The 142,862-nt window shown below is 44.4% G+C and overlaps 4 protein-coding genes across 8 annotated transcripts; 2 read left to right on the top strand and 2 right to left on the bottom strand.

Moving 5' to 3' along the window:
- The first annotated feature begins 53,283 nt into the window (after positions 1-53,283).
- STX18 (syntaxin 18) lies at positions 53,284-111,818 on the top strand. Of its 3 annotated transcripts, none has more exons than XM_087963721.1 (12): positions 53,284-53,457; positions 76,615-76,682; positions 78,262-78,377; positions 78,466-78,543; positions 80,195-80,261; positions 82,215-82,327; positions 88,944-89,032; positions 90,744-90,802; positions 91,357-91,426; positions 91,840-91,920; positions 92,708-92,840; positions 109,790-111,818. In XM_087963721.1, the coding sequence occupies exons 3-11, from the start codon at positions 78,269-78,271 to the stop codon at positions 92,801-92,803; spliced, it is 762 nt and encodes a 253-aa protein (XP_087819847.1). In that variant the 5' UTR covers positions 53,284-53,457; positions 76,615-76,682; positions 78,262-78,268; the 3' UTR covers positions 92,804-92,840; positions 109,790-111,818. The 3 variants fall into 3 exon arrangements, with proteins under 3 accessions (XP_087819847.1, XP_087819846.1, XP_026544313.2); XM_087963720.1 differs by lacking the exon at positions 109,790-111,818 and adding an exon at positions 100,836-100,997; XM_026688528.2 differs by lacking the exon at positions 109,790-111,818 and having other exon boundaries at positions 92,708-94,639.
- NSG1 (neuronal vesicle trafficking associated 1) lies at positions 93,464-104,928 on the bottom strand. The gene is made up of 5 exons (XM_026688529.2): positions 104,823-104,928; positions 104,589-104,744; positions 101,611-101,727; positions 96,132-96,242; positions 93,464-95,348 (listed from the first exon to the last, which is right to left on the bottom strand). The coding sequence occupies exons 2-5, from the start codon at positions 104,718-104,720 to the stop codon at positions 95,148-95,150; spliced, it is 561 nt and encodes a 186-aa protein (XP_026544314.2). The 5' UTR covers positions 104,721-104,744; positions 104,823-104,928; the 3' UTR covers positions 93,464-95,147.
- ZBTB49 (zinc finger and BTB domain containing 49) lies at positions 105,717-116,719 on the bottom strand. 3 transcript variants are annotated; one of them, XM_087963719.1, is made up of 8 exons: positions 116,522-116,719; positions 113,865-114,037; positions 111,231-112,297; positions 110,345-110,391; positions 109,778-109,851; positions 108,527-108,609; positions 107,998-108,159; positions 105,717-106,409 (listed from the first exon to the last, which is right to left on the bottom strand). In XM_087963719.1, exons 2-8 carry the CDS (start codon positions 114,014-114,016, stop codon positions 105,871-105,873), a joined length of 2,124 nt encoding a protein of 707 aa, XP_087819845.1. In that variant the 5' UTR covers positions 114,017-114,037; positions 116,522-116,719; the 3' UTR covers positions 105,717-105,870. The 3 variants fall into 3 exon arrangements, with proteins under 3 accessions (XP_087819845.1, XP_026544311.1, XP_026544312.1); XM_026688526.2 differs by lacking the exon at positions 116,522-116,719 and adding an exon at positions 115,216-116,007; XM_026688527.2 differs by lacking the exons at positions 113,865-114,037; positions 116,522-116,719 and adding an exon at positions 115,216-115,992.
- On the top strand, positions 116,662-140,177 carry LYAR (Ly1 antibody reactive). The gene is made up of 8 exons (XM_026688530.2): positions 116,662-116,794; positions 128,115-128,229; positions 128,529-128,636; positions 129,191-129,274; positions 136,015-136,366; positions 136,852-136,920; positions 138,528-138,613; positions 139,890-140,177. Exons 1-8 carry the CDS (start codon positions 116,673-116,675, stop codon positions 140,022-140,024), a joined length of 1,071 nt encoding a protein of 356 aa, XP_026544315.1. The 5' UTR covers positions 116,662-116,672; the 3' UTR covers positions 140,025-140,177.
- Positions 140,178-142,862: the final 2,685 nt, after the last annotated feature.

Raw genomic sequence — 142,862 nt, 5'->3', positions numbered from 1 at the left:
AAAACTTTTTTTCTAGTTTTATAGGGGCATTTTGAAAAAGAAATAGTAATTTAGGCAGCACATTCATCTTTATTACTGCTATCCTTCCCATGAAGGATAGCATTAATTTGTCCCATTTTTCCAAATCTTTAGTTATTCATTTTATTAACGGGTCATAATTGTCTCTTTTGAATGTTGTATATCTTGCTGAAATAGTAATTCCCAAATATTTAACCTTTTCTACAATTTGGATGCCCGTTCTCATTGCTAATAATTCTTTCTGTTTATTGTCATGTTTTTAGTAATAATTTTTGTTTTATCCTTATTGATCTTTAGCCCCGCGACTTCTCCAAATTCTTCTAAATTGCTTAATAATTTTGGTCCCGAATTTTGTGGTTCCTCTAATATAAAAAGTAATTTATCCGCGAAGGCTTGTAATTTAAATTCTTCATTTTTATTTTTAAACCTTTAATTTCTGTTTCATTTCTAATTATTCTTGCTAAAACCTCCAATGACATAATAAAGAGAAGTGGCAATAATGGGCATCCCCTGCCTGGTTCCTTTTTGAATTTGAAATTTGTCTGTTATTCCCCCATTCACCAAAATTCTGGCTTCTTGTTTTTCATGTACTGCTGAAATTACATTTGAAAATTTTTGCCCTAGATCCATATCTCTAATTTGCTGCAGGATGAACTGCCATTTAACATTATCAAAAGTCTTTTTGGCATCTAGAAACATTAATGCAACTTGATCACCACTATGGTCCTCATAATATTCTGTAGTATCCAGAGTTACAATGGATGCTCTTTAAGTTGGCCATCTCCTGGCTTGACATTAGCCTATCCTAAATGAAAAAAAATCTTCAGGTGCTTTATATATTTCCCTTTGATCAAATGTTCTGGGCGGAACATTAAGCCACCTTGTTTGAGGGAAAGCCCTTCTCTAACCTCAAGATCTGAAAGAGCCTCTGACCTCCAGGCCGCATCCTCTGCTCAGGGGCAGCTCACGGGGACAGAGGAAGGAAGAGGACAGCCTCCCTCTCGGAGGTCTCTCCCAGCCACCGGCCTTTTCCTGGCTCCTGCACTCAGAAAGCAGCCCAGATCAGCTCCGTGGACGCCTGGCTCCCTCCGTCCGGCCTGAGAGGCCAGGCGTGGCCATGGAGGCTGGGCTGGGCTCCTCTGTGGCTCACCTGCATGGGGACCTCACAGGCCTCTGCTCCAGCTTTTGCAAGGGCCCCTCCGCAGGCCCAGCAGCCCCTTGGTGGAGAAACAGCCTGTTTCACAGGGGTTGGGACTGGTTCCTTTCCATCGGGATTGTCTCAAATGTGGCCCCTTTAAGATGCGTGAAGGCCGACTCCCAGAATTCTCCAGCCAGCGCTCAAGAGTTTGAAGGTTGTTTTGCAGCTGCCTGGCTTTTTACAATCCAGATCTGATCTTGATTCTTTCTCTTATACTTCGATGAGTGATCCTGATGACAGTTGCTGCACGTGCCCAGGTCAGGAATCCTGTGATTTTTTAAAAAAATAGGCTATAAAAGAGCATTAGATGTTATTTCTGGGGAGGGACGCTTCTTTCGCCAAAGCAGGGCGATTGGAGGTACCCTAATGGCTCAATCCTGGAACACCTTTCTGTCCCCCCTCACCCCAATTCACAGGGGCCCATGTGAGAGGGGAGGAATGCAAAGGAAATCAATATGGGGACCGCAACCTTGTGACAAGAGCCTCACCATGGTGCACGCAGATGTCACACATGCAATGCCCAGCAAGAGGAGCAGGGTTTCGACTGGCCATCCTCTGACGAACACCCGCTGGGCCTGCCTTTTGCAGAAGACCTGATCCAGCTTCCCCATCTTGGACCAGCAAACACCAGAAGCAGCAGCAACTGCAAGCCCAGCCTGGGCCCTTTCAGCTTCTGAAGTTACCCTGAAGTTCCTGGGTTCAAGTTAACAAAATGCAACCCGCATCCCTCCAAATTTTCTTACATCGCCTTTGTTTAATTTCTTGATTTACTTTGAGATAAACCCTACAGTCTTCTGAAATTCATTTTAGTTTCTGGTGAACCTTACCATCCTTTTGTTCCGGCCTCATGCCCTTCTCTCTCGGGCAGAGCAAATTCCTTTGTAGGACTTCCCTGCAGGGAGCATTGCCCCCACCCTGTGCCACCAGGCCTTCTCCTCCGCTCGGCTGCCCAGCGTTCCCCTCCTTCCCCGCCTGCCCCTCAAGAGTTAAAGGGGAGGCTTCCTTCCGCCCCTCTGCAGGGCACTCCAGGGGAGGGCAGGCTGGCGCTGGCGGCAGGCGGCTTTCATTACCCTGATCGGATACATGTGCTCTATTTTATCTCCAGCATTTTCTCAGTAATTCAGCACTTTAAAGTCTCAGCTGTCTACCGATCTGCAGACAATTGTTTGGTGTAATACTATCCGGAAAAGGCTGATAAAATGCAGATGTGGCCCGGGCTCTGAAATCTCTGGTTTGCTAAGTGGCTTTTCTCCCCCCCCCACCCCCCCCCACCCCGATACTCGCCCGTGGCGACTCGGCTCCCTCCCCGCGAGGCAAGAAGGCAGACTTTCTTATTAAAAGGTTGTAAAGAGGAAGTAATTGCTCGGAATTATCCGCAATTAAAGAAGTGGGCTGAAATGTGAAACAGCGGAGTTAAATTTTCCTTATTTTTATGATATCCTCTTCCAGCCTTATTCTCAAATTTTAACCAATCTTGAGTTTAACGATCATCTTCATTTCATTATGCTCGCTTGACAAAACGGATGGCTCTCTGCAATTCTCTTCAAATGCTGGGATTTTTATTTTTATTTTGGGGGTGGGGGCTGTGTAATTAAGATGCTTTCACAATCCACAAGTGTGTCTGGAGCCCCTCCTCACTTTCTTTGGTTCTGACCGCGACTGAGAAAGTAAAAAGAGAGCCAGGAACCACCGAACGGCTTAACGGTTAGCATAGCCTCAAACAACGGTCAGCGTTGGGTGCAGTGATGAAGATTTAAGCTCTGTTCTCGCTGGCAGCAATTTGGTCCAAGGCCGACTTCGCTTGCTCGGCCACAGGCCCCGTCAGGGTAAGGATAAGTCCATTAAGCGGCCTTCAAATGTATGGAAGGCAGCCTGGAGCTGGGCGCAGGCTGGCAGGTCCCTCTCTGCAGGCCCTGGGCGCACCGTCGTCGCGTTAGGCACCAACCTTATGAGGGGCAGAGAACTAACCCTCACTTGTGGCCGTCGGGTGGCATCTCTGGCATGGAGAGATGCTTGGCTGCCCTTCCGTTTCAAGTAAGGAAAAGGCAGGTTGCTCCTTCCCGGGTCTGAGGGGCCTCGAGATTCCTTAGGGAACACATGGAGTGTGTTTGTTGGGCAGCTGCCGTGGAAGGAAAAGGAAGGCCAGGATGGACCCAGAAAGGCCCTGAGGGTGGCGCGGAGCTCTCTGTACACGCAGGCAGAAGTGGCCTTTGGGGAAGGGGTGGGGTGGGGGCTGACAGCAGAAGACTCGCCACAAGGGGGGCGATGGAGCCCTGAGAGACGGCTACTACTCTCTGCCCTTCAGGCTGTGCGCAAGGAAGGAGAAATGGTGGGCAGGTGGATACGGGACGTATGTGTAGACACACGGGCAGCACCCTCCCCCCGCATCCAGACACTGCCAGGCACAGGCTTTGCTCTCCTGCAGGTCAGTGGGGAAGGGGAGGCGGCCTTTCCCGCGGGTTCTCCTCACCAAGGAAAGAAGCAAGGAGAACCGAGGAGAAACGTCTCAACAGGGAGGACAATCAACCAGTGGCACAAACTTCTGTTGGAAGTTGTGGGTGTTTCATAACTGGAGGTTTTCAAGAAGAGACTGGACAGTCACTGGTCTGGAATGGTAGGCCTGTTCCAGCTCCATTCTGATTGATTGATAGATTGATTGATTGAGTTGCCCGGCCTGTCATGTGGAAGGAGAGCAGGCAGGCAAGCAGGCAGGGCTGGTTCCCACTCCCTCCCCAGCCCTCTTCTACTGCCCTTGGAGAAATGGGGAGGCCTGATTTGGAGCTTCTGGAAAGAGCAACCTTCTGCAGAAACTAAGCCAGAACCCTCCACTTCATCATGGGCCCTCCACTAACACAGGAAAATGCAAACAGCTGTAACTGTTTCCCCACAGAATGCTGAAATTTGCCTGAACATTATGGAATTATTGGGGGTCAAGGCCTCCCAATTTTTAAGACACAGGTACAGGAATTTAATAGCTAAATTCCTTGAAAAGTCTTTTGTTTTTAGGAAGGGAGGGAGGGAGAGAGGAGGGAGCTTGTTGCTTTTTGGGAAAAAAATTACATGAGCTAAATTGCTTCTACAGCAGAGCTAAATCTTATTAAACCTGAGATAATGAGATGAGAGGGTCTTTGGCAAACATATTTACAAACTTGGAGGTGGATAAAAAAGATTCAATTAATCCTGTTTGGCGTGATCTAATGCTGATGAAATAGAGATAGGCAAATGCAGAATTTTAGAGGCATAGGTGAAATTTTTTCTTCATGTTTAGAGGGAATTAAATAGGAAAGATTATTGTAGTAAGTTAGCATTTTGTGCTGGAAATTATTTTTAAGAAAACACATCTGCTATTCACTTATGGGAAAGTATTTCTGACTTGCAGATAATTCCTAGAAGCTTCCAGTTCTTCTCAGGGTCCTTCGGAAGGGATCGTTGGGTCAAATCACGTAGTTCAGCATCTGGGTCAGTACTTCTTCACCCTGCTTGCAGCACCTCTTGAATGGAAGACTCTTCCTTCTTCCCCTCCCTCTCCCTCCCTCCCGAAATTCCAGTGCTCCTGTAACCTATACGCTTCCTGAAGACCAGCTAGTAGATCAGAGGGCCTAAGGTAATGGAGGTACCCTGGCATCGAGGTACTGCCACCTCTTCTTCCAGGAGGTTTTCAGGTGCAACCTTTTTCTTTCCATGGGACCATGTTGATCCCCAGAGGCCCAGGTATCCTGTCTGGCTCAGGAGGTACCACTGTCCACGCATCTCCTTCGATGGAGAAGAACCTGCCCCGATAAATTTTCCCTTAGATCTTCCTCCTCCTCCACCTCATCACCTCCACTTTTCTTCTGCTCTTCCTGGAGAACCCCTCTCCATAAAGAGAACGCTGTGGTTTGTTTCATTACTTGTTGGTTTATAGTCAAGGACCGAATGTGGCTGGTTACATTGAACATCAACCAAATATACCCAAGGATAATGAACCATTAATGAAATAACACACTCGCAAAGAGCAATAGCCATAGCTCAAAATTTAGCAACCTTACTGGAAATGATTGGAGAGTTATCAGCTGACAACTCACCTGACCTACCAAGGTGAGGGCAGAAAGGTGGCAGTATTAGCTCTATGCACCAGGCCTATATGAATGATTAAACACATAGGATTGTAAAGAAATAACTGACCATCCGAAGGCTTCTTCTCCTAACATCTCACCTAATCTACCTCACAGGAGTGTCACCCCACTAGTCCCCCCCCCGCATTTTATAGGGCAGCCCCTAAGACAGGGCTGTCAAACTCACAGCCCGGATGTGTCATGTGCTGGCCACGCCTGGTTTAGCGAAGGGGGAAATGACGGTGCGAGTTTGACCCCCCAAGAGATCTGAAGGCTCCTGTGCTGACTTCTGCAGGCTTTTCATTCTTGTTGCCATGTCTTTGTAGATCACACTGTGACCGACTGTGAGCTGAGGGCAGACACTGGTCCAGTATTTGATTATTTTTTCAATATAAATAATGCTGTGCTTCAATGGTCAGAATAACATAGATCTTTTTAACATATTTTATTGGGTTCTACTAATCTAGTTGAAATGATAGCCTATATTGCTAATCCATGTATGATATGCCATAAACCAAATAAATTCTGCAGCATAGACAAACCCACTTTCTTTCCTTGATGCTTGCGGTCTTCTTAGGTAGCCTGGACATCCATTCAACACCCCTGAAGACAAGCTCAGGATCCAGAAAGACTTTGACAGACTTGAACAATGGGCCCTCTCTAACAACATAACATTTAATATTGAGAAAAGAAAAAAAGTTTTACACTTAGGCAGGAAAAACCAAAGGGACAAAGTACAGATTAGGTGAAACCTGGCTCAAAAACACTGTTTTTGATCATCCTAGTGGATGATCACTTAAATATGAGCCATCAGTGTGTGGCAGCAGCCAAAAAAGCTAATGCAATCCTTGGTTATACAAACAAAAGCATAGAATCAAAATCACGTGATGTATTAGTATCGCTTTATAAAGCCTTAGCAAGGCCACACCTGAAGTACCACATCCAGTTTTGGTTACCACATTAGAAAGAAGATGTTGAGACTTTGGAAAAAGTGCAAAGAAGAGCAACCGAGAGGATTAAAGGCCTGGAGACTAAAACCTGGTATGAAGAATGGTTACCGGATTTGCCTCTGGCCAGTCTAGACAAAAGAAGGACTAGGGGAGACATGATATCTTCCAGTATTTGAGGGGCTGCCACAAAGAAGAGGGGGGTGGGATCAACCTCTTCTCCAAAGCACCAGAAGGCCAGACAAGAAACAAAGGATGGAAACTCATCAAGGAGAGAAGCAATCTGGAACTAAGGAGAAACTTCCGAACAGGGAGGACAATTAACCAGTGGAACAGCTTGACACCAGAAGCTGTAGGTGCTTCATCACTTGGAGGCTTTTAAGAAGAGATTAGACAGCCCTTGGTTTGAAATGGTATGGGATCTCCTGCTTCAGCAGGGGGCTGGACTAGATAGAAGACCTCCAAGGTCCCTTCCAGCTCTATTCTGATTGATCGATTGATTGATTGAAATGTCTCTCTAGAAAACTCCATTCTCTTTGCTCAATAAAGCCTCTTTCCATATTTTTGACACTTCTCCTTCTAGGTTTGGGGTCACTTGCAAATTCATGCCCCTCCCCCTCCCAATGTAGTGCTTAATAAATGTCTGGGAGAGTCTGGGAGCCTGCTCTCTCCTCCTGGGGTGAGTTTCCCATGGTTAAAGGTTCAATGGGGGGGAATCATCTTTTTGGAAAGCATCCTTGCACGGTCTCCCAAAGCAGCCTCTGCCCAGCAGCTCAGGGACGGCCCCGGGTGCCTGGGAGCTGGAGTGGGGTGAGGAGGCAGGAGACCTGCCAAAGCCCCTCCCGCTGTCTTCCCCCTCCCGCCCCCGGACCCCATTTGTGCCCGAGGGAGGGGGCTTCTCCCTTGCCAACAGTGGGGATTTTTGTTTGATTCGTTTTGTTTCTCCCGGCTTGCCCCCCCTCCCCCTTTTGCGCCTGTCCCTCCAGCCTCTGAAGGAAAGAGGGGGTGGTGTGTGTGGGGGGCGGGCGGCGTTCCCTTTGCTTCCCGAAACAGCGGCGGCGGCTCGCATGCCTGGCTGGCTGCAATTTCCCACAATGTGCAAATTAGTCAATCCTCTAAGTCCGCAAACCTTTGCTTTGAAGTGGGCATTAATGAAGTGTCTCTCCCCCCACCGCCTCCCTCCCGAGAGTCCCCTGCTTGCCTACGATGGTATGTGGAGCAGCCCCCGCCCCAGCGCGCCTTTTCTTCTTCTTTTTCAGGCATCTTGAATTGCCGGGACTGCAAAACTCCGGGGGAGGGGGTGGAGGGAAGGGAATTAATGGCGAGGGGGTGGGGGTGGGGGAGAACCCTGACTAGTGGCCTGACTGATGTTGGCACTTCAAAGCGGGGGGAAGCCAAGTCAATTGCTCTGGACTGCTTAATTCAGAAGGGCTCCCTTGTGGATGGCAGCCCAGTGACAAAGTTCAATTGGCGACAGGAGACAGGCAGGATCAAAGGCTGCCCATTGTCCTTCCTGGCCATGAAGAATTGGCCATTGTTGAGGGCCTTCCAGCCTTCTTCACAAGCTCCGGCTTTGCATCGGGATTCCCAGTTCAGAACCAGCCCAAATCAGCCACTAATGACTTCTTTCTGAATGTACATTTCTTCTCCAAGTAGGACACCTTGAATCTGCAGTGAAATTCAGCTGAGAAGCTGGTGGAATTTGCTCTTGGGGAGAAAGCTGCCCTGCAGGACCTGCCTGATGCCACCCCCACCCCGCCCCCCATGCCTTCTGGGTGCAGAGGCTTTTCCTGGGAACACCCCCAATCCTTGGATGTGGGGTGAAAGGGGCTCCTTCCCAGCACCAACTTTTCCAGCCTCTGCAGGCTGGAGGTCTGTTTGCTGGGCACTTTGCCTTCCAACCTTTACACACCTTCTCCGAAATTAAAATTCACTTTCCTCTTTTTACCCTGCTTTTATTACTTTATGAATAACTCAAAGCAGTGGACATACCTGTTCCTCCTTCCCCCTCCTATTTTTCCTACAACAACAATCCCGCGAGGTGGGCTGGATGAGAGAAGGTGTGGCCCCCAACCCCCTAGCCGTCTTTCTTGCCTAAGGTAGGACTTAAACTCGTGTCCCAGTTCCTAGGCCAGCACCTTCACCACAGTACCAAATGCCGATCTTTTGATTTCGGCAGAACCTAAGCAAGAAACAACGGGAAGAAACCTGTACGTGGCGTGTGGCTGTGGGTGTCCCTGTACTGACGTTCCTCAGCTTGCTCAGCTTGGCGGTCGTCCAAACGCTTGGCTTTAAATTGATTCACCTTCAATTCTTAGGTGAAACAACCGTTCTGGGATTCAGGCTTCACTTTCACATCCTCCGAACAATCCTTTGTTTTTCAAAGGCATTATTACCTCTTCACACCGAATGCAAAATTACTTTATTGCATAGTCATTGACAAAATTGTCAGTTTCTAAATTTAGGATACACTATCTTTTGTATAATGTTACAGGGAAGAAAAACAAACTTTCTGGAATTATAATTTAAAATCTGATTTATGTGGGTTTTTTTAAAAGTTGGAATTTTAACCTGCAATTTTGAAAAGCAGTTGCGTAATTGAGTTGTCTTGCTTCAATCCAGCCTCCCTTTTCAGTCCCAGCAGTTTGGGTGGCTGCAAAGGATGGCGAGAGACTCACTGTCCTCCTGCTTGCCTGGCCCCTCTTAATCCAACCGAACTCTATCTAAGCCACAGCAGCAGAGCCGTTACAAGCAATTCAATCCATTATGGGCAGCCCAACGTTTGGTTTGAATATTGTGGTTAATCTGGTGTCAACTTTCATAATATTTTATCTGTACATGCAGATGCCTGGCTTTGAGAGCTGAGAACAAAAGCTCAATGCCAAAGTATGTTGCTTAGCGATGGCTTCACAACAATTTTAATGACGGTAGCAAAGTTTTCTTCTGTAAATGAAATTCCAATTAGAATGAGCACGTTTGAAAGGTTAGAAATGAGTTAATTAAAAAAGGATAACATGCAGGCCCTAAAAGGAAACTGCTGAATTCCTGTTTTACGTGTTTTAAAGTCCGCACATGGCTTAGTCCTCTTTTAACCCTAGAAAAGCCACAGAAGCCCCCCCCAATTTAGCTTAGTTTTGAGACCCTGAGGCTGAAGCTGTGTTATCTATTCCCAACCCCTTTTTTCTGCCACATTTTGAAGGACAGTGCAGTCATTAAAGTGAATATAAACTTAAAATGTGTATAGCTTTGGGCCTTAAAATTAAGCAGATTGTTACTACATAAATAGTACTAATACCACTCTATAAAGCCTTAGTAAGACCGTACCTAGGGTACTGCATCCAGTTTTGTTCACCACATTATAAAAATATGTTGAGACTCCAGAAAAAGTACAGAGAAGAGCAACCAGGATGATTAGGGGACTGGAGGCTAAAATATACAATGAGCAGGTTGCAGGAACTGGGCCTGGCTAGTCTAGTAAAGAGAAGGACCAGGGGAGACAGGAGAGCAGTCTTCCAATATTTGAGGGGCTGCCCCAGACAGGAGGAAGGGGTCAAGCTATTTTCTAAAGTGCCTGTAGGCCAGACAAGGAATAATAGATGGAAGCCGAACAAGGAGAGATTTAACCTGGAAATAAGGAGAAACTTTCTGACAGTAAGAACAATCAACCAATGGAACAGAAGTTGCCCTCGGAAGTTGTGGGAGCGCCGTCGCTTGAGACTTTCAAGAAGGGATTGGACTGCCACCTGTCAGAAATGGTGTAGGGTCTCCCGCTTGGGCGGTGGGTTGGACTAGATGACCTACAAGGTCCCTTCCAACTCTGATTATCTGTTATCTGTTAAATCTCTTTGACATCAACACAAAATTACATCTCTAAAATATTGTCCACTCCCCCCCCCCCAAATACCAATAAATACACAAAGGGTGATATATAGCAATTGAAGATGAGATTAACGACCGCTTCATCCAACCATAGTTTAAGACACCCACAATTCCCAAAGGCCCAGGAGGCCATGTGGGGCAAAGGGGCACAGCTGCTCTCTCACTCCTGCGGTGCCCACTGTCAGCGTGAAGGCCCCCTGACTCAGTGGAAGAAGCGTAAGAGAAGGTGGGGCCACTGTCCCGCCTGAATCTCAGGGCCAGGAAAAAGCCTTCGGCATCCTGGAGTCGGCTGGGTCACCTGCAGCCCAGGGATTCTTGGTTGCACCAGGCGGCACCCACCTTGGGACTCCGCTGGGGTTTGGAAATGCTGCCTTGTGTTCTGGCATTTGGAAGTCTAGAAGAGACTTTTTGTTCAGGGTATTTCTGGACCGAGGCTTTCAAATAAGCAACCGAATCCAGGCTGACTTTGTTCGGTGTTGTTCGTGCCATGTTCAGTCATTATGGATTTCAGACCCGTGAAATTTCTGCCTGCTTAAATCACTAGAGAAGGTGGGATTTTAGAGAAGAAAGTCTTCTAAGCCTTTCAAGATATGGATCAGGTAGAAATGGACAAGAGAGCTTTCTCTCAACTGATTGGGGGAGCTGCACCTGTTGAATGTCTACCTGGAGGCATCCCATCCCATGTAGACCTGCGTGGCAAAGCATGTATATGTATGTGTGTGTGTATGTGTGTGTGCGCGCGCTTGTCTCCCGGCTTGTGGAACCATCTTTCCATTTAAGGCTGGACTTTTTCCAGATTGTGACAGAGTCCAGTTTCATGGATTCCAAAGCAAAGGACAATCCAGGTTGCAGTCACCTGTGAGCAGAAGGGCTTTGTGTACCCGAGGGCGATTTGCAGAGCCTCCCTTGGCTTTGCCACAGCATTTCCCCCCTGAACCCGCCTGGCAATTCTGCTCTGAATTGGACCAGGACAGCACAGATGGCAGAGGCCCCCCCACTCCCGCTTTAGGTCTTGCAAGGCCACTAGCCAGAAACATCTGGCTCTGGACCTTCACAGGGAGGAAGCTAGGGAACCAGGAGGTTGGCTGCCCAGGAGGTTAACTGAAAACAGGCATTAATTGGACGGGGCGGGAGTGTCAGTTTACATGCCTGGAATTAGAAGGGGGAGGGGGGAGAAGGTGACAAATATTTTTTTTTTACAAAGGTTATTAATCTACCGTGATTGGTTTGTGTGGAGGGAAATGTCCAAGATAAAATGCTTGCTTATCAGCTGCTCATTGATTAGCCTAAGATGTTCTGGGTGGGATTGATAAAGGTGGAGATTTATAAGGTCAAGTTTGACTGAGACTTTATGAGTCCTTGAGGGCTTTCCTGCCCCTCCTCACAAGGGCCCACCTATATTTTACGTGGGCAAATGCCACCATTCCCCTGGCCAGGAGAGGCCCCGTCCTGGGATTGTACTGATTGCCTTTGTGGGTTCTTTCTTTCCCTTGGCAAATTTCGTTGAAACTCAGACGGCTGCTTACCATAGATTAAAAAAAGGTATAACCAGTATGTGGGGGATGGAATGGGGAGAGTATTTCAATTTTTAAAACTGATGGGCTTTGAGAGAGTCAGTTGAATGGCTTACCAATAAGCAGTGAAAGAATAAATACTTGTAGGCATAGACATAAAAAGGAGGCCATTTCCCCAATGATAAGAGTAGCTGCCATTTCAGGACAAAAGCCGTGAGAATCTTCTCTTCAGGTTTAATCTTCGAAAGCATCAAAAAGAGTCTCTGATTCATTTATTCATATTGTAGCTTTTATTTATATTTATTTTGATGATAAATGCTTAAAAATAAAACGTACCAATTAAAAACAAAGAAGCTATCAGCCGGAAATGACCATATAGACAGTCGATTAAATGGCATAAAGTTACACAATTGAAGGATTCATAATTAATAAACTCATAGAATCATAGAGTTGGCAGGGACCGTGGAGGCCTTCTAATCCAAACCCTGCCCAAAATAGGAATGCCTCGCCAGTCTTTTCTGGAAAACTTCCAAGGATGGAGCACCACAACTCCAGGAGGCAAATTATTCCGTTGCTTAATAATAACAAGGCTTTCCAAGCCACTTCAGAGTCCCTTTGCTTTGTATGGATGGAGCTCAGTCAATGAGACTTAAGATAAAAATCACAGATTTAACTCCCATTGATTTCATTGAATCTATTCTAGGTTTGACCCAATCTATTTCCAACCCTATCTTCTTAATTTTATGAAGATATTTCAAACACGCCCCTAAAACTGTAAACCTGGGATTAGCTGTACCTTCCTAGGATCAAACATAATCAAGAGGAAATTTAAAACTGTCAGATTTGTTTCCTGCTTTTTAAAAAGCCCTTTTGTTTCCTCTGGAGAAAATATTTTTAAACTGAAAAAGGGAATTGTGAAATATTTCTCGATGCTTGCTTTAAAATCACAGATAAAATGGCAAAAGCATGGAAGAAGCGAGTTTTCTTGATTTTATCAATTTTGTGTGCTGCCCAACTGGCCCAGGGCTATAGCGCCTCCCCCCCCCACCCCCACAGCTGGAAAACAAATGCCCTAGAGAAGGAGGAAGCCCTCAGTGAGGGAGGAGGAGGTAGGTCCAGAGTGGGAACTGGGTGGGGGGGCTGCATGGCCATGCAGTTCCTTCCGCTTCAGCTGCAAGAGAGACCCCGGGGGCTGACAAGGCTCACAGGGGAGTCTGGATCAGCTGGAGGGGATGGAAAGGGGAGCCCTCCAAGTCCCCTCCTTTCTTTCACACACACACACTGCAAAGTCTGCAAAGTCTGCTGTGGTCCCTGTATTCAAAGGAACCCCAGCTGAGGCCAACAGCCTCTCATGGTCCAGGGTGACCAAAACAACAAAAAATAGCTTTTTCTTGTCCCATCCTTGTTGCGAGGCGTGTTCTTCTGTTCTTCGCTTTGTGTGTGTGTGTGTTCATTAAAGGGTTGCTTGAGAGACAGAACAGAACAAAACAGAACAGCTCCTTGTGTCCTGAGTTATGTGATGTGCAGGCAGGGGGGGGGGGTTGTTTTACCTCATTCACTTATTACCAATGTACACAATTCTTTAAAGAATAACATAAAAAAACCAGGCCACTGATCAGAGGGAACCAGCTACATTTGACTGTGAGTGGCGGGGGTGGCCGCAGAGCGTGGGTGTGGTGGGATCGAAGCTCTGCCCATTTTTATGATAAACAATGGCAGCTTCCATCCTGCCATCATGGCTGCCATCTTGTTTTTTTTTTAAACCAGGAGCTGCAGACCCCGCTGCTGAACTTCAAAAAATACAGAGATGATGGTGAACAAATACAGTTTTTCCTTTATCATTATAAAATAAATGCAACATTAACATCGTTCTGCTATAATGCACTCCTTTGTGTATGCCCGGGCAGCTTGCATAGATACTGAGGGTCTAACTGAAGGGTACAGGGTTGAAAACAAAGTGGGCCTACAAGCCATGTTTGTCAAGAACACTTTGTTTCAGAACGGAAGGCCATCTGGTGATTTGATAAAAGCATTTCATTACCTAAAGCAATTGGACTCTATATATTCCCTGGGCGCCACCGTTTATTGCTTAAATATGACTCGCATGTGAATTGAGCATTGCAAATAGGAAACAGCAGCCAGTGGATGGTAGGCTCTTGTAGTCCTTTCATCACCCAGTTACCCTGAAGCATCTCCCTTCCAGTTTGGTCTAAATGGAAAGCATCGGGCACTACAGCAAAAAATGCCTTTCTGCTTTGGGAAAAGAAAAGAAAAATGTCTGCTTAAAAAAATGCAGATAAGAAACCCGAATTCTTAAATTAATTTAGATTACACAGGATATTATAAACCCACCTTTATTTTATTAAGGACAGCATGAAGGGCTGGCCATAGTCAGATAGAAACCGCTGTGGTGCATGAAAACTGGGCAGCGGGGGGGGGGATTTTTCCTGATCGGTCCTCTGCACAATGCCCTCCTCCATACAAGTGGGCCCATGGAGCCTCTGTGTTCAGATGGCTTGCCCTGATGCCCCGGGGGTGCTGGCTCAGCTGTTGGCTCCTTTCCCACAGCAGGCCGAACCTTAGTTCAGCTTCGTTTAGGGTGCTGTAGATTTCAGTTAAGTTTTCCTCTCTGTAAGTTTAAACACTTTAGAGTTTACCAGCTTTTTAAAAATCACTGAAAATAGTAAGTCCAGCTATCCAGCTACGCCTAGCAGACCTGATAGGTGACCATGGTGAAGGGAGGACTGGAATGTGTTGTCTAGTTTATAGTCCTTTCGTTTCAGCATGGTCTTCCATCCAGGAAGGAGGTAACGGTGCACCGGGATGTGTTCACAAAGCCACTGGGAAGATAGTTCCACTTTGCTCTCTTTTCTTTTTAAAATTTATTTAGAGGAGGAATAAAGTTGAGTCATGAAATGGTAGAAAATGTGTGTAGTTCGGGTGGTAGATGTTGGCGGTGGTTCGTTCTCCGTTCTCTTGCCATTTAGCTTCCGAACGCTTTGTCACCAGGCAAAGTAACATCATCTGCGGGATCTCGATTGAAGCATCTTGTTTCCGTTCCCCTCGGCTTCTCTTTGGTCTTATGAGGCCACGATGTGGCTGTTCCCCTGGCAGAGAGGTAGTCAATGCCATCATTGGTTGGTTGGTCACCCAATGGATCCGGCTCCTCCTCGTAGGCTGGTTCCAAGTCATCCCCTTAGACAGGGTGTTGAGGTAATTCCCCGTTAGGAGAATGAGTGCATACAGGGAGACGTATTTGAGAGAAGTGTTTGAATAATACACACACAATACACAGAAACACTGTACAGTAAATGTAGGTTTTTACTTCCAGAAAGGTTTAAGCAAGGTCCAAAATAAGCAATCCAAAATCATTCACAGGTAAATCAGTCAGTTTTTCAATCCAGGGATAATCCAAATATCAAAGTCCAGTGTCAAAAACAGTTCAGTAATAGACTTACATTAAATCCAGTAATATCAGTCAATTAGAAGAAATGGAGCAATGGCAATACTTTCCAACAGAAGGAAACAGAGATACTCACTCAGACACACTCTCTTCTGAGACTGAGACTAAACAACCCAGGTTTCTGGTTCCATCTTATGGCCGTTTGAGAAAGCACACCTAATTACAGTTTTGCATTTTCTTAAAGATACAGTTTTAAAATGTTTATCCTGGTTTATATATATTTCTAACCCAAATAGCTGTTAGGTGACCCATATTCCTAACACAGGGGTCTCAGGTAGACCCTAGGAATATGGAGATGGGGAAGAGTCCTGCTGGCCCTCAGAGAAGAATGTGCCTAAGGAGGAGGAGGAGGAGGAGGAGACGTCCTCCTGCAGCAAGCCCAGCTGTGGCCTCTCCTGGCAGAGGACACCCATCCATCGATCCCTTATGAGGGGAAGGGAGCCTCTCTTGAACCAGGTGCAGGGAGGACTTGATGGGGGACAACAACAGCCTCAGGAAGCCCTCCAGAACAACACAGGAAAAAGAGAGGCAGAGATTGTGACCCAAAAGGGTTGCTGAGAAGAGTTTCTCCTTGAGGCTCTCCTGCGTGGCCATGCAGGCACCCTTGAACTGAGTGGGAGGTCAGTTTCTTAGGAACCTGCCTTGGCCCAAGAGGGAACAAATTCTCAAACACCCCCAAGGAGTTAGAGCAGCTTGGGGGAATCTAGTGGGTTTTTTCAGTTTATATTTATAGTATTAATTTATGAGCCCTGACATATTAATTTCATTTAGATCTAAGGACTTTTTTTGCTAAAAAAATGTCTATACATTTTATTATTACTAGTTTACTCTCCAGATCCAACATTTCTTTCTAAGTTTGTAATCTTTTCCGACTTCTTCTAACAAGCTTATCTTAACCTATAAAACATCATGTGCTAAATGTTTTCACTGCTTTCCTGACCATTACATTAGAGTCTGCTTACAATTTGGGAAAGACACTGTGATTTTATTTAAACTATTGTTACTATGCTAGAGTGACAAATTAAGCATCCAAGGCAAAAGATTTGCAAGGGGATGCGTCCCGTCGAAGTCACGGTTGGAGGGCCTTTGCATTATTCCAAATCTTTAATGGGGAAAAAAAAATCTACCTTAACATCTGTCATGTCATCTTTGAAAAGAAAACCAGTCAGTCTGATACTGACATAGCTGCACGTCAGAGGAGATGGACAAAGATCTAAGGGTTCAGCAATGGTTCCAAACAAATAAGGTGGAATTTATTATGGACAGAACCCGCCGGCAAGTCTCCCATCTGGATAAGTCAAATGAAAGGCACGATGCCGGTGGAGAGCCTCAATCATCCAAGTCATGGTTGCCCCAAAGGCAACCGGACTTTCTTAAGGCAAGTTGCGCTTGGAGTGGCTAGTGCAGCCCATCTGGAAGGAACCGGGGTGTCCTTGTCCATCCCAGGGTAAATGAGAGGAGGTGAGGTGTGATCGAGGGTTGTCCATGGGGAAGAGAGAGGTAGCCCGACACTCAGGTGCCACCCCAGGAGGAAATGGCTGCCCCCTGCAACAGGCTGCCCCGTGAAATGGGAGCTCCTCTTCAGGGAAAGCCTTCAGGCAGGGAGGGTGGAGGGTCACCTGGCAGGACCCTTGCAGGGGATGACATCTGTGGTCTCATTCAATGACGTTTCACCAAATGCCTGTTACAAAATTGGATTATGGAGATACTTCCCATGAAAAATGCTAAAAAATCCAGAATCATATACAAGGACTCCATATAATTGTTATGAAGTTCTGTACATTTGCAGCTTTATGTTCCCTAAATTAAGAGACCTAACAATACGTTATAAAAAGCAATTGTTTCATTGTTCAGGTGGTAGAGATCATCGCATATTGCGGCATAAACACGACCTTGGCAAATCAAGAAACTTTCAAAATTAAAAAAAAATAATAAACAGCAGTTATACGTTCTTTGTGGGACTTTTTCCAAAATTGACTGTTAATTATTATACAATAAATTGAAGCAGAATGGCAGGTAGATATAACAATCTCTTTAATGTACAAAAGTGGGTATGCAGTTATTATAATATTACTTGATCATTTAATGTATTTTTATTTCTATTTAGATACTGTCTCATATTTTAAATAAAATAAATTTATATTTATATATTTTATTCATTTATTATGTTATTATAAGACACCCCAGTCATTCAGGTGAGATGGACAGTGTAGAAATTTAATAAATAATTAAAATATATATGTTGAAAGTCACTTAAGTAAGCAAATTAATTGGAGTAAAAGGAGCTGTTCTCTTAATGAAATTTGAAAAGTGAGAGGAGAGTTACGGGGGGGGGGGGCTCCCAAGTGGCACAGAAACAGGGCTTGGCCAGTGAGGGTCCTAATTATGCCAAAAGGCAGCCGGCAGCTGCCCAAGGCACGGGATACGGTGATTTGCAGAGTGAACAATTGGATGCCTATCTGGGACCTGAATGAGCTGCAACACTATTTGTTGGAAGACTATTCATAGCCACACAATCAAAAGTCTCCTGAAAGGCATAAACATTTCCATTTCTGTTCTTTGCCTCTCCAAAATTGGCAATTTATTACATTAAAAAAAAATAGCAGTCAGCCCAGAAAAAGGCAAAATTGACACAGTTCCTTTTGATCTTTAGTCATGAAAGGCACTTTGCCCGTGAACTTCCTCATGAATATTCATTGAATGCAAAAGGAGTCACTGCTCCTTGTTTCCCGAGTAGACAATATGCTTTAAATACTGTATGCAATGGCTAAAAGGGAATGTAACTCAAGGTGGCTTAAAAGCTTGGGCAAAGCTTCATGAATGGTTACACTTCAAAGAAAGCCATGGTTGCTTTGCGCCCATTCGTACGCATGCATGTGCACACGCACGCACACACATTTTGTGTAAATGACATACGTGTGTGTGCGTGTACGTCTGTACACAGCAGCCCCCGTGCCTGTGTCTGGTTTGCTTCCTCAACTTCTCACGAGTCAGGTGTGATTTAATTGCTACTCCTGGAGGCCTTCTGGGCGCCTGCATTATGATGTCATGAGAATCGGTGGGTTTCCCTCATTCCCTCCTTTGCCTGGTGGCTGATTCCTCCAGCCTCAACAGGTCCCACCCAAGCGGCTCCTTGATTCCCCAGGAGGCTGAGAGAAACAGAGGGATGGCCGAGAGGGACAAGGCTGGAAAACCACACACACACACACCACACACACCACACACACACACCTTCCTCCTCCCATTGTGTTTGCAAAGCCTTCCCTGGCAGGCCTAGTCAGAACTCCAAGCCTTCCCTTCAGTGAAAGAGGCCAGGATTTAGCCAGGTTCCTGGCTGATTTTGCAAGGTGCTTAGTGAAGAGTCCCCTGGGGGGAATCAAGGTGGCTCCTTCGGTTATAGAGCCTGTTTTCTTTTCAGCCTGTGGAACCCCAGGAAGCAGGAAGAGTTTGGGTTCCTCTGCTTGCAGGCTGGATTCTCGGCCCTTGCGCTTCCTTCAGGTAGCTTGGCAAGTGCCAGCCCTCCAGCCCCCGGGGTAGACCAGTCCGGGGAACCAATGCCACCCAGGTCAGGACTACCTGTGCTTGAAAGGCCTGGTAGTAGTGGAATCTAATGGAAACTGAGGAGGAACTTCCAAACAGTGAGAACAATTAACCAGTGGAACAGATTCAGAAGCTGTGGTTGCTCAAACACAGGAGGTTTTTAAAAAGGGATCGGACAGCCATTGGTCTGAAATGGTCTGGGGTCTTCTGTCTGAACAGGAGGTTGGAGTAGAAGACCTCCAGACCAGTGGTGGGACTCAATTTTTTTTTACTACTGGTTCTGTGGGCGTGGCTTGGTGGGCATAGCCGGGGAAGGAGACTGTAAAATCTCCAGTCAGGGGTGGGATTGGCCGGTTCTCCGAACTACTCAAATGTTCCGCTACCAGTGGTTCTCCAGAACTGGTCAGAACCTGCTGAAGGCTGCCTCTGGTGCCAAGGTCTCTTCCAACTCTGTTATTCTGTTAAGTGTTAGCCTTGCGGGTCTGAATGTGCTTTCCCTGCTTCACACACTTGGCTGGAAGATGATAGAAGTGATCGTAACCACCAGGGAGGACTCAGGAGACAAAGTGGAAGGAATGGAAATTTCATGGCAAAAGATCCATGTCATGCTGGAGATTTTTTGAAAATGAGTCAAACTCATATCCTGGGTTTCAAAAAGCAAATTTTATGACAGTAGAAAGAATTGGGGAAAGTAGGCCCAGTTCCCAAACTGGAAGATACAAAAGCACAAGTGCAAATGATTCCAATGAAGGTCAGAAGGAGAACCTTGCCTGGCTCTGCAAAAAAACGTAAAAAACCCCCGAGAATGGAAGAACCACGTTGGAAGAATGGAAGATGGCGGAAAGAAGGCTAGAGGCCACCTAAAATCATCGAACTGGACCACAAAAACGCTGACCTTGACCCACCTGGAGGAACCTCCGGCAGGCAGTTTCCAGGGAGAGCAGCTGACAGCCAGGTTGTCCTTCCCAGGAGGGCCATTTCCCTTCCTGGGTCTCTGCTTTGGAAGGAAGGAAGGAAGGAAGGAAGGAAGGAAGGAAGGAAGGAAGGAAGGAAGGAAGGAAGGAAGGAAGGAAGGAAGGAAGGAAGGAAGGAAGGAAGGAAGGAAGGGAGACCCCGAGATTTCTGTTCCAATCTGCCTTCCGCTGAAATGGGCGCCGCCTGGGAATGCAGCCCCTGCTTTCAGGGGCCCCAGTGGAAACTGCCACCATGATTTCCTGCCCTTTTAAAATGGGGGTTGCCTCGGCAGAGCTGCATTCAGGACACACAAAAACCTCTCGGTCAAATGACTAATTACCTTTGAAATCAACAGACACGTACGAATTTGTTGTAGAAAGTTTGCAACAACTGGAAGGAAACTAGAGTGGGACTTCCATTCAGGTTTGGGTTGGTGGTCCAAAAGGCCCCGGAGCGAGAAAAATTTGCACCGCTGTGTTTTAGTAATAGCAGCTCATGGATCAAACCGAGGGCAACTTCCTAATCTCTCTCTAATCCTCCTGCACAGTTTGTTTGACTAAGTCTATTAGGCGGGGTGAGGAGGTGAAGCTGCATCTGTGTCCATTTGCAGGCAGGATCAGGATGTTCAATCCTCACCCCCACCCCATAGGCAGCGCAGACTGAACCCCAGTTTGGAAGGAACAGGGTCCGGGAGAAACCTTCCACATCCTGCCAATAGGATACAAACACTCAAAACACACATTTTGGTCAGGCTGTTTACCTGTTGTGTTAATATCAAGACGTATTAGGGAAAGGTTCTACAAATGCACACAGTAATGATGTCCAAAACACTCTGTCATTAAGCAACATACAAAAACTTAGGCAGGATTTCAAGCAAGAGTGCATATAATTAAATGAAGATGTTATACATAGGCTTTTAAAAATAAGTCTACTCCGAAATAAAGCAACCTCCCATTATAAAATCTATATTGCAATCCTATACATGTCTGAATTCTACATTATTTACTTTAACATAAATAAGTATAGGAGTAAAGCCAAATTTCAATAATTTCTTGTTTCTTCTAGTTGTTGGCAGTACATCTTTTTCCTGTTTTTAATAAATTGTAAGTTGGATCTCTGAGTATCCTGCATTGCCTTTTTTATCCTTCTGAAGGAAGCAATAAAATGCAGGAAAAAGCCTGAGAAGTAACCAAACTTTTAAAGAGTTTTTAAAATCTCAAGTGCGGGGTGTGCATCTACAAAAAACAGAAAAGCCAAAGCCAAACTGGTCCCTAATCTTGAGCATTGCTCTGCAGAAGGAGAGGAGCAGAGTCCCCCCATGGCTGACCTGGGCCTCGCAATTAATTTGGAGCACGCCACCCCCCCCCAATGCTTTCCTAGCCTGAGACCCTGACCATTTTAGATCTCTCCTCCCCATTTACACCAGAATGGACTGAGCACATTTCCATCTTCCATGACGGACCAGGCCTCACCCCCACCCCCATTCCCTCCATTAATAGCTATTCAGCTTCTTTCCCCAAGGTGGAGCTTCCAACTACAGAGGCAGGCAGGCTGAAGCTGCTCAGGAGCAAGTGGGGCAAAACCTGTGAGGAACTGGAGCATTTAGCTAAAGAAGAGAAGCCTTGACGGCTTTCCTCTCTTTGCTCTTTAAGTATCCACCAGGAAACACAGACTACAAATTATTCAAAAATATTTGGCTAGAAAGCAAGGTCTCTCTTCCTCAACTAGAAACAGCCACCTTCTCTCAACTCGAATGAGAGAAACCGTTGGCTTAGCTTCATGGATGTTCTCTGCGGGTTCTTCTCACCCCCCACAACAGGGGTCACCAACCTTTCGAACCTCAGGGGCCACTAAATCCATCGTTTTAAATCTCGTGGACCACTAATATGATCTGCCTAATGACTAGCTGGGTGGGCGTGGCTAGGTGGTCATGTGACTGGGTGGGCATAGCCAACTCGATGTCACTCACGTTGGTTGCCTCGCCAGCCCCTCCTCACCTGCCCACTGGAGCTCCTTAAGGCCCCAACAGGAAGCAGTTGTTGGAGCTAAGCAGCCCCCAGGAGAAAGAGTTGGCAAAACAGCTGGCTCAGTTGAAATTGGACCTGACTGAGAAGGGGGCTCAGCAGAAGCACCTCACTGAGAACAACGAGCATAGCTTTTCCAAGCAGAGGGAACACCTCCGAGAGTGTAAGGCCAGGTACCGGTGCCTGGAGGCTCAGGGGGCAGACGGTCAGCCAGTTCCAGGCCATGATGCTGTCCCACTGGAACGAGGCCTTCCGGCTCTTCGCCACCAGTGGCACTTCCTTCCAGCCTTTGCCCAAAGCCCCACACCAGGAGGCTGAAGCAGACCCCCAGTTGGAATTTCTGCCCCCCTCCGACCAGCACAAAAAACCCCCAAAGGGGAGACTCTCTGCAGCAACACACAAACGTTCATTGCACGAATCCTGCCCAGGGCTTTAAGGAGCCCGGGTTTAGTGCAGTATAAAAAATGCCAATGATTTTTCTGCAGACCACCTAAATTTTCTCCTGGACCACCAGTTGGTGACCGCTGCACTACAAAGCAGAGGCAGGAGCAGGGGGGGGCTTTCAGGAGGGCTGGAGGCAGGAGCCACCCACCGCCAGCTGGCAGAGAGAAGGAATGGGAGAGGTTGGCTGGGCTCTGCCTACAGAACCTGCCGCTGGAGGAGCCGTGGTCTGCTGTCGTTTGCTGCCCCCCCTTCCCCTCCCCCGTGAGATCCGGGTGAGAGGAGGCAGCAGGCGCTTCCTTTCTTCCTGTCGTGGCAGGCAACTTGCACCACACCAAGTGAATTTGGATCGATGGCCGGGGGTGGGGGGGTGGCATCATCACACACTCCATGCTGCCCCTCAACGGAGCCCAGAAGAGGCCTGTATCCTCTGGGCCCACCGTATTGGGCTTTGGCTCCTCCTTCTGAGGAGGATCTCCCGGCAACAGTCCTGGCTGAAGGACCTGCGCAGAGGCCTCTCCGACATCCCTGTTTTCTCATCTCGGAAAGAAAGAAAAAATGCCAGCAAGAATACGAGAAAGGCTCCAGACGTTAACACACCTCAGATTATATTCCAAAGGGAACACAAAGGACCACAACAGGTTTACAATCAATGCAACAGAGTTCAGACGGGCCCCCCTGATTCTCTTCTGGGTGGGGCATTCAGCAGCCGCTTCCAAAGGGCTCTCTGTCCAAGGGAGCCCATGAGGCAAAGCAGCTGTGCTGCTCAAGGACGGAATTGCCCACTTGGGGGCAACATTGGAGTCTCCCCCATGGAAAACCCTGCCCCGCCCCGGCTACATGCGGCTGGAGAACAGAGTCCTCTGGGAGCCTGAAATAAAACGGACCCAAGTATTACTGGGAAGGAATTCCCAAAAGGCCACTTGGACAGCGGGGGGAAGAGATGTGGGGGAGAGCAGCTTCCTTCCTCTCAAGCCACCAGCAGACTTCCAGGCAGCGCCCAAGGCCCCTGAAGGGAGGCAGCCCCTTCAAGCAGCCTGAGGGTGGAAGAGTGTCCTTGCCCCGAGCTTGTGTGTGCATGCATGGACCTCCACGCACGTGCCACATCCACGGACACACACACACACACATACAGAGAGCCCTCCCTGGCTACCTGCTGTCCCGCCTCTTTGTGGAAAGCAGCAATGCCTGAAAAAGGTCTCCCTGCCAAACCCTGAGCGAGATAAAAGGCTTTTAAAAGCCCTGCAACTGAAGCCTGAGATCTCTTCTTAGCCGTCCCACGTGGAGAAGCCCCTACGGACACTGAGTGTTCATTCAGTTGAAGGTAGCCGCAATCTGGGGTCCCTGAGGACCTCCAGCAGCTCAGCTTTCCCCTCCGAAGGCAGAGAAAGGGAGGTGATCCAGCCTTGGTTCCTGATTCCAGCAGCTCTGCAGCAAGACCAACCACGGGGCAGATGGAGAGGCCCTTCATGGGCTGGAAAGGCCTTAGCTCGGACGTCCTTTGCAGGCTCTTCTTGTGACCACCACAGTAAGAACAGGAAGAGATGCCAGTTCTGCAGCCGGCCCATGCATTTGCTCTTAAAGCTTGGTCTGGTGCAGCTAGAATTCGCCTCTCTGTGTCTTTCTTCAACTTTCTGGCTCTTAGCCATTGCCACTTCTTCTTGTTATCTCTTAAGAAGACAGCAATAGACAGCAAATGCCCTCTCTGCAGAGACGCTTCAGAAAGAGTGGACTGCCTAGTCAGAGACTTTAAAAAAGAGTGCAGAAACTGACTACAAACAATGGCACAATAAAGAGCAACAAGGGTGCATTGGAATGTTTGCAACAAATATCATTTGCCTGCAAGCAAGAGCTGACAGAACCATACAATAGTAATAGAAAATTAAGTAGCTAAAGTGTCCTGGGGCTTTAGAATTCAACCAGAAAAGTATCTGCCACACAATACCCCAGACTTAATACTTGTTTACAAGAAAAACAAAAGAAGTCTGGACAGTGGAAGTTGCAGTAATTGGAGAGAGCAGCATAGAAGAGAAAGAACTGGACAAAAACACAAAACACAAATAGACAAGGCAAAAGAAAGCAAAGGTAGTAGCAATAGTAATAAGCACCTTAAGTGCAATCCCCAAAAATATAATTTACAAAATCACCACCAGCTAATTATTGCCAAAGACTTGGAGCAAATGACACCATCAAACAGCGACATCCGTGACTCTGAGACCAACGGCTCCCGAGGATCAGACATGCGGAATGATGGAGAAGAGGCCAGGGTAAAGCCAAGGGCCAAAGACACACAGCCAGACTAGGGTAATACAGCCAAGGCACTCAAGGGGCAGGGCAAAATTCAGCTGCACCAATAAATGCACATTTAGTGATATACTGTAGTTAGAGATGAGTGTTGATTCCAAACCAGTCAGACTTTCATGGCTTAACAGAATTGAGGCTGTCGATTGTCTTGATCCTTTTACTGTTCCAACCATCCAACAGGAGAGAATCCAGTCGTTCAAACAGAATACCGAAACATTTTTCAAACCTTTCTGAAACATTTTTCAGACTTTCTGAACCTTGGAAAAGGGGCTCCTGATCAGGCAAGAGGGCCCTGGCCATAGCAGCCAGCAGGTCCCACTAGCCAGCAGCCCTGCGGCCACTCGGCCCAGGCAATCTTCTCTCCTTGCCCTTGGAAAAGCCCCTGAACGGTGTGGTTCCAATCAGGAGAACTGATTTTAAAGCTACCATTTAAATAGGCCATAGAAAACGTGTTTTTGATGAAAACATACAGAAAAAGACTGGCGGATTTTGCTGGAAAGACCGAAAGAATGTGACGCATTTACAGTGTTGTTCAGAATAATCTGGGAAAGTATGCATGGACAAAATCAATACCGCTTTGCTTGAGATTTGGCAGCAAAGAAAATTACAGTATCTATTTTGTTTATTCTTGGTGGCTTGAATATATTGATATTTGCTTGAAAAAACATCCCCTTTGGCACCGTCTTTACAACTTGCATACTTTAGGTTTATTTAATCAGGAGCCACAGAGTAAACCTTAAGTAAACCTGGGGCTTTGAATATCATTGTGGCTAATGCATGAAAGCTAATTTAATTTTATAAATCAAGTAAATGTGGGCTGAAAGTTCACTATTGTGCAATACAATAAGGAAAAACAAAACTTTCCTACAATTAGAATAGAAGAAGAAAAAAAGCAAATTCTTTAGACAAAGAGGAAAATGCCCCTAGGTTATGAGACTAGCTCAGGCACTCATAAGAATTCCTGGCCTTTTCCTTTGGATAGCTTGAGAAATAATATTTAATATGCATAAAGACAACTTCTCCAGGTGTCCAGTTAAAGCCACAGCAACTGCATCCCTCTGGCCTCCTTCTGCTCAGGTTTAGGATCCAGGAGAGATCATCCTTTAGGGAATTTCCCTATTCCTGTTTCACTAAGGCAGTTGCTGTGCTGGAACATAAACTGGCCAATGCTGAATTGCAAATCAGGATAAGCAGCCAGGCAGGTCAAGGAGAATGGCGCTTCCCTTCCCTTTCCCAATAACACCCCCCTCCCCAGTTTCCTTGCAAAGTAAAATACTTCGCTCTAGGCCATTGTGCTCAAAGTATTCTTCAAACCACATAGTAGGTTGTGATACAAGCTGCCTAGAGTTTGTAGCAGCGCCTCCAACTCACTCTCTCCCGCCTGGTTGCAGTGAAGGACAGCTCTGCTCCTGGGCCCACAGGAGGCATGATGTGATCATGCAAGTTACACCACTTGCACAGTGATTTTTTCTTGTGCATAGCATTGTCCTAACTTGGATCAGACAAATGCATGTATGGAACATTCTCACCTGGGCACAGTTCTCGGGGAGTTGAGATTTAAAATGCTCTTTGAATTTTGGGCAGAGAGAAGTTGCTAATAATTTTAATGCTTTTAAAAAAAAACCTTATAGCTTTTATTTGGAGTTTTATTGTAGTTTATGTGTGTGTGTGTGTGCGCGTGTGTGTGTGAAAATGAATACGATATTCTATATTGTTATTTTAGGTCGTGCTAATATTCCCTAATTCCAAGGGCGGGAATCTACCAGTTCGCACCTATTCGCTAGAACCGGTTGTTAACATTCTAAGCTGTTCTGAGAACCGGTTGTTAGAAGAAATTACTGGCCTAATCCTGTAAGGAAGGCAGGAAGGAAACATTCTGGTGTTGCTTACAGAAACTGCCTCTCCATTAACTCTTATTACATTCTTGGCAGGACTAGACTTCCTGTCTCAGGAACTTCTATGGTTTTTTTCCCCTCCTTTGCTGCTACTTTGCTTGTGTGGAGTGACCATTCAAAGTTACAACAGCATTGAAAAAAGTGACTTATGACTATTTTTCACACTTACGACTGTTGCAGCATCCCCACAGTCAAGAGAGGCCAGGCGAGGAGATGCGTGCCTCGATGATATTGAGTTGGCCACACCTAGCCAATAATATGACCACCAAGCCACGTTCACCCAATCACATGACCACCAAGCCACACCCAACTAAGCCACGCCCACAGAACCGGTTGTTAAAAAATTTGAATCCCACCCCTGCCTAATTCCCCTGCTCTAGGCAAAAGATGGTATAAGGTAGCAGATTTTCAAAGCTTTAAAGGGAGTTTGTTAGGAATAACATGGTTACCTAACGTAGTTTGGGTAAAATAATATATATAGACTATGATAGTGAGTTTAAGTGTGTGTCACTTTAACTGCAAAGCATGTAATTTTGGGTGCGGCTGTAAATCGCCATAAGAGGGAGCAAGAGAACTGGATTGATTGCTGGCTTACTGGATTGCTTGCAGACGATGATGGATTGATGGTGTGATAACTGCGTGTTCTTTGCTGTTGCTGAAGGAAGAAAAGAGGTTTGAATTCTTCATATCTCTAACTGCGAAGAGATATATTACAGGACTGATATTTGTAAGTTTAATGACCTCTTTTTCGACACTGGACTTTGCAACTGATTAATCCCCGGACGGACTGAACTAGTGTATGATATATGGACTGTTTGACTATGCTATAAATCTTACTGGAATAAACTATTTAACTAGCACATTGTATCTGTTTTACTGAGTGTAAACTACAACAACGTTTATCTCACATATTTGCCTGCCTGCCTGACTGCCGTGCAGGTTCTGCTAGGATGTATATCCCTAACACTGGTTATGGGCCCAGGCTGCACAGTCAGACTAACCAGGATATAACAGGCTTATATATAAAGTGAGAGTTTTGTGTAGTTACACAATAACTACATGCACCAACGTGCCTACCGTCCCTGTCCTATTGTTTCTCTTATTCTTCTTTTATTTTTCTTATATGTACCCATTTCATGTATTCACAACTATGTATACACTTATACTTATTATCTTGTAAACAATTGGCAAATCAAATAAATAAATAAAAATAAATAAATAAATACTGTAAACAGACAGCTGTGTTTTATTAATTATAGTTTAATATCCAGAAAAAGATGGCACAAGTCAATTTACAAAGTTTGTCTCTAATATCCAAACTGGATGGAACAAACTATGTTTCATGGTCTATGAAATGCAGCCTACTTCTACGCAGAGAAGGTTTGTGGAGTATAATTCAAAACCCACCAGAGGTAGATGCATGGGATACGGAAGATGAGGATGATGCCCAGAAAATACAAGAATATAAACTGAAGAATGAGCAAGCTCTCTGTATAATAGGACTGACACTCTGTGACCAGCAGCTTGTCCATATTCGTGGAGAAGAAACAGCTGCGAAATGTTGGGAGAATTTAAAGAAGATTTATGTTCGAGACAGTGTAGGAGCACATATAAATCTTACACGGAAACTGTTCAGAACACGTCTTCAAAAGAATGGAGACATGTTGAATCATATAAACACAATGAAGAGAATTTTTCAGGAACTGCATGAAAAAGAACTTATCTTCACAGAACTACACCAGGTTTATATAATTTTATCTTCGTTAGATGAGAGTTATGACGACTATGTAACTTCACTGGAAGTACTGCCAAAAGATAACCTCACATTAACTGACATTACTGGCAGATTAATTGAAGAAGCCAGGAGAAGGCTTGAAAGGGATCAACTCAGAAGGGAACAACCAAAAGAAGAAGATAAAGAATCTACGACAGCCTATACAATTAGAAAATGTTTTAATTGTGGAGGAAAAGGACATTTGGCTAGATTCTGCAAGAAAGGAAAATGCTACAATGCCAGCCAGAATGCTAAAAGGCATCAAAAGGATGAAAAATGCTTAGAGTTAGCCATGTATAGCAACGAAACTGTGAATAATAATTTATGGGTTGTAGATAGTGGAGCATCGCACTGCATAACGAAAGATAAGAAAAGATTTGTTAAGATGTCCACGAGTTCACAGCAGATATCGTTAGCTAATGGCTGGAAAATGAAAGCAAAAGGTGAAGGTATTGCACATTGTTCTTGCATAAAAGAAAATGTAAAAATGTTATATGTACCACAACTTAAGTTTAATTTGTTTTCAGTTAGAGTTTTGGTTAAACTAGGTTATGTAGTTACCTTTAGGGGAGAAAACTGCATAATAGAAAAAGAAGGTAAAAAAGTGACTGCAACTTTAAAAGGTGAATTGTATGTGTTAAATGATAATCAATCAGAGGTAGCTAACACAGTATATAATAATGTTAAACCTCATGATGAATGTATACATTTGTTACACAGACGTTTAGGGCATATAAATTTTAAAATGCTCAAGCAAACGGTTGAACTGTCTGAAGGTATAAAACTGAAGCCTTGCAGTAAGTATTTGCACTGCAATGCTTGCAGTCAAGAAAAAAGCAAGGTAATACCAGCAAATAGAATAAATGGATTTAAGACAAAGGAACCTCTAGAGGTCGTATTTGCTGATATTATAGGTCCTAAAAAACCAAGTGTGGGAGGTGCTCGTTATATACTAAGCATAATGGATCATTATTCTAGATATGGTTTCTGTTATTTAATGAAAAGTAAAATGGAAACATATCAGAATTTCTTTAATTGGTTGAAGTTTGCAGAAAGAAAAACTAAAAGGAAACTAGTAACTCTTGTAACTGATAATGGTACGGAATTTATAAACAATAAATTCAAAAATAGACTGAAGATGGCAGGTGTTGAACATAAAAAGTCTGCACCATATATGCCACAACATAATTCCTTTATAGAAAGACGAGGCCAAACAATACAGGCAATGGCTCGAACTATGTTGTCGGATTCAGGATTACCTGAAACTTTGTGGGGAGAAGCAATAATGTGTGGTAATCATATATTGAATAATGTTAACTCAACAACAGGTGAATTACCATTCACACGGTGGCATGGTAGAAAACCTGACCTAAGCTACATGCACACATTTGGAGCACCAGCATGGGTGCATATTCCTACACAACTGAGACATAAGGGGCAGCATAGGGCTAAAAAGTTATTCTTTGTAGGTTATGAATCTAATCACAAATCATACAGATTCTGGAAAAAAGGTACACCTAGAGTTTACTGTAGTGCTAGTGCACAATTCCTAGAACATGTAGGATGGGACAAACTGGAGCAAGATTCAAGTAAGGATGTAATCATAGAAACCTACAAAAGACCAAAATCACATATCAGTAATAAGAAGAGTACAATTAAAGAGGAAGTACAGGAAGAGCATATAGGACCAGAACAGGAAGAAATAGGTGAACAGGAAGAAATAGATAACCAGGAACAGGTAGTACATGAAAGTCCACCTGTAAGCCCTGTAATACCTAGACGTTCTACACGTGAAACCAGACCACCTGACAGGTACCAAGCAAGTGTAGTTTGCCAAGTTAGTAAAGTTCCAAATACTGTTGAAGAACTTAAAATGTATCCAGCAAAGGAAAAATAAAATTGGCAAAGAGCAATGGAGAAAGAATTAAATTAATTAAAACAAATGGAAGTTTATGAAAATGTTAAATTACCTCCAGGTGAAAAGTCCATTGGCTGTAAATGGATATTTAAATTAAAAACAGGTAAAAATGGGACTGTTACCCATAAGGCTAGGTTGGTAGCTCAAGGATTTAATCAAACTGCATGTGATTATGATGAAATATTTGCACCGAGTCTAAAAGCAACAACCTTGAGAGCAGCTTTAGTGTGGGCAGCTAAGAAGAATTATATTATAAATCACTTAGATGTAGAAACTGCCTATCTGCATGCACCATTGCAGCACACTATATATTTAAAGAAACCTAGAGGAATTAAGGATGATAAAACTAATAATGACTGTTGTAAACTTAAAAAGAGTCTCTATGGATTAAAACAATCTGGTTATGAATGGAACCAATATATTGTTAAGGAGTTAAACAATATAGGGTTTAAAGCAGGTTTAGCTGATCCATGTGTATTTAAGAGAGAGACAAATGGAATAGTGTCATTATTATTGTTGTTTACAGATGATATTGCCTTAATTACAAAAACTAATAATGAAGCTACTGAAATAATATCATTATTAGGTAAGAGGATAAAATTAAAGCAATTAGGAGAGATAAAACAGTATCTCGGATTGACAATAAATAAAACCAAAAGTGGCTATAAGATATCTCAAGAGGATAAGATTTATCAATTACTAAAAACATACAAGATGGAACTTTGTAAACCGGCTAAAACTCCAATGAGTCAGGAATTTGGCCACACTGATGCTCAAAGTCCAAAATTCGATAAGACTATTTATCAATCACTAATTGGTAGTTTATCGTACATTAGTAATTGGTCAAGGCCAGATATTGCCTATGGCGTTAATCAATTGGCAAGATTCAACGCTGAACCCACTGAACAACACTGGCAAGCGACAAAACGTATATTAAGGTATCTTAAAAAGACTATGCATTGTATTTGGAGCCAAAAGATGATCTGATTTTAAGTGCATATGCTGATGCAAGTTTTGCAACAGACATAAACACTAGGAAATCAACTTCAGGTATGGCTATACTATTAGGAAAAGCACTGATTGGTTGGAGGTCAATTAGACAGCAACACATAAGTATGTCCACAATGGAAGCAGAATTTTCATGTCTATCTTTATTATGTACTGATTTAATTCTGTATAAACAGTTGTTATTAGATATGGGAATAACTGTTAATGATTCCATTGTTGTATATGAGGACAATCAAGCAGCCATACGGTTGGCTACAAATATTGCTGTGAAAACGAGATCTAAGCATACAGATCTTAGATATCTGAATGTAAGACAATCTGTAAAAAATGGTTTAATAAGATTGGAATATTGCATGACTGAAGAAAATTTTGCTGATCAATTTACAAAAGCCCAAGGTTCAGTCAAACATAAGGAAAGTTGTGGCAACTATGGTTTAAAGTTGTAAATATATATATATATATATATATATATATATATATATATATATATATATATATATATATATATATATATATATATATATATATATATAATTATATTACCCAAAAGGGGAGTATGTTAGGAATAACATGGTTACCTAACGTAGTTTGGGTAAAATAATATATATAGACTATGATAGTGAGTTTAAGTGTGTGTCACTTTAACTGCAAAGCATGTAATTTTGGGTGCGGCTGTAAATCGCCATAAGAGGGAGCAAGAGAACTGGATTGATTGCTGGCTTACTGGATTGATTGCAGACGATGATGGATTGATGGTGTGATAACTGCGTGTTCTTTGCTGTTGCTGAAGGAAGAAAAGAGGTTTGAATTCTTCATATCTCTAACTGCGAAGAGATATATTACAGGACTGATATTTGTAAGTTTAATGACCTCTTTTTCGACACTGGACTTTGCAACTGATTAATCCCCGGACGGACTGAACTAGTGTATGATATATGGACTGTTTGACTATGCTATAAATCTTACTGGAATAAACTATTTAACTAGCACATTGTATCTGTTTTACTGAGTGTAAACTACAACAACGTTTATCTCACATATTTGCCTGCCTGCCTGACTGCCTTGCAGGTTCTGCTAGGGTGTATATCCCTAACAGAGTTTTCTTTAGCACTTCAGCCATGACACGAAAGAATTACCTCTACATTGAGACTGATGAGGAACAAAGGCCTGGTGCAATTAAAGTCTATTAACAACAATTGAGGGCATTTCATAAGCTGGTGCAAGCTGGGGTTTTGATGCTTGATGAAAAGATTCAGCCAGGAACTTCAACGCAAAAACTACTAACTTGGTTAAAACGTAAGAGAATTCACATGCTCCCAATCTGTCTGCCCGGAGCCATTCATTGTCTTCAATTGCATTATATATAATCCTTGTTTGATCGTCCTGCTAAGTTCAACAAAAGAAAAATTTCTCAGGTCCTCAAATTTTATTTGAAATGTCATCAAGAACTGTAACATATTTGTTTTTATTTATTATAAGTGTTATTAGATATATGCTCAAGGCAACATAGATACTTCCTCCAACTTTCCCCTTCAACAGCCCTGGGAGGTAGGCTGGCTGAGAGACCCAGACTGGCCCAGAGTCACCCAGGACAGAGGCTCCATCACGCCTCTTCCTGGGTCCACTCTATCCCACTGGTTTTCTGGTATGTCTAAAAAGCCCCCTCTGGTTGCTCTTGAAGGGAGTTTCCATTAACCAGGTAAGGCAGGCTCCTGCTAGAAGAGTAGGTGGCACGTGTGGCCAGGAGCCTTTGCATACTTTTGGGTGGCACCCCAGCTGCACCCATCCCTAGATCCGGAGGCTCTGTTCACAGTCAGTCATGCTCTTGGGATTTTTCCTCTGGATTACCACAACAGGTGCTACTTGCGTCTCTTCCTGAAAAGCATCCAGAAGCTTCAACTGTTGCAAAATGTGGCTGCATGCTTGGGTCGGAAAAGTTGCCGCATATTCCACACATGTAGCACACACCACTGCTGGCACGAGCTGCATTTGCTACCAGGGTGCTTCCAGATGCAATTCCAAGTGGTTATCACTTTTAAAGCTCTCCAGGTCTCAGGCCATGGAGCATTTTCTCCCCATTGTTTTCTTGCCATTCATTTTGACCCAGTGGGTTGGTTGCACATGTTGGTGGTCCTATCTGCCAAAGAATGCCGGCTGGCAGGAACCAGGAGATGCGCCTCCTCTGGTGTGGTCCCTAACACTTCTGGTTCAGCTGGCATGCTCCATGCATGCCGTTTCATGATGGCACGAGATTACAATTTTCTGTTTCAAAAATTTAATGCAATGTTTTTGTAATAGATCAAAACTGCCAATTTATGAATAAGCTAGAATCATCTGCTTGTTATTATCCTGTATAGTGCAGTTTGCTAGATCTTTTCTCCCTTTATAAGAGTTTTTAAATTTTATTTTATAAATATTTTATACTTTATTTTAATTTTAGATTTAAATTTAATCTTGAACCTTTAAATTTCAACTCAAGCAACAATATTGTCTCTTACAGCTCTTTGCCATAGATCTTTGGCATTCTAAAGTGTTACTGTGCTGAAAAAAACTATGCTAAAAGAGTGTTTTAATTTACGAACGCCCCACTTATACACTTCTCAATCATAGATTCTGTGTATTGGACAAGTGAGCAATCATTAAAACTAATCAGAATCAAAATCTTCACGGTCACATGAACAGGAAGGGCCTGCAATGTTTCCCAAACATCGGGAGCTCAAGGGCCAAGACTGCCTGTGGGCCCAGGGTATGGGGCTGAAAACCGGAAACCTTGCCTGCCTCCTTATGGGGTGGTCCTTCCTTTATTCCCCCAGCAGCCCCCCTCCCAAACTAAGATGCCCCTCTGGCAGTTAGCCTGGACCACGGCCTCTCCTGGCTCCAAAGGGGAGGCCCTCAGGCCAGAGGATCCACTTCTGCTCCCCAGGTTTTCCTATTGGATGGGCTGCCGCTGGTGGGTTTCTCCGCCCAAAGCAAAAGGGAAGCCAGTTCTCCATGGAGGGCCCCTGGGAGACTTCTGTCCTGGAGTGGAGGTGCATAACGTCATGGAAGAGTACAAGAATGTTGTGTTTAAGTCAGCTGGGAAATTGTTTCTGATTATTTCTGTTGGGGAAATTAACCATCGGATTCAGTCGGTCAAATACTGAGGCAAATTTCATTGTTAGGTTGTGATAAGCAGAAAACGAGCCGAGAGCTGAAAAGGTTGCTATTTGGAGAAGCAAGAAGTGAGGTCACTGTTGGAGAGAAAAAAGATGGAGATTTTTAGGGTTTAAAATAAAACGCATCCCACCTCTACTCAGAAAAGGCTGAAAGGTTTTATGAAAAGGGTTCCTGCAGCTGCTTCTGCAAATGATCTTAAGAGCTTTTCTGACATGTTTGTCAGATTACAGATGGTGATGAGAAAGGCACAGCTGGTGTGACATTAACAAAGCAAAAAAGGATCATTTATACTTTTAGTGTTGTCCTGAAAATATGGCAAGTTGCAGGACAAATAAGGAGAATCACAACCAGCCCATGGTCACAAAGGGGCGGAGAGCCAAAGTCCCCCTGGCGAAGTCAGGAGGCGAGGGAGAGGGGCTTAGTCGGGCCTCCTGTCTCATACCAGGTGAGTCGAGGCTGCTGGGGTGAATCAGGAAAAAAGCAACTGTCCCTGTGAGAAAGGCTTTGTAGCACTCCTGGGAGGGAGGGAGGATGATCTCTAGGGGTCACAACTGCTGCTCCCCCAGCCAGCTGGCCCCCTGTAAAGCATCAGCAGGGAAGGGCCGGTGAAAGCATTTTAAGAACAGCCCACCATATCTAGAATAGTCAATAAAATCTTCAAGTCGCCCCGTGACGTTCCTGTCCTCCTGCTTCGCCAATCTTTTCTTGGGATGCTTCTGAATTTCACAAACTAAGCCACAGCCCTCAGTTTCCCACATGGTTCCCCATCCAAATATTCGCGATTGCTAAACTGCAGCAGCAATGTCTGGCAATCCTGCTTGGGACTCAGCCAGGATCAAGCCTGGTTAGTCCTTGGTCACCAGGGAGTACCAGAACCCTAGACCACGGTGAACCCTCAGCAAAACAGCCAAGGAAAAGGCCAAGGCAAAACACTTCCCTGCCCAGAAAGCCTGCAAATCTCTCTCTCTCTCTCTCCTCACACACACACACACACACATGCACACGCACACACACGCACATGCGTGTGCACACACACACACACCAGCCAAATTTTGACTCCTGGGCTTGTTTGCTTTCCGTGTCCTAGGAAGGAGGCTGCTCTGCAGAGGTTCTCCTGGAATAACACGCAGACAAAGCAGAGAGAGACAGAAACACGGGTTCAGGATACGCGGCAGGAGGAACTCAGGAGAAATCTGAAGAAAGCCTTCACTAAACAAGAAAGCGTGGAAAAACAGTGGGAGCTTCCAAAAGAAAGTTACTGAGATCTTCAAACAATGGCCAGATAATACGGGCTTCACATCAATGTCTAAGTGTAAAACTGATTTAATTTCTTCTTGTAAATTATGACTACCAACCAAGCATGTTTGTTTATCTCACTGGCAGAAATAAAAGTCTCCCCTCTCCTAAGACAAGGCCCTGTTTCATCTTTCCAGACTTGGTAATCAGCAAAGAACTGGTGCATCTGGAACAATTTTGGTGGGTTGACTCTTTTTGTTTAAACTCTTGTTCTTTAGTTATCTTCAAAACGGTGATTAATACACCATTAATCCATAAACATGGAAAGGGAGCCGCCAGGAGCTTCCATGGTCAGTGGGCAGCTCTAGGGGCACCCGATAGATAGATAGATAGATAGAATTCTTTTTTATTGGCCAAGTGTGATTGGACACACAGATTGGTGTGCATCTTGGTGCAGATGCTCTCAGTGTACATAAAAAGAAAAGAGACATTCATCAAGAGTCAAGAATCAACAGGTACAACACTTAATGATAGTCATAGGGTACAATAAGCAATCAATTCATACTAGGAAACAGTCAATATAAATCATTAGGATACAAGCGACAAAGTTACAGTCATACAGTCACAAGTGGGAGGGAATTATTTGTTTAGCATAGGGATGGCATTCGGAAAAAACCTCTCTTTGTGTCTTGTGCTGTCCAGACAGTTTAGAGTTAATGGGATTTGGGATAGTTAGTTAGGAATTGTGAGCTGTCCCCTTAAGGGTACATCATGGTAAATGTAGTTAAGGCATCCTGGGAAATGTAGTCCATGTCATGTGGTCACACCTTTAATCTGGATTGGTCACTAAATTGACCCTTGTTGGGTTGGGGAAGGCTCCCTCACTCTTGCCTGAATCCACCATACCATGCAGTGGCTTCAATCATCATGGGGATGAGGGTTTATCATCTTTCTACACCACAATTCAGCTATGCAAAGGATTGGACATTAAGAAGAACCTCATCATAAATGTGAGTTAATAAGGATGCCTGATGAACCAATAAAAAAGACTTTGTGTGGATGCTTTGTGGAGTTACTCTGTCTGCTTTATGCCATCCAGACAGTAATAAGCAGAACAGTAGAAAGATAATGAATCTTGATTCCTGGAAGAAGTAGAGTGAAGCAAAGGTAATTTGAATTTTGTGATAAAGACAAAGATATTTTGAAGCCAGGAGTAAATGTGCATGCTATTCTTTTGTACCTCAAACCTCATTCTGGATGCAGGAAGGGGCAAATCCCCCCTCCCCTCTCTTCATCAAGAGAAGCTTCTCTGTCTCAGGTTACATTTCTGCTAACTTAAAAGGAACTAATTGTGCAAACAAAGGGAGGAGCCAGGTATGACCCATGTACCCATGTCTTCCCTCAGTTACTACCTATAAGCTCCTTTCAAATGCAGATGAAGAGTCAAAAGTAATCTCTTCTTGTGTTCTAAAATAAAAGCTAAATCTGCTATGTTCATTCAAACTGAAAAGCTCAGCGTTTTTAAAGCTCTGGCCTGTTTCTAAAAGGCAATTAAGAGGGACCCTGTTTTTCTCTGGCCGTTTTATTGGGGGTCGTAATTCATTACTGAAAGACTTTCTTCAAAGCAAAGGAGCCCATCCCCCCCCTCCCAAGACGCAAAGCTAATTCAAGCAGCTATATGAACAACGGAGCAATTTCTTTTTTGATAAAAAACCTAGAGTTTATCCATCTTATATCTATACTGGAAAATTTACAAGTATAACACTGCATGCAACCTTTGGAGTGCTGTATTTGTTTGATGAATTTCTCTTCCAGCGAGCAAGCAATAAATTCCTTTGTGGCTCACCCCCCCACCCTACAGACTTAAGCAAAGCAGCCCACAGCACCGTCTGGTAGTCCAGGAGAAATTTCCCTGAGAATTCAAAGACTTGTCTGCAAATTTTTATAAGAACTTGTTTACAAATTTTTATAAAAACTATAGAAAGTTTCCCAAATTTAACCAGTGCTTAACCAATGAAAAATCTTTTTTAAAAAAATTATTGTGGCAACATTAAGCAACTTAATGCAAGGTTCCAGTACTACCTGCAGCCTAACCTGTGCTTTGCAACAGTGTCTTCCAGACCTAGCAAGCAACACTAACAGGCAAACCTGTGTTTTGCTCTCACATCTTCAGACTCAGCAACAACGCCTCCTATTGTGCCAATTTGTGTAGCAAGCAACAGGCAAACCCGCATTTTGCCCTCACGTCTTCAGACTCAGCAACAACGCCTCCTATTGTGCCAATTTGTATAACAAGGAACACTAACAGGCAAACCTGCGTTTTGCTCTCATGTCTTCAGACTCAGCAACAATGCCTACTATAGCGCCCACTTGTGTAGCAAGCACGCAATGCACCCTAAATGCAGCCATATTGTGCAGCGCCACTTATGTGCTCAAGTACTAAATTTAGCAGAAACTCCTACTTTCTGAACCATGTCAACTTCTTCAGCCATGACAGATGTCCCTGAAGTACCAGAAGACTCGAACCCTCTCCACCCACCCTAGATGTAAATGTGGAGCCTGGTTCCCAAAAACCAGTTTTAGATGTCCAAACCTCTGGAGAAGCAGCGATATCTCAGAAAGCCTACAACCTCAGACGGCATAGGAAGCTCACCCAACCCGCAGAGAGGATTGGAACAGGCAGTATCACCGTCATGCAGATGCATGGGTGGAGGTGGTCAAGATCTGCAACACCCCAAAAGCAAGTTGCCCCTCAAGAGCCTCTTCCTAATGCAGAAGGAGTTAGAGCAGCATCTTGCACGGTGGAGGGACAGTGAAAATAAGCTTAAATACATACAGTTGAGCCTGGAAGACCCAAAGCTCCAAGAACGCATTCATTGCTTCGAGGAGGCGAACAACGAACGCGAAGACAGCGTTCGGGAAGGCAGAAACTCCCTCCAGGCCGTGATCTTTGATGCGCTTCAAAAGGAACAAGGGAGAGGGCCACATCTGACATAGGTCTTCAATCACAGGCATCTTCTTCCCACCATTCGAGAAAAGCCTCCTCCCTCCATCCCAAACCAGCTAGATCGCAAGCAGGTTCCAGTGTCTCGTGCCAATTCTCTGCTGCTGGGTCTCACCATTTCTCCAGAGCATCCTCCCGTCACAGCGGTGCATCTAAAGCCTCCAAAGCAGCAAGTTACACTGACCGGGCTGCAGAAGCTGAAGTAGAAGCTGCGGTAGCAGACACAGATCTACATGCCACAGAGGAGGTAACACAGCAGAAGACGGCAGTAGCAGCTCAACAGGCAGAAATAGCGGCTAAACAGGCAGAAATAGCGGCCAGATAACAGGCAGAAATGGCCAAAGCCCAGGCCAGACAACAGGCAGAAATGGCCAAAGTGCAGGCCAAATTGGAGTTGGCCGAATGGCAAAGAGACTCCGCAACAAAGACGGCATGGGCCGCAGCATGGCGGAAGATGACTGACAACGCCTCCTTCAACTTCGACCTCGAAGAGTTGGGAGAAGAGAGCCCAGACACATAGGTCAAGGCCTACATGGATGAGCAGCACTCGCTAAAAATGAGCAGATGGAACTGCCTCAGTTACCTAACATCTCCCACAACCAGGGAAGCACAGGGATAAATCTCAACCACAGACTCTAAACTTCAGTCACACAACGGATGTTGTAAGACCTAAAATACGAGATTCACTTCCCGCCAACAGCAAATCTCCCCCAACTGATGTTGTACCACCTAAAGTCCGAGATTCTCTTCCCAGAATGAGCAACCCGAACCCAACATCTCATGGCCTGCCGAGCAAGCAACTAAACCCACCAGTGATCACAACAACTTCTCAACAAGTTGACATGCAACCAACCACATTTGCCACACTCAATCCACAGACAAAAGAGTTCTCGCCACAACTGCATGAAAACTCTAATGCACAGTGTGGAACCTACACCCAAACTCAAGAGGTACTACCTACATATGTGGGGACAGATAACGACCTCCTCATAAAGTACTCTTTGGTGAATCACGTACCATCCACAACACATGCCCTCGAGCCAGAACGCCATGCCTACGAGGACATCATACGAAGACATGACATGCCCTCACAGAGAAGTAACAGAGAACTATCACTAAGGTGTGGAAGGTTAGACTTAGCAGCTAATGGTGTGTACAAATTCAATGACAAGCCAGGCAGAGAATGGAAGAACATTTTCACAAGTACCACTCAACGTGAACAGCTGCTTCCCGGTGAAAAACTTAAATTTCTGTTGGCATGGCTAGGACCACGGTCTAGCTGCATGGTGAAACACATTTATACAAGCATACTTAACGCCCCAGCACCGTTCTAAAATGAGCATGGGATGCTTTGGACCGGAAATATGGCGAGAACACATTGATGGAATACTCGCTCCTAGAACGACTTTACAGTTTCCCGTGTATCGCCATCCACGAAACCCAAAGACTAGAGGAATTTTCCAACATTCTTATGGAGCTGCGAACAGCCAAAGAATGTTCTGACTTACCAGGACTGGCTTGCCTTGATCTCTTCATAACACAAGAAGCAATCATCGCAAACTCCCCCCAAAATATTAGAACGATGGATTGTTTTGTCTGATGCCTTTCTGGCCACAAACCGCAAACGAGAACCACCCTTTGCCCTTTTTCTGCCTTCTGCAAAGAGGTGGATTTGCAGCTGTACAGATGCAGATAGATCTCAACAAGACGTCCATAACAAATTACATTTATTGGTTCATCAGGTATCCTCATAACTCACGTTTGTGACAAAGTTCTTCTTTAATGACCAATCCTTTGTATATTTGCCTTGTAGTAAAAGATGGTTATCTCCTAACCCATCTCGTAGCGATAGAAAGAAGCTGCCATGAATTAGAGAGTTCAGACAAAGAATGAGGAAAACCTCCCCCACCCTTCGAGGGTCAATTTAGTGACCAATCAGGATTACAGATGTGGCCACATGACATGAACTACATTTCCCAGGATACCTTTAATTACATTTACCATGATGCATTCCCTTAAGGGGACAGCTCATAATTCCTAAGTAACTATCCAATTCCCATAGACTGGCTGGGACAGCACAGCCCTTCTCCAAGAATTTGTTCTCCGGCAAACAGAGTCCTGCAACAGCTTTAGAAACCTTCACCTCAGACACAGATTTTACCCACCTAACAGAGACCACAACTGAAACTCTGCACCCCTAAAGAGTCTACTGCACATCTCTACAGATCATCACCACGCGACAACACATAACACAGGGGTCGTGACCTCTGTTTCCTGTGGTTTAGTGATGATCAGCACAACCAACGGATTTCTGAATACTGAATGAGGGTGCATGTATTTGGCAATGGCTCCTCCCCTGCAATTGCGAACTACGGTTTCCAACGTACTGCTCATGAGGGAGGAGACAAGCAGCAGAAGCGCAACACTTTGTAGAACATGACTTCTACATAGATGACGGCTTGAAATTGGTAGCCACCCCAGCAGAAGCCATAGGCCTCTTGAAGAACACACAACAAATGCTAGGGACGGCCAACCTCAAGCTATACAAGATAGCATCCAATAGTGAAGAAGTACTAAAGCTCTTTAATCCCAAGGACCATGCCAAGGGATTGCAAGACCTCAATTTCGGCAGAGACGCTCCCTTTATCCAACGCAGTCTCGGCTTGTGTTGGGACTTGAAGAAAGACTTTTTCACCTTCAAAACCCCAGCCCTAAAGATCGGCTTCACAAGGAGAGGAGTGCTGTCAACGGTTAACAGCCTGTTTGATCCTTTAGGGTTTGCAGCTCCTGTCACCATTCAAGGTAGAATCCTACTGCGTACACTCTCCCGAAAAACCAAAGATTGGGATGAACCCCTCCCACCAGAGCAGAAGCAAGAATGGGAGACATGGTGCAACTCTATATGCTGTCTCCACAACGTTCACCTACAGTGCACATATGTTCCCATCTCGCCCACCAAGGCACAAAGACAGGAACTGTGTGATGACCCATAGTCTCTCAAAATAACCCAAAACCCCAAACATATATTAAAGTCCAGTAAGGCCTTCAACTTAACTTCAGTTTTAGTAGGCACAGTTTAAAGTCACAAAAGTAAATAATGAGGCAAACAGAAAACCAAAACAAACTGCATTGATGAGAGTTCCAAAGCCAGCCAAGATAACTAATCATAAACTCCAGGAAAATAACCGAGAAAAGTCCATGGGAAGAACGCCAGCAAAGATAACCTCTTTCAAGGTGAACACTAATTGACTTCAGCAATTCTAACTGCGCAGTTGCAAACTTATATACATAGCTCCCACCTGCAAGCCACGAGGAGGATCATGGTAATCTCCTCTTGAGTAGACCTCGCTTTTCCCTGATCCTCTCCTCCCTGCGTGACCTAGGATGGATAGGGGATGGGCCTGGATCCTCCTCTGGCTGCTCAGCCGACCTCTGCCCTTCTCCAGCCTCCTCCACCACCTCTGGAGCCACACTCCCACTCCCTGTTGGCTGTTCCTCCTCTTCCTCAGAGTCAGTCTCCACCAGGGGCATGATAAACTGCATGTTTTCTCAGATGTGTCAACAAAGGCAGTAGCAGCCATGGCATACCTCAAAGTCTACAGCGGGGAGAGCAATGCATATGTCGGATTCATCATGGGAAAAGCAAAACTAGCACTGCAAAAAGGTCATACTATACCATAGTTGGAACTTTGCGGAGCGGAGCTGACATGATAACAAAGATGATAGATCTTCCCTTAGAACCCACCATTTTCTATACAGACAGCAGAGTGGTACTGGGTTATATCTACAATGAGAGTAGGTGCTTCTACGTCTATGTGAGTAACAGAGTTGAACGTTTCAGGGGATCTTCTGAACCTGTGCAGTGGCGGTATTTTCCAACGGACCAGAACCCTGCAGATCATGCGACAAGGTCTATTCCTGCATCCCAGTTATCAACTTCTACCTGGCTCAAAGGCCCCGAGTTCTTGTGGCATACAGATGCCTTGGAGCTAGGGACACCCGGTTTGTATGAACTCCTAGATCCAGATAATGATGGCGACATTCGACTGCTAGTCAAGAAGGTAGAACCGGTCGTCCCTCTGGTCGTCTGCCTGGCAATGATGGTCGAACGTGAGAAGGAAATCCCCTTAAAACCTGCTCATTTTGAATGCTTCTCCTGATGGAAACCTCTCGTACTGGGAATGACTGTCGTTGTCCGCACAGTCGTCCGTCTCCTCGGTCATCAGAAAGGCTTCAAGTCATACTTCCCAGACCACAATACTCATGCTGAGAGACAAATATTGAGAAGCGTACAACAAGATGCATATTTGTTGGAATACGGATGCCTGAGTGCAGGGAAGCCCATACCACAATCAAGTCCACTTCTGAGACTGAACCCATACCTCGACAACCAGGAGGTACTTCAAGTAGGAGGTTGCCTACACAAAGCAGAAATGGACTCATACATCAAGCACCCCATCATCCTTCCTGCTAACCAACATGTAACAAGGCTGTTAGTACAACACTACCATGAAGCAACCCATCATCAAGGCCGCCACTTCACAGAAGGTGCCCTCAGAGGGAATGGACTCTGGATTGTAGGCACCAAAAGATGTATTACAACTGTTCTGCAGTCTTGCTTTCATTGTCGCAAACAATGGGGTCAGACTCTACACCAGATGGTGGCTGACCTACCACTCGAGCGCCTGAGTTCCGAACCACCATTCACCAATGTAGGCCTCGGTGTATTCGGCCCTTGGTCTGTGTATGCCTGACAGACCAGGGGCGGTCAAGCTAACAGCAAATGATGGGCAGTACTTTTCACATGCCTCAGCATTTGAGCGGTCCATATTGAAGTCATCAAATCTATGGATGCCTCTTGCTTCATCAACACCCTGAGAAGGTTTCAAGCCTACAGAGGCCCAGTCAAGGTATTCAGATCTGACTGTGGAATGAACTTTGTAGGTGCTTGTAAAGAATTACAGATAGAAGACGGCATTCACCCTGACTCGCTGATCAACGGCTACCTTAAAGACAACAAGTGCAGATGGATATTTAATCCTCCCCATGCATCTCACATGGGAGGAACGTGGGAACGCATGATTGGAATAGCTCGTAGAATCCTAGATTCCATGTTGGCGAAGACACCTAAGCTGAGACATGAGACCCTATTCACCCTGATGGCAGAAGTAGCAGCCACCATCAATGGTCGACCTTTAGTTCTGGTTTCCTCAGATCCTGAGAATTCGACTATTCTCACTCCAGCTGCCTTGCTAATTCATAAGACGGGTGATTGGCCCGCACCATTAGGGAACTTTGATTCTAAGGACTTGTACAAACAACAATGGAGACAAGTTCAATAGCTTGCCAACACCTTTTGGAACTGTTGGAAGCAAGAGTACCTGTCTACCCTACAAGATCACTGTGAATGGAAGATCAAAGAACCGAACCTCAAAGAGGGAGACCTTGTCTTGCTGAAAGACAAGGATGTGCTTCGGAATGCGTGGCCCAGCTCTGATGGGCTTACCTGCAAAGCCAAGATCCTAATAGTGAGGTCACTAGATTCCTTCTGCGACCAGCAGACTTTCACCAAGAAGCTCTACACTAGACCGGTTACCGACCTTGTGCTGCTGCAAAGAAAGGCTGAACTTGAAGATTGAACCTCAAGCTTTGCATGCTTTGCTTTGTTTGATGCTTTATTGCTATTTATTGTTTATCTTAGTTATATCATTATCTGCTATTCAGTTAGTATTACTGTTTACTGCTTATCTTAGTTATATACTTAATTGCTCTTTACTTAGTAGTGGAATTTACAATTCAAGGTGGGGAGTGTGCTGTCCAGACAGTTTAGAGTTAATGGGATTTGGGATAGCTAGTTAGGAATTGTGAGCTGTCCTCTTACGCATCATGGTAAATGTAGTTAAGGCATCCTGGGAAATGTAGTCCATGTCATGTGGTCACATCTGTAATCTGGATTGGTCACTAAATTGACCCTTGTTGGGTTGGGGGAGGCTCCCTCACTCTTGCCTGAATCCACCATACCATGCAGTCGCTTCAATCATCACGGGGATGAGGGTTTATCATTTTTCTACACCACAATTCAGATATGCAAAGGATTGGACATTAAGAACCTCATCATAAATGTGAGTTAATAGGGATGCCTGATGAACCAATAAAAAAGACTTTGTGGATGCTTTGTGGAGTTACTCTGTCTGCTTTATGCCATCCAGACAGTAATAAGCAGAACAGTAGAAAGATAATTAATCTTGATTCCTGGAAGAAGTAGAGTGAAGCAAAAGTAATTTGAATTTTGTGATAAAGACAAAGATATTTTGAAGCCAGGAGTAAATGTGCATGCTATTCTTTTGTACCTCAAACCTCATCATGGATGCAGGAAGGGGCTTTATGGAGTTACTGTGTCTGCTTTATGCCATCCAGACAATAATAAGCAGAACATGTATAGTTGTTCTGGTGTGCATGCTCTATAGCATTATTTTGAGGGTAGGAGATTGAAACAGTTTATGTCTGGGATGTGAGAGGTCTGTAAGTATTTTCATAGCCCTCTTTTTGATTCATGCAGGATACGGGTCCTCCATGGAAGGCAGGTTGGTAGTAATTGTTTTTTCTGCAGTCCTAATTACTCTCTGGAATCTGTGTCTGTCCTGTTGCAGAGCCAAACCAGACAGTTGTAGAAGTGCAGATGACAGAATCCATCATTCCTAAAGATGGAGGGAAAGTGTCACCCTGTCCACGTTTCCCATGATGGGTATTTCTTCTGGGTCTCCCCTTTCTGGACTAACCCCAGCTGAAAGAACAATGGCTGGAATCTGAGATCTGTATTCATTTTGAGAAAATATTTATTCAAGCTTTTTAATACTTACATGTACTGCAATAAAGTCTTATTTTGACTGGCGAGGGAGGGATAGATAGATCCCTCCCTTAGGGAGCCTGGACCATCGCAGGGCCTCATGATCCCTGACAGGAAAGGATGCTGGCTGGAGCAGGGACACAGAGCTTGGGTTCTGTCCCCACTTCGGGCCTTTCCCTGGGCTGGGGGTGGGTGGAGGGGGGGGGGGAAAGGACAGGGGAGGGAGGGGCCCTAGCAGGTCTTCTGCTGCCAGATCAAGTTGACCTCAACTATCCTCTGCTGTTGCTCTCCAGCCATGGCTTCTGGGATCCTTTTCCCTGCTTGCAATGAAGGAGAAGCTCCCCTCTTTCATCTCTGTGGGGTGGCTTCTTCTCTTCTCCTGTGTGAATGGAGGTGTCTGTACCATAAAGTAGTTGAAAAAAAGGAGCCCCCTTGTTTAAACCCTTGTGAGGGGACCCAAAGGCAGGATCTTCTCTTCACAGCCCTTGCCCTCTTCCCAGAAATCCAGGCCTGGAGCTCTTGGGTCCAGCTCTTGGTGGGTGGGTGGTGGGCATTAGGTACTCAGTGGGCACATTGCATGCCAAAGGTGTGTTGGTTGTTTTGCTCTACACTGGGCACTGATCACTCTTTTCAGTTCCTTATCGGGTCAGTTTGCTTTTAATACTATATGCCACGCTGAGGTATCATGAAATCAATGGAATTTGGTAAGTATAAAAATAAAATTAATAGTGCTGGTTTGATAAGAGCTTCGCGATCTCTCTTCCAACACCAGAGATAAGATTTTGGTTTATATATCTCAACAGTGCCAGCTGTTTGCAATTGTGTGCAATTTCAGCTGTTCTGGAAGGCGGAAGGATGTGGCTGATTCCACCTGTCCCAATTCCATGAAGTGGCCACAAGGAACCCCATTCAATCCATTCAGCCTCTCCAGCTGGGAGACCCTTTGCCTTAGAAAGGAAGACTTCAACAGATATCACAAGAAAAACCCTGAGAACACCCTAAAAAAGCAAAATCCTCCTTTTAAAAGCATACCATTCATTTCTAGAAAGAGGTTCATTGGGGGGCAAGTCAGGAGAAACTACCAGAATCCCCCCAAAAGGTGAGTGAGATCCCCTGATCTTGGCAGTTCTGCAGCTGAGCGAGCCAGCTCAGGGGCCCCACCCTGAACCCTCAGAGCTTCCTTAATGAGGGGCACCCAGGGGTCTGCCAACCCCTCTGCCCCTGCCTGAGCCAGTGGATTATTTTAGGGGAAGCCAGGGATAAAGAAACTTGCAAGACCTAAAGCAGATGAGGAGAACAATGCTCTGGAAAGGTTCCTAGATATAACCCCCCCCTCACTTTCGGGGTTACCGTTGGTGCCTCCCAAGTGTCCCCTTCCAGGAATCCCTTTGCTCTCCTTAAAGTCCCCCACCTCACACCACCCCGACTTCTTTAGCCGGCTCTTTTCCAACTGTCAGCTAATTTACACAGTTGCCTCTCCCGTTTAAGCCGTCAAAGAAGTCTCCATCACTTTGTTCCTTTTGGGCAGCCTGGCCTATTGTGCTCCCCGGACGCCCAACAGGGCCGATATTAACTCTCCGTTAATTATACCCCCTTCTTCCTTTCAAGCCCCGGCCAATCCCGGGGACAGGTCGGCGGCCGTCCCCTCGCCCGCATCACTGTCGCATCACCACAAAGGGATCAAGGGAGGCGCCTCGCGTCCCGTCACCTCCGTCGGACACGACCCACCCCTCCCCCAGCCCCATGGCCTCTGCGGAGGGAGGGAGCCGGGGAGACGGCCGGCTTTGAAGTGCTAAGCAGGCCGACGCCCGCCCTCCCGCACGCAGGGCAGAGCCAGGCTAGGCCGCGCTTCCTCAGGCCGCCGGCCCTTTCTCTTCCGCCCGGCGCTGCAGGCACCTTGCCCAGCCGAGGGACTGAGGGGGCCGCCCCCACGGCCGGCCGAGGAGACCGGCCCGCCGCAGGACGCGCGGCGCCACCAGCCATGCGCTTCTGGCCGCTGGTTCGGACCCAGGCCCTTCCCGCCCGAGCGGGAGGCTGACCCGGGCCAGGCGCTGCCCTCGCTCCCCTTCCGCGGAGAAGGTGATGGGCGGAAGGGTTGGGAAGGGATGGATCCTGAAAGGCTGAAGAGGGGAAACCCCGCCGCCTCACGCCCAAGAAGGAGAAGCAGTAAAAGGTCGCTCAGGCAGGGGTGGAAATGAACCTCTGTGTCGTCGTCGTCGTCGTCCCGTCCCGTCCCCGCCAAAAAAACAACAACAAAAAAAAAAAACAGGCCGTGTCCGGTTTGCTAATAAGGGCCGGGCTGGGGAAAGGGCCAGGGGGCTTGGCGAGGTGGGTGGGGGGCTGTCTTCGCTCCTGGCAGGTTGATCGAACCGTTCGTGGGTTTATGACTGAAGGGAGGAAGGTGGCGGGGGGAGGCTGTTAATGGCTTGGAAGCTATGATGTAAGAACAAAATCAACATTAATTTCTGTTTCTACCTAGTCGAGGAGTTCTTTTACCTTCAGGAATTGTTACCTCCAGATGGTAAGAGAAGCACCTTGGCCCTGCTGGCTGGAGGGCAACCTCCAAATTCACTAATGGCACAATACCTAAAATCAACTCCCCTCCCCCACATTGCAAGCACCTCCTCCTCTAGCTCAGCAATGGATGGATAAGAAGCAGGAAACTCCCAAAATTGGCCTAGAAGTCCTGAGCCAGTAAGCTGAGAGAGCTTCACATGGGCAAAGAGCAGGAATAAAGAAATATGGCACACGGGGAGGGGGGAGCCTTCATGGTAACCTTAATCAAACCCTCCTTTTCTCTTGAGGAAAACCAGATTGTCTTCACTTGTGGGTGAGTTGGGCAGCCATAGAAGCCTATTGTTTTAACAAGTAATAAACAAACAGACATTGGCTTTGTCCCTGAAGATTTGGTATAGTCTGACATCTGACCAATCTTGGAATTCTCGATCCCAAATAAAGAACGATTGATCGATAGGAAAACGGGGTGGGGGATTTTCCTGCAGACTTTTGGGGGGATTTTCCCAGGGTCTCTGGTCCGTGGGATTTAAAATGATGAGTTTGGTGGTCCCTGAAGTCCAAAAGGTTGGCGACCCCTGCCTTAGGGTTTTCTGTGCAGATGTGAAGCTAATGATGCTGTAAGCACCACTGAGTTTCTTCAGATGCGGGTGATGAAACCGATGGTGTCATCACCAGAAATTTGCTGGAAAATGTCCACTTCAGTCATAATATCAATGTTAGGCTGATGGGATTAATCAGTTCATGTTAACACAGTGATTATACTAAAGCAAAGAAGGAACATTTCAAAAGACTAATCCAGACTGAGAAAGTGAGGCAAAACTGTTTGGGCTTCCAGAGAGGTCATGGTTGAATTATCACAAAACTCTCTTTATTCAAAGCAGATGCTTATTATGATTAATTTAGTGTGAAAAGTGAACCAACATGCCTATAACCAAGACTGTCTCCTCAATTATGTAATAAGACACCTCCTCATTATATCCACCAAGGATGATTGTTATTTTCCTAGGGGCTCTAGACCCAGAATTTGCCAAAATCCTCCTCCTCTTCCAATGTTTTTGATGGTATCATACTTCAGAGGGCAAGCCAAATGACCAATAACAAAAGAATTCAAATAAACATCAAATTAAATGAAAAAAGGCATTTCTTGCTGTCTGTTGTGCATGCCCCTTTCTCCTCCTCCTCCTTCTCCTAAGAAATGGTGAGCGTGAAACCCCTCCCTCCCCACTCCCTCAGGGTCTAGCAGAAGCCAAGGGCCCTTCAACTCCCCCCCCCCAGTCAAACTGCAAGCACCTTGTTTCCTTACCTCTCTTACCCAGGGGCCATGCAGGCCAAGCAGTTCAATCTGCTCTTTTGGAAAGAGGCCCAGGCCTGCCATTATGAGGCTTCCTGAGCAGCAGCAAAGGGCTACTGCATCATGAGAATAGCAGCCCGTGGCTTGGGAAGGTAGAACAGGTGCCCAAGAGACAGCCCTGACCTGGGAATGCCATGGCCCCAGAGAGAGGGACCCAGCTGGGCCCTGGAGCAAATGGGGGTGATGATTCCCGTTACATAACCTTACTGGGAGAGAAGGCAGGAGGAGACCAGCCTCAGGCAACTCATGTCTCCTGTACAGCAACATCCAGTGTGGACACACCAGCAGCCATTCCAGTGGTAAAAGTCCAGAGCCAACCCCCCACTGGTGGTCCTCGGTGGTGCCCTTGGCCACCTTCCTATTGCCATAATACCAGGGGACCAAAAAAACGCTCAGGTTTTGGGGGTGGAGTTTACAATACTGAGACTCTTTCAGCTCTCAGGTATTTTTTCTTTCAGCTCCCTCTAGTGGCCTCACAAACACACGGAACACCCCCCAATAACTTTAATTCAAAGGAAAGCTTGAACACCCAGCCTCCCATTTAAACTTTGCAAAGGAGTCTTGGGACTTTCATCTTTTATTTGCAGAGGGTCAATGCTCAAGAGAGCTCCCAATCCTGCTCCAGAAGGAGAAATGCAGGTAAGGTCCTCTTCGAAGACCAGTCATGGAGGGGGAGGCAGGGGAAGGCAACATTCCTTTCAGACTTCAGGAGCTCTGGGAAGAACGGGTGGCAGAGTGTGTGTGTACGCACGCACGTGTGTGTAGGGACAGGAATAATAAACTACTTGTGGGAGGAGGCAGCCTTTCCTCCTCTTACAAGTGATGTCTAATAAGCCTGAGACGTCCATGTCTCCAATCACACTTGGCTAATAAAGAATTCTATTCTATTCTGATTGGAGATACAAATATTTCAGTGAACAGAATACGTGTGTATGACAAGACACTGATGATGGATGACCGGAATGATTGATAGACAGTGAAGAATTTTGTGATCTCAGACTCTGGAGTGATTAATTCATGAATAAAAGAAGTTTGGGGAAAACCTACAGCAAAAATAGAAACATTAAAATGTTCTGTATCCCGGCATATTTATTTATATTTCACATTTCTTAACTGCCCATCTTCCTTGCATAACATCTGATTTATAAACATAATACTTGATGTATGTTTAGCAGGGCATGCCGTGGTTCCACCTGCTAAATCCATCATAGAGAATACCTTGTGCTTGGGCAGCCTGAATGCAGGTCTACCACGTGCAGCATCTCATCTCATCCTAAAACTTCTGCAGAGTTCATGGTGTTTATGGAACTGAAAACCAAACCTTTCTAAACCTGGAATTGGGTGAGGACTGAGAGCAAAATTTTAAAAAATGCTTGCCTTTTTAACCCATTTCATCTTGCAAGTGGCAAAAGGTCTCCCACAGGCTCCTTGTTCTTTGTGTAAAATGTCTGCACTTAAAGTTGGCATGCCTCCATATTTAAACTGACAGTAAAGTTTTCTCTTGCTGCAGCTTCCCCTTCTTTCAGGGTGTTGGAGAGTTCCCCCTTGGGAACATCTTGGCATTTTTCATCCTATACACTGTGTGCACAATTATTAGGCAAATTGCATTTTGGAGGATTAATTTCATTATTGAACAACTATAGTGCTCTCGGTCAATCCAAAATGTTAATAAACCTCAAACCTGAATATTTAAGGAAGTAAAACTGAGGTTTTAGCTGTCTTAGGAGAATATCTATGCATGCAGAATTATTGGGCAATGATTAGTGTGCAGAATTATACAACTAAATGAAAAGTTGCCCATCTGACTGCTTTATTTGCATCTGTTAGTGAGAATAATAAACTCAAAATGTACAAATAAATATTTATGACATTTCCAAAAAAAAATCAGTGACCAATGTAGCCACCCTTCTTTACAATAACAGTCATAAGCCATGGAGTCTGTCAGTTTTTTTATCTGTTGACGATCAACTTTTTGTGCAGCAACAACCACAGCCTCCCAGATGTTGTTCAGAGAGGTATACCGTTTGCCCTCACCATAAATCTCCCATTTAAGAGGACCCACAAGTTCTCAATAGGGGTTAGGACAGGTGAGGAAGGGGGCCATATGTCATTATTCTTTCACCTTTACTGGCTAGCCACGCAGTGGAGGACTTCGATGCATGCGATGGAGTCTTGTCCTGCATAAAAATCATGGTGGTCTTGAAAGATGCAGACTTTCCTGTACTGCTTGAAGAAAGTTCTTCTAAAAACTGCCAGTAGATTGAAAAGTCCAACTAGCTCATCTTTAATAATACCAGCCCATCCCAGTACCCCACCTCCACCTTGCTGGTGTCTGAGTTGAAGTGGAGCTCTGTGCCCGTTACGGATCCAGCCACGGGCCCGTTGATCTGGTCCATCAAGTCACTCTCACCTCCTCAGTCCATAAAACCTTCAAAGAATCCGTCTTTAGATATTTCTTGGCTCAATCTTGCCATTTCAACTGACGTGTCTTGCTCAGTGGTGGTCGGGTTTCAGCCTTCCTTACCCTGGCCATATCTCTGAGCACTGAATACCTTGTACTTCTGGGCACTCCAGGTAAGCTGCAGTTCTGGAATATACAGCACTGAAGGATAATGGGTTCCTGGTAGCTTCATGTTTGATTCTTCTCAAATCTTTGGCAGTTAATGTGCATCTTTTTTTCTCAACACGTTTCTTGCCACGCTGTTGACTATTTGCAACAAAACGTTTGATGGTTCTGTGATCACACCCCAATATCTTAGCAATTTCAAGAGTGTTGCATCCCTCTGAAAGACTTTTTACAATGTTTGATTTTTCAGAGTCAGTTAAATCTCTTTTTTGGCCCATTTTGGCTGCCTAATAATTATGGACACCTTGATATAGGGTGTTGGCCTGTTTCCCTAATTTTATCTGTCCATGTAATTTTGATATATATTATCTTCAGGAGATTGCAGCTCTCCATTCCAATTTTGGGACCCTAAACCTGCAAATTCAAAAGGCAGTTTCTCCACATCGTTGTCCAAGACACAAATAAAGATATAGAAAAGCATAGGATTGTATGGGAAGCTTGCTTGACGCAAAAATGGATTGCAAATGCAGTATGTAAACCTCATAGGAAGGAGCCAGGCTTCCTGGGCTGCTCACCTCCATTTCAAGAAGACTCTGGATTATGAGCCCAATGCTTCCCAACAGAGCCACAGGGGCCTTGTTTGTAGCATGCTCTGCACAAATTTCAGGGAGTTTGATAAGCAAGAGGTTTGCCAGCTTGCCTGAAAATAATTTGTAATTTGTATTCACTGCGTCTGATATTACTACCCGTAAGAAAGAAAAAAAACCTAACAGGATTCTCTTTTGCTGACAAAGCTTGATTTTGAGGTAAGCTATCTGTCTCTAAAATAAAATTTAGCATTAAATTAACTCACCACTATGAGCTACTCTTCTCCCCATACCAGAAAAGTATGGAATAAATAAAATGCAATCTTATTACAAAATCAGGGAAAATAATTTTGTTTCAGTAAGAAAGTGCCCCAATTGCTATGACTTATGTGTTTAAACACTGGGGATCATCACTAAAGCAGTAAAGTGTAATTCTCTATATATATTATAATCCTATACATATAAAAATATGTAATTCTTTGTGCAACTTATACAGGTAGTCCTTGACTACCTTGTCCATCCTTGACAATCGAGCCCAACATTTCTGTTGCTAAGCGAGACAATTGTTAGGCGAGTTTTGCCCCATTTTTCGATCTTCCTTGCCACAGCTGTTATGTGAATCACTGCCGTTGCTCACTTAGTCACGGGGTTGTTAAGCGAATCTGGCTTCCCTATTGACTTTAAGCCGCAATAGGGGATCGCGGGAGGGGAGGGGAGCGGGGGGCTTTGATACAGTTGCCAAGATCGAAATGGGGATCGCGGGGATGCCAGAAAGGGGTGAGAAACGGGTCGCTTTTCCCCCCCGAGCGTTGTGACGACTTCGAAGGGTCGCGAGAAGAGCTCTTGTTAAATGGAGGAAAACTTGCAACCTTCCTAGAGGCCATTGCAGCCTTTCAGAGAGGTGGCGGTGGGAGGGCAGACTGGGGACGGAGGGGCCGCGGCCTTTGCCCTCCCCCCCCGTCTGCAGCCCGCAAAAGGGCGGACTCTCCCCCTCCCCCTTTCGCCGGGCCCTCCTCTCCCCCCTCCCGCCTCGGGCCCAGCCCCTCCCCCCTCCCGTCATGGCGGCGGCGGACATCACGGCGCTGTTCAAGGCCTCCGTCAAGACGGTGAAGACGCGCAACAAGGCGCTGGGCGTCCCGCCCGGAGGAGCCGAGCCCGCCGCCCTCTGGCCCAGGCGCGACCCCCGGGGAAGGGAGGCTTCTCCGCCCGCGCCCGCGAAGTGGTGAGTGGCGAAGGCTCCGCTTAGGCCTCGGCCCCAGTGCGGGGGAGGAGGGGACCTGGGCCTGTGGAGGGAGGGAGCAAGGAGGGGGTCCGCGGAGAACCCGCCGGGGAGGGGAGGAGGGAACCGCCGGGTTCGGCCCCAGGCCGGGAGAGGGGACCGGGCGGCGCGGGGAGGGCCGGGGGCTCCTCTTCTGCTGTGTGTGTGTGTGTGTGTGTGTGTGGAGGAGAAGGAGACCCACCCATGCGCCCCCCGAGCCCTGCCCTGCCAGCTCCTGCGGTGGGGGAGGAGGCGGCTGTGCCGGGCGGCGAGTCCGAGGAGGGCGCGGGAAGCCTTGGCAGGACAGGAACCCCGGGCTTCGAGCCGGTTCCTCCTCGGACGACTCGGCTCCCCTTCCCGGGAAGCGGAAAATTCCTTCGGGCAGGAAGGCCCGGAGGCCAGAAGGAGCCTCATCGCCATCCTTGCGCTCCGGGAAGGCACTCCCGACGGAGGGTGGGGGAGGGCGGTGTGTGTGTGTGTGGGGGAGGGATGTTCCCCTTCGCTATGGGCGTCTGGATTTGAATTCCTGCCCGGAGCAAAGCGGGGGCGGGGGGGCGGGCGGGCGCCGGCCTCCTCCCTCTCTCTGCTGAGGACCAGACACTTGGGGGAGATTGTGTGTGTGTGTGTGTGTGTGCGTGCGTGCCCGCAGTCTAGGTTCAGAAGGCGCCTTGCCAATCTATGTTTAGAAGCCTATTCTGACAATTTTAGATTTGTTGTATTTATTATAAAAATAATAACTCGAGGCGACGGTACCAAATCCTCCTGCTGTTTTCCTCACCACCACCACCCTCACCTGCTGAAACCAGCCCTGTTTCCAGTTCAGACAACCTCAGGGTGGGCCATAAAGACAGAGGCGGTTAACCCATTCAGAAGCTCCCTTTTGAATTCCCTGGGAATTGAGGCACTTTCCACCTTCCTATTAAGGGAAAAAAGTAGACGCAGTTTGTGGAAATACAATCCCTGGGTCCTGTGTTCTCCTAGACTTAAAATCACAGCGGGCGTCCATGGTTAGTGGTGTATGTTGGCTTCTTTAAAAAGCCACGACAGCCTTCAATATCTTCCTTCCCAAATCTGGACTGCCTCTTCCAAATGAAATGCCGCACTTCCTGCGTTGCCTGGCACGGCGGAGTGAGGTGCAGGCCAGGACCAGCTTCTCTGCTTCACCGTTTGCAGGGCTGTTCCCTGCACTTTCCTGCCTTCCTCCTGCCATCCCCATGGTGGTGGCTTTTTCTCAGAAAGAGATGCTGAAGCCTGGGCTGCCCCTGGAGAAGGGTGGCTATTCCAGCTGCCTGTCAAAACTTGTGATAAGGGCGGGTCTGCCTTTCTTTTTTTCCTCCAGCCTTCACCCCCACCTCTACCCCCTTTTTGGGGTGTTTACATGCTTGGAGTACTGTCTTAAAAGTCTTAATTATTGACGTTTGCAGGGTGAAAATACTTCTGATAAATATTAGAATATGCCATTCTAAAAAATGAATTGTCAGTAGAGATGTAACACAAAATATAATAGGTTTCATAATAAGAGCAGATTGCAACTGATGTTTTGATGTACTGAAAATTATAACAACTTTATTTCCTGGGTTTCTGCCTTTTCAGGGGCCAATTTTGTGTCCAGATGAAGGCAGAATTCAATTGTACATAGTTACTATTTGCAAAATTACCATGCAGGTAGTCCTTGACTTACAACAGTTCATTTAGTGACCATTCAAAGTTAAAACAGCACTGAAAAAAAGCAACCTTTGACCTTTTTTCACATTTATGACAATTGCAGAATCCCCATAGTCACGTGATCAAAATTCAGAGGCTGACTGTGACTGTTGCAGTGTTCCAGGATCATGTGATCGTGATCCTGGAACACTGGTGTAACTTTCTAACCAGCAAAGTCAATGGGGAAGCCAGATTCACTTAATGACCATGTTGCTAACTTAACTGCAATCATCCACTTAACAACTGTGACAAGAAAGTTCATAAAATGGAGCAGAAATGTCTCATTTAACAACAGCAATTTTGGGCTCAATTGTGGTCGTAAATCAAGGGCTATAGGCATCTTTTAAGTTTGAAAAATCCATTTTAAGTGGCTTATGAGCGGGTGCGTACTGCAGTATCTCTCTTTTAATTTTAATCTCCTTTGGTCTTTGGCAACGTTCATATTCCTATATGGCCCTGCTGGATTCCTGGAAAAAGTTTTAGTTCAGGCTTTCCTCCATTTGTTCATGGCTGAAGTCCTATTTATTCTGCTATAACAATGTAAGTTAAATAATACAATGGAATTGCTTTATCATGCTGTTATTTGTTGTAATAGTATAATTGTTATGTATGTTATTCATGGGGAATCTTTGGAAAATCTAGCATAACCAAGGAAATGTACTAAAATCATTCTTTCTGTAGAAAAATGGCCATAAATATATCAAATTACAATAACAATAAAGTTAAATATGAGCCAGTAGTGTGCGGTGGCAGCCAAAAAAGCCAACACAATCCTAAATTGCATTAGCAGAAGGATACAATCAAGATCAATTGAGGTACTAATACTACTCTTTAAAGCCTTAGTAAGACCACACCTAGAGTACTACATCCAGTTTTGGTCACCACACGATAAAAAAAGATGTTGAGACTCTAGAAAAAGTGCAGAGAAGAGCAACCAGGATGATGAGGGGACTGGAGGCTAAAACATACGAAGAAAGATTACAAGAACTGGGCATGGCTAGTCTAGTAAAGAGAGACAGAAGAGCAGTCTTCCAAGATTTGAGGGGCTGCCCCAGAGAGGAAGAAGAGGCCAAGCTATTTTCTAAAGCGCCTGTAGGCCAGACAAGGAATAATGGATGGAAACTGATCCAGGAGAGATTCAACCTGGAAATAAGGAGAAACTTTCTGACGGTGAGGACAATCCACCCATGGAACAGAAGTTGCCTTCAGAAATTGTGGGAGCTTCATCACTGGAAGCTTTCAAGAAGAGACTGGACTGCCATTTGTCAGATATGGTGTAGGGCAGGGGTGTCAAACTCACGGTCTGTGGGCCAGATGCTTCATGTGCTGCCCCTGCCCCCACCCTGTTTAGCAAAGGGGGAAAAAGCCCCTACGTCACCTGTCGTCACCATGACGACGCGAGTTTGACACCTCTGGGTGGGGGGTTGGACTAGATGACCTACAAGGTACCTTCCAACAGTTATAATCTGTTATTGGATTCTGCAATAAACTTATTCATCTCAAGATTATTTAAAAATTAAGAGGCAATCAGATTTAAGCACTAAAGTTGTGGCAAATAGCATGTTCAGATAATGCTATTCAGTCTAGTTGTTTTGGTGCCTGAAATAGTTTGGCTGTAATTATTATTGTTATGACTGGTTTGTTACATTTGTTATTGTACAATTCATGCAGTGTAGACAGAAATTGGTTTTGTAATTTGTTTTTGTTTTGAGTATTAAGAAAATGGCATATACCACATGAATTCTGTTCAGCGATTTGAAGCAACCGTTACTTACTTTACACATTTGAAAAAAGCTGGCTCTCTTTCTGGATCTCCCTTTTTGCAACAGTTTGCCAAATACACTTAGCATGTCAATTTTTTCCTCAGAGGGCTGTGAAAATGCTCCATTGGGTCTTCTCCGGGCAGGCTTGCCCTCAAAGATTAGGCCACTGTCCGTCACAGCAGGTTGGCATGATTCAACGGGTGGCCGCCCTCCTGCATGCCTGGCCTAGGAGCAGGGAGATCCAGAGCCACCCAGAATAATAGTTGTCGTAGGAAAAAAATAGGACTGCCTGCTTGGTCCTTGTTCACTTTTTAATAGGTGGTTTTAGCAGCCTGATTTGTTTTTATTTGGTTGTTTATTATTTTATATTTTTAGGAGGCTGAAATCAGCATGTCTGAGCCCTTGTTATGAAAAGAACATTTATCTGTATGGATTGATTACAGTGGACCTCTTAGGCCGTCATTTGAGACAACAAGGTTTTACTTTGGTTTTACTTTTTGGAAAAATAGTTCAATCAAGAATTACTAAGGATTAGTTATTTTTATAATTTATGCTTTGAGGATGCCGTACGTAATTTTAAAAAGATAATACGAGTAACCCAAAGATATGACTGTAATAAAATATGCCAGTGCAACATTGTGGGTGAAAATAGATTAAATAATGCAGCAAACAACAGCAGCAATTAAATGGTGAATAACGAGAACATAATCTTTAATTTTATCGAGAAAAGACTGAAGAGTGTCTATTATTCATATACTATTTATAAATCGTATTTACGTAGCTACCCATTTCATAACCAACTCACTCTGTTCAATGTAATTTGATTCTGATGTGTATACATTGTGGGAGACAATTTTTGTAATGTGGGTCTGATTATCTGTATTTTATATTACTGTGAAAAGAATTCATTCCCTTTGCAATATAATTTTTGTAAACCTTTGCCATTGAGTAGTATCAAAACATTTCATGGACCTTCTTAATATTAAAAAGGAGTTGAGCGTGAGTAAATAAGTAGTTCCAATTTTTGGTGTTTAATGTAACTTTGCTACGTAGGCATCCTGGCCCATTGCTTCATTGCAGACTTCTTCAATAACACTTGGGGGTTTTATTACACGGCTTTCCTATTTTAAGTCCCATCGCAACATTTCTGTGTGATTTAAGTCTGGATCGTGTTTTGGCTTTTCCAAAATGCTGATCTGATTCTTCATTGTTCTCTTGTAGGCTTCTCTCTTAGGTTCTGCAAGAGATCCTTGTCTTGCTTCAGAGTTCGCTTGTGCTTCAGCTGAAGAAGGAGAGATGGCCCGATGCTCCCAGGCGGAGCTCATACCGTCCTCAGGGACGGTAAGCTGTCCAGGTCTTGGGTCAGCAAAGCACCCTGGAGTCAAAATGCCGCCACCTTTGTGCACGGGGTGGCATAAAAACTGTTGTGGAATTCATGGTTTTGTTTCCACTGGACGTTAGCAGCTTTGAAACCCAGGAAGTTTCCCTGCTATCTTACCTGTGTCCTTTGCATTTCTCCTGGCATTTGAAGGGCTAGCCAAGGGCTTCCTGGAGCCCTGGAAAAAAAGCCTTGGGGCCCTTTTGCTTTTCTACTCTCTCAGGAACCCCATTTTTAGTCAGTGCCTTTCCAATGATGGAGTCACGAACCCCGTGGCAGGAAAATCAAGAGAACCTTTATAGATCCTCGGGTGCTGTTTTGAGATTCTTCATGGCATCCAGAGCAATTTTAAAGTTCAGTTTTTGGAGTGATTTTGACAGGATGGGCACCTTTGAGATTCTTTGTGGTCTCCAGTCTTTTCCATTTCAAGACTGTGGATTGGAGACCCCCCAGAGCTTCCGAAATTGGTCTGTAGTGCTTTCCAGACTGATCGGCATCAGGGACCTTTTAAGGAAGGTTTTCAAACAGGTCTCTTGAACCTGTGTGGCAACCTCTGCATTGTGGCAAGGGAAGCCAGCTGGAGACAGGGATGGCCCACGTCAGCCGTGATGGCTTAGTGAAGTCCTTACACATCTGCCCTTGAACTGACGTGACAGAGAAGGTTTGATTGTGCCTTGGCCCTATGAGGCCAGGCACACAGCAGGCTGGATGGCTTTCTCTAGGAATAAATGAAATAAGCAAGTGGGGGCACTTGCTGACTCAGACTCTAGTTATGCATCAGCAGGACCTCAAGTGGTTTTGGTAACATTCACTGTAAAAGATATGCAAAAAAATCAGAGGGTGAATATTTTTTTCACAGAACTGTGCAGACAAGTGGTTTCCCCCTCTCTGTTGTCTCTGGGACATTCATTCACGTATGATCCTGCGGGTAAACTATTCCAGCCTGGCTTGTGTGTTGGAAGATTGTCATACTGCCAGCTCTTCTCCAGAGTTTGCAAATGGGCAGAGGGCAGACCCTGAGCTTGGCCTGGCCTTTGGAGCCGAGAGACGGATGCTGTCTTTTGATGTTCTCTTATCTGCTAATACACGTGAGTAGATTGAAGACCTTTTGATTTGGAAGAGGGACGTGTTCTCATTGTGAACCAAGATCACAAAGATGAAAATCTGTTTAGAAGTACTCCATAAATGAGACCACTTGGATAGATCCTTCTAGGAAGCACAGAATAGAATAGAATAGAATAGAATAGAATAGAATATTGGCCAAGTGTGATTGGACACACAAGGAATTTGTCGTGGTGTAAATACTCAGTATACATAAAGAAAAGGTACATTCATTAAGATTCAAGAATCATAGCGTACAACACTTAATGATAGTCATAAGATACAATCAACAATCAAATCATACAAGGAAACAGTCAATATAAATCGTAAGGATACAAGCGACAAAGTTACAATCATACAGTCACAAGTGGGAGGGGATGGGTGATAAGGATTGATGATAAGATTAACAGTAATAGTAGTGCAGAATTTGTAAATAGTTGAACAGTGTTGAGAGAATTATTTGTTTAGCAGAGTGATGGCTTTTGGGAAAAAACTGTTCTTGTGTCTAGTTGTTCTGGTGTGCAGTGCTCTATAGCGTCATTTTGAGGGAAGGAGTTGAAACAGTTTATGTCCGGGATGTGAGGGGTCTGTAAATATTTTCACAGCCCTCTTTTTGACTCGAGCAGTATACAGATCCTCGATTGAAGGCAGGTTGGTAGCAATTGTTTTTTTCTGCAGTCCTAATTACTCTCTGAAGTCTGTGTCTGTCCTGTTGGGTTGCAGAACCAAACCAGACAGTTATAGAGGTGCAGATGACAGACTCAGTCATTCCTCTGTAGAACTGGATCAGCAGCTCCTTGGGCAGTTTGAACTTCCTGAGTTGGCGCAGGAAGAGCATTCTTTGTTGTGCTTTTTTGATGAGGTTTTTGATGTTAGGTGTCCATTTTAGGTCATGTGATATAGTAGAACCTAGAAATGTGAAGGTCTCTACTGTTGATACTGTGTTGTCTAGTATTGTAAGAGGTGGTAGTATGGGAGGGTTTCTTCTAAAGTCTACCACCATTTCTATGGTTTTGAGTGTGTTCAGTTCCAGATTGTTCCGGTTACACCCCGAGGCAAGTTGTATAACCTCCTGTTTGTATGCAGATTCATCGTTGTCTCGAATGAGACCAATCACTGTTGTGTCATCGGCAAACTTCAGTATTTTAACAGATGGATCGTTTGAGATGCAGTTATTGGTATATAGGGAGAAGTGGAGATAGCACACAGCCTTGGGAGGCCCCTGTACTAATTGTACAGGTATCAGATGTGATTCCGCCTAGCTTCACCTGCTGCTTCCTGTCTGTTAGGAAGCTTATGATCCACTTACAAGTGTGTTCAGGTACTGCTAGTTAATTTATTTAGAAGAGTGTCTGGAATGATGGTATTGAATGCTGAACTGAGGTCTACAAAGAGGACCCTTGCGTAGGTATTTGGAGATTCAAGGTGTTGTAGGATGTAATGCAGAGCCATGTTAACAGCATCATCTGTCGATCTATTTGCTCGGTATGCAAACTGCATGGGATCTAACAGCGGATACGTGATGGTTTTCAGGTGGGACAGCACAAGCCTTTCAAAGATTTTCGTAACTACAGATGTTAGAGCAACTGGTCTGTAGTCATTCAGTTCCTTGATGAAGGGCTTCCTTGGCACTGGGATGATGGTAGAACGTTTGAAGCAGGAAGGAACATAGCACATCTCTAGTGATCTATTGAAAGGTTCAGAAGCAATTCAATTTTTTTTTGGAGGGGGGGGTGATTATTCATGAACAGAAAATGTGTTTTTTATAGAAGAATGTCTTTGTTGGATCTCATTTCTTACAGTTGACCAGTACCAGAATTTCTCACAATGTTGACACCTTGTTAGCTGTTTTTTCCAAGTATTGCCTTTGTTTAAATTTTAAAGCTCTATTCTAGGTTCCTCTTTAACACCTTCCACGCTCACTTTATCGTGGCACATTTCTATGTTTTTCGAAGGAGGAAAAGCTGTAAGCTGTGGAAACAAAAAGAAATATCTCAGATACTTTGCTGAGCAAAATTTTCAAATCTATAATTCCAAATAGGGTAGCCATCTTACAGTATTTAATACTTTTCCTTTATTTAAGTTTCACTTAATTTGGCTGTTTAAAAACAAAGAGATGAGAACTGTCAAAGTTGTAATATTTGGAAATAGACCTTAAAGCTATAATGATATTTGTTTATCCTGAATTAAATTATAGAAAATGGGGAGGTAAATACTTTTTCAACACAGCCCATAAACTTCAGTTATTTACCTAAATATAACAAATGCAGCTTTGTGTTTTTGTTATGAGTTTGTGAATGTGTTATTTGAGTGTTAATATCTAATTTGTTTCTGTAAGGAAAATAAAATAGTAACAAAGGAATTTTAAATAAGAAATGACTGTCAGACTTCTGGATCCTGGGGAGATTATATAAAAATGAAATGAAAGTTAGGATTGAAACTGACTCTTTTAAACATGAGAGCCAGAAACTTGATAAATGTATTAGGATTTTATTATTGGATAGGGAGTGCTTTCTTATATTTTGGCCCTGTCATCGGGGCCAAATCAAAGGCAAAATTCATCCCAGTTTTCCTTTGGATTTGTCATTTGGTAGCATGGCGGGTATCCTGCATTGGGTATAAGACAGCATGTTCCCCAGTTTGATACAGTAGATCAGGAGTGTCAATCAAGGCCCGTGGGCCGGATCCGTGCTTAGATCTGGCCTGCGGGCTGCCCTGGAAATGGCAAAGGACTGACCCGCAGCGCCTCTGCCAGGGAAAATGGAGCTCCGTTTCCAGCTGTAATGGACACTTGCAGTCCTCTGCCAGGGAAAATGCGAGGGCCCCCAGCTCTGTTTTCGCTGGCAGAGGGCTAGCAAAAGAAACTGAAAACAAAACAACAAAAGGAGAACATTCCCCCTTTTGCATTTGAGAATCCAGGAAGGGACAGGAAAGGAGAAAGGAAAAGAGGAAAGACAAAGAAAAAGAAGGAAGGATGGGAAGAGAGCAAGGAAGGAAAAACAAGGAAAGAGGGGAAAGAAGAAGAAGAACAAAAGGAAGGAAGGAGATTATTATAGGGGGAGGGAGGGTCCGAGGCAAGTCCTGCCTTAGCACTTGGCCACCACAGGTTAGCCCCCCCCCCATGCCCACCCTGGTGACGTCCACCCGGCGCCCCAAGGTAAAACACAACCCTGATGTGGCCCTCAATGAAATCGAGTTTGATAGTAGATCAAATGAGGTCCCTTTGTGTTAATTTTGTTTTCAGAGCTAAGTCACAAAGTAATTTACTGGGCAGTTTGTACATATTGGAGTTTGAAATTTCTGTATTGTTGTCTCTTAACGTTGTTGTCTTTTCAAAATTGTTTAAAAAGAAATTGTGGCAATGAAGTGCTGAATGGCTCCTTAACAGCCTTCCCTATGCACTTGTAGTTTTTGCTCTTCAATTAAACATCTCTTGCCTTGTTCAAACAAGTCTCTGCACTTATTCCCGTATCACGTCCTTGGTTTTGCAGCTCTAGCAAACGTGAGGAGATTGAAATAGTGAGAAAGGGAAGCATGAAAGCAACCTAATCATTAGCACCAAAATGAATGTTTAATGAAAAGAAAGGTCATGCTTAAAAGCCGGAATGCTGCCTTTTGGAAAGAAAACTCTGTTGTGGCATTTGCAGAGCTCAGTGTAGCTATATCGATGAAGAACCGGGGCGTCCATTTGCAAGCTGGAATGTCCTGCAGATAATTAAGTTGTGGTTAGGCTTTAGAAAAATACAAAGTTCTCGAACTATGATTTTGTAAACATGCTGCAATAACATTTCATTATATTTAACAGTTTCATATAGAAAGCTGATACTCTCGCAAGGCATTGATTAAAGGTAAAACATTAAGAAAGAAAGAAAAGATATTAAATTAGAACTTCAGTTAGGATGTTGACAGTTGGCTTGTAATATTAAACAGATGTGCATGTTCTTGAAATAATCCTGTTTCAAAACTTCATTGCCAAGATCTTAAAAAAAGCTACATGATTTTTTATTAATATTAAAGTTCCTTTGACTTTGGACTACCTTTTCCTCCTTTTTTGCCCATGTCTTGATAGGGAGGTATTTAAAGAGTTGTGTTTAAGAACAAATTTTAGCAGGTCATCATCAAACTATCATCTAGTTTATAATAAACACAACTGGCATTTGCTATTTAGGTTAAATTCTTGTTGTGTGATTGAGAGGGGCAAGGAAGAAGATTTATTGGTTGCTTCTTATAACAAAATAATTCAGTTTTCTGCAATGAATTGAAGTTTAGCATTATGTTGTTTCTTTTTTTTCAGCAAGAGACGAATATTAGTAGTTAGTTATATTAGTTGAAATTTAGCCCAGTAACTATTCATTGCTTCAGAATCCATAAAACAGTTGCCTGCTTAGCATCATTTGTGCTAAAGGAAAAGCAAACTGAGTGAAAAAATCCAAGCTGTTGTATGTAATGTTTATCAACAATGAAGAAAAAAAAAAGCTGAAGTACTGGGACAAAAAAGGGAAGTGACTAGATGAATATACTAGATGAATATGTTAGAGGATACTATCAATTGGTACAAGGACAGAAGCCAGTGCTCAACAAAGTGTATCCCTCTAACAGTTGCTTAATGCTTTAGAATTTGGTGGTTTGATAGACAGTGCAGGTTTTGAAAAGTCTATTTTGCCAAAATGGTAGTACTGCCAACATCATTAATAAAGTTATTTCATCCTGCATACTATGTTGTTAGTTTTCCTGGGATGACCACCCATTTTTTACAGTTGGATGCACAGAGTTATATAATCTCTTATTTGTTATCTGAATTTTTTTTTTTTTTTTTTGCATTAGTTTATGAGAAGATACTGAAACTTCCCTAAATTATTTTCTTGAGATGAAGGTTGAGGCAGTATTTGTTAAATGAAATGATTAACAGTGAAGTTATTTTTCCTTTGTAATTGTTTGATCTTTTCAGTTTTTGTTAAGAACTCAGATCTACAAATTATCTATCAAATCCTATGTATTCTCCTTATCTGCTTCTAGGTAATACCATCTTATTTCTCCACTGGTAAATAAAATTAGTAGGTTTAGCTTTGTCGTGTCATAGCCTATATACCTTTACTCCTCTTTACTAAGAGGCGAGGCTGGGGGAGTCACACAAGCAAAAGGACAACAGAAGCTGGCCCCTTTTCTTCCACACCAACAAACGCCTCCTCGAAAATAAACTCCTGGTCATGCACGTTAATTTGCCACATTAAACACACAGCTGAAACCCTAATCATGGGTTTCCAGAGCTGGTTTCAAGATTCTTGGGATTTTGGTGATGAAAGCTTAAATATAAACAATCACCTATCAGTAATGATTCATGATTCCCAAGTGTTTCCGTTAAATGGAGAATCAACCCTTGTTCTTCCATAACAATATCTCTTGCCATGAAGGGGTGACCTGAAAGCATTTGCTGGAGCCTAACATGATTGTCACATTTCTCACCTCCCAAGTCTCTGGCTAAATATGGGACTCGTGGTTTAGAATCAGATGTCCTCATGCTGCTTTATGAATTTTTCCCCACTTAATGAAAGGATTGCCTTGTTACAGATTTTGGCATTTAGCAGGTAGCAAACTCCCACACGTCCAGGTATATATGGATGCTTTTTTCATTTTCAGCAGGCCTGAGGCTGATTATTTGAATTTGCTTGAGAGGTGAGAAAGAGAAATTTATGTATCGTCTAGATTGTTATCCTGCCTGTGTTACTGTACAAGTGACTCAAGGCAATGACCATATCTAATATTGCCTCCTCCTCCTCCTCCTCTTTTCCCCACAACAGCAACCCTCTGAGGTGGGGTTGGGCTGAGTGGGAGGGACTGGCCCAAGGTCACCCAGCCAGTTTTCATGTTTAAGACTGGAAAAGAGTCGTCGTCCCCCCCCCCCGTCCCCCCTCGGTTTCTAATGCAGCACCTTCACCACTAGACCAAACTGGCATCTGGCTTCCACCTCAGAGATCGTGGACTCAGGTGCCTGAAATTGCCATCACCCGTGGGCTGGCCATAGAGTCAATGGCCCTTACGTAACCATGGGTCACCACTGAGGGGGTGGGGGGGCCTCTCTGGATAAAGAGCCACAGATGAATTAAAGGGTGCTGGGAAGATCATGTACCAAACAGCATGTGATTGGCATTAATTTCAAATTTACTTTCCCACGTGAATCGGCTATCCAATTAAAATATTAATATAGTATAAGTAAAATTAATCTGTTGAACGTTCAGTGTGCGGATGGTTTAAATCCACATTGTTTGTATTTTGTATTTTGATACAAGGGTGCTTGATATTTCCTTTAGCCTAGAAATGATTGGAAGTTTAGAAGAAGTTTGTGACTTCCCTTGAAAAGTAAATTTAATGTATTAGTTCTATAATGGAAATTCAATATTTTTGATTTGTAGGAAAAATATGGGGAATGTACAAATAATAATTTGATCCCTCTGAACTCTGGAGACTATTTTCAGTTTAAACATAAAATAATTGCGATAGTGATATTTGAATTCTTGGGAGACACATGGTTTTAATGTGAGTTGCTTCATAATAGAAGTTGGCTCACTTGAATGAATTCTATGTCACCTAAAGACAAATAATGTTTAAAAAATTAGGGATTTTTTTTTGGGGGGGGTATGAAAGTCTTTGTTCCCACCCACCCCACCCACCCCCGGGTGCACGCAGGGGTGCTGCTTCTTCAGCACATGTTCACTTCTTTTGCAGCGTGGCCAAAGGAGGGTGGCGGGCACAGTTAGCCTGGGCGCCTTCTGCTGCAGTGTTGAGCATTTGCCCCTCTTAACGTGAGCCACAGAGCTCTTCCCCCACAGAGCGCCAGAGAAATCCTGCCCATTTCAAGTTTAATCCTGGCTTTGAATCTCTTCCTCTCCCTCTCACTGACCGGCTGTAACGGCCCCACCCTGGGTGCCTTTTGTTGGGATCTCTGCAGGCATCCTTCAGAGCGGACGGTGGGTCGGGCAGTGCTGGCCCTGGGCTTTCTGCTACCCTCTTGGTTGATTGCTGTTCATGGGGTAATTGTTGTTATAATTAGCTGAGCAACTGTGTATTGTTGCAGTGATGAATAGATGATGCTCATGCTAAAATAAAAGACATTTTTGTCTAAGTCCTATGCCTATTTAATGAAAACATCTATTTCTTTTTTTTAAAAAGGCAATTTTGAAAATATGCGGAATGTAGCAATTAACCTACATGCATGTATGTAATACTAGAAAACGAGCAACTTATTATATTCAAAGGGAGATCTGATAGGCTGAAATTGCTTAAAACATCAGTTATTGAAGATCTACCCTGGGGATTCTAAGAAACCATTTAACAGATGAAAGTATATTTTGAAAAGTCTGACCTTACAGCAATCATAAAATGAATGCAAACAAGGCTGCTGCTGCTGCTGCTGCTGCTTCCCCTGAAACGCAGAGAGGCCATCTGGGTCTAATCCTGTAATTACAGGCTGAGTTCAATTACCTTTTCAAACTTGGAGCAGACAGGAGACAAAGCAGCGAATGTGCGGAGAGCTTTGTCTAGACCTCTGTTGACCACAGTCTAAAAGAGGAATTTATATCTAACTGTATTTAGTGTGCTCAGGTTGGTTGGTTGTTTATTTGTTGGTTCATTTTGCTACCATGTCTTTGAATCTTGGAAACTTGTTCTCCAGCAATCCCTCAAGAAAGGGGCAAAAGCAGCTCACAGAGTGGGACTTTAGTTTTTTTTTTTTTTAAAGCTTTTTTAAAAAAATTTCAATCATAAATGGTTTTCTATCCCTATTTGCTCAAACTGTGGTCTCTAGCATACTTTGTATCATGGGCTCGTTAAGATGTAACTGAAGGGGACTTAGGTGTCCTCCCGACGAGGAAGCTGATGCTCCTCTGATGTTGTATTGCTGCTTCCTGACAAGTTTGAGGTTGGGAGCATGCAGGGTTGGGGCCAAGGGGGGGGGACAGCCCCTGGCAGGTGGGGCTTCTCTGACAGGATTGCTCTCACTGCTGAATTACCAGGTGGCCATCAGGAGGTGGGTCCTGCTGCCCCCCCCCATACTTTTAGCCACCTCACCTTAAGTGGCCTGGAGCTTGGCTTGGCTGCTAAGGCAACAGTGTCGCTGCCTGGGATGCTGGTAGGGTGGGGGGGGGGAGAGAGAGCTGGATGCTTAGTAAACCCAAGGCTGGACTCTGCCTCCCCTGCATTCCTCATGAAGGCAGTTTGGAAATTGTAGCTGCTCCAGAAGGTGGGCCAGCAAGTAGGGAGTGAGACGCCCCTCAGGTCCTTCATTACCCTTCTCCCCCAGCCCCACTGCCTTGATTGAGGCGACTGTAGTGGGACGAGGGAGCGGATGCTCCCTAAGGAAACAGGCCAGGGAGCCAGGAGCCCCCAGGGGAAGAAACGTAGGGAGGAGCCACCCTAATTGTTTGGGCTGTTTAAAAGTGGCAGTGGAAGTTTGGCAAAGTGGCCTCACAATGCAATGCAGTATAATTAGCTCATATAGTTACTACATTTCTTGTCTGTGTACCAGGGAGGGTGTTTCTGGTTGTCATCTGAATGACGTATTGCACTTCCTGGGACTTGGGCCTAGGCTTTTTCCGTGACTGCTTGTGGCTCCAGAGTCAGCCCTGACCCCTTGGGGCTTAACGGAGCCAATGGCCATGGAAACCCCCCCCCCCCCAACTGCTCTTGCTACCCTTTAGGAGAAAGCCTTTGGGGAAGAGACCTGTTTTCCCAGGCCATTGAATACTGCTGCATTCATCTCTGGCTTATGCTTATATATGTTTTAAAAAAGAGCAATTAACCTTGAAGCCCTCTGGATCTGGTGGCAGAATCCATGGGATGCCAGCCTCAGCCCGTCTGCAGTCCCTTGGGGCTGCTGCCTCTTTCTGTGAGACTGTGTCCCAACTGACTGAGTCAGTTGTAATGGGATTGGACATGGACGCTTTGAAGGCCAGCCCTCACGTATACACACAAAGGCTGGGCTTCCATGTATGTGTGAGGGCAGAAACAGCGTCTCCCTGGCTAGAGGTGGCTGTTAGTAAGAAGTCCAACTCTAGAAGGAGAAGCTGATGTTCAACTGAAGGGACTACAGGTAGGCAACGTTCCCGGGAGGAAGGCAGTTGGGAGTCTCTTGAAGACGTTCTTCCAGTTCAGTTGGCACAAGTGGTCAGAAAAAGAAGCCAAGATTCAAAGAGCTTCAGATCCCCCAAAGCGTGGGTGCTTACAGGCTGTTTCGCAGAGACATTAATTTTTGATCATTTTCTGTCTTAATGTTCCTTTGTTTTCTTCCATGAGCAGTACTGGCACTTGATGTGATGCAGATTAGGAAGCACTACAAAATGTGCCTTGCGACTGCATTAGAAATTGGGTGGCTCTTCACTGTAAACAATGTCAGAGTGAACGGAGGCAAATCTATGTGTCCCAGGGCCCAATCTGGGTCAGTCACCGGGACCAGACGTTTTGTCTTCCAAGCTTTTGGACTCGTGCCCATCTGGAGCCCGTCCCCGGGGAAGTTCTCTCTCACCGGGCAGTGTCACACCCACTGAGGAGGGAGAAGCTCCCCGAGAATGGGCTCCAGGACAAGCCTCCGGAAGCTCGGAAGACTGAGCCTCTGGGTCCCGCTGACCGACCCAGGTTGGATCCTGCGATGTAGGCGAGGTTGAAACGTTTCAATCAGAATGGTCAAGAAAAATGCCCCCTATGCAGAATTAAGTCTGCCTCAGCCATTGGGCTTCAGGTGGCTGGGGATTTAGCAGGATTGTGGTGGGAGCCGACTGGGGGGGTCCTACCATTTCATGTAAACCACAGAAGGGCAACTTTCAGGGGTTCTTTATTGGTTTCCACCACCACCACCCCAGAGCACAAAAGAGCTCAAAGTGGAGCCCAAGTGCCCAGGAACAGGAACACACCCAGCACCCAAAACGGTTTAATTTTCAAAAGTAAAATCCAGCTCCCGACTAGACAAAAGTTGCGCTTCCCCCCACCCCAAAAAAAGATCCAGGCACCCAAAAGTAATCTCATAACAGGCAGTTGGAACTTACTTTTAAGTAAGCATTCATAAACCCAAACAGTTGTTTTATAAAAAAAAAAAATCTGCTTCCATCAGTCTTTCCCTTCATGAGAGTTTCATGTGTTCAGAGGGAAGTTGACAGGGGCCTGTGAGCTCTGCTGGGAAGAAAAGGGGGTCAGCTTCACAAATTACCATCGTTTTGTTTACTTGATAGGGTTTTAAATTTATTAAGAACAAATGGAAAGGGAAAGAAATAAACGGAAATAAAATTTATTGGGAGTAAAAAGAAACGATATATTTATGTAAGTACAAATAAAATTTAATTTAGTAATTGAGAATTGTTGTAAATCAAGCGTATTTAATCAGTACAAAGTCAATTTCAATAAACATGTATTTTGCCTATTTCTTAAAGAATTACCTTCTTAGCATTTCTCAAAGCTGCTTTTGTGTTGCATTTTGTGAGGGTTGGGATCATTGTGTGAAAATATAAATATTAACTGAAGTTCTGATTAGAGTTGGGCAATAAAACAAAAAAGGGGAATATTATTAAAATCAGATGTGTCTCATATCGAAATAGAAAACGTGCACATGCCAGTCTGTGGGTCCGGTTTACATGGCGCAGCTTTCATTTATTGTTTCAACTGAAGGAAAGCTTGTCTTAACAACCACACACACCAACTTCCCTTTGTTCGTGCAGATCAAAATCAAGTAGTAAACTAAGCCTTACGTGCTTTCTTCAACTCAAGTAGCTTACTCAGAAGCAAGCAGGCCGAGGATTGGATCTGGACAAAGCGCCCCAAACAGGCCCACAAGACGGGCAGAGTTTCATTTACTGAGATGTATTAGAGGAGCCATCTTTGGGCTGCCCTCCCACCCGCTGGCTGAGTGGGAGAAAAGCCCTGAGGAGGATTGAGAGCTAACTCAGAGATAAAGTCAGCCTTCCTCTTTGTCTTCCCCTCTAGTTAAACAAGGACAGAAATGAAAAGAGTTGCTCAAAAGCTGGGTGCTTGAGGGAGGGACGTGCTTCCGCTAATGCCACTCCTGGGACATGGGATGCAGCAGAAGAAAAGAGAGACGAAATAAAACATCAGGACCGGGAGAGTTTGTGTAAAAAACTCGCTTTCCCACTAGGCTGTGTCTCATCCGAGTCCATTCTGAGGAATGGAAACACCTGGTGGGATTACTTTTTCATATTTTCTGAGCGCAGCTTAGTTTTCCAGTGAATTAATTGGTTGTCTTTTAAAGTGCTTCACAGGAGAACATTAATTTCTTGTTATTCCAGCTCATTCACTTTCTCTCTTCAGTCGACTGACTTATTCCTCTACACAGTGCAGGAGGAGAGAAGCCCTCGGTTGGTTTGCTGCTTAACACCCCCCTCCCACCCACTCCCGTACACCAAAATAGGCGGAAATTCTCCAGGCCGAATTTGGATTATTATTATTTTTGGGTTTTATCTCTATAGGGGATTTGCTTCCTTTGAACTCTTGGTTTAATTTCTGTTTCTGTTTAAATGTCTAGAAGGATGTCTAGAAGGCCTAGAAACAGTTGAGCAGTGTTTCTAGATAAAATGTGCAACCTGTGCTTGTTAAAGAAGTAAAAGTCCGTTTCTCCTTGTTGATACAAACCAGAAGCTGAGCCAGATAGATCATTAGAGGCAGCCAGAATGTCTCCAGCTTTTCTGCCCTCCCCTCCCCCTACAGGAATTAAACCTTTTTTTGTTTTAAGATTCCCTTTCTGGGGAGGAATTGATCTGAATGACCCTTTAAAAAAAAGTTTTAACTTGTTGCTGAAAGGCTGACCGGTCCTGTGCATGGTCTGGACCAACCGCCAGAGTGTGGCGCCCTCCTCATCACTGGGCAGAGAGGGGACAGCAGCTCAGGCCCTCCAGGCCCCTGCCCCGCTCCTTGGCAGCAGCGGGTCTGGGGAGCAGTGAAGGAGCTGGGCAGTCAGGGAGCCTAGCTGTGGGCCTGGTGGCGGAGGGAAGGCCAGGCCTTGGGCTCAGCTCGCTAATTGGATGCCACTTTGAAGGCTTATAAGCTTCTATGGATCATAAGCTTCCTAACAGACAGGAAGCAGCAGGTGAAGCTAGGCGGAATCACATCTGATACCTGTACAATTAGTACAGGGGCCTCCCAAGGCTGTGTGCTATCTCCACTTCTCCCTATATACCAATGACTGCATCTCAAACGATCCATCTATTAAAATACTGAAGTTTGCAGATGATACAGCAGTGATTGGTCTCATTCGAGACAACAGCAAATCCGCATACAGACAGGAGGTTGTACAACTTGCCTCGTGGTGTAACTGGAACAATCTGGAACTCAAAACCGTAGAAATGGTGGTAGACTTTAGGAGAAACCCTCCCATACTACCACCTCTTACAATACTAGACAACACAGTATCAACAGTGGAGACCTTCAAATTTCTAGGTTCTATCATATCACAAGAGTTAAAATGGACACCTAATATCAAAAAATCACCTAATATCAAAAAAGCACAACAAAGAATGCTCTTCCTGCGCCAACTCAGGAAGTTCAAACTGCCCAAGGAGCTGCTGATACCGTTCTACAGAGGAATGATTGAGTTTGTCATCTGCACCTCTATAACTGTCTGGTTTGGTTCTGCAACCCAACAGGACAGACACAGACTCCAGAGTAATTAGGACTGCAGAAAAAACAATTGCTACCAACAGGTCCATGGAGGACCTGTATCCTGCACAAGTCAAAAAGAGGGCTGTGAAAATATCTACAGCTGCTCACATCCCGAACATAAACTATTTCAACTTCTACCCTCAAGACAACGCTATAGAGCACTGCACACCAGAACAACGCCCATCCCCTCCCACTTGTGACTGTAACTTTGTCACTTGCATCCTTACAATCTATATTGACTGTTTCCTAGTATGATTTGATTGCTTATTTGTACCATGACTATTATTAAGTGTTGTTCTGTCCAGCCAGATATAGTTAGTTAGGAATTGGGAGCTGTCCCCTTAAGGGAATGCATCATGGTAAATGCAGTTAAGGTATCCTGGGAAATGTAGTCCATGTCATGTGGCCACATCTGTAATCCTGATTGGTCACTGAACTGACCCTTTGTTGGGATGGTGGGAGGTCCCTTCACTCTTGCCTGAACTCAGCCTCCTGCTAGTATATCTACTACGATGGGATGAAATATGGGATAGAAAGATCACTATCATTTTACACTACGATTTCAACTATGCAAAGAATTGGACATTAGATGCATCTCGACATAACTGTGAGTTACCTTGAGGATACCTAATATAATCCAATAAAAGAAAGGTATGGAAGATTTTTTAGAGTTAGTCTATCTGTCTTTATATTCAGCAAGTGAATCAAAGGACAGAATAGTAAAATGATAAGTAGATCTGAGTTCCTGCAATCCCATTTGTAAAAAGACTAAAAGTAATTTGAATTTTGTGATAAAGCAAAGTAATATTGAAGCCAGGAGTGAATGTGAAATGCCAAGCTCTCTGTGCCTCGTTCTCCTTTGAAGCAACAAGCTTTCAAATCCAGTGTGAATTGGCAGGGAGGGGCAAGAAATCCTCACCTTCTCCATTTACACAAGAGACTTTCAAACGTCCTATTCTCTGGCTTAATCTGCGTCTTCCCATTATTGGCCAAAGTAACCTTACAACCTGTTTGGAATTGAAGGAAGGGGCCAGGTATTCCCTATCTATGTCTCTCTCCAGTTACAAACCCTTTCCAAACGCAATGGAAAGTTTGAGAAATCTTGCATGTATTGCTAAAAGGAAAGGCTTTGCATTTCTTATGCTCTCGGCTGCTTCGAAGAGGCAATACAGGAGGTCTCTCCAGCTATTTTACAACCACTCTGGGCAGTTTATTGGGGGTCATAAATCATTAGTGAAGGACCGTTCCTCTTCAAAGCAATGGAGCACATTCCTCCTCCCAAGTCACAAGGCTGATTCAAGCAAGCTATCTGAACAAAACAATTCAAGGAGCAATTTCTTTTGTTTAAAAGCCTAATGTTTCTTCATCTCCTCTCCTTTCTAAAAAATTAAAAGCATAACACGGCAACAGTGCATGCAACTTACTGAAGTATTTTTCCTAATGAATTTTTCCCTTCCAGCGAAATTGGTTGACACTCAACTATTAGCTTACAGCACCATCTGAAGTAGGCAATAAATTCCTTTGGGCAATCAGCAAACTTCATAGCCAGGAGGCTCACCCCCCTAAAGAGAGAAATCAGATCTAGGCAAAGCAGCCTACAGCACCATCTGGTGGTCAAGTAGAAATTTCACAGAGAATTCAAAAAAAAATTTTTTAAACTGGTCTAGCTCCACCTTGTGGCCAGTAATAAATTTACAGGAAGTTTCCTGAATTTAACCAGTGTTCAACCAGTGAAAATTCTATTTTATGTAACTCTTGTGGAAACACAGGCAGATGCCTTCGCACCATCCATCCCGACAGCCTTCCGATGCCCTTTGGCACCATCGAAAACAATACCGGTCCACCCTAAAAGGCAGCCGGCGACCAGTAGACTTTCACTAACACGCTCCACATGGGCAAATGTCTTCGCAACATCCAGTTCAACCACTTGTCAAAGCCCCTTAGAACTGTTGGAAGCAAGAGTGCCTGTCCACCCTAAATGGCCACCAGAGGCAACCAGCAGACTTTCACCAAGAATTTCTACACCAGACCGGTCACCAACCTAGTGACTGTGAAGAAAGGCTGAACTTGAAGATTGAACCTCAAGCTTTGCATGCTTTGCTTTGTTTGATGCTTTGTTAATGTTTACTGTTTATCTTAGTTATATAGTTAACTGCTATTCAGTTAGTATTATTCTTTACTGTTTATCTTAGTTATACGGTTCCTGGCTCTTTAGTTAGTGGAATTTATAATTCCAGGCGGGGAGTGTGCTGTCCAGCCAGATATAGTTAGTTAGGAATTGGGAGCTGTCCCCTTAAGGGAATGCATCATGGTAAATGCAGTTAAGGTATCCTGGGAAATGTAGTCCATGTCATGTGGCCACCTCTGTAATCCTGATTGGTCACTGAACTGACCCTTTGTTGGGATGGTGGGAGGTCCCTTCACTCTCTTGCCTGAACTCAGCCTCCTTCTACCATATCTACTACAATGGGATGAAATATGGGATAGAAAGATCACTATTATTTTACACTACAATTTCAACTATGCAAAGAATTGGACATTAGATGCATCTTGACATAACTGTGAGTTACCTTGAGGATACCTAATATAATCCAATAAAAGAAACTTTGTATGGAATAATTTGTAGGGTTATTCTATCTGTCTTTGTATTCAGCAAGCGAATCAAAGGACAGAATAAGTGTTGTACCTGATGATTCTTGACTTTCGACGAATGTATCTTTTCCTTTATGTACATAGAGAGCATTTGCACCAAAGACAAATTCCTTTTGTGTCCAATCACTCTTGGCTAATAAAAGAATTCTATTCTATTCTAACCTGGGCAGGATTTCCTAGGGCTTTCCTGTCCTTGAAGCAATTTTGGTGGGAGTTTCTGCAGGCTTTGATCAAAGGTGGGAGGGAGGGAGGCAGGGAAAGCTCTCCCTTTCCAGAGGCCCGAGCGAGTGGGGTGGGGCTCCTGATGTTCTCCCAGACTCCTTCCCAAAGTCTGTGGCTGCTGCTGCTGCTGCTGCTGCTGCTGAGTGGGGTGGAGGGGCTCCAATGTGCCAGCAGGCCAGAGGCATGCCCTCTGAAGCACAGGCAGGCAGGCTCTGGGGCAACTTTGTCTTCCCCAGAGAGAGAAGAGAAGCCGCATGGCTTTCCTTCTTGGCAGCTTTTCCAGAGAGGGGAGGAAACAGCCCCCTCTGGTCTCTACTGTAATTCCAGACCCCAAAGAAGGGAGAGAGGCCGCTCCACCTCAGTCCTGACCCTTATTTCTAGACCGGCGGTAGGTGAGCCGATGAGGCCTTGATCTCAACCTGGACCCTAAGTGTCATTTTTCTGGGCTCCGCGATCCTCACCTTTTGGGCTCAAAGGGTGGTTATGTGGGTTGAGAAAATTTGAAGGGGAAATAATTTCTACTGTGGCAAATAAATTGGGATCAGTTTAACTTACTATTTTAATTGCATTTGCACATATGGATGACATCGGGACTACTTTTTAAGCAGCAATAAAAATCCTTATTTGAAAATTATTTTACATTATATTTGTATTTTAATACATGTTTTCAGGTATTTCCTAACAAGGCATGACAAACTGAGGCCATGTAAAGATGACTAATCTGGAACATGAAATATTAATTCTTTTAATATGACCTGATAAAATCCTCAAGTGAGGGTGAGATGAGATGCTGAAAGTGAATAATTAGTAGGATCCGGCAAATGGTAGAAGAAATGACAGAAAGGGAAAGGAATGCAGCTGCCTAACAACTCTAGTGGTAGCTAAAAATTAGCAGCACAGCAGCCTGGAGAGCCACATTTCTCAACCAGCCACTGTCAAGACATGTGGACTACACTTCCCAGGATTCCATGCTGGCTGGGGAATTCTAGGAGTTGAAGTCCACAGAATCTCAGCTTTAGCTGCCAGAATGGCAGCGTCTCTGAGGAGAGGAGAGGCCCAGTGTCTTCTTGTGGGGCACCATCTTCTGTGCTGTTCAGGCTGCTAAAAGGTGGCCGTCTCTATTACAATAGTGGAGCTTTTTCTCCTTTTCCTTTTCTTCCTCTCCAGGCTCAAAGTTGACTCAGCCTTCCATCCTTCCGAGGTTGGTAAAATGAGGGTTAGGGCCAATAGGCTGACTCCGTGAAGCGCTTGAAGAGGGCTGTGAAGCACTGTGAGGCGGTCTAAGGGCTACTGTGGCTATTGTTATTTCAGCCTTCTGTTGAAGTTCAGAGGCAGCTTTTCTTGGGCCAACAAAAGGGGAACCTCTGAAAAGCGAGTGTCCCCTGGACCTTCCCCTTTGCACGGGGGGGGGGGGGAGCGGGGGCTGGCAGGACTTTCCTTTTCTCTCCATCTCCCAGGTCGTGCCTTGCCCTAGCCCCAAAACTGATTGGGGGCAAAGTCGGAAGAAGCGGCCTTGGATTGCTAAGTGCAGGCAATAGAGGCTGTGGGATCTTCATTGCTTGGAAGTCTAGCAAGTAATAATTGGGCACATAGAGAAACCTGTTATATACATGATTAAATGTAATTTTGACTATTCGTTCATTTTAGGTTAATAACATTGGAAAACTCAAAGACTTCCTTCTGCAGCACCGGAAAGATTACATTAATGCTTATAGGTAAGTGTTATGATTGAAAAAGTGAAAATTGACAGTTGTGAGAAAAAATAGATACCAGTTTTTCAGTCTGACACTGAATTTAGTGGCATGGTACAAAGCTTAATTATTATCCTTGGAGTGGGAAAAAGAAAGTTTATACACTGTAAATTGGAGGGCTGTTCTGAAGGGCTGAATCCCAGCTGATGCTTGGGAGCATTTTAATATGTCATTGCCACCCTTTCTGTGAGAGGCTTCTGGAATGGTAATAAAGGCACCAGGATGCATAGTTTTCAGTGGTTGTGGGGTGGTTGGGTGAGGAATATAACAAATAGGTGTCCCTGGTTGCTACTTGATTTTTATAGTGTGGCCCTATAAGAACATAAATAAACAGGCTACTAGCTGATGCAAATTCTGCTAATTCTAATTATTTTAATAGGCCCTTATTGTGTCAGGTAAGCAAGTGTGGTCACAAAAATGGGAAAGGAGCAGAAATGTGAGTATTTATTTAGAATAAGGAAGTTTATGCTGCAGTCCCTCTCTTCTTTTTTTTATAAAGTTTTTTCATTTTTTACACATCTCTTCAAGTGAGCAACATGATTCCAGGTTACAACATTTATACATAGTCGTAATTGCATTTCCAACTTATCTAATTTCATATCAAATCATTATCTATTCCATTGATCTTTAAATAAGTTCTCACTTCATATTTCAATTCATTAATCCAATATCAAAAACATTTCATCCTCACTCATATTTTCAACTCTTTATCCCCTATTATTTCCATTTTCAGCTTACCACCTATTTTATTTTATATTATTTATTATTATCTTCATTAACTTTCTCAAAGCTGATATATAATAAACAGTCAAAAAAGAGTAAAAATAAAATAAAACTAATATATTCAGGATCCACATGGTATATCCCCAGTCTACAATAAATTTTATATTTATTCCAGAGATTTTCATATAACCATTTCATATTTTTTCTTTCTTTCCACTTAGCCAAAGTTTACCAATAAAATTTTATTAAATTTTCATTCTCCTCCTTTTTAATCATAGTTGTATATTCTCATTACAAATACTTTACATTCCAATATAATCCTTTCTGATTTATCATATTCTCTATTTTCTCATATCCTTTATATAATCAATTATATTTTCTATTTCATGTCTAATATAATATGTATACACTAAAGAAAAAAAGAGAGAATTAAGTTTCCTTTTTGTTTCCATTTAGCCAAGTTTAACCTATAAAATTTTATTTAATTTTCATCACACTTTTTGGTCATAATAGCATAATTTTTTCCAGTTTACCATATTCTCTGTTTTTCTAATATCATTTAGATAATCAATTACATATTTTATATGTAAAGGATTTGAAAGCAACAAAGCTTTCTTAATTTCTCTCCCTCTATCTTCATTTTTCTCATATATAAGGAAAGGTTTCTTCTTTGAGTTGGATGTTACATTATAGCTCTGAGGCAGGTAATCAATTTTCATAGTCAACATTCATTATCCTTTCCTAAAGAGTGTGCAAAGTACTATGCTGTCCTGAGCTTTTCTTCAGAAAACAGGGCTGAACTATTGGCTGTCTTTTCCAGCCACCTCATGTCTGAGTATGTGCGAATGTCCGACACTGACCGAGATCAGATTGACCAAGATGCCCAAATCTTCATGAGAACCTGTGCTGATGCAATTCAGCAGCTCAGAGCAGAAGGTAATTGGAGCAACACATGTGGTGGCTTTAGCCAGATGGGTGGAGAGCTCTTTTGAGAAAAATAGCATTCTGTATCTTTTCATTTCAGCACACAAGGACATCCATTCCCCACAAGTGAAGCAGCACCGAGAAACGGTTTTGGATTTCATTGCAGACTACTTAAAAAGTATCAGTTTTGCTTGAAATAACAATCCTTGTGTTTATGTGTTTTGCAAAATTAGTCTCTGCTGTTGTGACCACTTAAGCAGAATCATTTTCAGAAATTCTTTTCCATAGGAGGGCCAATTGAAAAGCAAGGTCTCCAGGGAGAAAGGAATCTGCCAATATCTGGAAGAATCTGGCTGGCAACTGGAGGCTGAAGGCAGTGGCCAAACTCAGCCTGGTGGATCGTAGTTTCTATGGACAGTGATATAAAACTGAGTTAAACAATATAAAACTGAGTTAAACAAACAAACATACAAGCTTTTTAACTGCTTGGAAAGAGACAAAGGGTTCTTAATAAGTCCACTGGATAGTAGTGAGCCAATGAAAAAGACATGACCATATTTAAAACAGCAGAAAACATTTCATTAGCATCCGTTTTTAATAATACCTCCATTTTTTTCCTAGTGCAGAACCAATTTTCTACCTCCTAAATCTTGAAATCTACTCGTGTAGTCACTAGGAGTTGAAAATAGCTTGGTGGCACATGATCATTCAATTCCTGAAATAATCCTCTTTTCTCCAAATAAGATAAAAAAAATGACATATAGCTAATAACAGAGTCACATTGTTCATTTTCCATAATATTGGACTCCCCATTTTCTTGCTGCTGTTAAAAAAAAAAAGGAAAACATTTTGTATGCCCATTTATGCACCAAACCTTTTTTATGCAATCTAAAATGACTTTATTAATTTTAGAAGTAGGGTAAGACAATGCAGTTTTTAAAATGCTCCATGTATTTCCTATTGTATATTACTGCAGTTACTCTTATTGAACAAGATAACCTTCACCAATGTCCCAATATTCAAAACATTGCTGGTGAGAAATACCTATGCAAGTTATCTTTGGCCCAAAGGTTTAGCCACTCTACTATCCCAAATAAATTTGGAAAACTTTTAAGTTTAATTTTTTTTGTAATAAAGATATGTAAATGATCAGGTCTGGGAGATTTTACTGTGGTTATGCTTAAAATGAGAAATAGAAAATAATAATTTAAATGATCAAATCATTTTTATACAGAAGAAGTTGGTTTATTATGTTATAAAAATTGCTACAAAAAATAAATGCAACCATGATTTATAAATCAGGAATACTGCTATTCTGTATAAGTCATTTTTTTAAAAAAAAAGATAGGAGGGCATGTAATAAAATAGAGTTGGCAGTAAATTTGAGAACACGAGATTGTACTCCAAGCCTACAAACTTGAAATTGGGCACGTATATTCCTCTTGGCTTCTAGAGGCTCACTAAGAAAGGATTTTTTGAAATGACCATCTGAGCATTTAGTGTATTTCCTATATTATTATTATTAACACGCTCTGATGCTAAGGAGTTCTACTCCCGCATCCCACCTGAAAGAAAGAAATCTCTTCCAAAGGCAAAACACAAGCACAGGAGAGGAGTTTTAGTTTTACTTTCACAGCAGCAAGCAGCTTTAGTACAGAACAGTTGAGCTAAGCCACGCCCAGGCTCCTTGCTGTCTCCTTGCTCACACAGCAAATACTATTTCAGTTTCCAAACAGCCCTCACCATACCGATGTATGCTGGTAGGGAGAAGCAGACTCCCCCCGCCCCCTTATTTCCCTCCCCAAAAACTATTCTACTCTCTTTCACAGGAGTGTGCAAGCTGTACTCGGAGCAAAGAGCAATACGGGTCAAGCGCGTAGTGGATAAAAAGAGATTGTAAGTGAGATTTTTGTTACTGCATTGGAAGGCCTGGTCCGTTGCTGTACAAACTTCTTGGTTTTTCAGAAAAAAAAAGATTAAATTTGCTTCCAGTATTGGTTCTTTGCAATATCCTGTAAACTTAACAAGCATTGTAAGCGTTTCTTTTTAAACTTATCCAGAATTTTATATAGATCCCCCCTTTCTTTCTTTTTTGCAGAGTGATAATGTATCTCATTGTATTTTACCTGAATTCAGTGGGATTTTCTTTTTGAACAGTTACACTTAAGTTTATTATACAACGTTGTTAATTCAGCACTGAAGGTAACTGTGTACAGTAGTAAGGATACAATGCACAAGGGGCTGAGCCCTTTTCTGGACTGTTCCTATAATTACGTCATGCAGCATAATTAACCAGAGGGAATAATAAGCCCACTACACAGGTTGGCATGGATTATGTAATCAGGAGAAGTGAATGAAGCACCCTGAATACACGGTGCCCTGGGGTGGGGGGGCAAATTACCTTAAGGAAAGAGAACAAACTGTTTCACCCTCTCAAGAAATTTCCATATCCTGCTCAGAATACGAACCTCCCAAAGCTGTTTTTCCGTGTGTGTGTGTGTGTGTGTGTGTGTGTCTAGGGGCTGCAATTGCACAGTGCTGGGGAGGGCGACAGGTTTTCCATTTCTAAAGTAATATTGAACACATTTAAACTTCTGTGTGGCAATAATCAAATAATCAACTAATATTGAATATCTATAAATTGTTTATTTTGAACTATTCTTCCTTGCTTTCATTTTTGCAAAATACCCTTTTAAATTGGGAAAAAAAGAATTGCCCAGCAGCCTAACTCTGTAGGGCAAAATGAATCAATCCCCTTTTATGCCCTATAAAAGATCTTGAGGGAGCATTGACTCATTTCCGCTCATCAGACATATCCCTCTGTCACTGTTGCTTGTCATGTTCATGGCAACGAGCATAGTATAATTCTAATCCACCCACAATTGAAGTGATGTGTGTATGATTCAAACGTGACTTAAAATCAGTAAAAGCCAGAGCATAAGTAGCACGGGAAGGATTAAAATAAAAGGAGAGTTCAGGGTAATGCTGGCCATTACAAGGACCAACTGACCACGAAACTGTCTGGCTGACGAGGCGGTCTCTCTTCTGAAAAGACTACCTCAATGGAGGGAAAATTGGCTTCCTTGGGAGGACCTCCCCACCCTCAGGGCTTCCAGGGGAGAAGCCCCTTCCCCACATAGGGCATCTGGAAAGGGAAGCCCCAGGAGGAGAGCTGCTGAATGTGACCCAAGTGTCAGGCGTGGCATCCTGGCCTGGCACCCCCCCCGCAGCTGCCTTTAAACACAGTAGAGAAATAAAACCAACAAAGTGGGGGGGGGGGTTTCTTCCTACCATGTCTAATAACACATTTATAGCTAGCCTAAATTAGATTTTTTTTTTTCTGTAGAGCAATTGTTAAATCTAGAGGTGATTACAGAATAAGAAAAGCAAAATCCGGAATCATAGGAAGCCACCCTCTGATTTTAAATGCAATTGTTGATTTCTCTTGGATCTTCCATCCTTAGGCACCTGATGTACTCCTCGGGAGTAAAATCATCCTTGTTTTGAACTCGGCCCCTGGGGACCAAAGGGATGAGGTCTTCTTCTCGGTTTATTGGCAGCAGGGCCTGAGAGGTGTCCTCCTGCCTTCTTCCAAGATGTATTTCAGCTTCTCAGTCTGGTGTTCCCAGGTAGCCCCCAGTCCCAAACCTGACCTGCCCTGACTGGGTCCAGACAGGGTTGCCAGGAATGATTCCGCCCAAACCAGCCTTTAAACAGCTGTCAATGACTTGGCTCGTTAGGAAAGGTTTCTTTTATCAGAAAGGCAGGCAGGCAGGCAGGCTTTCCAGGCTGGTGGGTGGAAAGGAGGAGAGCAGCCTTTGGTTTACCTCTCGTGTTTTGTTCCTTTAGATCCAGGCTTGAACCTGAGCAAAGCAGTAAGTCTCCAGGAAGAGTGCCCGAGACAGAGGTGGAGGCTCCTCCAGAAGAATTGGAAGAAAAACTCACCAGGGAAGGCAACCGAGGTGGTAATCCCTTCCTGCCTGTAAAATCACAACATCCATGCTTTAAATGTTGTATAATGTTGAGGCTCATACGGCTTCCGGTTGGGTAATTTCCTCTTTATTAACTCAGGAAAAATAGTTTTCAGTTATTTATCATTATGACACATTTACAGTGTGTTTGTTTCCTGAAAGCGAAATGGTACATTTCATGGGTTTCAGAAGAGGCCCAGTACCAATTCTGGCTCTCTCATTGTGGAGCCTTCCAGTCAGTGGGGCCTGTTTTCCTCCCTGCTGGAGGAGGGTTTCTGCTCCAGCAGTTGCGGACTTCTGGCTCTGCGACTTCTACTGGAACTCGCTCAGGGAGGGGAGAGGTTTCCGTAGATGGCAAAGAGGAGCATCCCTTGGCAGGGCCAGGAGAAGAAAAAGCCACAGCCCAGTGTGTCTCGGGTGTGTTTCCCCTGGAGGGCAACGCGGCCCTCCATCTTCTGGAGAAGAGATTTCACCCAGGGTCCCAAGGATGGAAAGAAGAGAAGCTTGGGCTTCCTCTCAGGGGAGAAATCCAATTGCTCTGCCAAAAAGGATGCTCACGGGGGGGGGGGGCTGGGGGAGGAATGGGGAACTCAGGAGTGAGAGGAGCAGCATCAGCCCTCCACAAACTAGACCCAAGAACAACAGAAGTCTGTTACCTACCAAGTACAAAGATCCTGGCTGTTTGGCCATAGTTTGTAAAATCAGAAGTTTTTACCACTTAATGTGCTGATCATCACCATCCTTTTCTTCGATTTCGTGTCAGAACTAGTGACCTTCTCAAAAGAGGCTGGAAAAGACTATGAGAAGGATTCTAAGTTGCTAGGGAGGAAGGCGGAAGAATTGGGCATGGATGTGGTCTATACCTCCAGCTGAAGGTCAAGGCCACAGAAGGAATGAAGGATTTTGGAGCCGAACTGCTGATTCGAGAGAGTCTTGTTGAGACTCCACAGAGCATCTACAGGGAGGTTCCTGGTGAGAGATAGACTGGGAAGAGGGGATTTGGAAGGTGTTTTGCTGAGGTCATCTGGAGCGTTTTAAAATAGATCTGGAGGGGAAAGGAGGCCAATATCCAGAACCACATTCAAGCTACAGAATTCTGTTGAAGATAAGCAGTTGTATTCCTGGCTGCCTTTCTTGCCTGGACTACCTCAGACTACCTACATGACACTCTGCGAGATCTGAGAATACCCCTCCCACTCCTCACTTTTACTTGCCTGAAAATAGGGAGAGTCCTTTCTGAGACATTTTCACCTCTCCATCTTCAGACTCAAATTTTACTTCTCTAGGCTGAAGTCATCACACCCCACTTCACTGGGCCTCTGACACCTCAAGCAGACTTGACCAGTTGGAGTCCAACTTGGTGCAGATCTGAGCAACTTTGTCAGCCAGATAGCCAGAATATGCCTTGCCGCAACCTCGCGGACGATCCAGCGACCTGTCACTGCCTAACAAGGATCAGGTCCCTCCAAAATGGGCTGTTGGGTAGCTATTGACAAACACAACAGGGCAGATGAGTACATTTTGCCATCCTTGTTGCCGTAGGTGATCCAGACTATGGGCCATGTTTGCTCAGATTTGCTCTTACGTCTTCCATCGCTTGGGGTGCTTCATGTTCTGGAACTCTTCCGTAAACTGCGCTCTGGGAACAGCACACAGGGGGAGCTCATATGGCGCTGACAATACACTCCCCATCCCATCCCACACAGTGACTGTGGGCTTAGCCAAACTGCCCACCAGACCCTGCAGAAAACCCCCCCAGCTCTTCCAGGGGATCCTTCAGCCCTTCCATGGGGAGGATGGCACCAGCCAACCAAGAAGGCTGCGATCCAGAGAGTGATCCGTATGTGGCAATGAGGTTGTGGCAGTGGATGATGAGCCTCCCTTGCCACATCGTGGCAGAGTTGCCCTGACACCAAAGGCAGACCGACCCCATGTGCAATGGGGTGGGGTAGATCCCTGCTTGCCATGGTTGAGGCCACCAACTCCTGAGCCACCCTGGGCTCAACACCACCAGCCGCTGGCTGGATGTGCTAGGTCTTTGGGCATGAATAGACAGGACTGTGGTGTCCAGCCAGTTAATGGGAATTGGATAGTTTGTAAGGAATTGGGAGCTCTCCCCTTAAGGGAATGCATCATGGTAAATGTAGTTAAGGTATCCTGGGAAATGTAGTTCATGTCATGTGGCCACATCTGTAACCCTGATTGGTCACTGAATTGTTACCCTTGGTGGGTTGGGGGAGGTTTCTTCACTCTTGCCTGAACCCAGCCTCGTGCTAGCAATTTGAAGCATGGCAACTTCTTCGGCTATGCCAGATGTCTCTGATGTACAAGAGGACTCGAACCCTCCACCTACCCTTGAAGTAAACGTGGAGCCTGGTTCCCAAAACCCAGTTTCGGATGTCTCAATCCCCAAAGAAGCAACGATACCTCAGAAAGCCTACGACCTCAGACAACATACGAAGCCTACTGCACCCATGGGCTCCTTATTGAGAGAGAAGTGGGACAAACAGTATTGTCATTATGTAGAATCATGGACAGAACTGGAAACTCCCAAACGCAGGCTGTCCCTTGGGAGACTCCACACATTGCAGGAAGACCTACAGGACCTTCTCCCAAAGTGGAGAGACAGCAAAAGTCAACTCAAGACCATCCAGTTGAGGCTGGGTAACCCAAACCTCAAAGAACACGTTCAATGCTTCGAGGAAGTACACAAGGAATGCGAAGAATGCGTTAGGGAAGGCAAAAATGCCCTCCAAGCTGCGATCAACAAAGCTCTAAAGCTGGAAGAAATGTCAGGGGAGAGGGACACATCCAACATAGCCACCCGATCACATTCCCGATCATCCTCTCACTATTCTCGGAAAGCCTCCTCCCTCCATCCCAAACCGGCTAGATTGCAAGCAGGTTCCAGTGTTTCACACCAATTCTCTGCTGCTGGGTCTCACCATCCTTCCTGAGCATCCTCCCGTTGCAGCGGCGCATCTAAGGCCTCTAAAGCAGCAAGTTACGCTGACCAAGCTGTAGGAGCTCAGATTGAAGCTGTGGTACCAGAGGCAGATTTACATATAATGATGGAGGTGACATGGCAGAAAGCAGAAATGGCCAAAGCTCAGGCCCAAGTGGAGTTGCTCAAATGACAAAGAGACACTGCAGCAAAAACAGCACGGGCTGCAGCATTGTAGAAGGCGGCCAACGCCGCCTCCCTCAACTTCAACCTCAACGACTTGGGAGCAGATAGCCCAGAAACACGGGTCAAAGCCTATGTGGATGAGCAGCACTCGCTACGAAACGAGTTGGTGGAACCAGCACAGTTAGCACTCTCCCACAACCAGGGAAGCATGGGGGTGAATCTCAACCACAGACTCTAAACGTCAGTCACGCAACTGACATTGTAAGACCTAAAATACGAGAGTCACTTCCCACCAACAGCAAACCTTCCCCAACTGATGTTGTACGACCTAAAGTCCGAGATTCTCTTCCCAGAATCAGCAAACCCACCCCAATGTCTCACGGCCTGCTGGGCAAGCAGCTTAGCCCACCTGTGATCACAGCGGCTTCTCAACAAACTAGACATGCAACCAACCACAATTGCCACACTCAACCCACAGGCAAAAGAGTTCTTCCCACAACTGCAAGACAACTCTAATGCACAGCGTGGAACCTACCCCTGACTTCAAGATGTTCTACCTGCGTATGTGGGGCTGGATAACGACCTCCTCATAAAGTACTCTGAGGAGAACCACGTACCGTTCACAACACATGCCCTCAAGCCACAACGCTATGCCTACGAGGGCGTCATACCAAGAGATGACCTGGCCTTACAGAGAAGGTAACAGAGAACCGTCACTAAGTTGGGGAAGGTTGGACTTAGCAGCTAGCGGTGTGTACAAATTCAACAACAAGCCAGGCAGAGAATACCTACTGTTGGAAGAACATTTTCACAAGTACCATTCTACCCAAACGGCTGCTTCCCGGAGAAGAACTTAAATTTCTGTTAGCATGGCTCGGACCATGGTCTAGTTACATGGTGAAACACATTTACACAGGCATATTCAAAGACCCAGGGACCACTCTAAAATGAGCTTGGGATGCTTTGGACCGAAAATTTGATGGAATACTCGCTCCTAGAATGACTTGACCGTTTCCCATGTATTGCCATCCACGAAACCCAAAGACTGGAGGAATTTTCCAACATCCTTACGGAGCTGCGAACAGCCAAGGAATGTTCTGACTTACCAGGACTGGCTTGCCTTGATCTCTTCATAACACAAGAAGAAATCATTGCCAAACTCCCAAAAGAAATATTGGAACAATGGATTGTTTTGTCTGATGCCTTTCTGGCCGCAAACCGCAAAAGAGAACCACCTTTTGCCCTTTTCCAAGAATTTGTTGTCCGGCAAACAGAGTCCTGCAACAGCTTTGGAAACCTCCGCCTCAGATGCAGATTCCTCCCAACTAACAAAGAGCACAACTGAAACTCTACATCTCTCAGGAATATACTGCAAATCGTAACCGTGCAACAACACATGACACAGAGGTCGCAACCTCCTCCATAAAGAGTTTGGGAGAGCACTCATCAGACACAACCCAATCTAGATCTCCAACTACAAAGAGAATTGAGCTTTGTCCTTTGCACAACACTCAATACTCACTGAACAGGTGCCAAGTGTTTGCACGGAAACCTCTGCACCAAAGAAAGGCTTTGTTACGGGAGTTCAGATTCTGCTACAAATGTTGTAAATCTAAGCACAAGCCCAAAGACTGCACAGTCAAGGTGCAATGTCATCTATGCAACAGCAACAAGCACCCAGACAATCTGCATCCAGACTCCGAGACAACACATCACCCTCTTCCGGCTAAGGAGCCTCAATGTGCTACAGAAGCACACCCAGAGCTTGTGGTGAGTGTCAATTGCATGGCGGTGTGAGATAACACACCAGCCCCTCGCTCGTGTCGTCAGATCTGCTTAGCCAAAGTCTACGCCAAGGGACGCCCAGAAAAGGCAGTGAAGATGTATGTAATACTGGGTCCTCAGAGTGATTGCTCACTGGCCAGGTCTGCATTCTCCGACCTCTTTGATGTTCAGAAGGAAGAGGTGCACTTCATGATCTCAACGTGCACCACACCATGAAGCAGGGCGGGGAGGAGAGCTACTGGACTCTGCATAGAGTCATTAGATGGGAGTTCCCGATTCCCACTGCCGCCTGTGTTAGAATGGAATGGGATACCAGACAACCACAGCAAGATTGCAACGCCAGAGGTAGCAAGCAGCATACCTCACCTGCAGCACGTGGCCTGTCACATTCCCGCTTTAGATCCTGAAGCCAAGATTTTGCTCTTGTTAGGAAGTAGATGCCCCCAACTCTTTAGCTTACAATGAAGTAGTCAGAGGTCCGAGAGGTACCCCTTTTGCATTCAGGACTGAGCTGGATTGGAGAATCTCAGGAATAGTCTGTGTTGATCGGATGCAGACCCCAGCACAGGCAGATGCCTTCGCACCATCCATTCTGACAGCCTTCCGACGCCCTTTGGCACCATCGGAAACAATACCGGTCCACCCTAAACGACCGCCGGCGACCAGTAGACTTTCACTAAGAAACCCTAAACGGCCGCCAGCGACCACCAGATTTTCACTAAGACGCTCTACACGAGCAGATGTCTTCACAACATCCATTTCAACGGTTTGTCAAAGCCCCTTAGAACCGTTGGAAGCAAGATTACCTGTCCACCCTAAACGGCCACCAGAAGCGACCAGCAAACTTTCACCAAGTCTCTCTATACCAGACTGGTCACCGACCTAGGGTTGCTGAAGACAAAGGCTGAACTTGAAGATTGAACCTCAAGCTTTGCATGCTTTGCTTTGTTTGATGCTTTATTAACGTGTCCTGTTTATCTTAGTTATACGGTTACTTGGTCTTTAATTAGTGGAATTTATAATTCCAAGCGGGGAGTGTGCTGTCCAGCCAGTTATAGTTAATGGGAATTGGATAGTTTGTAAGGAATTGGGAGCTGTCCCCTTAAGGTAATGCATCATGGTAAATGTAGTTAAGGTATCCTGGGAAATGTCGTTCATGTCATGTGGCCACATCTGTAACCCTGATTGGTCACTGAATTGACCCTTGGTGGGTTGGGGGAGGTTTCTTCACTCTTGCCTGAACCCAGCCTCGTGCTAGCATCTCTACCCCTGCTTCTACTACTATGGGATGAAATATGGGATAGAAAGATTACTATCATTTTATACTACAATTTCAACTATGCAAAGAATTGGACATTAGATGCATCTCAACATAACTGTGAGTTACCTTGAGGATACCTAATATAATCCAATAAAAAGAAACTCTGCATGGAAGAATTCGTAGAGTTATATTCAGCAAGTGAATCAAAGGACAGAATAAGGACTGACTCCTCTAGCCAGGACAGGAGGGACGAGACATCCACCAAGCCCCAGAGAACGGTTGCCCATCTGAGATTCCTATGTTCCAGGAAAGAACTGGAAGCTTAAAAGAAGCAGAGTTGTGTGGCTTTCTGCTTCCCTTCAGATTGAGTTGGCCCCGCAAGTTGGGGCTGCCTTCATGCTGATGATAGTTTTGTTTGGATTCTTTCGCAGAGAGGAACCTGGTTGATGAGCATGCTGATTTTGGTCTTGGTCAAGACAGCAGAGGAGACGATGAGCTTTCTCCTGAAGAAATCCAAATGGTAATTCATCTTTTCACCTTGAGCAGGAAGCATCTGCCAGGGAAACCGTTGCAAAGACTTCCTCAAACAGCCACCTTGTCAGGCAGGGAGAGGCCCTGGCCAAGTGGCCTGGGAGACCATGTGGGTCAGTGCATGGAATGCTCTCTCTCTCTCTCCCTCTCTCTGCCGCCTCCTTATCTTGGGCTACTCAGCATAGCATTTTGATAGGAAAGTACTAGAGGAAGCTGAGCGGAGGAGCCAAGGCGGGCTGGAGGAGGCAAAAGGGGACAACCCAGAAGAGGGAGAGAGATTGAGGACTGTTGATGGGCTGCAGATTGTCCCCTCAGAGTTGGTGGCTGCCCAGTGTGTGTGGATTGGGGCCCTGCTGGCCTCATGGAGGAGCTCAAAGGGTCAAACAAGGGAGAGGAGACGGGGCCGGTGTGGGTGGTTCCCCCCCAGCCTAGGACTCATTCAGAAGAGTGGCAACTAGTCTAAGCAAATGGGGCAGATAGAGTGGAAGTTAGTCTAGGAAAGTTGGCAGGGAACATGGGCAGGAAGAGAAGGAAAACAGGTGGCCCAGAGGGGACCTGATGCAAGGGAAGCCTTGTGAAGAGGAAGGGGGGGGACTGGAGGAGGGAAGGGCAGGCTGAGCAAAGTGGCAGTGGGGGTGTTGACCCACAACACGTGAGGAAGAGAAAGTCTCAGTAGGGAGGCTGGTAGGGAAGGTACAAGCAGATGCCACCTGCCAAGAAGGGTGGAGAAAAGGAGCTCTGATCCTGACATGTGAGCTCCCTTCCCGCACAGGAGCTGCGATCCTCCCATGGTAGGCAGAGATATGATGCTTAAATCCTGAGGAGTTAAGCTTCGTTTCTGCACCCTGCTAAAGGAGCTCCCTTCCCCACACAGAGGGGAGCTGACATCCCTCAGCAGGCAGCTCTTTTCAGCCACCCCTATCTGGGCCTGGAAGAGCCAAGCAGGCAGGTAAGGGGCCCAGGGGGCTGCCTCAGGTGGGTGAGCCCTGCGCAAGTGCCTGTCCCTCAGGGGCTGAAAATCCCCCTTTGATTTTGAGAGGGAGCATCTTCATCTCCTGAATGGAGCTTCCCGAGGCCTCTCGCCCATCGGTCAGCCTGCCCTCTGCTTACACACTGGGCAGCCCCCTCCTGAATGGCTGGCATCAGCAAGTCTCTAGAATTGTAGTCAAATTTTCTCAATAGAAATTTGGAGACATCCTGATGGGCTTTTTAGGTATAGTTTGTATAGATGTGAATAGGCTTTACTTCTTTAATTAGATGGACTTCTGTTTGTCTAGCCTGTAAACCACATAACTGTTTTGCAAATCTTTTCAGAGATATCTCTGCTGCATTAGAAGTATTTTTACTTGAGTACAGAAATAATTCTCATTCCTCCCCCCACCCCCAAAATAAGTCAGTTAAAGAATACTTGCTCAGAAATTGCCGGGAATAGGATGCATATTTTTAATCTTAGAAGGCAAACAGACTGAAGAATGTTGGAGAGGAGAGCCCTGAATTCAGATCTGTCTTCAATGATTCGTAGATCGTCATGTCTTCTCCGGGACCTTCCTTGTGTGATACCAGCAGGGATAATAACAGCCTAAGAAAAACTGAATTCCTGGAAAGAGAGTTTCGTTGAAACTAACTTTCTCACATAGAGGGTCCATTGGAACAAAGCTTTAAATTGCAATAATCTTTGCCTTTCTCTCCCCCCCCTCCAGTTTGAGCAGGAAAACCAACGCCTTGTGGGTGAAATGAACAGCCTGTTTGATGAAGTGAGGTACAATTTTTTCCCCCTTCCATTTGCTCTTTTTCACATTTTGATCAAGGTTTTCGGCCCACATCACCTGCTTGAGGTGAGATCACGTGGGCAGCAGGGTGGGGATTGGTGCTCATCCCAGCGGTGCGTTTGTAGATCGGCCTCTCAGCAGGGCTGGTGCTTCCTACGAATTCTGTGCTCTGGTTCAGCCCAGGTTTTTTGCAGCCTTATTAGAATTCCCAACTCCCAACAGGAACCATCTCTGGCTAATGCTATTTTATGTTGCACAGATAATACGTGTCCAATTTTTCTATCTAGAAGTCTGCATTTTTACACACCTAGAATCTACACCTAATCATATAAATTGTGTTTTTCCAATGTTGCTATGAACAACTGATCTGCTTTGTATTAAGCAATTATTGAAAATCTGCTTCGTCCAATAAGGCTTCATTATCTTAGGAATGTAGGATATTCTATTTACTTCATTCTGTAAAAGCGGGAAATGTTTATTCTTAACTGTTTTATATATAACAAAGTCTTTTGGCTTTCCATTGTTATATTTTGATCATTTTTAGGCAGATTGAAGGGAAAGTAGTTGAAATATCTAGACTTCAAGAAATATTTACAGAAAAAGTATTACAACAGGTAAGAAGAATCTCATATTTGACTTTTTCACTAAAGCATTTTGAGCTCTGTACAAAAATTCATGGCACCCCGTAGGATAGAGACAAAGTATCTATGATGATGGAGCAAAGTACAAATGAATGAATGGAGCGGGGACTGTGAGGACAGTTACCAAAAGAGTTTGTGTAACACACATTTGCTGCAGAAATATACTCCAGGGGATAACATTATGGGGGATGAAGAAGTGCACTGGGGCTATGAAGACGCTGCTGAGTTCCCAGATAATTCTTCCAATTCCCAGTGTAGCCTATATCCTTGAGATTTCCTTGTGGTCTCTCATCCAACTCCTGTCCATCTCAAAAGTCATATTTACCTTTTTCACCTAGCTGCTGCCTTTTGCAGAGTCACCAAATATGTGTTAACTTAATTTCTAGGAAGCTGAAATCGATAATATCCACCAGATAGTTGTGGGTGCAACAGAGAACATCAAGGAAGGCAACGAAGACATAAGAGAGGTAATCTTGGCCAAGGCTTTCTTGGTCTTTATTATTCTTGACCGGGCCGTGGCAAGTTGTACTCCAGTGGCCTGGCTCTTTTGCATTCTGGTTACACTTGTTCTGTGGGATGTGAAGACGGTCATCCATTTGTTCGTTTAGGAGTTATAGAGCGACCCATCTTATAAAACTCTGGGCAGTTCAGTAGGTGGAAGGGCTGTCACCCTATCCAAAATCAACTGTGGGCAGTATTTGCAGCTGAGGGCCCCCTTTCCTTAAGAAGGAAAGATCAGAGGCTGCACAAAAGCTCTCCGATGCTGTGGGGTCCAGGATGGCGTCTGGGGGTGGGGATGGGGGTAGAGGGGAGCGCTCCACCACCTTCAATCAGCTGTGCTTTGGGGTATAGTCCCCCACCCCCTGAATGCTGAGGCTGAGACCCTGGCCCCTTGAGCACCATTCCTTGCTCAAAGCATCCTGCACACTTTGCAAGCAAGGACGGATGGACAACTGCTAAAATGCTACTTCTCTGCTCTTACTTCAGCTCTTCAGATAAACAAGAGGCATAAAATAAAACAACACAAAACAAAACGGGGGTGAGGGCATACATTAAAAAGCTTCATGAACACGTCAGTCTTAATTTGATGGGCCTTTTCTCTGTATTCTGCTCTTAAGAGGCTGCCATGTGGAACAAAAGATCTGAAGACAAAAACTTTGTTCGAGGCATAAGCTTAAAAAAACATTTTTGCACCATTCCTGAATTGCCCACTGCAACGTATGTCTTTTAAAAGGATGTCTTTGTTCTCCATAGGCGATCAAGAATAATGCTGGATTTCGAGTGTGGATCCTTTTCTTCCTGGTCATGTGCTCCTTCTCTCTGTTGTTTCTGGACTGGTACGGAAGCTGATCCTGGCCAATAAACCCCTGCGGAACCACCTCGCCAGGTGACACTGCATTTCATGCATCATGGCTGTAGAAATGTGGGTGTCTCAGAACTCATGGGGAGCTTTAGGCAGCAGACGGCTGCCAGGAAATGCTCAGTAAAAGTGTTGACAGGTACATGGTTACAGCAGGGAGTTGCCAAACATTTATATGGGATGAAATGCCGAGCAGCCGCTTCCCCTTCAGGGCTGAGGCCGTGTTTTCCAGCATGCCATTGGCCTTCCCTGCTGGCTGAAGTCGGGGGAGCCCCCCCACCCCCTGCCCGAAAAAGTCCCCTTTATGGAGAGGAGCTTCAGCTCAGAACACGGACTGCTGCTTGGCTCTTGCCAGAAACTCTTGTGTCCCAACTCCCTTCCCTCATTTTGTCTTCCCTTTCAAAGCCCCAATTGGCCTTTCCAGCTCTGAGACATGGGTCTGTGGAAGCCCCCCCCTACCCCAAAAAAAAGAGAGGAAGGAGGTCTTCTTGAATGATCCATTTCAGTTTACAGCAAATGGTGATTGCTCAGACTTAGTCATGCAAATAATCGTTTTTAGAAAGGTTATAGAAGCAGTTTCTGTTGCAAGCAGGGTGACCAGAATTTCTTTTCCTCTCTACTGCTGCAAACATCTATTTAAACATATGGAGTTTGAGACTCGAGCATACGATTTTATTTTACATAGAGTGAAAATGTCAAAAGTTACTACTAGGGAATACAAACATGGTGTTGTGTGTACAAGAGAGAACTCCTTGATGCAAACGAAAGTTTTGGCACATAAGTTATTGCTTTTTATGTATTCCAAGCAGCAGCAATTACATACAAAAATTGTACAATATGTAAGTATATTTAATATTAAAATTTCCAACAAAACTGTAAACGACATTTTCCAAGTATATTGATGCAAAAAAAATTCTGGAAGGAAATATAACCTAGAACCATGTTTGTCTTATAAAGGGGGAGAGAAAGACATGTTGATGATTTAAAAGTATGTTTCGGTAAAATGAATGAAACTTTTGACATTCCACTGGGAAAGAACACATTCAGAAGAACAAAAATGACAAGAGTTGTGAGCTACAACATGTAATTCAGAACAGCAGACAAGCCAACAGCAGAGGGCAGAGAGTCTTCCTAGTGCAGGGCGGTGTTTTTCCAACCATCCCCCATCCTAGGAAAGATTGAGATTAAAATGTGCCACTGTCCTATCCCCACAGAGCTTAGCGGTGGAGAAGGTTAGATTTGGGCTGCCACTTATGCTGCAGGGGCTCAAGCGGCCTTCCCAAACTCTCTGGAAAGGTATTGATGGTGACTGTGGAAGAGCATTTGAACATTGCAATGTTCTTAATTTAGGAGTCTGTCAAACATAATAAGTGCGTACCTGGCCTTGTGAGTGCTTAGTTTATGTCCAGAAAGCAGCCTTGTCCTCCCTCCCTCCCCGTCCGTCCATCCATCCATCCATGTGCCTTTTCAACCTCAGAATCGTCTGGCTGGCATTTTATTCCTTAGCTGACTTGACATCAATATCCCACTGAACATAAGGGAACCGATGTCTCTTCACCTCAGCCTGACAGGGAAGGAATAGGGAAGGTCAAAGAACGCTGCCAACAAAGGGAATTTTACAATGTTAAGGTTTCCAAAAGAGGCCATTCTAGTAAAATATGTCCTTTCTAGTGACAGAGATTGTATTGTGTCATTTAAAGAGTTTCCGTCTTGTTTAATCTCCTTAAGTCACCACTACCCCTCAGAATATTTTCTCCTTTATATTCCTGCCCTTTATTTAAAACTCCTAATCTGTCATTAAAGCTGTATAGCTCTTCAATGTCTAATTTCTATTTTGTTTGCACAAGATTCTTTCATGTAGTGAAAACAGTGAAGTTCATGCTATAACAGAAGCAATTAAGCCTAAAGGTAATGGATGTAGTGAGCAAACTCAGGCCGCTTTTATTTCTTGGTCTTCATTTTGGAACTGCAAGCCATCCCCCATGAAAGATTTCACAGCTGATTTAAAGGGAAACAAAACACGAGGACACACAGTAAGAAGCACGTTATCCCACACCAACAAGCCCTGCCTGAATGTCTCTGTCAGATGTCTAAATTACAAGAATGTGCCTAAGTTCAATGCCACTGAAAGAGAAATTGGTGTTAGAGCTCTAAAGCAATGCCAATGTGCCCCGGGCCATTCATGGCCCACGTTCTTTTTCGTTGCTCCGTTTTGCAAAGCAGTTGTCAGCAACCAAAGCAATTACACCATAAATTATGAGCAATCTCTAAGTGAACCTAACAATGAAAACCATGAAAACCGCCTTTGGGCCCTTCTTCATCAGACTCATCCTCCTAAACAGGTTTCTCAGCTGCCTCAGTCTCCTGCTCAGAAAGTTTCTCTTCCGAAAGCACCGTCATCCATGGAGAAACTGACCGAGTGATGGTCTGCTTGGCCAGGTTGTAGTGGTTGATCACCGTGTAGAACTTTCCTCGAGCGCTAGAGTCTTGTTCAGAATAGTAGCTCTCTAATCCAGCCGGAATGCATTGATTGTTCTGAAAGACACAGATCACACACACACCCCTGAAAACCAGAGAGAAAGCAAGGTGGCACTCTGTGTATGTGTGTGTGTGTGTGTCTCCCAAAGTAGCTGAGAAAGACAAGGCCTGGGCAGCTTCTCGGGCCCAGCAGCTGTGTCCCCCTTTGCATTGGTGTCTGCTCCCCAGCCTTTAACCTTCCTTCCTCCAGGGCACCTCAGTGGTTTCTCTCTCTCTCTCTCGATTCTCCTGCTTCCAAGATTCACAGAGCGCCCTTGCCCAAAGGAGCCTTTTCTTGTCCTGTGGCCCTTGTTTCTAGGGACTGCCATTTGCGGGGCCTTTGATCTCCCTCCCCCCGACCGCCTTTCTGTTCCTCTGAGGGATAGAAGAGAGCCTGCTTCTCTGCTCTGAGGAAGCGCCTGGCAGGTCTGGCCCAGCTTCGCCTGGGAAGTGCCTCCATCCGTGGGATCTAAGCTGGACGTGGACCCAGAGGCTGAGAATCAAAGGCTATTGGCCTGAAGGGCCGGCCCAAAGTGGCTGTTCCCCAAGGAGCCACGTTTTTCCAGACTGCCCTGATCAAGGGTTCCAACAGAAGGGAGGATTGCCAAGGGCCCAAATGAGTTGTTACAGCACAGAAAATATTGATCCCAGGAAGGAGTATTCATGCTTGGCTCTTTCTCCCCCATCTCTCTGCCTCCACACACATCCAAGGCTCCCACCTGCACTCTAACATCTTTGCCCTTCTTGCACGATTGACCCCGCCGACTAAGCACCCCTGTGGCTTTCAGCCACCTTCCTTACCTTGAAGATGAAACCTTCTGGGCAAGCTTGGTCGTACTTATAGGCCTTGTAGACCACCAGAAACCCAACGCAGGTAAGGAACACGAGGGCAAACAGGATCAGGGCCGTCACCTGCAAACAGATTGACCATTTCTTTTAAGTAACACGTTGCTGCGAAAGGCTTCCAAGCAGAGCGAAGGATTGTTCTCGACATCTCGCGGGGAGCTTCCCTACCTGAGCTGGCAGTTTCTATTGGGGAGAAGAAGAGAGAGTGCAGTTTCACCACCAGCCCGTTCCCCCAGAACCCCTTGCCCACCTGCCCAGCTCTAGAACGACCTGGGTCTCTCTCTGGCTGCTGGTCCTGCATTGCCCCTTACAATGGACCCCTTGCTCAGCTGGCCATTCTACCTGCCTGATTAGCTATCTAAACAATCATCTCAGTGTTAAATCCACTTGCTGTAAGCTGCCCAAACTCGCTCTGGATACTGAGATGGGCAACATATAAATTTAATAAATAAGAAAGTTTACTCCTAAGTGATGGCTCAGCAGAGCAGTTTGTTGTTGATCAAGAAAGTCCCTTGGCTGGACAATATAAAGTGACTGACAATATAATGCAACATAATGATTGGATTGGATCGTACTCAAGATGTTCCTGATGATCTTCCAAAGCACCTATGAGTTGCAGTGAAGGGTTAAGTGGAGAATTATAGCAACAGCTATAAAGACACCAACCTTGAGAACAAACAAAAAAAGCAAGGGAAGTCTTCCAGAAGTTTTCCACTCAGAAGGTTCTAATTTCAATTTGGTGTGATGAAGAGATGGACGGAACTAATTTCAAGATCAGAGATAGGAGTAAGCTGAAAACGCCTATGTAAAGATGTCTGCTTCCAAGGTATCTTAAAAAATATTTAGTAATTATAAAAACCCCTGGCACTAGAACATGAAGGTAGATTTACGTCCTCATTATCAAGAAGGCTGGAAAAATCACTGAAATAGCTATGGGAATATGGCAAGCAACATAAAATTTAAAATACAAACCAGAATAAGCCAATCAATAAAAAAGCACTGGTAAACGTTCTATCCAAACGATGCCATAAATCTGGAACATAACACAGTAGTGAACCAACTGTAAGAAGTTGGCCTATCTATCTTGTTGGAGAAAACTCCCAAGAAGAACATGGACAGCCATGAAAACCAACCGATGGATCATCAAACAAATGGACCCAGAATCCTCTCTCTAGGCTCAAATTATCCTATTTCTGGGAAGACCCAGCTCTGTGGAGAAGGTGGCTCTCCTGCTGGGAAAGATTGAAGCACTGAGAGCACCCGGCCCACTTAGCTGGAAGGCCCCATGCCTTTGTTGGCCTTCCCTGTTGGCCTTGGCCATCAACAGCTCTTGGGACATGGCAGTTTAATTTGTTCCCCTTACGCACGGTTGACTGGCAGATATTGGAAGACTTCCCTAAAAGGCTACCCACACGTTGACCGGTGTCTCTGGGTTTAACCAGGAGGGCTTGCGGGAGTTCCACGGCAAAAGCCTTCCCTTTGCTGAAGGGCCCATCCTTTTCCCTCTTCCCCTTTAACACTGTGAACTGACACCACCCAGAGGGCCCAGCTGCCTCTCAAGCCCTCTCCAGGGCCCCGTTGCGTAGCGGCAGAGCGCAACAACCTGGGCCTGAAAATAATTCCCCAGCGATTCAAGGAAAGAGGATGGAAATTTGTTTGTCTCCTGGCTTCTAGTCTACACAGGCTAAGACCTGATTGGTCTCTCAGTTATGCATTGCATGTTAAGTGGAAATATGCAATGAGGTTTCCTGTTTTTCACAGGAGAACTGAGAAATCTTGATCTATAAATAATGGTCTATTTTGCATACAAAAAGTATTCGACATCTCCGCATTTATACAGCTCACTCTAATGCCAGTAAGAGGCAGAAACCAACAAAATGAAGTTCATAACTAGACCCACATTTGTTTGCTTGTTCATATCTTCATTCGGTCATTTGGCTAAACCGCATTTTGAATTTCCAAACTTTTAAAAAGCCAACTTTTGCCCCTGTGCTGGGTGACTCTTCCCTCAGGACCTGTCCTGGGGTACTTCTGTGGATTTGCCTTTTCCTTTTCCTATCCGGGAGATGCATTTGCCCACAGTAGTTGCTCTAATTCTTCATCACTTGATGTGTAATTCCCTGCTAAACACAGGATCTCCCTGGATGAATTCTCCGATCCAGACAGCGTGCTACATTCCTAGTCCCTGAAAACCATTCAGATTCTCAGTCAATTACGTGCAATGGCAACATCATCAAGGTCTACAGGTGAAACTCAAAAAATTAGAATATCATGCAAAAAGTTCATTTATTTCAGTAATGCAACTTAAAAGGTGAACCTAATATATGAGATAGGCTCATTACATGCAAAGCAAGATAGTTCAAGATAGTTCCGTGATGTGTCATAATTGAGATGATTATGGCTTACAGCTCATGAAAACCCCAAATCCACAATCTCAGAAAATTAGAATATTGTGAAAAGGTTCAATATTCTAGGCTCAGAATGTCCCACTCTAATCAGCTAATGAAGCCATAACACCTGCAAAGGGTTCCTGAGCCTTTAAATGGTCTCAGTCTGGTTCAGTAGGAATCACAATCATGGGAAAGACTGCTGACCTGACAGTTGTGCAGAAAACCATCACTGACACCCTCCATAAGGAGGGAAAGCCTCAAAAGGTAATTGCAAAAGAAGTTGGATGTTCCCAAAGTGCTGTATCAAAGCACATTAATAGAAAGTTATGTGGAAGGGAAAAGTGTGGAAGAAAAAGGTGCACAAGCAGCAGGGATGACCGCAGCCTGGAGAGGATTGTCAGGAAAAGGCCATTCAAAAGTGTTGGGGACTTTCACAAGGAATGGACTGAGGCTGGAGTCAGTGCATCAAGAGCCACCACACACAGACGGATCCTGGACATGGGCTTCAAATGTCGTATTCCTCTTGTCAAGCCGCTCCTGAACAACAAATGTCAGAAGCGTCTTACCTGGGTTAAAGAAAAACAGAACTGGTCTGTTGCTCAGTGGTCCAAAGTCCTCTTTTCTAATGAGAGCAACTTTTGCATCTCATTTGGAAACCAAGGACCCAGAGTCTGGAGGAAGAATGGAGAGGCACACATTGCAAGATGCTTGAAGTCCAGTGTGAAGTTTCCACAGTCTTGTGTTGATTTGGGGAGCCATGTCATCTGCTGGTGTTGGTCCACTGTGCTTCATTAAGTCCAGGGTCAATGCAGCTGTCTACCAGGAGATTTTGGAGCACTTCATGCTTCCTTCCGCAGACGAGCTTTATGGGGATGCTGACTTCATTTTCCAGCAGGACTTGGCACCTGCCCACACTGCCAAAAGCACCAAAACCTGGTTCAATGACCATGGGATTACTGTGCTTGATTGGCCAGCAAACTCGCCTGACCTGAACCCCATAGAGAATCTATGGGGCATTGCCAAGAGAAAGATGAGAGACATGAGACCGAACAATGCAGAAGAGCTGAAGGCCGCTATTGAAGCATCCTGGTCTTCCATAACACCTCAGCAGTGCCACAGGGTGATAGCTTCCATGCCATGCCGCATTGAGGCAGCAATTGCTGCAAAAGGGGCGCAAACCAAGTACTGTGTACATATGCATGCTTATACTTTTCAGAGGTCTGATAATGTTCTATGTACAATCCTTGTTTTATTGATTGCATGTAATATTCTAATTTTCTGGGATTGTGGATTTGGGGTTTTCATGACCTGTAAGCCACAATCATCCCAATTATGACAAATCACGGCTTGAACTATCTTGCTTTGCATGTAATGAGTCTATCTCATATATTGGTTTCACCTTTTAAGTTGCATTACTGAAATAAATGAACTTTTGCACAATATTCTAATTTTTCGAGTTTCACCTGTATTGTTCCTTGCATATTTATCCAAATAACAGCTTACGCCACCAAGAAAAATCAAACATTCTTGTTCCCTATGGTCTTCCTCAAGTAATACTTTACTTCTACCATATAAAACTTTTATGGGATTAAGGAACCAAACTTTAATTCCAAGTTTATATACTTTGCATGTTCTCTAAACTAACAAACATAACAAAGTTTTTTTCTTAAAATCCTATATTTCTCAGTGAGTTGCTAAGCAGACAAATCCTCTTCCCTGATAATAAAGCCGCCGCAGGGCACCCCTCCCTCTGTCTCTTTCGGTTAGAATTCAGCCAGTCGGTTTATAGGCAGATTTTCTCTGCAGCCTTTACATTCACTCTTGCCACCTTCCCCCTTTTATAGCAGAAGAGTGGCCTTCTTCCAATGGTCAGGCACAGGTGCAGTCTCCCTATGGGTTAAAACAAGTGGCATAGCTCCAGGCTCCTTGGTGCTCCTTCTGAGCTAGGTGGTTCTCTTGCAGATGTTTCATGACCCAACTAGGGAACGTTCTCAGAGCCAAATCCACTAATTTCTAGCAATTTCTGGGTCACGAAACATCTGCAAGAGAACAACCAGGCTCAGAGAGAGAGCATCAAGGATCCCCCAATTCAACCCTGAGCTACAAATAGTCTCCTCTTGGCACAGCTATTCTATAAGCTATCAGCCTTTCCAAGTAGACCAGGCAGGAAACACAACCCATCAGGTGAGCTCATTCTACTCTATTGTAAGGCTACCTTAACAGAATCTTGCAAATCTGAAAGTACAAATCTCCTGTTTTTTCTTTACAGCTGGAGAAACTAGGGAAAGAGGGGGTCCTTCTGAGTCTCTTTCTCCACCCATGAGGCAGCTGCAAACTAGTTCCTCTTTTCTGACCGTTCCCTAGGCAATATTTCTTCCCTCAAGGTCTTTCTCATATGCCATTAGATAAATAAACCACACCTGTATTTTAACATGTCTCAGTCCCATGTCACAACTTTCCATACCATACGCGATGGTCATCCTCCGTCTCTGTCGCACAGGGCCACATACAGCATTCCTTGCATTGGTCAGTTTTGATCTCAAGTGAAACCCAAGGCTGGTCTTGCCCCATGTCTGCCTGTCTCTCTCTCTCTCTCTCCCTCTCTTTTCAAGTTAAATCACTGATATAAAGTCATCTTAAATTCATGATGCTCAACCCTAAACTTCTAGGACAGTTTAGTCATCACTGGAAAAGAGTAGATGAAGGAAGGAAAGAAAGTAAATAAATTAGTTACTATGGAAACTATGGATCAGAGATTTGGTAAGTTCACCTTAGTACAGGTGAAACTGTTTCCATACAAATACAGTTCTAGCAGTTCCTAGCACTTTCACTGAGTTTAAGGGGGGCGGGGGTAGTACATTAAACTTCAGCCCCTTAAGGCTGAAGTACTGCATACATACTGCATGCAAGGAAGTACTGCATACTTTTACCTTGATTCTTCAGTTTTCAGTTTGTGGCAATTGTTTAATATCTGCTAGCATTTTGAAGTGAGATAAATGTAACATTCATTTTTTCATCCTTGAAAATGAGCTGATATGGCTTACCTTAAAACGTTCTGAGATGCCTTGAGTGATACTGACTGTGAATTCTGCAATTCTGGGAGAACGAAATTTCCCTTTCTTCCGATCAGGTTCATATTCCGTCTTCGTCTTCACCACCACCTTTTCAAAGAACACCAACAAAGGAGCCATTAGTAGCACAGTCACCCCACCACGACTGCCATGCCCGCATCCACCTGTTCTTTGGCTTGTGGTCATGAACCACAGGATAAAGAAGTTCGAAGTGACCGTCGTCTTCTATGCCGTGGCCAAGAAAACAGGTGTGTCTCCAGACCACACACAAAGGATTCCCCCCTCCCCCCTTTAATTTATTTTGTCCTTTCAATCATACAAAACGGACACAGCTGATTTAAATAATTCCCTGTGATTTTCTCCCTGGGGATGCAAGGTGCAGAGTCTGCCAGGAAATGCTTTTCCATGGGGTTTGCTGAAAGACGACTAGAAAGGGCATTTTAAGGACATTGGGTTCAACCACCTTATATTCTAATCACCTTTGGATTTATAATTACTTTATAAATTAATATGTGGTCTTGAAACAAATGCTTGTAAAGTGAGGTCTTCCTAATTAAAAAGGAGGTAGCAATTTCCTGTATCTCACTGGGCAAACTGGCACCACATAAACTGGTCCTTGGCTGATCCTGACCCAGGGCCCTCAGATGAGATTAACAGCAGCTTTAACTGAAGAAATGACTCTAGCTATGACCAGGTTAAACCAGGAGTGTGCAAGCTTCTTCAACCAGCGGTCATACTTAGCCTCTTAGTGACAAGTTGCAGTCTTCAATCTTAATAGAGCTCAAAGGGACCTTGGAGGTCTTCTAGTTCAGCCCTCCCTGCTCAAGCAGGAGACGTGATACCATTCCAGACCAGTGGCTGTCCGGTCTCTTCTTAAAAGCTTTCAATGATGGAGCACCCTCAACTTCTGGAGGCAAGTTGTTCCGCTTACTAATTGTCCCTCCTATTAGGAAGTTTCTCCTGAATTCCAGGTTGCTTCTCTCCTTGATAGGTTTCCATCTTGCCTTGCCTTCTGATGCTTTGGAAAATAAATTTACCCCTTCTTCTTTGTGGCAGCTCCTCAAATACTGGAAGACTGCTATCATGTCCCCCATAGTCCTTCGTTTCTCTAGACTGACCATCCCCAGTTCCTGCAACCATTCTTCATAGGTTTTAGTCTGCAATCCTTTAACCATCCTTGTTGCTCTTCTCTGCCTTTTTCCAAATTCTCAACATCTTTTTTTGTAATGTGGTGACTAAAACTGGATGCGGTATTCCAGGTGTGGTTTTACTAAGTCTTTATAAAGCGGTACTAATATGTCACGTGATTTTGATTCTTTGCTTACAATCAAGGATTATATTAGCTTTTTTTGGCGGCGGCTGCACACTGCTGGCTCACATTTAAGTGATCCAGCCCTCCACAGTTGCTGTTTTTGAGCCAGACTTCGTCTAATTTGTACTTCTACCTTTGTTCCAAGGAATTGGATAATTAACGGGAAGAGTTTAAAACAAATCATAAACTCTTAGCAACTTGAAAACAATGCTAGAACCCAACAAAAATTTGATGGGCACGTGATGCCTCATTTTGCTTGAATAGCTTTCCCAGTAGATTGTAGGAATACACATCATAGATCTTAATCTCAGCAGATTATTTGCCAAAGTGCTCCAGGACATTCTGATCAGCCAGCTAAATGCTGTAGAGTGGCCTTCGCAGCAGGCCTGGCAGAGTTCTCATCCGTTGTGCCTTCCAGACCAGATGAAGAAGGAGTTTCAGTCCTGGACCTCCTGCTCCTCAATATTTTTATGAATGACTTGAAGCGAGAGGCTCCCCAAATCTGCAGGCAACCTTCTCCATGAGTTCAGCTGTAGAACTAGAACCTTCCCAAGCGAAAAGAGCCCCCAGGTCCAGGTCTCTCTCTTTTTTTTTTTTTACTCCGTCCTCTTTTAAGAAAGAGCTGGGCTCTGGGTTCTGTAGTCGTTCCTGATCCGAAAGGGAAGACAGCGCTGATTTAAACTCATGAAGGCTTATCTGAGGCCATATCCAGATTACTCCTATCGGGCTGTTTATTTCGTGACGAAGGAATGGACGGAGGGGGCTTTTGCCTGCCCCCTTCCGCGACAGAAGCATCCTCCGAGTCCGATGCTAGCCAGGGACAGGCGGAGGCCACACCCCAGGGAGGGACAAAAGCCTCTCCGCCAGACGCGAACAAAGAAGAGCCGCCGCCGCCTTCTCCCTCAGCAGCAGCAGCCGCCCTTCCCCGCGACTCGTATCGGCCACCATTTCAGCTCCCAAATGGTTTTTTTCCCCTTTGCAAGCTGATTAAAACGCCCAATTCTGAATTCGGTATTGATTCGGTATCGATGTATCTATAGCGCTCTTAAATGATCCTTTGCACGCGGTCGCTCGACAATAGGCACGGGAATAAAGACCAGTAAAGCAACTGAAAATAACAAATGTAAAAATATTCAACGCTGTTCAGAAAAAAAGGAGCGGGTTCTTTTAAAAAAAAAAAAAACACGAGTCTGCTTCGCGCTGCGCCCTGAACGCGCCCCAGAAAAGTCGCTGAGGGGAAACTCTTCCAGAGAAGCGGGTGGGTGGGTGGGTGGGTGGTCTGGTTTTGCCAGGCGTTCCGCGCCCGGCTTTCCCTGCGAAGGGCGCTGGGCCGAGGGCGGACGGAACCCACCCACCCCCGCCCCTCCGGTTCCCCGGGAAGGAGCGCGCCGCCGCCGCCTCCCATCAGGGATACCCTGCGCTCCAAGGAAGGCGGCGTTCCCTGTCCGGAAAGGCTCCGCGGCCGGCCTCGAGCGGCGCAAAGCGGGAGGGGGCCGGCAGACGAGCCGAAGCCCTTCGCGGCTGGGATGGCTCCGGCCTCCCGCCTGGCTAGCGAGCCTCCTCGCCTCCGCGAGGGCTGCAGCGGAGTCCCGAGGCAGCCCGGGCGAGGCTCGCTCCTCGCGGCGCTGGCGCTCGGTACCTTGTCCGGCGGGGGGAACTGGAGCTGGCCGACATCCAGCGGCGTAATCAGCGGGATGGTGTCGAAGCCGTCCTCCGCCGGGGCCGGCTTGCCGCGCTTCTCGCCGAAAGGGCCGCCGCCCAGCTTCACCATCCTTCCCTCGCGAAGAAGAGGAGCCTGCAAAAAGGCCGCGGTCAGGCGGGGCTCGGCCCCGCCCCAGCTCCGGGCCCCGCCCCGCCCCGCGGGAGACCTTACCTGCTCGGCCCCCCGCTTCGTCCTCCGCTGCCGCAGCCGCAGCCGCGCCGGCCCTTCGCGAGCTCCTCCGCCGCTCTGCCTCCCAGCCCGGCGCCTCCCCTTCCGCAGCTCCCGGAGTGACGCAGAGCCGCGCATGGCCGCCGACTACCCCGCCCAGTCGGCCTCGGCCGGGCTGCGGCATGGCGCGGGGCGGGCGGAGAGCGGCCGGAGGCTCCTGTGGGGCAACCGCTGACCTGCCTCAGGCGCCGCACTTGCTGGCGCTCGGCAGCCGGTCCCTGCTCGGTGCCTCCACCCGGCTCTCCGGCTGCTCCTGGCCATTGGGCGGCCGCCCTGTGGAAGAGAGACGCCCGGCAATAGCCGTCGCGGCGCCCCGGCTGCCCGACTCCCCCATCCCGCGAGCGCTGCCCAGCCGCGTCCTTCCAACAGTCCCGGCCTGTTCTCGGTCCCCTTCAGCAGCCTCCCCTCATCCTAGGGGCAGAGGGGCTGAGAGCGACTGGCCCACATCCGAAATCGGGCTCGCCTGACCCTCCCCCCACTGGGACGGGCCTTATTCCCTCAGTCCCTCCCTGCGAGGGTGGCCTTCTGCCCAAAGGGCCCAAGTTTCCTTGAAATATTCACTCTTGGGGATCAGAGGAACCGAAGGGAAGGAAACGGACCCAACTTCCACATGTTTTTTAAATAAGTCAAGGCATTAGGATTGTTGGCTATTAATAGCAACCCTCAGAAAATATCAGCAGCCCTATTATTTCAGTATTTGCTGATTGTTGTCTTTTAAATCCTTGCTCACTCATTATGGAAATGGGGTTATGCAGGTAAATTCAGACACGACTGAGGCAGCCTTCAGCTGAATAATAAATTTGAAAAAGAAATACAAGCCTCTAGGCAACAATTCAGTCAAGTACAACTTTGATACAGTTTTATTTACTTATAAATAGGCATAACAGCTCTTCAGGAGGCCCAAGCCTCACTGGCCCAGCTCACTCTCATTCTGCAAAGTCTTCATGGTTAGGCCCCAGAGCGTCATGCTGGAGAAGGGCCCCCCATTATTTCAGGGCTCGGCAGGAGCCACCTGGCTGCTCGGGGGCTCCCCGTTCCAGCCCCTGCCCAGAGGGGCACTTGTGGAAGAGGGAACTGAGGGCGGAGTGCCAGACTGCAGCGGATGACTTTCTTGAAAAGAACAAGACCGAGTCAGTCCTTCTGGAAATTTACACAGTTTGGCAGGATCCAAACTCAATTTCTGAGCGTCTTTTCTCACCGCAGGCCTTGCCCTGACAAATGGTGCTCCAGGGGGTCCCAACTCAATTGGCGAATGCCCCCTCGAGTGGGGCGGGCATTTCTCTGATGCCGACAGGAAGGAGACCGAGATTTCCTGGGTAAAGAAATCTGAACATTGGGACTTCTCGAGGTCAGGAATTTCCATGGTGTGAGAAAACTCATCTACAATAGCTTTACAGTGGGTTTTTTTGTGTCGACGTAAGATGGCAGAACGGCTGAAGCATTTATTGCAGGTCTCACAGGGATACGGCTTTTCCCCAGTATGCGTTCTGACATGTCTTCGCAAATCTCCAGATCCCGCAAAACATTTTCCTGTAAAATAAGATATTTATTGTCCCTTCAGCAAAGATCAGTGTTTTCATTCTAAAATTAATTCTAGGTTTTAATTAACATGTTTTGTTGTTATGTGCACCTATGCACCAAAAGCAGACTTGTTCTCTATTAACCCAATGGGCCGATCAGATTGGGAGTAGGTTAAAAAACTGCTTTGGATCAGGAGGGGCTGCCTGACCGTGGAGGCTGTGAGCCAGCAGGAGCTGCTGTTGGACAAAGTAGGACATACATTTGTATATTAAACAGTCCCATTCAAGTCCAAAATTGATTTCCCCCACAACTGAAAAACCAGTAGGCCAAGGGATGGGGAACCTTTTATGGCTCACTCAGGAATTCTGGGAGTTGAAGTCCATAAGTGATAAAAGAGCCAAGTTTCCCCACCCCTGCACTAGTCCAACCTAAGAGACAAAGACACAAGGGCAAAGTGAAACCTGCAAAACTGCTAGATAAAAGTGTTACATTGGAAACATTTCAAAGGATTTTTGAAAAAAATGGGAAAGAAGCTTGAAGACACAATGTCAGCAACAACATCTGCTACTGAAAACGTGCTAATTAACAGATTTTAAAGAACTGAAAGATGCAAAGGAAAAGAATTTGGAAGAATTTATAGGCTGACAGAATAAAGAAGTAAAACAAGCTCCAGCATATGCAGAAATACTGGAAAATAAAACTGTGGGCTATAAGACAGATGTGAAAAACAAACTGGAAATCCCGACAATAAGAATGACTCATTTGGATTTATAGAAGAGGGCTAGAAAGCCACAAAGAAACGGGAGAAAGAAAATTTGTGCGGAAATTAAATCCCACAAAAGCATCTTATCAGGGTAAGAACTAGAGCAAAAGAAAGAAAAATAAAGTTGATCTGTTGAATCGGGGTAAAACCAGAAATACTTTTACCACCAAGTCCTGTCAATTCTTTATAGACTGTTTGCTGATACCAGACAGAAACATTAATGAATTTTAGATTTGTGGATGGGTAAGGTGCTTTTTTCAAGAGGCAACTGGACTTTCTGGTTTTTCCTTTGAAGGCGTTTCGCTTTTCATCCAAGAAGCTTCTTCAACTCGGTAAGGGTTGAGATGGAAGAAGGGATTCAGGAAAGGGAATATCCAAGAGGGTTGAAAAATACACAGCTTGCTTGTACTTATAAAAGAAGATAGGATGTTACTTCTGGAGATATTTTCTTTTTTCCCTACTTTTCCTTTCCCTTTCAGTTTTTCTATTTTTGCTTTTACTTTTACTATTATTAAAATCCTTAATACTATTTTTTAAAAAGAGAAATGTTGTAATTTGATTGAATCTGAATGCCTATGGTTTCCAATTGAGACAGGACACATAATTCTTGAAGTCTATATTAGGGCTATAATGTATTGCCTGTTAATTCTTCATTTGATAATGAGGGGAAATAATTTGCCATTATTAATTTGTTGGAGTGATCAATATGATATCTGCTGAATCTTCATTATTTTCATATGTGTTCTAATGGTACAACTGAACAATGAAAAGGTTAACATTTTTAGTGGAACTTTCCAAACCAGTTCAGTAAAAAAAAAAAACCTGCTGACTTACCACAAACTGAACAATTATATGGCTTTTCTCCTGTGTGTCTGATCCTGTGTTTTACTAATTTCCGTGGTAAGTTAAATGATTTTCCACACTCGTCACATGTGAATACTTTTTCTACTGCGTGGTTCTTCTTGTGTTCCTTTAAATTACTGAAGTTACTAAATCCTAAATGTAAGAGAATCTGAATCTGAATCAGAGTGATCACACAGAATGAAATAAATTACAAAAGGGCCACGCTGCCTTTAAAAATTGGTGCCCCGTGCTACCCCAGATACCAGAGCCAAGGCCAAAGACAGGACCTGAGCATGCGAGGATGAAAACTCCCCCCATTAACTCCTGACCTACAAGGGGAGGAGTCAGAGTGCACCTGTGCCTAACTGGTGGCCTTGAGCTGCTGCTCTTTCTGGCCACAGCCACCTGGCTGCCACCTAGCCGGACAGTGCCGGCACCCAAACAAGGCCTAGAAGGGAAGGGGCACATGCCGGGATTACAGCTTGTCTTGCTCGTACAGGTAAGTGTTAACCAGACTCACCTCGGCCACAAATATCACACAGATGCGGTTTTTCTCCAGAGTGAATAATAATGTGCCGCTGGACGTCTCCAGAGGCAGCAAACCTGTAATGCCATCGTAAAAGCCACTGTGAATGTTCCAATTAAGCACCCTCTGTACTCTCCTGCCTTGACTGCATCATGTTCCTGGCAGGCAAGCCTCCCCCCGGAGGAAGCAGCCCACCTCCCCATCCCTCCCGGACACAGTCTGCCTGGCCCAGGCATCACCAGCTCCAACCGCAAAAAGGCCACTGAAGGCTGCCATGCTGTGCCACCCCACCCTCTTCTGAATCCGGCTGCAGAGTTACATGCACGAATCAGACCTGTGTGCTGTGCTACTAAGAAATTATAACGAAGCATTTTGAAAAGCAAGATGACTCAAAAGCAAAAAGCAACCTAATGCTTTATGTTGAAAAAGTGTCCTTTTTGGAGCAACTTAGACATGTGTTTCACATCCAAATAAAACATTTTATCAACATTTATATCAAATATATATTTACATCTCTAGTTTTCTATTCAGCATGAAAGTTAAGCTAACTGAAAAATAATTTATATTCATAATTGATTAAAAACAAATCAACAAAACAGGTATGACTCTTCAATCAACAGACAGCTTTAGAAGCAAAAGTGCTTTGCTCCGGGATAAGCCTTATTTTAGGAGAGAAGCATATCAAAAGCTGAAGGGGGAGAGGTGACTTGCAAGTCAGGCCTCCCCTTGCCATTTCCCACTTTGAGCAGCAAACTTCATTTGCTGTTGTGCTTTTACTTTGGTGCTGACACACACCTACCCATGACTAACGAAAAGTTACGTAGGCAGACTAGCCACCATTCAGGGATGGAAGTATTTGCATGCTGGCCAGCATGAGATACAAAATAGATTTTCCCCAGCATGAGATACAACATAGATACACATCTCCAGTTCTCTAATATACTATTTGCCGGCACTTCTCCTCTTCCTTTGCCTTGTTTTTTGGTTTCTTTAAACCATAGTTTGTTATAACTAGATACTTACTATGTGTAAGCCTTCTAAAATAAAAACATTGGATCCTACTTTGCATTGTCAATCTAGTTGGAAGAAATTTAAGAGACCCGGAACCTTTTCATTTAGGTATATTAGCCAACAGATCTTCTGGGACGTGTTGTCTTGAAGGATGGTGAATAGTAATATATACATATATGACTAATAGATATAAATGCATGATATAATATGTATGAATTTCACAGCCATACAAACCTCTTCCCACAGATTTCACAAATGAATGGTTTTTCACCAGAATGGCGACGCAAGTGAGTCTGAAGATTGCCTGCCTACAAAGATAAGGAAATGTTTTTTAACAAAAGGATGTTAACTACAGAAGTTTACAGTTGGAAACGAAGATCTTCCAAGTAGTTCCTTGTGCCAATAATGATACTCAAAAAGTAAGAGCAATCTCCCCATGTACCATTGTCATATCTGAAAACAGGGAGGGGGATTCTTTAGGCACAAAGCAGAGAATTCAACCCTTTATCAGACCTGGACTACAACACTCCCCACCAGCAGATGGGCTGAACACAAAGTCCCTACTTGCAAGGCAGGCACTTCCAAATGGAGGCAAGGTCCTTCTCCTAAGGAACAAAGAGGTTTCCTACCCCCCCTTGCTTATGGCAACTCGAAAACAGGCATAGGAATGCTTTACGAGTTGACAATTAAATCATACTGCTTACATTCTATTGCCTGATCAATAGAAAGGGAGTAGGTAGAATATAAACAAAAGTCAACTTAAATACAAAAGAATATTATACAAGATATCAAAATTCCTACCTGTGAGAAACATTTTCCACAAATGTTACATTCAAAAGGCTTTTCACCTAAAAGAAGAAGCAATTATATTTCCACTTCTGACAACTAACTTTGAATAAAAAGACAAAGTGAACAGTTGCCTTCAAGTCAACATAAAAATAACCAAGATGGCATTTATATTCAACATATTTTTTATTCACAATTTCCCTTAATGGACACATTAATACTATCTTGTATTAATAAGACTTAATGAAAAATTATCTTAATTGTACCTAACTCTACGATGTTTACCCAGGAGCAGGTCGCACATAGTTTAACAGCTTGATCATAAGTGAATACAAAATTGCTATTTTGAATAGCAATTAAATCCCATTAAAAGCTGGGATTTGCAGCCTATTGACGGATGTCCCAAATAAAATTCTGGTCACTGTAGTAAACAGATTCTATAAGCACCGTAACATCTCTATGATACAGTAAGATCATAATGGCAACGGAGAAAAATAATATACTTTTTTACAAGCCATTTTCTTTCCAAATGGCTGTAAATGGCAGCGCATGAAATATGTATCAACTACTATGGCAAAGTGGAGTAACATTTTCATGCAAAAAGTTCTATCAAGGAAACCAGGCAATAATTGCTTTGTACGTGTTATGACTGGCCCTTATCAGAAAAATGATGTGCATACCTTTCCTGGAAAAAAACCCCGAATGTTTACGCACATTCACATGGATGAAGGTTATTCGATGAGGGTCATGAAATCTGATTATAGCTTGATGGACTTGCGAGATCATTGCGGCACCAGAGCCTCTCTGGGCCACGGAGGCCTTTCCAGATGCTAAGACTACATTCTGGCTGGTTCTCCATGTGGTCATTCAATAGCTGGCCTGCCATGTTAACTGACTGTACCTGTATGAGACCTTATGTGGAGCTCCAAGTTGCTCGGGTGTTTAAAAACCTTTCCACATAAGGCGCAAGGATACTGCCTCTCTGGAAGGAGATCCTTTAACGGGCTCTCTGGCCCAGGAGGTTCCCGGGACGGCTCCAATTCTACACACTCGGAACTCGTTAGCCCGCTGGGATGCTTCCCTTCAGGAACCTCAACTGTGGTCGTCCTTTTTGTGCTGCTCTGGCTTCCTAATTCATTTCCTTTTGCAACGGCTCCCTTAGGATCACGTACAGAAGACTGTTCAGAAGACTTTTGGGACCGTAGCAAATTCAGTTTTTGAAGGTGGATGGCTTTCTTAGGCCTCAACGGTTTGGCTGGCTGTACAGAAGTGGTCTCTGTGTCTTGATCCACAGGAAAGTCATTGAAGGAGTGAGCGAGAAAGGGTGGTGGCAGTGGGGGACAATCGGACGACTCCAAAGGACATTGGCTGACGTTGCACAAAGCAGCACCCTGAGCTGTGTCTTGCGCTGGAGGTATTATAAAACCTGGGGCCATTTCTAGTGACCCCTGGTTGCTGGGACAAATAGTCTGTTTCCTATAAAAGTTTCGGAGCTTATAATGGCCGTTTGGTAATTTAAAGGAGAGATCCGCCCTGCCAGGGTCCACAGAGTCTTGTTTTGGTTTGGCTCTCTCAGCTGAGGAGCTGTGAGATGCACAAGGCTGTGACTCAGGTTGTCGGTCATCCAAGGCTTTGCAAGCAGCAGCAGTTGAGCAAACATGGAGTACATCATAGTGTCCACAGTGGGTATCAGCAACCAAAGTATTTCGCAATGAAAATGTATCATTGCCAGTCAGACTGGCTGGCTGCTCTACAGATCGGGAGGTTTTTAAAAAGGAGCGGCACAGATTCAAAATATTCTGCACCTGCAAGCACTGTGCAATATCCAGCAAGTTCTGTATATTATCCTGGTTGAGGTCAAGATGTGAAGTATACATATAATCCAAGATCTGGCCTATGCCACCCACGTTCTTAATGTCCAAATGAAAAACATCGTTCTTCTGGCTTGGCGAATTTTGAAACAGGGTCCTAGGAAAGAAAAGCAGAATTACAAACAAAGGGCACATCTGCTTATCCTCAAATCCCCTTTGTAACATTACATTGCATCCCGTTACATCGGCCCATCCCACTCACGGTCGGGTGGGGAAGGTATGTTGGAAACCATGTTAATTAAAGAGCTCCAACTGGCAGAGTCCAGGAAGAGCGCCTCCTCTGCCCTTTCTCCCCACCCTGTGGAATATTCTCCCCCAAGAGTGAGGCAGGCCCCCACCCTCCTGGCCTTCTAAAAAGGACCAAGGCGTGTCTCTTTGGTGCCTTGCAGGGGGAGCCCAGAGGAAGCTGCAGCCCAGCGACAGGTTAGTGCCTGAAAACCTGCCTTTGCCTTTTAACACATCTTCATAGTATTTAGTCATCACCTCCTTCCTTCTAAACTATGTTTTTCTATTTTTAAAACTTTTATATATACTTTTTAATATTTTTAACATTTTATTCTATACTGCTCAGAGTCCCTTTCTGAGGAGACTGGCAATTCAAAAATATGAAAAATAAGTAAACATAAAAGTGCACATATTCATCAATATTTTGAAAGTCTTGCTTACAACATTTGGTTAGATAATGATTGCACAATACTGTTGAAAGCAGCAATTTTAAATAGCAAACATATATAATAGAATTTGCAATTTCAGCCTACAACACAATTTCAGTCTATTATATTAACCGTAAAAAAAAAAAAAAAAAACAATTTTAATCCTCCCCCAAAAAAATCATCCCCAAAAAAAAAAAAAAAAAAAAAAAAAAAAAAAAAATAAATAAAAAAAAAAAATTTTTTTATGGTGTTAAAAAAAAAAAAAAAAAAATATTAAAATAAAAATAAATTAAAAAATATAACTTATCCTGTGAACAGGACTTTGTGGCCTGATATTTTGCATTTTAATTCTGCGTTTGTATATGACCACACATTAATTAATAATATATTTCCTCTTAGAGAACTTGTAGAACTAGACCCAGACATGCTTTTTTCAAGAGGCAAGTGGACTTTCTTGCTTTTCTTTGAAGATGTTTCACTTCTCACTTCTTCACTTCTTCATGCTGTGACTGGACGGTGGGGAGTGGAAGGATTTTATACTCCTTGCAGAGAGCTAATCATTTGCATTCTTTGAGAGTCACTTGAGGCCACTTGGAGGTTTATCTGTATCTGCAACACAATCCTTTCAACAGTTAAAAAGTCTGGGAGCTGTCTGTCGATTGGTGGTAATCACTTATTTCTATTCATGCAGAGGACGCCTATCAATCCTATAACTTCCCAGGTAACCATGCACTGCTCATGGCATTTTTATTCAATATAATTTTATCTTTTAAGAACCCATTTATAGATAATCAAAACTTTTATTTATTTTTTGTACCATATTAACTTGTAGTGTTAGTTTTTAGGAGCAACATTACACCATGCTTTCCTTATTTCATTTCACTTTCTGCGCACTGTCCTGGCTATTGGGGAAGACTATAAGGATTGTAAATATATAACTCGTTAACTTAATGACACTTCTGCCTCCCATGCCTTACTTAATATTCATTAAAGTAGTTTGTACTAACATACCTAAAATATTGGCTAAAAGCAGCCAACACATTTTTATGTGCTTTGAAGGAAACTCCTTTGACCACCAACATACAATCACAGAGAAGTCCCTGTATCCGCTGGTTATGGAGCTGCTGAAGGAGGTGACAACTGTGATTAGCAAAAGCATCCATGCTAGAACGTGTCTACGTTACCTAAAAAAAGGGGGTGAAAACATTGTAGGGATGCAGTTATTTACTGGTAAGCATGTGCTAAATTGTATTGTCATATACATCAGAGCTATTCTGTGCAAAAAGATTACCTGTTATACTGTTTTAAAATACAAACCAAACCATAGACAGAGCGCCAAGTTTGCCAGAAGAACCCCGTTTCACTTTTTGACCCAGGAGCTTTCTTAACAAACTGAAGACATACAGTCTTTAGACACAATATAGCTCCACCTTCCTAACGTCTCTCAAAAGCATCACATAATTAGAATACTATTTTATCGTAGTTCTCAGGTTATGGTTCCGTGACCAACATTTTGACTGTGTCCAGCTTGCAATTATGAGGGTGGGGCAAACTGTAGTCACATAAGTGCGATTTCCCACGTTTCCTGCCAGCATCTTCATAAGCAATATCAATGGGGAAGCCATTAGGAAGCCGGAAATTACTCCTTTTGCTCCCTGCCTGCCCCTCTTGTCTTCCTGTGTAATGATCCGTGTAGCCCTGGGGTTACAACAATAACCCAGACTGCCGGGATTCCCAATGCTAAGCAATGCAGTCAACATGATATTGTGCTTTATGACCGCATCACATAGCAACAGCAAATCTGGGTACCAATTGCCAAAGTAACCCCAAGGCCTGTGCCTATTTTATTTATTTACAGATGGTGACGTAAGTGAAACAGCCTGCAAACATGCAAGTTAGCAGCAACAGAAGTGGAATGAACCCAGGCCACGAGCAGCAGCCTAGGCAGGTGGTGAACTGTAGGGGAGAAAGCCGTTCTCTTTGACGGCACTTTGACAGGGGATGCCAGGGCCTCGCTAAAGCCCAGTCCAACTCCCTGACTAGGGCACTGGTGAATCTTATGTTGATCTAGAGCCGGGATGAAATACATCCAAGGGGCTTATGCCCAAGCAGCCAAAGGGGAGGCTGCAGCCACTCTGCCAGCTGACAGACCCCCCAAGGAAGAAAAGGATGGCCCTCCCTCCAGGAAACCCTTGGGAAGAAGAAACTGGACAAGAAAGGATGAGATCCCAGCCCTGGGAGAAGCCAAGAGGGGCCTCCCACAGACCAGCCTGTGACGGGGCTGCCTTGCAGAGGCCCAGATGCTCATAGAGCCAGAACCCGGGGGGAGAGGGGGAATGAAATAACACGACCGCAGACACACCTTCCAAGAATGGGTTGAATGAACTTCAGGTAGTCCTCGACTTGCAACAGTTCATTTAGTGACCGTTCAGTTGCCAACATCATTGAAACAAAGTGGTTTGTGACCGTTTTTCACACTTTCGACCATTGCAGCATCTCCAGGGTCACGTGATCAAAGTTCAGAGGCTTGGCCACTGGATCGTACTTATGACGGTCGCAGCCTCGGGGCTGGGGTGTGCGTGTGTGTCACGCGATCCCCTTCTGCGACTTCTGACAAGCAAAGTCAAGGGGGGAGGAAGCCAGATTCACTTAACCACCTTGTCACTAACTTAACATCTGCTATGATTCGCTGAACAACTGTGGCAAGCAAGGTCGTAAAATGGAACAAAGCTCCGTTAACAGCAATCCTGCTCGGCGACAGGAATGTGGGGCTGAGTCGTGGCCGAGGACTGCCTGTGTCTAACGGGCGAGATAAAGCGACAGATGGAAGAACGAAGAGCAGCAGCCCCTAACTGCGCATCTCGCTGCAAGGAAGATGCAACCGCAGTTCTAGGCGACCCAGAAACTAACGGCGGAGAGGATCCCCACAATCACGCAGGGACGCGTGTCAGCCGACCCGGAAGAAGCGGCTGATGAATCTAGGGAACTGGCCTTGTCGAGCACCGAGGAAGGGGGGTGGGGCCGGGAAGAGTAGAACAGCCACGCGCCGACGCCATGCGGACGCTACCAAACGGACGCCCCCGCCCCGCCCCGCCCCCCCCCCCGACCGCGGCAAGATGTCGGCCAACACTGGCCGGAAGTCGGGCAGCGTGACCATAGAGCGGGACGTCCGATGCTCTTTGCGAGCGCCGCCGGAACGAGCCTCTTTGCCTGTGCACGGCGGACGGCCCGAGCGTTCCCCCTCCGCTCGGGTGGCTTCCGTCCGGAACTCAAGACGGTCTGAGTGGCTGTGCGAGACTCGGCTCTGCCTACCCGGCGAGCGGTTCGTGCTCCGCCTGGTGAGTTTTTCCCCCCGGCAGCCTCTTCCCGGCTGGGGCCCAGTTCTGGGGGGGCGGGGGGTGGACGAGGCCTCCCGGGTCCTACTGTGGCCGGGCTTGCGTGTGCGTGCGTGGGGCTGGGGAGGGGGGTAAGCGGGGGCATAAGCGTCGGAGGCCGGCACGGGGCGCCCCCGGCTGGGCCCCTTCCTGCTGCTCTGAGGGCAGCCTAGCCCCCCCACACACACACTTTGTGGTTGCCAAGAATGAAAGCCTCGCCGCTGGCGGCCCCTGTGGCGGCGGCCTTGGCGTTGTTCCCTGTGGGCTGCTCCCGAGTTCGAGCAATTTTCTTACCATGCTGTGCTTGGGTAGTTTTCTCTGAAGTAGAATTTCTGGTCCTGCACATTGCATGCAACATCAGCTTGTTAATTCTGCCCTCGACGTGTTGTTTCTAGGGTTTGCTGGAAGAGCCGTGAATGAGACTCGGAAGAAACGGATTCCCAGAATGGTGTTTTTCACGTGCAACGCCTGCGGAGAAGCCCTGAAGAAAGGACAGGTGGAGAAGCATGTGCGCGTGTGCCACAACTGCCAGTGCCTGTCTTGCATGGATTGCGGGAAGGATTTCTGGTAGGTTGACTCGGGCCACTGCCTCCATCCTTCGGCACAGGGAGCCTTCTGGGGAAGCTTTACCATGGGCTTTGGCAGTCGCAGCATCAGGCCGGCCTTGTCCCACGAAAGTGAAACGCAGGCTGGCTTGCTACCAGCAAGGACCTGGCAAGTGGGCTGCCTGAGAATGTGTTGAGGTAATTCCCTGTTAGGAGAATGAGCGCATACAGGGAGACGTAGTGAGAGTAATGTTGAATAACACACACACAGCACATGGATATGCTGTACAGTAAATGTAGGTTTTTACTTCCAATAAACGTTTAAGCAAAGTCCAAGATAAGCAGTTCAAGTCATTCACAGGTAAGGCAGTCAGTGTTCAGTTCAGGGATAATCCAAATATCAAAGTCCAGCATCAAAAAACAGTTCAGTAACAGACTTACATCAACTATCAGTAACAGTCATTAGGAGGAACAGCAACTCTCTCCAACAGAAGGAATAGAGAGACTCACAGAGACTAAACAACCCAGGTTTCTGGCTCCATCTTATGGCCGTTTGAGGAACCACACCCAATTACAATTTTAGCATTCCTTTAAAGATACAGTATTAAAATGTCTATCCTGGTTTATATATTTTCAACCCAAATAACTAACAAGATGTCTGTGAGCTGGACTGGGATGTCCCCCCACCCCCAAAAGCCCCGTGTTATTACCAAGAGTTGTCCGACATCCAGGCTGACCTGAAGGACTCAGCAGAAGCATTGGAACTATGGCTTATCACTCTCAAGCCACATGCTTGGCTTTACAGCCAAATCAGAAACAGCTAAAATAAAATAAAATAAACATCCTATGTATCTCAGGATATAGGGGAAGAAATCTCTAGGGACTTCTGGGAAAGTAACAAAAAGGTTAATAGTGTAGGCAAGCTATGGAATGTGAACAGAGATATGAAGTTAATGTAATGTAGTAGTTGAGAAAAGGTAAATGTGGGAAGGGGAAGGGGAGAAATTTAAAACTTCCTAAGGTCAGCTTCACTAGATGATTGATTACTTGAACACAGTCTTGAGTTTCAGTATACGTTCAGAGTTTATTTCTTCAAGTATTGCACTTGTACTGCTGGATTTCAGCAAAAATGACTGGGAGGGTTTAATCACTGGAAGAAACAGCAAATTTATCAGCAACTAGCTCTCTATCCATGCTTCGCTACAAAGCTATGTGATCGGGCTTAGTTTTGGGGGAGGAATATGGGGGAGGGATTCTGCCTCTGCCTACCAGTATCCATCAGTATTCATCTGGCAAGTGTCCTTGTCAGTGTGTGAGAGAGTTGAGGGCTGTTTGGAAACTGAAACAGTATTGGCTGTGTGAACAAGGAGACAGTAAGGAGCCTGGGTGTCAGAGATTCAGCAGGTTCTGACTAGTTCTGGAGAACTGGTAGCGGAAATTTTGAGTAGTTTGGAAAACCGGCAAATACCACTTCTGACTGGAGATTTTACAGTATCTTCCCCCTGCCACGTCCACCAAGCCACACCCACAGAACTGGTAGTAAAAAAAATTGAATCCCACCACTGCTGGGCATGGCTTAGCTCAACTGTTCTGTACCGGTTGCTGCTCTGAAACTGAAACTCCTCTGCTTGTGTTTTGCATTTGGAAGAAATTTCTTTTCAGGTGGGGAGGGGGAGTAGAACTCTTAGCATCAGAGCGTGTTAATAATAATAATATAGAAAATACTAATGCTCTGATGGTCATATCGAAAAACCTTTCTTAGCGAGCACCCAGAAGCCAAGAGGAACAAGAGGAATGTCAAGTTTGTAGGCTTTACTGTTCTGGAGATTTTGTGAAGATGCGTGAGTGGCCTTTCGCTTTTATATAGAGATCAGTGGTTCCCAAAGTGGGCGGTACCGCTCCCGGGGGTAGGATGCCTTAGGGGGCGCTAAGAGGCGGCAGGGGGGCCGGCAGGGTCACCCCATTGACTGTTGCACCACTTCAGAGCCGGTGCTTCGAATGTGGCAGCTCCGATGCACCACATTGTAATGGGCTCCAGGAGGAGGAGGAGGGGATGGAGTAAAGTGCACTAAATTTGAGTGTGCTGCACAGGTGCTGCAAGAGCAGCGAACAGCCATGGAGCCCGGCTGTGATGGGGCCTGGAGGGTGCGCATGAGAGGAGAAGGAGGAAGGAAGCCTCCGCCATGGCTTGCGCTCATTTTTCGGCCAACCTGGAGTTCCAAAAACTCATCAAGAAGAAAGAAAAGCTTCTCACTCTCTCGGAAAGTCCTGCATGCTCTTCTACTCGGGGCTCTCCGCTATCGTTTTTTTTCCTTCCTTTTGGAAATCCGGGCTAGCTGAGGAACAAGCGGAAGCCCCGGTGGAGGCTTCCCCCCTCCCCCTCCTCTCATTCTTCAGCCAGCCCAGATTTCCAAAAGGAAGAAAGAAAAGGGGACAGTGAAGAGCCCCAAGGAGAGCACGCAGGGCTTTCCGAGAGAGTGAGAAGAGACACAGACAGGGAGCGAGAGAGAGTGAGATACACACACACACAGAGAGAGAAAGAGATACAAAGGGAGGGAGAGAGAATCGGCTCAATTCAGCTCTCTCTGTCTTTGCCCAGTTTTGCAAGGATTCAGCAGCAATCTAAGGCAGCAATCTCTTAGCACTGTGAGGTAACAGCCTGACTGTCACTCCTTTTGGAATGCAAGGTTTATTTTTGTATCTTTCCAGAGACAGAAAGAACGTGGCCAAATTTCCTTACAGTTATTCCCTGGGTGTGGGAGTTGGGAAGGGGGTTGGGGAGCGGGGGAGAAGGAGGGAGGAAGAGGCATAGAGAGAGAAAGAGAGAGTTAGAGGAGAGAGAGAGAAGGAGAGGGAGAGAGAAAGAAAGAGAGATGAGAAGGAGGAAAGGAGGGAGATAGAGGGAGAAAGATAGAGATGGGAGAGGGAGGGAGGAGAGAGAGAGAGAGAGAGCAACCTGTTCCCCATAGAAAACACAGAAAACCACAAAACCTGAGGGGTCATGTGACTCAGTGGGAGGGACATTGAGTTGCCACACCCACCCATGTCTTGGGGCTCCTGGTGTTTTGTTTTCTGTGGGAAACAGGTCCAAATGGCTCTGAGTGTTTAAGGTTGCAGACCCCTGACCTAACGGGAGGCAGAGGAAGGGGGACTTTGACCACATGCCCAATATCCAGGATCCTGCTCAGCCAAGCCCGCCCCTCTTTGTAGTTGCCATGCCTGACATCAAGTTCACAGGGTGCCCCTCCTGTCAGGGATCAGCCTCCCAAGCTGCCCCCCCTCTCGGCGGTGCTGTTCCCTCCTTCCTGGAGCAGGGCAAGGTTGAGGAAGCCCAGGGCAGGCAGCTTTGCTCTACTTTCGCAATGTGCCGCCGCTGCGTTCGACGTGCCGACTCCGAAGACTCACCCCATTGAGCCCCTTGCACCTCTCCTGTGCAACAGTCAATGGGGTGAGCCTGCAGTGCCGGCGCCTCATATGCCCCCCTGTCGCCTCTTAGCTCCCCCAAGGGGGATGGCAGAGAGGTGCTAAAAGGCGGCAGGGGGGCGTTTGAGGCGCCGGCACTGCAGGCTCACCCCATTGACTGTTGCACTGCTCCAGGGCCAGCGTCTCAAATGCGGTGACGGCGGCTTTGCTTTACTTTCCCAAAGTGCCGCCGCTGTCGCGTTCTGTCTGTCTGTCTGTCTGTCTGTCTATCTGTCTATACATCCATCCAAAAGGTCTGTCTGCCTCCTGCCTACCTACCTATCTGCCTGGCTGTCTTTCTGTCTACCTACCTACCTATCTACCGATATCTATCTATTTACCTACCTACCTACTTATCTACCTACCTACCTATTCATCCATCCCAAAGATCTGTCTGTCTTCCTGCCTGCTTGCCTGCCTGCCTACCTACCTATCTACCAATATATCTATCTACCTACCTACCTGTCTCTCTCTCTCTGTCTCTATCCATCCATCCATCCATCCATCCATGTTCGAAGCGTCGGCCCCGCAGGCACATTGGGAAAGTAGAGCAAAGCCAGTCTGGGAGGGAGGGAGGAGGAGAGAGAGAGAGAGAGAGACCTGATGCATCAGATTGAAATGAGGCCTTAGTTTAGACTGAGGCCCTTTTCTACATTGAAACATCTTTGCCAGCACATTGAAACCTCTTTGGCTTCTATTAAAGGTTTTGTGGATGAAACATGGTCAAGACTATCAGGAAGCGCTCACATTTTGTTGAGGCTTTAAACAGGATCCATTGGACCAGATCTCCACCCTAAAAAATTACTTTTCCCCAATGTTTTAAAATGCCAATTCTGAAGAAGGCAAAACCAAAATGTACTGGTAAATTACAAGGAGAACACACACACACACACACACACACACACACACACACACACACACACACCTAACCCTGCTGGAGCAGGTGATTGGACTAGAATGGATATCTCATTATCTTTCTCCTCCCTCCCTTCTTTATTTCTTTTCCTTCTGTCCCTTCCTTCCATCCCCCCCCTCTTTCTTCATCTGTCCCTTTTTCTTTCTTTCCCTTTTCTCTTTCTTTTTTCTTCTCTCTTTCTCTCTTTCTTTTCTCTCTCTCTCTTTCCCTCTCTCAGGCTCTCACCCCATTGACTTGGTGCACTGCTTCGCTCGGAGTTGCTTGGGCAGGTCCTTCCGGTGCAGTGGGCTCAATGGGGTGGACCTGCGGGGCTGGCACCTAAACCGCGGCAGTGGTGGCACGTTTGAAAAGTTGAGCAAAGCCAGAGGTCGGTAATTTTTGTTGCAAAGAATCACAAAAGCTTCTGGGTTGTGCACAAGAAGGGACACATGTCAAGGCAATTCAGCAACATAAAATAAAGAAATAAAAATAAAACAAATCAACAAGAATTGGCAAAGTATCTCTGATTAGATTTTATTCACTACTAGAATCTAATCAGAGATGCTTTGCCGATTCTAGTTCAATTACCTGTCCCAGCAGGGTTAGAAGGGAGTGTGTGTGTATTTGTGTGCATGGCTGTCAAAAGTCCAAAAAGTAACTGGTCAAGTAACTCTGGGGAGGCCAGTCATAACTTGCTAAACAACCGGCCATTAAGTGAGGACCACTTTTATTTGGTTTGCCAGTCACCTGGCCATGCCCACCCAGTCACATGACCACCAAACCACACCTATCCGGTCATGTGACCAGCAAGCCACACCCAGCCAGCAAGCTACGCCAGCCAGTTACATCAGTGGTCCCCAACCTTTTTTGTGCCGGGGACCGGTTTCACGTAGAAACATTTTTCCAAGGACCGGTTAGGGTTTTTTATTTATTTATTTATTTATTTATTATTTATTTTTATTTACTATTACACTATAATATCAACTCACCAAAATGTAGAATCAGTGGGAGCTCTGGGCTTGTTTTCCTGCAACTAGACGGTCCCATCTGGGGGTGATGGGAGACAGTGACACTCGAATTGTACTCCTTATATCCAGTCTACTCCGTAGTCTTGTTTTTGTTGCTGTCAATGCAGAAAACCCCGCCTCACAAAGATAAGAGGTTGAAAATGGAAGCAGGACTTTCAGTGCTTTTGTGGCAATGTCAGGATGTTCTGCTTTGACTTTACTCCAGAATGCAAATAGATTTGAGGTTGTTTGAAACATGGATTTAAGGCCACCATCATTTGCAACTTCAACTAGCTGTTCCTCTTCTTGTAGGGTTAAAGTTGATTCCCCTGGCTTGTTCACAAATGGGTTCCGGATCCATTCCTTCCCCAGCCTGGGGTCTTTTGCGATGGGGAAGTAATGCTCAAACTCTTTTGAAAGCTGCAACATGCATTAACTGGGTGAATGAAGGTCCAAAGTCAGTTTCTTCCATAATCCCTGCTACTATGTGAAACATGTCAAATACCCCTGCGTTCACTCTATGTCTCCATATCTGCAGTTTGCCTTTGAATGCTGCAACCTTATCTGCCAACTTGAAAACGGTTGTCATTTTCCCCTGAAGTGAGAGATTGAGTTCATTGAGCAGGTTAAAAATGTCACACAGGTAAGCAAGTTTCAAGATCCAATCAGAGTCACTGAAGTATGCTGCCAGTGGTGACTGTTTTTCCAAGAAAAATCTCTGCAGTGACTCTCTTAACTCAAAAACTCTTGCCAGCGATTTACCTCTTGAAAGCCATCTCACTTCTGTGTACAAGAGAAGGCGTCTATGTTCTGCATCCATCTCTTCACAGAGCTGTTCGAACAGACGTGAATTCAGGGCATGTACTTTTATGTGGTTAATAATTTTTACCACAGCTTGCAAAACGCTGTTAAGCTCAGGTGGCATTTTTCGGCTTGCCAGCATTTCCCTATGGATGACACAGTGTGTAGACTCACATTCAGAGGCAACCTCCTTGATCCGCGTTGTCAGACCTGAAAGCCGCCCAGTCATCGCAGCCGCTCCGTCCGTGCATACACCGACACAGTGCGACCAATTAAGCCTCCCAGATATGTACTCGTTCAAGGACATGAATAACTCTGCAGCTGTGGTGTTAGTTGGCAGAAATAGTGCACATAGCAAATCCTCATGTACATCCTCCTGAAAAATGTATCTCACAAAAACGAGCAATACTGCTTTGTTGTCAACATTATTCATCCACCTGAATCGCGTACCATGGTGACTCATTAATCCTCTCAAGTAACTGTGCCTCGATGTCCTCTGCTATTTCATTAATTCTTCTTGTTACGGTGGTTGCCGAAAGGGGGATGCTTTCAACCTTTTTCACTGCAGCCTCTCCGAAAAGTTCACCGCAAATGTCCTTTGTAGCAGGCAAAATCAATTCTTCCCCAATAGTAAAGGGCTTCTTAGCTTTAGCAATGCGGTCCGTGACCAGGAATGATGCTTTTAGCGCAGACACATTTGTTGAAGTAGTGGCCTTGAATAATTGTTTCTGTCCTTCATTTTCCTGTTTTTTTCTTTCAAAATATTCTAAGGGCTTTTCTTTCAATGCTGGGTGCTTTGTCTCCAGGTGGCGGTGCAGTTTTGATGGTTTCATGCCTTCATTAGCAAGTCTGTCACCGCATATTACACAGAGTGGGTGGGGGGCTTGTGAATCACCTGTTGCGATGAACCCGTAACTCAGGTAGGAATCTTGGTATTTTCTTTTAAATGCCACTTTCTTTTTGCAGGCAGTCTGTGACCCTTCTGCTGTCTCATCGTTGTCTCGTTTACCCTTTCCAAAAAAACTCTCCAGTGAACTCTGTTTCTGGCTCATTTTGCGAGGGCTAGCTTGCTAGATGAGATTAGCCAGATGAGAGCGAGAGGTGTAGAGTTGTAATTGCAAGGAATGTTCTTATCCTATGGCAAACCAATGGGGAAAATGAATCTTCCAGTGGCAATAACATGGACTTAACCCTAACCCTAACCCTAACTAGAGATAATTAATTGTATTAATTACTATGCTAAACAGTAATGAAAGTTAAGCAGAAACCAAAGTTAATCAATGTTGGAGGATTACTAAAAATGTGTATAAATGCAAGACTAGACTCCAATAAAGTCATCATGATTCAGTTGATCATGATCAAACAAAAATATATGTTTGGCAACATATATGTTTTCTCCAAAAGCATTTTGTAAGGTAATCTGCAATTCAGGTTTTACATTTAGGATGGGTTTGATCTCCCATATGGTCTTCAGCTTTCCACAATCTCAACAATTGTAAGGTGTGTGGGGAATTCAGAGAGTCCAAGTCCACACATTTTAAAGATTTGTCTTATATATATAGTAGGGATTGCACTAAACATGTAAATGCAAAGAAACCCTTTGCCTATCCAGTGTTTTCAACTCCAGCAATTGTAAGATTATGTGGACTTCAACTCCCAAAATTACCCAGACACGGACTTCTTAAAATTGAGAAACACTGCTCTTCACTTTAAAAATGTTAAACAGATAGCTACACTTTCCCACTCATCCCCACACATTCCCTTTCTTCCAAAATATCAACAGCCCAAATATTTTGTCTTCACCCATTCTAGTGGGATCTGGATGCCACAAAATGGATGCTTTCTTCTTGGTTCATTTGATCATGATATGGAGACAATATTCCACTCATTGAAAAGCTAGTTATGACTTAATTTAATAATCAAAGTTGGATTGGATTTAATAATCATGGTTAATCATGGTTAATGCAGGCATGATATTCCCCTCTGGAAAAAAAACCGGGACCCGCCAAAAGAGCCAAGAAATTGCGCACACAAAACCAACGCTACACACCCTTCCTTTCCAGCTGGTCAGGTGTGGATCAGCTCCGGATCAGCTCCGGAGCTGGGCAGCCGCTTCCCTGGTGGCGGGGCCGAGGCTGGGATGGAAAACGTGCTTCGCAAGGGGCCGGGGAAGCCTGCGGGTGGAGGACCAAGCGCGCTGGGAGATTCTGCCGAGGCCGCCGTCCGGGGAGCGCCTGCTGCTTCCTGCTGGGCTGGGGTGGAAAACGCGCCGCAAGGGGCCGGGAAGCCTGCGGGCGGAGGACCAAGCGCACTGGGAGATTCTGCCGAGGCCGCCGTCCGGGGAGCGCCTGCTGCTTCCCTGCTGGGCTGGGGTGGAAAACGCGCTTCACAAGGGGCCGGGGAAGCCTGCGGGCGGAGGACCAAGCGCGCTGGGAGATTCTGCCAAGGCCACCGTCCGGGGAGCGCCCGCTGCTTCCCTGCTGGGCTGGGGTGGAAAACATGCTTCGCAAGGGGAAGCCTGCGGGCGGAGGACCAAGCGCGCTGGGAGATTCTGCCGAGACGAGGCCGTCAGACGGAGAGACGGCTGGTCTGTGGCTACCCAGCTCCCATTTCCTGCCGCTCACCTGAGTAGCCTGTAGCCGCATGTCAGTGCAGTGAGGCGAATGAAAAGCTTCTCGTGAGCCTTGACCAGGTTGCCGACCGCTTCCAAAGAGGGCGAGGGAGTTCGTGCAGGCTGGGATCGAGATAGCAGCGTAGCCTCCCTTTACCAGACCCTCGCAAAACTCCTGGCGTAAGCCTGTCGAATCAGGAGCCTCCTTCTTAGGGAGAGCAGCTTTCTCTAGCCACATGATTTTTGGTCGAGCGAGGCTGAGGGACGGCGTCAAAACCAGCGCTCTATCGAGTTTCCAACACGTCGGAACAAGATGGCGCCGAAGCAAAGTAGGCGGCCCGGTCCCAAATGACCCGCGGACCGGTACCGGTCCGCGGACCGGTGGTTGGGGACCCCTGAGTTACATGACCAGCAAGCCATGTCCACCCAGTCACATGATCAGCAAGCCACGCCCTCAATTTAGGCCACGCCCACATAAATTTTTAAACTCACCGAGGATGAGTTTGTAGCACAAAGGGGGCAGCGGACTGAAAAAGTTTGGGAACCATTGATATAGATAGATTACAAAGCAGTAAGTGTAATGGTGACTATTCAGTCTTGAAGGCCGTCTGGAAGTTCTTTGTCTTCAGCTTCTTCCCAATAACAATAACGAAGCCGCTTGTCTAATCTAGGAGGAGAGCACGCTGTAAGGGAGGAGGGGTTGTTGCATTGCTTGCAAGCCCCTGCTTGGCATTTGGGCAGCATTAAAAGTTGTCGGTAGGAGGTCCGCCCTGGAGAAGTATTCTGTAAGGAGGAGGTGGTCGTCTAAATCAGGGGTCGCCAACCTTTGGGACCTCAGGGACCACCAAGCTCATAATTTTAAATCCCAGGGACTTTGCTTGTCAGACAGTATATAGTTAATTGATAGTTAGTTGGTAGTGGAATTTATAATTCCAGGCGGGGAGTGTGCTGTCCAGACAGTATATGGTTAATTGGGAATTGGGAGCTGTCCACTTAAAGGAATGCCTCATGGGAAGCGTAGTTAATGCATCATGGGAAAAATAGTTCATGTCGTGTGATTGACCACTGAATTGACCCTTGGTTGGGTTGGGGGAAGCCTTTGTTCTTTTCCTTGCCTGGACCCAGCAACATGCTGGATCCCTTTGCTCCATCGTTATGGGATGAAGATAACTGTATTTTCACACTATGAAGTCAGCTATGCCAAGATTTAGACATTAGATGAATCTCGACATAACTGTGAGTTATACCTTGAGGATGCCTTATAAATAAAGAAAATTTGTATGGAAGCCTTTGTAGAGTATCTAGCTGTTTTTATATTCAGCCAGCAATTTAAAAACAGAACAGGGACCACTAACTGGTTCTGTGGGTGTGGCCTAATTTGTGGGTGTGGCTTGGTCACATGACTGGCTGGGCATGGCTTGTATGTAAATATTATAAATATTTATATAAATATTGAATTTTTTTATTAAAAAAGAGCAACTTTTACCCAAAATCAGGCAAAGCAGGCAGGTAGAATCACAGAATCACAGATTCATTCAGAGATCTATCTATCTGCCATCGGCTAGCTCAGTCTGTCATATAAAATTTGCTTGCAAGCAGATTCACAAAATTAATTCACAACACACCATGTATGTAAATATTGAATTTTTTATTAAAAAAAGAGCAACTTACCCAAAATCAGGCAAAGCAGTCAGGCAGATTGAGTTGCTCTCAGAATCATTCAGTGGTCTATCTATCTGCCATCAGCTAGCTCAGTCTCAAATTTGTTTGCCGTGAGTCTGCACTGAATAATAGACCCTTCAGTCCTAAGGGAGGTTCGGCTGTGCTTAAAAGCTGAGCCAAAGATCTAAAGACTAATTAGAAAGCAAGAAATCCAACCATTTTCTGCTTCCTAGCTAATCTAAATCTCCAGGCACAGTAGAACAGATGATGGTCGGAAAAAGGAAAAATAGCAACTTAGCAGGAAAATTTGCCGGGTAAGGAGTAAGTGGGCGGGGAGGGTTCCCGCGGGCCATGTGGGTGCCATGCAGCCTGGATTAATTGCTTTGGAGGGGTGCTCAGGGGGTAAGATTTCTCTGCGGTCCACCAAAATTTTCTCCTGGCCCACCAGTGAGCAACCGCTGGTCTAAATGCCTCTCTGCCAAGCAAGTTCTTTGCAAAGACCAACCCTTTCCAACTTTTTTACCCTGGAGAAAACCTTGACATAATTTTCAGGTCTCAAGGGAATTCCAGAATAAAAACAAAAATATATTTACATTTCACAATACAACATGTTTCTAACCTGCAAAATCCAAATTTAGCATATTTACAGCAGAGTAGCAGACCAGCACTGAGTGGAGGCAGGCAAAATTTCCCACCAACTAGCATTGCACGGCATAAGAAAAAACAATTTCTCCCCCCTCCAATCTTACCCTCTTGTGGAGAAGTTGGGAAGAAAGCCAGCTTAAACCTACCAATGTCTTTCAAGTTAATTATGCCATTTTAATATATTTCAGCAAAATGTTTGGGAAGAGTTCTGGAAAATGCCTTCTATTAAGGGTTATTTAAATCTGCATTTACAATGCAGGGATGATGATTATAAATACCACGTGAAGTGCCTAAGTGAAGATCAGAAGTATGGAGGAAAGAATTATGAAGCCAAAGTCCTCAAAGGAGACGTTAAGCAGCAGGAGTGGATTCAGGTGAAGTAGATCTAGCATCCCACAAATTGCATTTAATTTTTTTAAAAAAAACATGTTCATGATTTGTTATACCCCACTCTTTGTATAATGGCACCCAAGGCCAAGTAAAATTAAATAAAACTAAGTAATGTAATATATTGCTATTAGAAATATTAATTTATTACATGGACTTCAGGATTGTAACTACAGTATATTTAATCCTATAACAATTCACAATATAAATTCAATGTGACAATAGGAAACATAAAATGTTCTACTGGTGTATTTCCCAGTCACATTAACCTGTTTTTCATTTGCAGAAGATTCATGAAATAATAAAGGAAACGAACATTAATGCCAAAGTTCGAGATATTTTACAACAGATGTATGAGTATGATAATATTCCACGAAAGAAACGCAAATTTCAGGTATGTTCACAAGTTAAGTATTTATGCCTCAAACCTGACCTGGTATAATGCAGTTTTTCTTAATTATGGTTCCTTAAGCAAAAGTAACTTCTCTTAAAGAATCTGGATAGTTCAGTGTTTCTTAAATTATACTGTGGAAAACACATGTCTTCCAAATAATTTGAAAATCCTGAGCCCCCCCCCCCCCCCTTTAAACTTATTTAAACCCCATTTAATTACACATTTGTGCCTCCTAGTGATCTCTCTGCTTGAGTCCTCCCGGCCCCATCAGGGAACATGTCTGGGGTTAAGGAGCAGAGATGCCACTGTAGGCAACTTCTGGACAGTCAGAAGGACACGTAGTTCCACTTGGGCCACCGATCACGAGTGCTGTACCCTTGAGGGGCTAGAGCTCATGGCAAAATTGCAGCAGCCTCGTTTTGGAAAATTGTTAACAGGCTATGGAAGAAGTAGTTTAAGAACAGGTAGTTGTGGCTTCTGCTGATTTACTACTTTTGTCAGAAAATGCATTTGTGTCCCAGTTAAATATACCCCCCCACCTTCTGCCTAAATAGAACTGGATGGCCAACAGTTTGAAAATCCACAATACTACTCTACAGGATCAAGTATGGGATATTTTTTCAGAAGCAATGAGAAAGGTAAGCAAGCCAGTTACTGCTGCATTTGGAATATGTTGTAGTAAGTGTATTGGGGTGTGTGCAGGAAGAAGCTTGGGCTGGGAGACGGCTTAAGGTGAGTGGGTTTCGTTTAATAATGGCAGTGGGAAGTGCCAGGATTGTTGCTGTTAAAGTTTGTGGTCACATGATGTGGTGCTTTACTCCAGATTGCTTAACTATGAAAATTACTGTCATCATGTGTGTATTTGGGTTTCTTTAATACTGGAAAAGATGAAAGGAAATGAACTTGACATTTGAGAAGGACTTGAGCCAGATAAAAGTTGTTCTATTTGGCCTTTGCAAACATATTGAAAATCTGATAAGAGAAACAATGTAGATGGTTGGTAAACATTTTCTCTCTCTAGCAAGCTCTTTGGTAAATGAAACACATTGGATTCTGCCACTCTGGCTTCCTCGATTCAATCAGGAAAGGTGTTCATTGGTTACTCCTGAAGGCCCCCGTCCTCTCATTTTCAGAGCAAACCCCAAAAATAGTTTTAACAAATCTCAGAAAACTGTGCATAAATAAATTAAGATAATATCTTCTGCTGTTCCCACACAGGAAGGGTAGCTGGGAATTGATGAGCTATCTCCAATTGAAATGTCAGTAGCCAGTGTAGAAAATCTTTAAAAAGAGTGAGGTGGGGGGGCGGAGCTGGCGTCTCAGTGGTACAGCGTGCGATCTTGAAGCTCCAAGATCGCCACTGATATCTCTGTTGCAGGACGGTCCCACCGGACCTAAACCGTCGCGTAGAGACGGTGACTGAGGAGGGCACATCCTGTCAATCCCAGGGACATCGCAAAGTCCCTGGTTGATCCAGGAAAAGCCCTTTTGCCAGCAGCGGAGAGGTAGCCTTCCAAGCTGCTGAAATTGGAACAGCTCCGGAACGGAAGAGATTGAAGGAAAGTGTGTCAGCTTGGTGAGATGAACTTTTACTTATTATTACTTGAAGAGAACATCCTGAAAGATTTAAAGTGAAATTAAAAGGGAAGAGGAAAGAGTTTAAGCCGTGAAATTAAACTAGTTAAAGTGAAAGGTTTTTTTTCTTTTTCCCTTCTTATGGGAACTTTGAATTTGGTAAAGTTACTGACTGGTTTCTTTTAAATTTTCATCCTTTTTTTATTTTTATTTTTTAATAATTTTTTGAAAGTCTTTTGGTTAAGATTCTTCTTTTGGATTTGAGTTGTATTTTTTTTTTCAAAAAAAAAGGAAGGATTCCATTTTCTCTTTTTGTTTCTGGTATTGGATACAAGAGGGGGGAGTGAAAGTGAAGGGGGGAAAAGTAGCACTGCCATTTAGAGGCTTGGACATATTGTTTCTTTCTTTCTCTGTTTATGTACTTGCTATACTCAAGGTCTCTGAGCTTTGCAATGGAAAAGATAGTGGGATGAGCATGGTAGATTGTTTATACAGGTGCTCATCTGTGAAACTAAATAATTAGAGCTTTGAGCTAAAGTTGAAAGAAAGAAGATTGAAGTGATCTTGAAATACCGGAACAAGAAACATTGAGTTTGATTTATTAAAGAGCCTTGGATACTTAGTGGCAGCAACTGGTTTAACTCTAGATTATTTTCCATCTCCTTTTCTACTCTCTTCTCCCCGGTTTGGATTTTTTTGTTTGTATTTTAACCTTCAATTCCAGAAACTAGAACGTACTTTTTTTAAACTTTAAAAAAATCTTCTTCCTTTTCTCTTTTTTATTAAGAGAAATAATTGGATTAAGGTACATAAGTGCCTGAAGATTTTTCTTTTTCCCTTTTTTTTGGGGGGGAGTGGCAATTGCCTGCCTGTACTCCTTTTTTTCTTTTTTCCTTTTTCTCTCTTCCTCTCTACAGATAAGCACAAGATGAGCAGAAAGACAACAGCACCAGCTTCCTCAATACCAATAGCCTCTTCACCATCTGGAGGACAACGGTCAATATAGGCAATTTTACAACAGGAGAAAGAGAAGGAAGTGACATTACAGATGATTATGCAAGGAATCCAGAAGATTGAAAAGAGAATAGAGAATATTGAGTAAAGAGCTGAGAATATTGAGCAAAGAACTGAAAAGTCAGATGAGAAAGTAGAGAACATTCAACAGATGATGATGAAATATGAGGACAGAATTAAGAAAATTGAAGAAGATATACAAAGGGATAAGAAAATTGGAGATATTGACACTCGAGTGATATTGAGAAGCACAGATCCAAACCATTAGGATGGGAAATTGACAGATCAGAATTTTACCTAAGATTTCAAAATGTAGAAGGAAAAGGTGAAAATCTTGCTGAAATAATGACAGAAATACTGGCAGAAGCATTAGAGATAACCAAAGAGAAGATGATGGATGGGATGGATGAAGTATTCCGTGTATATACAAGATACGCAATGAGAAACAGACTACCAAGAGAAGTTCATATTAGATTCACTAAAAAGATTATTAAGACACAGATACTAAAGGTGGCAAGAGAGAAAACCTTAAAGTACAAAGATAAAGAAATTGTGGTGCTGAAACAGGTACCAAGAAGAGTAAGAGAGATGAGAAGAGAATATTTTTGACTAAAGAGTTACTTAAAAGAGGAGTAAATTACAGAAGGCCTCTTGTTCACCTGACAGGAACAAAGACACAGAATTGACACAGTTGAAAAAGCTGAGCTATTCTACTTAGAATATTTTAGAGGAAAAGAGGAGGAAGCTGGAAAGGAAGAGTCACTAATTGAATTCCAAGAGGAGTGTATAGTAGTAATTGAAAAAGAGAAAGAAGAAGGTGCAGTAGGTGGTGTACCCAGAGAGCAATGACCTACTAAGACCTACTAGAGCAATAAAACCCTCTCACAAAGCCTAACATGGATGAAAGAAAATTGATTACGATTAACATAAATGGACTTAATTTAGCTACTAAAAGAAGGAAAGTATTTCATAAACTAGAGAAATTGAAATTTGATATAATTTGCTTACAAGAAGTACATATTAAAAAACAACATGAATGTATACTTATTTTCTGCCTTCTGCACAGAGGTGGATTTGAAGCTGTACAGATGCAGATAGATAACTCAACAAGACGTCCGTAACAAATTACATTTATTGGTTCATCAGGTATCCTCATAACTCACGTTTGTGATGAAGTTCTTTAATGATCAATCCTTTGTATATCTGCCTTGTAGTAAAAGATGGTTATCTCCTAACCCAAGCTGCCATGAGTTAGAGAGTTCAGACAAAGAAAGAGGGAAACTCCCCCAACCCATTGAGGGTCAAACTAGTGACCAATCAGGATACAGATGTGGCCACGTGACATGAACTACATTTCCCAGGATACCTTTAACTACATTTACCATGATGCATTCCCTTAAGGGGACAACTCATAATTCCTAAGTAACTATCCAATTCCCATAGACTGGCTGGGACAGCACAACTTAAACAAAAAAAATTAGGGAAATTATTTACATCGCTGGCACAATCTTAAAAAAGAGGTGTGGTTTTATATATAAAAAACACAATTTTGGCAGAATTAATTTATACAGATGATGATGGAAGGATTTTGATGGTGGAAATAATGTACAATAATGTTAAAACACTTTTAATTGCAATTTATGCTCCGAATGATAATCAAGAAGAATTTTACAGGAAATTACATATGAAAATAATTGAATTGGACTATGTTAATATTTGTATGATGGGAGATCTTAATAGAATAGTTAATGATCGGTTGGATTACAAAATGCAGAAATCAACAAAGAAAGCTAGAAAGATATTACCAAAATCCTTCTTTCAAATAACAGAAGAATTCAACTTAAAAGATGCTTGGAGAGAGAGAGAAACACGGAGAGTAAGCAATACACCTTTTACTCAAGCATACATGCTTCATGGTCTAGAATAGGCATGATATGGATGTCAGCAGAACTACTGACTAACATATGAGAGATTGAAATAGAAACAAGCACTTGGGCAGATCATAACGCAGTACTTGGAAAGGATACAAGAGGAGATCTAGATGGACCTTAAATAATACGATATTAAAAGGAAAAGACTTTAAACAGAAAATAGAGAAAGAACTTGCTTTCTTTTTTAAAGAAAATAGAAAAGAGGATACATCTCTACGGAACCTCTGGGACACGAAGGCCTACACAAGAGGCTTGATAATAGACTATGCAAGGAAAAGAAATATAAAACAGAAAAAGACTTTCAAAATATTAGAGGATGATTATAAAAAAACTGGAAAAAGACTTACAGAAGTCCCTGCAAAAAAAGACATTAAAAATAAAATGGATATAATTAAACATAAAATGGTAATAATGGAAAAAAAGGAACTAGCTCAAAAAATTAAAAACGCTAAACAGAATTACTTTGAAGATGCAAATAAACCAGGCAGATGGCTAGCTTATAAATTGAGAAAGGAGAGAGAAGGATTAGCCAACTAATAAATGAAGAATACATGTTATGGAAATGAGGAGAAGAAAAAAATTATACAAGATTACTATGTGAAATTGTATTTTCAAGAGAATATTCAAGAAGAAAAAGTTAAGCAATATTTACAGAACGCGAACTTACCTCAGATACCTAAAGATATTGAAACAATGCTAGAAGGGAATATAACAATGATAGAATTAACAGAAGCTTTTAAAAAACCAGAATGTTGGAAAAGCACCAGGTCCAAATGGCTTACCAGCGGAATTTTACAAGACCTTTCAGGAAATACTGAATCTTCACCTATTAGAAGTTATGAACGAAGTTATGTTAAAGAAAAAAATACCCAAAACATGGACAGAAGCATACATTACACTTATACCGAAGGAGGATACAGACCTGCAGCAAGTTAAAAATTACAGACCTACATCCCTATTAAATTCAGACTATAAAATCTTTGCTTCAATCTTGGCAGAAAGACTAAAAAGATACTTAAATAACTTTATCCATATTGATCAAAATGGATTCCTGCCAAAGAGACAAATCATGAAAAGGTAATTTAAAAACGTTATGGACACTTATTAGAATTTAAATTGGAGGAGGAACAAGTTAAAGAAACGATGATTGCTTGGGAGAAAATTTTTGGATATGGGATTGATTTAGAAAAATGGCAAAAATTGTGGTCTCAAAATTAAAAAATGACAATGTCAACTGCATATAAAGAAAATTTGTATAAGATGTTTTACAGGTGGCATCTATCCCCGACGAGACTTGTGAGAATGTTTAAGAATAAATCGGATAAATGTTGGAAGTGTCATCTGATACCTGGTTCATATTACTATATGTGGTGGATATGCTCAGACGCAAAGAAATATTGGACTAAAATCCACACATGGTTGGAAAAAATGATAAAACAACATATAGACTTTAAACCAGAGATCTTTTTATTGGGAATTATACTGGAAATATATAACAAAGAGTTTAAATATTTGATTGTAAATGTACTAGCAGTGGCTAGGATTGCATTTGCTAAGAATTGGAAAAATGATAAAATACCTATGCAGGAGAAAGTTATTAAGAAAATTATGGACTGTGCTGAAATGAATAAATTGACATTTGAAATTAGAGAACAAGAAGATAAACAATTTTATATGATATGGGATTTGTTTTATCAATGGTTGGATAAAAAGACATGGTAATGTAATAGACTAGATAATTTTGTGATAGAAATTTAATAGATTGATATAAGACATAGACATATATAACCATTGGTTGAAAGTATATCATAAATTTTAAGATAAAACTTGGAACATCTCGTATAAAATGATGGAATAAATAGTTTAGTCATGGATGATTAATAACTGATAAATATACAAGCATATGTTAGTTCGACAATGTGAAAATTGATATAAATTGTGAGTAAATGACTATAAAAGAATAGCACAAAAGATTTGTAACCAACTGACACACTGTATGTATATAAAATGGAAGATGGTTTTATGTTTTTATGTTTTGTATGTGTATGTTTTTAAAAATAAAAATTCTTTAAAAAAATAAAAGAGCGAGGTGTTTGTTTTCAGCATCCTTGGTTATATCAAATACCGCCATGTGAGTCATGCAAAGCTCTGCCTTTCAAATGCGTAGTTTGAAATGCTTATCTTAATTGAAGATGAGTATTTGTGAAACAGTTATTTCCCTCAAATGTTTTTGCTGCTTTGTTATCAGTTGGATTTTAAGTGCCCATCCCCGGTTGGAAAAAGTATTTTTCATGCCAGAGGTGTCAAACTTGATTTCATTGAGGGCTGCATCAGGCTTGTGTTTGACCTTGGGGGGCTGGGGTGGGTGTGGCCAGCTCAATGTCACTCGTGTCGGTGCCTGTCCAGCAATCTGACAGAGAAAATGGGCTCCCGGGCTCTGTTTTCTGCTGTGACGGCCTCCTGCAACCCTTTTGTGCCAGAGAAAACTGAGCTCAGGCCGCACACAGCCTTCCCGAGCTTCCATTTTTTTTCTGGCAGAGGCATTGCGGGCCAGTCCTTCTGCTATTTCCAGGGTGGCCTCACGGACCAGATCTAAGTACCTGTGGGCTGGATCCGGCCCCAGGCCTTGTGTTTTGACACCTGTTTTATATTATGTAAACTTTACATTGTTCCTGTGTTTGCATTTTATTCTTTTTGCTATTTTTCTGTATATTTTTAGTTGTAATTCATTCAGAGACCTTCAAACTATTGAAACAACAGAAGTGTAGTAGGAGTAATAGAAAGAAATAGACTTCAAATGTACTAATACAAAATTGGATTTGTCATGGTGATATATAATACACTCATTTCTCCAACAGGAAAAACTTGAAACCCAATCTCTAAAAAATGAAATTATGCCTGTGGCATCAGAAAAGAGTATCACAAAGACTGAGAAACCAAAAGAGAAAAAAAGTAAAAAGGAATTAAAAGAGAAGAAAAGTATCAGAAAGTTAAAAGCTCAGCAAGAAAACTTGGAATGTTTAAAAAGTGAAAAATCTAGGCAAAACCTCCTTGAGGAAGGCAGCAAAAAAATGCTCCAGAGTGATTATTTGAAGAAGGCAAAGCAAGAAGCAGCCGGCTTGGAAGTGCCAAGGAAGGGAAATGGCCCAGAAGCAGAAGAAGCTGAGACAGAGGCACGTGGGAAGAAACGCAAGAACAGCTGCATAAAAGGTCCTAATGTGTTTTTCACTTTCTTCCTAATTTTAAATGCTCTTTTAAAATCCTGCAGCAAAATCCATTTATCTTCCTCCATTAAACAATTATCAGGGAAAGAAAATGAACCGGGCTCTTTAAAGACAGGGACCAGAACTGGAAGAATTTTCATGAGAAATGAAAGCAGGTAGTGAAATTAACAGCCCGGGGGATATATTACATTAAGGAATGGGAGGTATTTTTGTTGCTGGAATTAGACCCAACAAGGGAGACTAATGTGTAACTCTGGAGCTGAGAGGTTGGTTCCTGAGTGTTCCCTGGGCGTGGCTGTTTCCTTGCAAATGTTGCATTTTGGTGACATTGCCACATTGGGGAATGAAATATTTGTAAAGAGAAAAGCAGTTTCAGCTACTATCAAGATTTTAACACGACGGTGGTTCTCACCCAAAAGAGCTATTTTTTTTAATTCTTGATCTTTTTCTCCCTGCTCCCCTATAAAGCAGATGAGTCTCCCATTCCCACCAAAATAATGAACCGCTCTGAAGTGGAAGAAAACAAAGATAAACATCAAGGTAACTTGGAAGTTTATCAAAGCTGTGTATTATGATAATGGAAAATGTCAGTTGAATCTTACAGCATTATTATTTTCAAAAAACATTTACACGTGTCCTGCCATAAAGGGCTGATCAGTAGCTGGGATTTTAATATAGAACTTAGTGTTCAAAATGGGCAAAAGTGGCAGTAGAAAGAGACTGTATTTAAGGTTCCCTTGTGGGGCACCTCTTGGTCGCCAGAAGTATTGTGGGGAGAGATTATTGCCACTGAAAATAGTACTTCATTTATACATTTATCTGTGTGTCTGTATGCCTTCAAGTCAGTGTTGGCAACTGAAACTGTCTAGCTAGCCGGCTCCAATTTTCTTTGCAAACCTATTTTTCAGAAGTGGTTTGTCATTGCTTCCTTCTTAAGTCGAGATAGAACTCTGTTACCTAGCTGGCTTTGTGCCCAAGACAGAACTAGAAGTCATAGCTTCCTGGTTTCTAGCCTGGTACCTAAAACTTTAAGAGTGACACTGTTTAGGGCTTTGATTCGGTCAAAGGCAGCCTTGGGGACTACATCTTGCTGGGAAAAATATCATAAATCATATTAAAGTAATGTGGATGTCAAAAACAAGTAGCATCAAATGTGTTTTTTTATAAAGGCTGCTATGCAGAATCCCCTCCCCCACTTGCAAAACTTATGCTATCCTTGCGGTGGCATCATTGAATAAATTACTATATACACAACAGTGTGAAATCACAGCTGTCAAATCTTTAGCTAGTTTTGGCTTTCCTATGCATCAACTTTTCACTAAGAACACAGAGATTTACAAGCATCACAAAATTACATAAGAATGTTAAATTTTCATTAATCTTAAATAACTAAAAAGTATGGCACTTAAATGCTATAAGTCATTTTAAAATAAATTATTCTCAGTAATTACCAGTGTGTCAATCAGAAAATACATGATTGGGAATTATAGCAATTCCATTTGAATAATTGAAGATCAAACCTCATTTAACAAATTACTAAAAGCTAGACTCCATGTTGAAAGAACCCCAAATTTTGGATGTAGTACAAGGTCACATAGAATATTACAATCCAAAAATGTTTTCCACATTGACTTCATTTTAATGTCAGATTTACTTATGAAATATGAAGTTATTTTCAACTTTCCAATTCAGTTAGCCATTCATCTGCCATACTTTCAATAAGACATAAAAATCTTTGCAGCAGTTACCCTGTGTAAAGCCAGTTTGTAAGTTTTAATACTATTAAAAAAGATGCCGGAGAAATAAATTAGTTTTCATGATTTATCTCACCTTATTAAAAATCATCCTGCTGCTTTGTAAGACCAAACCAACCCACCTCTTCAAAACAGTGCCAACAAAGGAGTGCTTGGAAGAGGGACAGCCGAAGGGCATTCTCGCTTGTCTCCCTCCCTCATCAGTCTGGAAGCAGTCAAGGCAGTTTCTCATCAGAACCCTGGGCCGAATCTAGCCTGGGTTAGAGTCAAATTTTAACCCAAGTTTATGTTGATGCAGAAATTTATTTATAACAAATATTTAATGCTGCATTTCCTAATTTAAGTCAAAACATAAGGAGATCATTTAAAGTATTTTTTTAATCAATTCTACAGGTAAATTCAACTGGAAAGGAACAATAACAGCTGTTTTGAAGCAAGCGCCTGACAATGAATTATCCATTAAGAAACTAAGGAAAAAGGTGTGTTGCATCACTTTATGAAACAATGTAAAATTGAGTACAGTGGGCTGCTAAATTGGTGTACTTCTAGCATGCTCTGAGTTTGGATTGCATTTCAGCAGTTTTACTGGTTGACATCTTTTTTAAAAAAATACTTGCACGGTAAATACACTGTTTGCGATCATTCATTTCATGGAATTGAAAATCAAAGTCCAACGGCTAGCAAGCCACATTTTAACAGTGTCTGGTTTTGCAATATTTATGCTCTGTGCTTAAACTTTATTACTTAAAAATGGCTTTGACTTCATTTTTGAAAATTAAATTAGATCTGAAATCACAACTCTTGTACACACGATAGCACTTCATTCACGGAAAAGAATGACTTATATTGTCTCCCCAAGAGCAAGGTTACAATCATTGTCCAATATATGAGCACAAACCCCGGCGTTATCCCAGCCTAAATAAAACGTAGACCTACGGTTAATTCCTTAAAATTTAAAATCCAGTGGCTCTCGCGTGCAATTCAATATCCTTAGGACAACTTTTTAACTGGCATTTCCTTTAAAAGAGTCCTTTCTGCCATTAAATATCAACTTTTCTTATTCTGGACACTTTGCAAAATTACAAACTTTAAAACACATTTATCCAGCCAAACTATTATTACAATGATTTCTCAGACTTCATGCGTGGGGGAAAACAATTGCATTCACTGCCATAAAACCGTTCTTAGCAATTTGGACATCATATATATTTTTTAACAAGTTCTAATAAAAGTGAGAGAATTAAACGCTGTCAGAAGTTTGAAAGGAAGACATCTATAGTAGTTTGGCTTTAACAGATCTAGATACGGGGCAGGAACAGATATTGTCTTCTCAGGCTGCTCAGAATCGGTTGGAGATATCAATTGGTTTTTGGCTTTTGTCTTCTTTTCCAAGTTCCATTATGTTGTTTCTAACTTTAGTATGCAAGCTGCCTAGAATTACCGAAGCAGCGCTATTAACAGGGAAAGTGAAAAACTATTTCCATTAATTTCCTAAAACTATAAATAGCTTGGATTTAATCTAGCAGCCTGGTCAAAGTTTTAAGCATTAGGAAAAATATAATTAAACGAACAGGTCCCACATTGTAAAGTTAAGTCATAGGCGCAGATTATTTTTAATAGTTAAGTGAAAGGAAAAGCGTACATGATGAGCTTCTCACAATTTCCAAAGGACCATGTTTGCGAGACAATCTCAAAAATCGGGCGAACTGAAAACACAATCAAACCTTAGAATGATATTTTCCTTTTCTTTTGTAGGTTATAGCTCAGTATTACGCAGTCGCAGGTGACCATCAGAAATCTGAAGAGAAAACCCTAGCCCTGTTTAAGAAGAAAGTCAGCAGCAACCCCAAATTTAGAGTTTTAAAAGAAAAGGTTAAACTTCTGAAATAATTTTTAGGGGTCAGACAATATGATCTTGTAGATTGCCAGTTTTATTAATAAATAAAAAACTTTTCATTATATGGAGATGAAATATAACTGTATTTGATTGTAAATTCATTTTTTATAATATGAAAATTAAAGACATTTTGTAAAACACAAAAAGTCCATTGAAATATTTCTGCCGGTATTAATCAAGAGCTACATTTTCTGTGTGATTTGCTCCGCAACCTCAGCGAACGCTCGCTTTCTAAACTTTTAAGGGCATAAGAAAATGCTGTGAATCAATAAATACGTAAGTGACACTGAAAGCAATAAGTCTTCCTGTGGGGACAGTCCTGACTTTCTCCTGGAACGACCTTCCCCGACTTCCACTTCCTCTCCGAAAGCGCCTTGCAGCCTGGTCTCCTACTTTTTCCCGTCTCCTCCTCTACGCTGTTAGAGTCCACCTTCGGAGGTGCCTGCTTAGGTTGGCTCACGTAGTACCAGTAGTAAGGCATGACTGACACGGTGGCAAAAAGAAGAAGAAGAAGCCCGTTAGTGCTGCAGGTAAACTAAGCCAGCCCCACATTTCCAGGCTCCCACAGAGGACTGAGGAGGAACCGTGGTGGAAATAAGCCCCCGAAGTCTGTGTTGAGACAAAGGTACCGTTATTGTTTATTACCCAGTCGGCAAGGGATTCGCCCATCTGTCCCCTCCCTCGTTTATCGTGTCCAATCATTTGGTCATTGCCCATAACACAGCTGCCTGCTTATTCCCGGCCTTTCGCTGTATTCGTAAAGGGAGCCAGCCGCTCGGGAGGTCCTATCTCCTTGTATTCTTTCCATTCCAACTTAAAAAAAAAAAACCAAGAGCCCCAAGAGGAAAATAGAGATAAAGTTCAATTGTTTCACTTGCACACTTCCGGATTCTTTCTGCAGGCTCAGCCGCAGCTTCTGCAGTCCTACCAAGGCCCCAAGGCTCCTTTTTAGAGCCAGAGAGGTTGGGGCACACGGTTTTTGGGTTCTGGCTCTTCTCAGGGAGTCTCCTCTAGGGCCGCCAAGGAAAGCAGAGTCCGAGTCCCAGGACTCAGGGATGCATCTTGCGCTTTACTCTCTAGTATTAGAACTTCATGGGGTTCCATTTAACCATCTGTCTCATCCCTTCCCCCAAACGCATTGAGGCCAATATATTTTTATCTAACAATATTATAGTTTCAGTTGTCCTACTGAAGGTAAATATACACTGCTCAAAAAAATAAAGGGAACACAAAAATAAGACATCCTAGTTCTGAATGAATGAAATATTCTTATTAAATACTTTGTTCATTACATAGTTGAATGTGCTGACAACAAAATCACACAAAAATTATCAATGGAAATCAAATTTAGCAACTCATGGAGGTCTGGATTTGGAGTTACACTCAAAATTAAAGTGGAAAAAAACACTACAGGCTGATCCAACTTTGATGTAATGTCCTTAAAACAAGTCAAAATGAGGCTCAGTAGTGTGTGTGTGGCCTCCATGTGCCTGTATGACCTCCCTACAACGCCTGGGCATGCTCCTGATGAGGTGGCGGATGGTCTCCTGAGGGATCTCCTCCCACACCTGGACTAAAGCATCCCCCAACTCCTGGACACTCTGTGGTGCAACGTGGCGTTGGTGGATGGAGCGAGGCATGATGTCCCAGATGTGCTCAATTGGATTCAGGTCTGGGGAACGGGTGGGCCAGTCCATAGCATCAATGCCTTCGTCTTGCAGGAACTGCTGACATACTCCAGCCACATGAGGTCTAGCATTGTCGTGCATTAGGAGGAGCCCAGGGCCAACCGCACCAGCATATGGTCTCACAAAGGGTCTGAGGATCTCATCTCGGTACCTAATGGCAGTCAGGCTACCCCTGGCGTGCACATGGAGGGCTGTGCGGCCCCCTAAAGAAATGCCACCCCACACCATTACTGACCCACTGCCAAACCGGTCGTGCTGGAGGATGTTGCAGGCAGCAAAACATTCTCCACAGCGTCTCCAGACCCTGTCACGTCTGTCACATGTGCTCAGTGTGAACCTGCTTTCATCTGTGAAGAGCACAGGGTGCCAGTGGTGAATTTGCCAATCTTGGTGTTCTCTGGCAAATGCCAAACGTCCTGCACAGTGTTGGGCTGTAAGCACAACCCCCACCTGTGGACGTCAGGCCCTCATACCACCCTCATGGAGTCTGTTTCTGATCATTTGAGCAGCCACATGCACATTTGTGGTCCACTGGAGGTGATTTTGCAGGGCTCTGGCAGTGCTCCTCCTGTCCCTCCTTGCACAAAGGCAGAGGTAGCGGTCCTGATGCTGGGTTGTTGCCCTCCTACGGCCTCCTCCACGTCTCCTGATGTACTGGCCTGTCTCCTGGTAGCGCCTCCATGCTCTGGACATTACGCTGACAGACACAGCAAACCTTCTTGCCACAGCTTGCATTGATGTGCCATCCTGGATGAGCTGCACTACCTGAGCCACTTGTGTGGGTTGTAGACTCCGTCTCATGCTACCACTAGAGTGAAAGCACTGCCAGCATTCAAAAGTGACCAAACCATCAGCCAGAAAGCATAGGAACTGAGAAGTGGTCTGTGGTCACCGCCTGCAGAACCACTCCTTTATTGGGGATGTCTTGCTAACTGCCTATGCTTTCCACGTCTATTCCATTTGCACAACAGCATGTGAAATTGATTGTCAATCAGTGTTGCTACCTAAGTGGACAGTTTGATTTCACAGAAGTGTCATTGACTTGGAGTTACATTGTGTTGTTTAAGTGTTCCCTTTATTTTTTTGAGCAGTGTATTTCCAACCCAAATAACTGTTAGGTGACTTACCTAACAGGACCCGGCC

This window comes from Notechis scutatus, chromosome 4 (genome assembly GCF_049901735.1).
Source record: "Notechis scutatus isolate UNSWTSFEM ecotype Mainland chromosome 4, rNotScu1.2, whole genome shotgun sequence".
Taxonomy (NCBI): domain Eukaryota; kingdom Metazoa; phylum Chordata; class Lepidosauria; order Squamata; family Elapidae; genus Notechis; species Notechis scutatus.
The sequence above is the reverse complement of the archived record's forward strand: the minus strand, read 5'-3'. Positions and strand labels throughout refer to the sequence as shown.

Coding starts and splice junctions, on each gene's coding strand:
- STX18 (XM_087963721.1), top strand. CDS start 78,269: ATGTCTGAGTATGTGCGAATGTCCGACACTGACCGAGATCAGATTGAC. Junction 78,544..80,194: donor CATTGCAGACTACTTAAAAA/GTATCAGTTTTG, acceptor TCTCTTTCACAG/GAGTGTGCAAGCTGTACTCG. Junction 80,262..82,214: donor GTAGTGGATAAAAAGAGATT/GTAAGTGAGATT, acceptor TTGTTCCTTTAG/ATCCAGGCTTGAACCTGAGC.
- NSG1 (XM_026688529.2), bottom strand. CDS start 104,720: ATGGTGAAGCTGGGCGGCGGCCCTTTCGGCGAGAAGCGCGGCAAGCCG. Junction 101,728..104,588: donor AGTTCCCCCCGCCGGACAAG/GTACCGAGCGCC, acceptor TTCTTTGAAAAG/GTGGTGGTGAAGACGAAGAC. Junction 95,349..96,131: donor CAGAAGGTTTCATCTTCAAG/GTAAGGAAGGTG, acceptor TGTGTCTTTCAG/AACAATCAATGCATTCCGGC.
- ZBTB49 (XM_087963719.1), bottom strand. CDS start 114,016: ATGGATGCTTTTGCTAATCACAGTTGTCACCTCCTTCAGCAGCTCCAT. Junction 108,610..109,777: donor TGTGAAATCTGTGGGAAGAG/GTTTGTATGGCT, acceptor ATGGCATTACAG/GTTTGCTGCCTCTGGAGACG. Junction 106,410..107,997: donor ATATAATTGTTCAGTTTGTG/GTAAGTCAGCAG, acceptor CTTATTTTACAG/GAAAATGTTTTGCGGGATCT.
- LYAR (XM_026688530.2), top strand. CDS start 116,673: ATGGTGTTTTTCACGTGCAACGCCTGCGGAGAAGCCCTGAAGAAAGGA. Junction 129,275..136,014: donor TTTCAGAAGCAATGAGAAAG/GTAAGCAAGCCA, acceptor TTTCTCCAACAG/GAAAAACTTGAAACCCAATC. Junction 136,367..136,851: donor CAAGAACAGCTGCATAAAAG/GTCCTAATGTGT, acceptor CCTATAAAGCAG/ATGAGTCTCCCATTCCCACC.